The 142933-nt window shown below is 39.1% G+C and overlaps 11 protein-coding genes and 1 pseudogene across 15 annotated transcripts; 5 read left to right on the forward strand and 7 right to left on the reverse strand.

Annotated features, from left to right (window-relative positions):
- Positions 1–10013: 10013 nt before the first annotated feature.
- On the forward strand, positions 10014–17477 carry smtlb (somatolactin beta). Its single transcript, XM_052116806.1, has 5 exons — positions 10014–10079; positions 15327–15512; positions 15701–15811; positions 16821–17000; positions 17280–17477. The coding sequence occupies exons 1-5, from the start codon at positions 10014–10016 to the stop codon at positions 17475–17477; spliced, it is 741 nt and encodes a 246-aa protein (XP_051972766.1).
- Positions 17478–22512: 5035 nt separating this feature from the next.
- On the reverse strand, positions 22513–25186 carry kcnj1b (potassium inwardly rectifying channel subfamily J member 1b). The gene is made up of 2 exons (XM_052117828.1): positions 24788–25186; positions 22513–23867 (listed from the first exon to the last, which is right to left on the reverse strand). Exon 2 carries the CDS (start codon positions 23858–23860, stop codon positions 22724–22726), a length of 1137 nt encoding a protein of 378 aa, XP_051973788.1. The 5' UTR covers positions 23861–23867; positions 24788–25186; the 3' UTR covers positions 22513–22723.
- Positions 25187–28238: 3052 nt separating this feature from the next.
- On the reverse strand, positions 28239–32850 carry dcps (decapping enzyme, scavenger). The gene is made up of 6 exons (XM_052117204.1): positions 32646–32850; positions 32285–32435; positions 29905–30050; positions 29656–29769; positions 29453–29563; positions 28239–29074 (listed from the first exon to the last, which is right to left on the reverse strand). Exons 1-6 carry the CDS (start codon positions 32841–32843, stop codon positions 28808–28810), a joined length of 987 nt encoding a protein of 328 aa, XP_051973164.1. The 5' UTR covers positions 32844–32850; the 3' UTR covers positions 28239–28807.
- Positions 32851–33239: 389 nt separating this feature from the next.
- On the forward strand, positions 33240–42443 carry cry5 (cryptochrome circadian regulator 5). Of its 4 annotated transcripts, XM_052117201.1 has the most exons (13): positions 33270–33370; positions 33741–33792; positions 34076–34147; positions 34556–34776; positions 34962–35156; positions 35228–35346; positions 38529–38686; positions 39527–39667; positions 40429–40596; positions 40702–40842; positions 41606–41757; positions 41974–42194; positions 42316–42443. In XM_052117201.1, the coding sequence occupies exons 4-13, from the start codon at positions 34562–34564 to the stop codon at positions 42372–42374; spliced, it is 1569 nt and encodes a 522-aa protein (XP_051973161.1). In that variant the 5' UTR covers positions 33270–33370; positions 33741–33792; positions 34076–34147; positions 34556–34561; the 3' UTR covers positions 42375–42443. The 4 variants fall into 4 exon arrangements, with proteins under 4 accessions (XP_051973160.1, XP_051973161.1, XP_051973158.1 ...); XM_052117198.1 differs by lacking the exon at positions 34076–34147; XM_052117199.1 differs by lacking the exon at positions 34076–34147 and having other exon boundaries at positions 38532–38686.
- foxred1 (FAD-dependent oxidoreductase domain containing 1) lies at positions 42220–49672 on the reverse strand. Its single transcript, XM_052117202.1, has 11 exons — positions 49452–49672; positions 48842–49062; positions 48308–48418; positions 47469–47587; positions 47049–47143; positions 46849–46950; positions 46595–46671; positions 44320–44480; positions 44034–44163; positions 43803–43907; positions 42220–43483 (listed from the first exon to the last, which is right to left on the reverse strand). The coding sequence occupies exons 1-11, from the start codon at positions 49564–49566 to the stop codon at positions 43229–43231; spliced, it is 1491 nt and encodes a 496-aa protein (XP_051973162.1). The 5' UTR covers positions 49567–49672; the 3' UTR covers positions 42220–43228.
- A 514-nt stretch (positions 49673–50186) lies between these two features.
- Positions 50187–58685, reverse strand: stt3a (STT3 oligosaccharyltransferase complex catalytic subunit A). The gene is made up of 18 exons (XM_052117250.1): positions 58606–58685; positions 57864–57990; positions 57708–57768; positions 57500–57621; positions 56212–56357; positions 56029–56119; positions 55505–55611; positions 55220–55384; positions 54747–54927; positions 54343–54498; positions 54147–54238; positions 53806–53961; positions 53254–53442; positions 53037–53153; positions 52837–52939; positions 51611–51799; positions 51359–51474; positions 50187–50548 (listed from the first exon to the last, which is right to left on the reverse strand). The coding sequence occupies exons 2-18, from the start codon at positions 57949–57951 to the stop codon at positions 50510–50512; spliced, it is 2118 nt and encodes a 705-aa protein (XP_051973210.1). The 5' UTR covers positions 57952–57990; positions 58606–58685; the 3' UTR covers positions 50187–50509.
- A 737-nt stretch (positions 58686–59422) lies between these two features.
- Positions 59423–69488, reverse strand: ei24 (EI24 autophagy associated transmembrane protein). Of its 2 annotated transcripts, none has more exons than XM_052117247.1 (11): positions 69387–69488; positions 67151–67281; positions 66734–66879; positions 66585–66645; positions 66408–66474; positions 66194–66318; positions 63731–63850; positions 63541–63652; positions 63343–63454; positions 61368–61442; positions 59423–61275 (listed from the first exon to the last, which is right to left on the reverse strand). In XM_052117247.1, exons 2-11 carry the CDS (start codon positions 67190–67192, stop codon positions 61131–61133), a joined length of 1005 nt encoding a protein of 334 aa, XP_051973207.1. In that variant the 5' UTR covers positions 67193–67281; positions 69387–69488; the 3' UTR covers positions 59423–61130. The 2 variants fall into 2 exon arrangements, with proteins under 2 accessions (XP_051973207.1, XP_051973208.1); XM_052117248.1 differs by having other exon boundaries at positions 69359–69470.
- A 122-nt stretch (positions 69489–69610) lies between these two features.
- LOC127636605 (beta-galactosidase-1-like protein 2) lies at positions 69611–78357 on the forward strand. Its single transcript, XM_052117245.1, has 19 exons — positions 69611–69792; positions 70304–70489; positions 70574–70642; positions 71192–71287; positions 71495–71603; positions 71681–71773; positions 72037–72118; positions 72222–72286; positions 73405–73489; positions 73662–73799; positions 74226–74306; positions 75234–75340; positions 76286–76432; positions 76527–76598; positions 76816–76894; positions 77087–77174; positions 77542–77653; positions 77739–77855; positions 78128–78357. Exons 1-19 carry the CDS (start codon positions 69701–69703, stop codon positions 78209–78211), a joined length of 1902 nt encoding a protein of 633 aa, XP_051973205.1. The 5' UTR covers positions 69611–69700; the 3' UTR covers positions 78212–78357.
- A 6443-nt stretch (positions 78358–84800) lies between these two features.
- b3gat1b (beta-1,3-glucuronyltransferase 1 (glucuronosyltransferase P) b) lies at positions 84801–91531 on the reverse strand. Its single transcript, XM_052117762.1, is given in 6 exon segments — positions 84801–84836; positions 84838–84888; positions 85280–85576; positions 85931–86421; positions 86793–86868; positions 91496–91531. Coding segments are annotated over 6 exon segments (987 nt in total).
- A 9414-nt stretch (positions 91532–100945) lies between these two features.
- Positions 100946–118029, forward strand: slc37a4b (solute carrier family 37 member 4b). Its single transcript, XM_052117605.1, has 10 exons — positions 100946–101004; positions 101723–102189; positions 102581–102813; positions 107446–107698; positions 109269–109424; positions 109605–109690; positions 116806–116919; positions 117069–117134; positions 117230–117368; positions 117513–118029. Exons 2-10 carry the CDS (start codon positions 102042–102044, stop codon positions 117677–117679), a joined length of 1362 nt encoding a protein of 453 aa, XP_051973565.1. The 5' UTR covers positions 100946–101004; positions 101723–102041; the 3' UTR covers positions 117680–118029.
- Positions 118030–131756: 13727 nt separating this feature from the next.
- rps25 (ribosomal protein S25) lies at positions 131757–133076 on the forward strand. Its single transcript, XM_052117408.1, has 5 exons — positions 131757–131873; positions 132171–132263; positions 132437–132620; positions 132807–132905; positions 133016–133076. Exons 1-4 carry the CDS (start codon positions 131871–131873, stop codon positions 132899–132901), a joined length of 375 nt encoding a protein of 124 aa, XP_051973368.1. The 5' UTR covers positions 131757–131870; the 3' UTR covers positions 132902–132905; positions 133016–133076.
- Positions 133077–136853: 3777 nt separating this feature from the next.
- The window catches only part of LOC127636355 (mitochondrial intermediate peptidase-like), a 7022-nt pseudogene continuing 942 nt past the window's right edge, over positions 136854–142933 (reverse strand).

Raw genomic sequence — 142933 nt, forward strand, 5'->3', positions numbered from 1 at the left:
TTGTTATTGGTCTTAAATTGCATATGTCTCAACTTTTTTGGAGCGTGTTGCAATCATCTGATTTGAAATTACTGGACATTTTCAAACAACAAGGAAATTCACAAGGAAAAACATCATATAATGTGTAGTTGTTGTGCTTCAATATAGCAATGGGTGAATATAATTTACAAATCACTCCTTTTGTTTTTATTAACTACAAACTATTTCAATTGTAACTGCTATGGAATACAGTGCAACAATGTGGCGACCTCCTGCGATTGAATCAGTGTCTGTGTGAATGGAAATGGCTGATGTAAGAAAGCATGAACTTTTAGACAGGATTTAATGTGTTTATTTTACAATTTCGCACCTATTCATATCAGATTCAACCAATCAGATTCCTCTGTTGAATGACACCATGTATTGCAAACCCATGATGTTGGAAAAGTACAGCAAAGGGATGCTGGAGCAAGTTTGTTCTATGTGTGAGTTTGTTTCTCAAATTTCTTACTAAGGAAGATGACACTGGTTTAACCAGCAGCGAGAGGTAAATTTGAGCCCTATGCCTAGTTGGAGCAGTATAGGGCATGCAGTATTGTTCTATTATCAGGTTTAATTGGCTATGATCTCCCATGGCTGGCAGACATTTTACTGATCACTTTTAGGAGCTCCATCCTCCCTTTTTCACATGAGTTTGTCTGTGTGTGTGTGTGTGTGTGTGTGTGTGTGTGTGCGTGCGTGCGTGCGTGCGTGTGTGTGTGAGAGAGAGAGAGAGAGAGAGAGAGAGAGAGACCCAAATTGCTGTTATTGGTGGTATTTCCCATCTGAAGAAAATGTTCCTCTGTGTCTAGACCCTGGAGAGCAGAGACACAGAAAACGAGCTTTTGTACCAGGATCATGATGCTTTTTTTTTGTCTTCTCATTCGAACACAGGCAGATTTCCTTTGGAAGTTCCAAAAGCCTGCCTGCAATTTACCTGGAACAGTCTGTTATAAATAGGTTGTGGTTGTGGCTTTCCTTCAAATTTCCCCTTTTTCCTCATGTTATTAAACTAAGAAGTTATACTTTAGAAACATGAAAAACTCCCTCTCATAGAGAACCAAAAGTTAATACCCAGTTAAAGGAATTTTTCAAATCCGAAAATACCGTCATCACTTTTTCACCCTCATGTCCTTTGTGAATGTGGATCATGACAGAATTTTAATTTTTAGGTGTAATATTTGTTTAATGTAAAATATCTCTTTTTTCTAATATAGTTGAATAAACTGGTCTAATAAAAGTTGTGTAAATCATAAATATCCTTTTATGTAACCTGTCAGTCACAGAGGTGAATAGTGGATCAGTTATGAATTTGAATTAAGAGAGACAGCACATATAGAGATGAAGGGAGGCCCGAAAAACTGGGTTCAGGTTTTTCTTAGAGCTGCCAGGCTTGGTGTATATCTGAAAAGGGAATATAGTTTTATTCTTCCTATCGACTCACCCGGGTCCCCGCAGTATTTCTCTGTCTTTAATTATTAATTTCATGGAATTTGTTATTGTATTCATTCAGAGGTTTCAGCCTTCTCTTCAGCTCCATGGAAATTGAATCTCTTCTCGGCTGGAGCTGAGACAGCTGCTTCAGTTCCTAATGGATTGAGTGAGTATTGAATACTTCAGTGCTTCCTCGGGGTAGGTGCAGCTTAGTGAAGGAATTAGCTGAGCGGCTTGAAAGCTGAGAAGAGAGCCAAGCCTGAATTGAAGAGCCGCTCCATCTCTCCAGCCCTTTGGAAATGCTCAGATGTGATCAGAAGGCAGACGGTGGGCTGATTCTATGACACTGGCTTCCGTTGTTGTGTGGACGCTCAAAGCACTGGAATAAAGCACTACCGTCACTCTGTTGTGGACTTAAAAAACTCAGACATACAGTTGAAGTCAGAAGTTTACATACACTTAGGTTGAAGTCATTAAAACTCGTTTTTTTAACCACTCCACAGATTTATTATTAGCAAACTATAGTTTTGGTAAAGCATTTCACAACATACAACAATAGTTTACCTACAGATTGTTTCACTTTTAATTGCCTATATCAAAATTCCAGTGGGTCAGAAGTTATTTGTGCCTTTAAGCAGCATGGAAAATTCCAGAAATTTATGTCATGCCTTTGGACAATTAGCCAATTAATTTCTGATTGGAGGTGTACTAAATTGAAGGTGTACCTGTGGATGTATTTTAAGGCCTACCTACAAACTCAGAGCCTCTTTGCCTGAAATCATGGGAAAATCAAAAGAAATCAGCCAAGACCTTAGAAAAAAAACTTGTGGACCTCCAAAAGTGTGGTTCATTCTTGGTAGCATTTTCCAAATGCTTAAAGGTAATACCTTCATCTGTACAAACAATAATATACAAGTATGAACACCATGGGACCACGCAGCCATCATGCCGCTCAGGAAGGAGACGCATTCTGTCTCCTAAAGATGAACGTAGTTTGGTGCGAAAAGTACAAATCAATCCCAGAACAACAGCAAAGGACCTTGTGAAGATGCTGGAGGAACATGTCATAAGGATAGCCGCACCAACATGTGTGTGTGTGTGTGTGTGTGTGTGTGGGGGGTTATGATGACACTTTTTAGGTTACAAACTGGTAATTACAAGGGTATTATGCTATAAATGTGGTTTATGAGGACATTTCCTGTGTCCCCCATAATTCAAATAGCTTAAAAAACATATTAAACCATTTTTTTTTAATGTTCATGACACATGAACGTAAGCGTGCACACACACACATATATACACACACATATACACACACATACATAAATACATATTGTATATAAACATAGTCCAATTTGAAGCCTTTACTTGATATAAAATGAATAAATATTACATTTGTAAATTAGTTAAATGTTTTTTATTGCTGATAAAACAGTTGTGGAGGGGGAAATGTGCAAATTGTGACTGTTGAACTATGATTTAATGAGCCAAGTCAATTTGACCTGCTACTGTAAGTGCTGAAGTGTTACTTGATCGCCAACTGCACCAAAGGGTTAACAGCGTAAATTTAAAACTAGAAAATAAAACTTTTTTATATTTACAACTTTTAAATAATTTATAGTGAATTTATAACATGAATCTTTTTTGTTATGTTACCCTGAAATTACTATTTGCTGTTGTCTTCCACTCACCGCTATTGAAGTTTACCCAGCAATAGTTTACTTCCGCATTCCAAAACCCGGAAATGTGCGGGAAAACCTTAATATTATCTGTTTATCTGCAATTCTGGAGGTGATATGAAATGTGTGATAGCTGCGATTCCAGATTGAAGTATCCAAATTAATCTCTTTGGACTTTTTTTCTAAAGTTTTTTCCTATTTGTCATTTATTCTTTTGTCCTATTAGAGTGGAACTGTGAAGCCACAGTCAACTGTGTGATCAGCAGCACTGCAGCTCACTGGAGTTAAATGCTGCGGATCTCTTTAGACACTGACTCACTGTGCGTCACTCACAGTAGGATGTTTTCTAATGAGAGGAACGGAGCAGCCTGGGGTAGCAAAGAGAACAGATGCAAACTAGAGAACTTGGCAAAATGTCCATGCAAGAGAAGCTCATCAGAAAAGTGAGAAGTAGAAAGAGTGATATGGTGAGAAAGGTGTAAGACTGAACAGATGGACTTGTGTTTTTAGTCTCTTGAGAGACTTTTCGTGAGGTATATCGTTCATGTTAGTATCACTAGTTAAGCTGAAATGGGAACTATTCTAAGGTGCGTGACATGTTTTCCTAATTAAAGGAATATTCCAAGTTCAGTACAAGTTAAGCTCAATCAGCAGCATTTGTGGCATAATGTTTTGCTTTTCATTACCATGAAAATTATTTCGATCTCTCCCTCCTTTTCTTTTATAAAATAAATAAGTAAACTCGAGGTTATAGTAATGCACTTACAATGGAAGTCAATGGGAATTTTTTTTTTTGATGGTTTAAAGGCAGAAATATGTTTATAATCTTATAAATGCACATTTATTCATTTTTCTTTTAAAACTTGTGTATTATTTGAGCTGTAAAACTGCTTTAATTGTTGTTTTTGTGGCAGGTTTAAAATAGTTACTTTGACATATCAATGTTTATTAGGGTTAGCATAAGTCAGTTAGGTTTCTGCCATAAGCTTTATGAGAGGTAGAGTTTACAGTGAAATTTAATGTTAAGAAAATATATTTTGAATGTGTGGAACCACTTTCCACATTTCAATTAGTTTCAAATAATAAATAAAAGAGTGTAGACAATAAAGAACCAGACATTTTTAAGCACATTTAGCACTAAGGCAACTGGTCCCAAGGTAATTTTTAGTGAATGTACTGTATGAATTCAGTTCCACTTAAGCTCAAAAGAGTAACTAAAAGTGTAGTTCAAATACTTGATGTCTTCATTTTGAACTGTTTATTATTGTTTTCATGCAAGCTTCTTTTTATGAAATGCTTTGCTTGAAAAGTGCTTCTTTAAAATAAGACACTCGCTTCGATAATGTATCTAATGCAATGACATTCATACATTTTAATGTGTAGCTCAAGTGTATATTTGGGTGTGTATGTTTGCTAAATAATTGCCTAGATTTAATCTATCACAAAAGGAGAAAAATTATCTTATGATGTTCAAACCACTTTACCTTGATCTTATTTTTTCAAATGTCAGTGAGAGAGTTTGGATAAAACAGTCTACTGATTGCCAGCCATAAGACCAAAAAGAAAAAAAAAAAAACACTGATGGAAGAAAGGATTCTCACACATGATAACCCTTAAAATATATATATATATATATATATATATATATATATATATATATATATATATATATATATATATATATATATATTTTTTTTTTTTTTTAAAGGCCTTTAAAAAAAAATATTTGAGCAGAGATGCAACAAAACTCGTATAGCATCAGACCAGATAGTCTTGCCCAGACTGTGCAATGCAAAAACAGCAGCCGAGACTGGTAAAGAAATTGAATCTTTAAAGCCATAGCATGCATGTGCAACTGCATTCCAAGTGTTTCAAATCTTTTTGATTATGTAGTCAGCCGAACAGTCCCACAGCTTTTAGAAATACCCATAGCAATGCTTATACTGAAAATCTACCCTGGTGAGCTCTTTTATAGCTCACTTTGGTGGTGTCTCTTTTAAATTCAGTCTCTCTTCCTCTTTCTATTAACCCTTTACTGTCATAAAGCTAAAGTATTTAATAGCTGCTCCACTAGCACAAACGTATTTGCAAAAAATAATGACTGTAAACAGGTTTTCCCACCCCAAACTCTCACTATTGGTTGAGCTAGTGTTGCTATTTCAGGCTGGTTGGGACATTCAAATAAACAATATTTTGAAGGCCCCACAGTGTTTACACTTTTCAGGTGAATCATCTTACAAATGGTTTAGTGCGTTTTCACACCTGGCTCGTTTGGAGCATTTGTTTCTGAAAATGGTGCATTTTCTCTCTTAGTTTGGTTCATTTAGGCATATCTAAACACGGCAATCACACTCGGATCTGCACCAAAACAATCGAACTGATTGCAAATGAACCCTGGAGCAGTTTGCTTGTGTTGAGAATGCAATCTCGACCCAATGGGCCAACGAACTAAACAATATCCCTATAAAAACCATGAACATACCTGATGAATCTTTGGAGAAGACATCTGTAAGTCAGGAACTCACTGAAATGCATCATCACAACATGTATAGCCTTTTGGCAAATATATTAGATAGTTGCAAGTACTTGGCTTCTCTTTCGTGTGTGTGTGTGTGTGTGTGTGTGTGTGTGTGTGTGAGAGAGAGAGAGAGAGAGAGAGAGAGAGAGAGACAGCTCTGTGACCGTGAAAACACACTTTTCATTAGTTGCAAAAGCAGTGAATGATGCATAAAAATAACCATGACGCAAATTTTACATCACATATCCTTAGTGTTGGATAAAGTGTATTTCCTGTGACTGGAACGCACATTCTGTACAATGCAGTGATGTTTTGCATAAGCTTGATATAAACAACACTTGAAAATGTGTTATGGTTGACAACATTTTTAAAGATATATCCTTTTAACCGGTATATCAATGCTTGTGCTAAATCCCGGAACAGTGCACAAACATTCTGACCAATAAGGGGAGAGTTTGCTTACATGTGACTTTTATAGACACAGTTTTGGTCCGTTTTGAAATGTTGCCTTGTGAAAGCGAACTGAACCAAGACGAAAATGCTTCATTGTAACAATTTTGTCTCCTGTTTCAGAACAAATCAAAGGAGCTACAGGTCTGAAAATGCCCTTAAACTTACTGAGCACTTTATTAGGAACACTATGGTCTGAGTTACCATAGGCTTTTTGTCAGCTCTAAACATTCTGGCCATTCTCTGTTGATCTCTCTCATCAACAAGGTGTTTCTGTTCGCAAAATTCACTGCATCCATATTCTTTACAATGAATGTGAATGGTGACTGAGACTCTCAGTCCATAACATTCTGCCTTTCAAATCCTTTTGTGCCCTACACAATAAATAAATTCATGTGATTTAGGAACAACGTGAGGGTGAGTAAATGGCAGAATTTAGATTTTTGGGTGAATTATTAAGTTAATAGTTTATGACTGTTCAAGTAACAAACAAGGGGCATTGCTCACAGTTCAGTTTTAAACTTTGAAATAATTGTAACAAATGTGAACACTTTCACAAAAATATTACATAAGTATGAATATATACATTTTATATGGATCTCAGATAAAAGAAACATGCTAAGCACAGGTTATAATGAGGTTAATATCTCATGCCTTAAATGCAATAAAATATATCTCTATAAATTCATGCACATCCATGCTCTCAGTATCTTTGAGTAAATGAATGATGGCAATGACGCAATCGGAAAAGAGCTATACACACACCGGAAACTGTAACGCGTGCGCACGCGAACGGTTTCAGGAGCGCACGCGAAAGTCTCTGTGATGTTTTTTTTTTTTTTGCACAGGTCACTTTCATAGACATACTATTTATTATTACGGTTCACTTGCATTATCAACTGAGGTTTTACAATATAATATAAAAATAATAAAGTCTTCCATTGTACTCGTATCAGCCATATCACGAGTATCGCCTCTTAAAATGATAAGTGTAATACAATATATTCATTAATATTAGATAAAACACACAATATTCTGATAGTGTTTGAGGCAATTGAATCCCTTGTTCTTTATGTAAAAGCACTTTGTGTAGTGTCAGAAGAGCATTATAAGTGTATGTGTAAAATTCATTCATTGAAAATATGTGAATACGAGTGTAGTTTATCTTCATCAAAGCAAGTAATATTTCAGTTTTAAATGTTTAATCGTGTAACATTATATACACATTAAAATAGCACATTATGACTCCGGCACTGAATATCTCCAGTTGTGATCACACACAGGTGATGTCCAGGTAAGCTCTGTAATCTGCCAGTAGAACAGTGCGGAAATGTTCTTCCGTAAATTGCTTGCAATTTTAAGTTTCACCCACAGATGTCTCTAGAGAGCACAAAGTTACATAGTGCAGCTTTAACTGAAGCTCCTGACCCTTATCTGCATGATTTTATGCATTGCACTGCTGCCACATGAATGGCTGATTAGATAATTGCATGAATAAGTAGGTGGACAGGTGTTCCTAATAAAGTATTACGTGAGTGTATATTTGCCTCTGCATATTAATCTGAGTTAGTAGAAAGTAATTAAACAGTTTTAAAGTAGTGCAAAGACAAAGAGTCAAAGGTATGTTGATGCATCCATGCCATGAACAGTATATCCACAAATGCCAGTTGCAAAGCCGTTCTAACATTTTCTCTCTCACTCCCCATCTAACAAGCAGAGAAAACTATTTGCGAATTATTTTAGAAATGCCAGAGAAAAGCTTTCAGGACCTCAACCAATTATTACATTTGTTGAAACATCCAGGGCACTCGGGCTCAGGCTACAAGTGAGATTTCTCAAATGGGTTTTTATTCAAATACCTTTTAATCTATATGTTTTTTTTCCATCATGTTTAGAAGATCAGTCTCTATTTGTTCTGTTCTGTCCACTCAAAGAGTTCAAAGTCTCTATCATTTTGCATTTAAAAGCACAGTTAAAAATGAGATGGGAGAGAGAAAAAATGCCTGAAAAAAAGCTGCAGATGATCAGTAACAGAAAAATAAAGCAAAAAATGTCACACAAGCGCTTTCTAAACCCACAATAAAATGACCGACTGACAGTCATAACCTGCTTCTATCTCTTGATCTTCTTGATCTTTGGCTGTCTTTGTCATGCAAAAATGTCATAGACAGATCCATAAAAAAATCCATATCCCACCAAAAGGTGTGTGTGTGTGTGTGTAATGACGGTTGCTGTGTGCTGATCTTCTCTTTGTGCAGGAGAGTATTAAAGTGTTTAATGAGGTAAAACCGTTGCTCTTTTTTATTCCCTGACTATTATTCAAACACAGCCTATTAACTTGATGAATTGTGATAATTAATGGATATTTCTCTATGTGGTTTTGTGTTATCAGGTATGCCGTGAATGTTTAACTGTTTATTTCGCAGGTTCTTTCGAGCACATTGCCAGGGGCTCCTGTGGGCCACAATTTACAGCTGTTTATTTCCATGCATCCTTACTCCCGCTCATGATTTAATTATGAGTCACACATTTGAATGAATAAAGTTCAGTATTAGCCAGCTGGCAGCAGATCAGCAGGGTTCAGTGAGCGAGAAGCCGTGTGATTTTCACAGGGGATGTAGTCCAGCTGGAAGCCCGGGCACTCAGAACTACAGAGACTTTTGTTGGAGCCTTTCGTCTCCTCAGGCGATGACCTCCATGCCACTGCAAAAACAGTGAAGCTACCTTCAAATGGTGCCAATGGACACTACAGTAGAGAGTATACTGTATTTGTTATATTTTTTATATGCTTGACAATAACTAGATTGCCATTGTCATGGCTGTCATGCACTTATTATTTTGATAGGGCACGGGTGGCAGTCCTTGTTGACTTGGTATTCTAGGGAAGATAAGACATGACCAAATAGAAAAAAATAAATTCCACAACTCAGTTCTGTATAAAATTGTTAGTTTTGTGGCAAGGTTTTAGCAGTGTTGGGGTGGGGGGTGAGTAGAGTGATTTGAGCATGGGTATAGGACAGAGCAAATTATTTGTAGAACGTGCGACTTGGAATTGGACCGACCAAATTTAGACATGACAATGGGTGATATCTGCAACAGCTATAAGGGGCGGTCACACTACGCTTTGCACTCCGTTCACTTTCGTTCAACTCATCCAAATGAGGGAGACCAAAAACACCACTGTGTTTGTAAGGAGTGGTGGTGGTATAGTGGGCTAAAGCACATAACTGTTAATCAGAAGGTCACTGGTTCGATCCCCACAGCCACCACCATTGTGTCCTTGAGGAAGGCACTTAACTCCAGGTTGATCTGGGGGGGACAGACGTTTGAAGGTAACTCTATCGCCCCCTTGAGTACTGAGGTTTGTTCCCGCCACAAGAACGCATATTAAGCATGTTCAACTGGACCGCAAGTTGGCACTGCGGTGGCCAAGCAATCTCCTCTTCGTTCACGTACTTCCTTTATTATGCGCTGTGTAATGTAATTAAACATTTCAAAATCTACTCTATTGGTCGTGAGACTACAGCTGCTTTTTCACCATCAGGCCGAATGGTTACTGTGCCGTTCTGTACTTATCTGGCTCGTTGGCACGATTACGGTATATTTTTACTCTGTTGTAATCGTACCCTACTGAAACATACTCAAGTGGAAATGCTACTGGAACCATTACCGTGCTCAGAACAGTTTGGCCCGATGGTGGAAAAGTAGCTTATGTTGGATAATCATGCAACTTAAATATCAAAAGCACAAACAATTTAATTGGAAGTTGTATTCAAAATCCACTTAAGCATAAGAGGGCAATGGCATTACACTTCTAGATGTAATATCCAGCCCCATATGCTCTTACCAGAGTTTAGCGACTGATCTCAGAGTGTGTTGTGGATGTTAACAGTGTGATTTGAAACCACTAGATCATGTCAGCGCCGCAGCTTCAAGCTGTTTGCCAGCCAGTCCTTTATCTGACAGCACTGCAGAAGAAGGTAAGAAGATAGCTCATAAGTATGGCAGAGCTATAAAATCCACCTCATTAAAGAGTCCAGCTCGGTAAAAGAGAACCAGCCCAGGGGGTGTGGGCATTACTCTTTGAAATGACCAATTATTTCGAGACATGCTCGCCGAGTTTTCTGCAGGCCTGTTTAGAAGATTGCACGTCCACTGGATGAGATTCCAAGTAAATGCGCCATTAAGAAGGGCATATAATCCTCTCAAATAGTTCAGATGCAATCTGCTGTCATTATGTGTCTCGTAGATCCATTCCCCTGGGCATTATTTGAAAACTGCATGAATGTGGGCTGAAAGAGAGCAGTGGATAAATTAACCTGTGAGAGGGAAAAAGCATGTATGGTTCAAAAACATCTGATACACAAATCAAACCAAGGAAGAATCTCCCATCTGCTTTTTGAAGCCCTAATGTATATAAACCCTGTGCCCATATAAAAATACTCTAACACATCCATGTTACTCTGATGCCCACAGCCAATCAAAACATCTTTCTTCTCTTTACTGTGCTTTTAATTAGAGCATTCGTGGTCTGACACAAATCCCAAATGAGTCTGATTTGATTTGGCAAGCAAATAAACCCTCATCAATGGCAAACAGATCCACTGTGTGTGTTTGTGCATGTGTGTGAGATGTTCTGAAAGTAATGAAATTGTAAAGCTCATTCCTTTCCCTCAATTAAAAGAGAGCAAGAGCAGAAGACAGTCCAACAGGTAATCACACATTTCCATTCGCACTTTCATTTTCCTCCGTTTCATTCTTCATTAAACTTCACTTGATTTGTTTTCCGTCTTTGCACATCTGATTGATAGAGTGTATGATTTCACAATCTGTCTTTGTTATCATGACATCTCTCCTCTGCTCAAATGAGCCTGAGCATTTCAGTGTTGAAACTGATGAATAGATGACAAAGCACCCCATACTTTTAGTGACACCTAGTGGAAGACAATTAAGATGGCCAAAAGTATGTGGACAGTGGAGTTTAGCTATTCCAATGATTTTTGTAAGAACATATCTTAATGCTACACCATATCGTGACATTATAGAGAATTATATGTTTTCAACTTGCAAGAGGGGGGCCTTTTTCTATTCCAGAATGACCATGCGCCTGTTCAAAAAACAGTCCATGAACAATAGTTTAAGTCTGATGTGGTAGAAGTAGCCTTACAGTTGTGCTGAACTCTTACTCCCCTCTATCTGATTGGTTTATATCCTAAAAGCCCATCCCTACACCCACCTCTAACCATAGTTGGGAGACATTATTCCCTATTCCTAAAGGTCAAACCTACATCTACACTAAACATAACCATCCTAGGGAGTCAGAAATGGGCATGACAGTTGGAAAGATGCCAGCTTGATTTTCGAATGTCTAAAGTAAACAAACAATGTTAATTTATTACACTTTGGGAGCAATCAGTTAGAGCGGAGTAAGGATCTGGCATGAAGTCAAATCCTCTCCTCTTACCTTATCATCTTACGACAGAATCTGATGGTTCAAGCTAAAATCCCACTGTGCTGCCCCACAGAATGAAGCTTGCACCAAAGGAAATATTCTTTTACTTTATTCACATTTTTGCCAGTCTTTCTAGTAGAACTTCACATTGCTACACAAAGCCAAGACCTGAGTACCAATTGAACACCTTTGGGATGAATTGGAACACAGGCCTCATCACCCGGCATCAGATTTGTTTTAACTGGAATAGCCGGTTGTGTTAAGTTACTTAAAAGGGAATGTCCAAATTCGTTTGAACTGTATTGCAGGTTGTGTTAAGAATGACACACAATTCTACAATTGAAGTAGTTAGTGAAATATTCTTAAATTATTTTCTTATTTGTTTTAGTGGTACTTGCTATTGGCAAAATGAACAAATCTTTTTCCAAGTCATTTCATTCATTTGAGCAGAATTAAATAAAAAATTTCAATAGCCAAATCCCCAACAACATATCTGCTTATGCAAACTTTGATTATAGTCCCAATAAGGAAAAATGATAATGCAGCCAAGGACAAATTATGAGAAAACACGAAATTATGAAACCTATGCGCATGCGAACAGGTATTACGTGTTCAGTCTATAGGTATGCGTGCGAGTACTTCAAAACTACAATGGCGGGCTACAGGACTCTGTTTGTGCTGCTCAAGATTTTGAGTTTAGCAACCTCATCGTCCGTTCAGACAAAATTGCTCAATGCTTTCGCCATCTTTATTGTTTGTATTCACCGCTCTGTGGAAGAATGCTTGTGTACGCTGTCACGTGACAAAAGTACGAATGACTCAGACCAGATGACACTGGAGGTGAACTAATAATTTCTGTGTGCTTGGCGTATACGGCTGTCACGTGACAAAACAACGAATGACTCTGACCAAAAGAGTTGAAAGGTCAACTAATCATTTCCGTTTCCTGTACAGCGCCTATGCGGTTTTCACATAACAAATGAACGGAGGTTGCGCAATGGTCATGCGCGGCAAACACAAAACGAACGAATCACTTTCTGAGACTACTCGTTCTTCTGAGTCACATAAATCATTATTGTTGTGAAGGTCTTAAAGTCAAAAATGTCAAAGAATTATTACAAAAGTCAGTAAAAAACAAAAGTCTTATTGAAGGCTGAGATTCTGATATTATCATTTCTTAAAAAACAGTAAAATATATATATATATATATATATATATATATATATATATATATATATATATATATATATATATATTTTTTTTTTTTTCTTTTTTTTTTTCTTTAGTCTGCCAAATCAAATTCAGGTGGTGTAACCAAAATTCAAGTGTCATGTGACAAGACAACATTAAAACAGAGGTAGATTTGGAAATCGCATACTATCATACTACTCTTATGATTTCTGCCATAGACATATATGCCAGAAGTAGTAGGAGTAGTATGGGTAGTATGAAATTCCAAACTAAGCCAGAGAGGACTGATTTAGACCCTCATGACTATGTGTGTTTAAAATAATAATAATAATAATAATGTAAAAAAAAATTATAATAACAGAAATGTAGAAATGGAAATGTAGAAAACACATTTTGTTAATGTTAAATGAGTAACCCAAAGAAAACTGCTAAATATTCTATACTGAAATTGTTTTTTTTTTACCTTGAAAGATATGTTTGAAAACATTATTTAATTCATAATTAAGTTGTGGTTCAAGGAGCAAGGAAAGTATTTTAAAACTTGTTACTTAATGGTGACACCACTTGACATTTATGATGTTATTTCGTTTTTTATTCATATTTCTTTATTTTATTATAGAAAATATTTTTACAAAATTCATGAAACCAACATGGACACACATTACATTTGTATGAACTTGATACATGTATCTTAAATTAGATTTGTAAATGATTTTTATCAGCTTGTCCAAAATAAAAAATGAAACGGACTGCTTTTGATTTAGTTTATATCTCTGGACACAAACTCTGTCACACCATGTAACAGTCCTGATATAACGCAAAACGGTTTCATTGGCAGCTTTCAGCTTGGCAGAGGTTTAATGTGGTGTCAAGGGGGGTTGTGTTAATCGCTAATTAGGAACTATTTAGCAAATGCATTTCACACAAATCAACTTACAGGAGACTAATTGCAATGCCAGAGGTAGGTCAAAACCTCAAGGGCACGACAGTGATAGAACAAGACTGTGATTTGAGGAACTCAACTCATGAGATGAACTAACAGGCTAGAAGAAAGCAACTGTGCTATTCAGCGGAGCAATCAGATCTTCAGATAAGATATGAGTTGGTAAAAACTGGCTTGAGCAAAAGAGAGAATTTCAGTCCATGGACACACACACACACACAAACAGAGATAACAGCAAATACATAAATATGGATAAGATTATATTCTTTTGAGAATCATTTTACACTCCAGTACTGGACAATCTTTCATACCCTTTCTCTCTCTGAGGACACCTTGACAGCAAATGAAGGAATTTCAAAGCAAGCACAGTATCAAATCTGATAAAAAAAACTTCGTTCACCCACTCACAGGAGACCTGAGCTGTATCACAGTCCCGGATATTTAACTGAAATTGTGAGTCTTGAAAGAAGCCCACAACATTTTCTCCCTTTTTTGTATCAAGGGTTTGTATTACCATAAAAGTAATGCAAAACACCCAGTTACACCAAGGTTTTAAGTAACATTAATAATATTTGCCTCTCACCTCAGTTACTCTTTGAAAAAAGTAAATATCTTCCATATTACGTATTTCTGCGTTATTTTCTGAGATTCTGAATTTGGGGTTTTCATAAGCTGTAAGCCATAATCATAAAAATTATATCAAATAAAGGTTTGAAATATCTTACTTTGCTTTTAATGAGTCTATATAATATATTAGTTTCACCTTTTAAGTTGAATTACTGAAATTAATGAACTTTTGCACGATATTCTAATTTTTCGAGTTTCACCTGTATAATTTAAGTAATTATTTTCCATATAAGACATTCATTATTTGTTTTGGCTTCAGCACGATGACAAATGTCAGTTATTTTATCATTAAATAGTCTTTAAAATATCATGCATACTAATTTTCACAAAGTGAAAATAGCTAACCTGATATTTTAGGTAGGGGGACCCTTGCAAGAGAATCATCATATATGGGGGTCCTTTCCATTAAATAATTTCACTTTTTTTTTTCAAGTTAATAGGGGGTCATAAATATACATGTATAATAAATATACGAAAATCCTGTTTAAAACTGCTTTAGATGGAGTAGAACACCGCAGTCACTGCTGTACATGTCGCTTCAAAATCCCAATTAGCAGAGAACTGTAACAAACACTTAAATTCTGTCTCTGACGTTGTTCTTTTTTAGTCAAAGATCATGCATAAAATCAAAGTGGACACATGTGGCCCCAAATATCAACTTATCGACACTTGCGTTCAAGTTCTTTGCTCGTTTGATTAATTCATAAAGCCTGTGGAATACAGTATATAAGATATGGGTAACTGTGATACAACTACAGCCAGAGAACCAAACAAGACTTTTCTCTTGTTCTACAATCATGAAAACTAAAGGTACAGTATCTTCATATCTGCCTGAACACAAAAATAACAAAATTTCATATAGAATCAGATATTTACATCTTGTTAAAAGCATATAAATCTTGCTAAGGAATGACTATCATGATACACTATATGCAAGTTGCTTTAATAATAAACGTTCAGCCAAGAATAGTAATGTGAACATTAATGAATGTATCTGATGACTGATCTCTGATTTCTGTAGTTCTTCAGGTTTGTATGGGTGTCTGCTCACTTCAGGCCATGATTGCATCTGCTCTGGCCTGCCCAGACAACAGTTCTGGAGGAACGTCCTGTACCATCTCAGTGGAAAAGCTTCTGGACCGAGCTCTCCAACATGCAGAGCTACTGTACCGCATCTCAGATGAGTCCAAGATTATGTTTGTGAGTGACGTACCGAAAAGGGCTCTTTTAGGTCCAAAAGTTTGAAGTGTTATCAAAAATGTTTGGTGGCCATTTTGGTGACTAACAACAAATAAACATACCACAGTATATCGAAAATGTCTTGATAAAAATGGGGGGGGAAACCCCATCTGAGAATGACATTACTGAGTGTTTCCTTAATGTTTTAGGAAGAGATGTTTTTTCCAGACTTAGTGAATCAGCAAGTTAATGGAGGGCCAATATGTGCATCCAGAATGGTGCTGGTTCCCACTTCTAAAAGTGAAATCCAGCAGATCTCTGTGAGTAACACTAACACCATCTCCTTTGTCTTACTGTACACTGTAAACATCCTAAAATAATTCATTGTTTTGAGAAGACAAAAATGAAATCGTACAAATTATTTCAAATAAATTAACCTTGATGAGTATTTAGAACATAATTTACCTTCTGTGTTCACAAAACTGACACATTTTAAGTAACCTGAATTGTTTTATTGTTTTGAGTTTATTGAACTTGTCTCTTTAAATGTACTGGGGTGGGGGGGTTGGGAGGGGCTTGGTAGAGTTTGAGTTTAGGTTGAGGACAGGTCAACTTCAACATTGTCTTCAGAATGTTGCTTTACTCATTGAGTAATTGCCATGCTAATCAAAGCATAGTGGTTCCAAATAGTGAACATTCGGTGTGCTAGCATTCACTGTAATTGAGCGAGCTCAAGCTAATGCTATTTAGGTCCCATCTACGTAAAATATTTAAGTTGAGCTTATATGGTAATTTTAAGTCTCAGCCAGAGAGTTAAAGTTAAGTGCCATTAAAATGTATGAGGTAGCTTACTCAATATTTAAGAGCAAGTTAAGAGCAATTAACAACATGCATGTGTTAGGTACAAAATCAAAATCTGAAAGTTCTGTTAACCCCTCCTACACACTACACAACTTTCAAAGACGTCGTATTGTGGTACCGTTCATATTACACAACTGTCTGTCTTGTCACTGAAGTCGTAGCATCATGGCGATCGTAGCTCACGGGAGCAAGCTCCAAGTTGCCTATGATTTCGGGCTGTTGTCGGCGATCTACACAAAACTGTCGGCGAGTGAAAATCGGGCCTAAAATCGAGTAGTGTAAACTCGACATTACTTAAACTTGGGAATTTATCAAAATAAAAAAAATTGTGTAACTGATTGCCTCAAAAAATTCTGATTCTGCAAACGTATTAGGGTTTACAATGCATCATAATCAAAGTACAGCTAACTGAAGTATGTTCTCAACAAAGCATTGCAATATTAAAAATGCTTTTTGTCCCCCCTCCAGGAAAAATGGCTTCTCCATTCTGTTTTGATTCTGGCCCAGTTCTGGATTGATCCGCTGGTAGATCTACATGCGTCTCTTGAACGCTATGACAGTGCTCCAAGTGCTCTACTTAACAAGACCAAATGGCTGTCAACCAAACTAATGAGCTTAGAGAAGGGAATACTGGTTCTTATTAGACAGGTGAGTTCGTTTTTTTTACCTTTTGAGACCAACAGTAATAACAGTCGCAAAACACCCTAAAAATGCCCTAGCAGCCACATAGCAAAATATTGAAAACTACCCGTAACACACTGTCATATGGTATTAAGTTTTGCACAGGCAATATTCTTCATGAAATAAAAAAATCTAGTCATTCTTTCTGAATCCTCAAAATGTTCACATTTAATTAGATTTATACTTTTATTTTATTATCTCACGGACAGTAATCTTTCAGTCTCTCGCTCTCCCATTCTCTGTCAGATACTGGCTGAAGGCGGTTTGCTGTTGGAGAGCCCTGAAACTTCCTCTGTTCCCTTCGCTTCTACTGACATGCTTGAATCGGTGAGAAGAGACTACAGTGTGCTCTACTGCTTCAGGAAAGATGCACACAAGATGGAGATTTTCCTAAAATTCCTAAAGTGTAGAGAGACTGAAAAGCAGAATTGCTCCTTTTTCTAGCTCTGTCAAAATTCTTCTGCCAACATATTTTGAGTGTTATTATTCGCCACAGCTGATTCTTTGTTTGCACAATATAAATTTGTTTAAAATATGTTTGCATCCTTGTTTATTATGAATAAGTGTTTCTTGCTTGTTTTTCAAATGTTAATTTTTTCAATGTCTTCTGAAGCGATCCAGTTTGTTTTGGGTGAGAAAAGACCAAAATGTTACTCCTTTTTCACTGTCATTGCAGTCAAGCTCAGTTACACTTCCTAGCCCTTGACGCATGTGCAGAGTGCTAGCTGTCGCTAATCACCAAGGAGACTGCAGATGTCATGTTTTATAGTGAAAAGGGAGTTATATTTTGGCCTGTTCTCACCCAAAATCAATTTGATTGCTTCAGAAGACATTGATTGTCATATAGATTGCATTTATACTAACGTTAACTCCTTTTTGGAGCTTTTGGAATTCTGGTCACTATCCTAGCTGAAATATTCTTCTAAAAATCTTTGTGTTCAGCAGAAGAAAGAAATTCACACACCTCTGATATGGCATGAGGGTGATTTTTGGGTGAACTAACCCTTTAAGTTCAAGACTGAAATTTTATTTTCCATTTAAAAAAAAATAATATTTGGGAGAATATTATCGCCAGAAACAGACATAGATGTACGAATATATATGTATGAAATAATTTTTGAAAACTTTTATATAAAGCTATGACATTTATTTTTATGTCACTAGTTAAATATTATACATTTGTGACATTGATCTTTGATTGAAATGTTTTCCATTATTCCATTGAAGCACACAAATGGTCTTTGAAACTTTCTCAAATCTGGGATAATTGATATTCGGGTTATAAACAAACTTGTAAAATCCATGGCAGCTCAACTACATGTCGTCATTAAAGAAAAAGCGGACACATCAAATTCTAAGAAATTTGGAAAATCATGTCAATTTTTTAATTAAACTAATTTTATGTTCATAATATAAATTATGTAAGTATTCATATTGGAAATATTTTTTATTTAAAAAAATTGTAAATAAAAGCATAACTAGTCTATTGGGCCCCAGTAGCAGTGTTTGGTGAGGAGAAGTGAGATTTACACAGATTTTTATCTATGAACCCACAAAATATCCCATTATTTTGTTTAGCTCTTGGGCTCAAGTCCCCATAATGCTGTGGATGAAATACATAGACTGATCAGAACAAGAGCTGTCAAACAGTGTGTTTAATATTGTCTAAATGTACAAAGTCGCGATTCATCCAAGAGTGATCGTGGCAAGTTACACAGAAAGGCTTCACAATATCCCACAGCAAAGTCCTCTAATGAGCACATCAAAGTTTCTGGCCAATTATCAGTCAAGAAGGAGAAAATTAAATGCCTATCCTGAGCCGAGTCTTGCACATTCTCTCACAGAGCTGGTTAATTTGCAAAAACCATGCGGCTGGGCTTTATCACATTCTGCAGCACATCTCAGAGGGAACGTCTCTTTGATAAAACAGAGGACGACTTTGTCTCTACCAAAATCTGTCATATAGGGACTGGGAGAGAGGTGTTGATGATGCTGCGAGCCTTTTGGTGGCTGAAAAGTAGTTCACTGTCACAGTTTTAGTGACACATTGGCAAATTAAAATGGCCCACAGGAAGCCATATACATAGATACTCTCGGAGTCTGGGAAACTCTAGGAAGGAGAATTCAGCATCAAATGAACCTGACAAGTGAGGAAAATGTACAACTTTATTTCCAGGCCATTAGGGGGCACTAGAGGGTTTAGTGTGTGAGGGTGTCTGATGATTTCTGTCCTAATACTGATTGTGTCTGCTTGATTGTTAATTGTTATTGTGCTAGTGTAAAAGTTTCTCTTTATGCTATGTGAAACATACTCAGTTGTGCAAATATGCTTAATTTATGTTATTCTTTCAAATTTGAGTTTTTCCCAAGAAGGTCTATTAACTAATACCTGGAGAAAGCAGTCTATTAGCTTCCCCATTCAGTTGCTCAGCTGCTTAGTGAAGATATATTATATCTACTATAATATAGTTAAATATAGTTATAGTAAATATAGTAGAAAAATTGATAATGTGAAACTATATCAGGCATAAAATTTGGATTGTGTTTAAAGGTGAAGCATGTAATTTCGCACCACTAGCATCATTAAACGGAATTGCAAAAATAATGATTGTTTCCAGACATGTTTTCCAAACACTCATCCTGTCTTCCATTGTAAGACAAACAGTTATTCTCTTCCGAAACTTACGCCATTGGTGAGTCAATGTTGACATGTCAAGCTCAAACAAAGTAGAGCACATTTTAAGTGCCACAGTGTTTAAAATTCAGTGAAATCAATCTATGAATAGCTTGCTTATAGCTGTCTCTGCATATTAAACTGTGGTAGAATAAAATACTTTAACATTGCAAAAATAACACACTTCACCTTTAAAAAAAAAACTTCAAGGTTAAATTAAAGCACTAATCAAACACTAAAGTAGTGTTCTGAAAAAGGTACTTATCAAGATGCTACCCTCAATAGATTAATTTTAATCTGTAAATCAGTCAGATCTTTAGAACGCCAGATACATCACATTATACACATATCATATTACTAAACTGAGATAGAAATGGTTAAATTAAACATGTCACTGTTCTGTTTTCTCCAGTTAGCTCACATGCTAACGGGTAACCTTTTAGCTTAGCATTGTTTATTCTCTTAATTTTCATCATGTTTCTCCTCAAAGTCGCCACCTAGTGATACTGTGGAATGATTGTATTCTATAGAACTTTTAAATTGAGGTATATTTAATAATTTTACAAACTGTTCAGTTTTAACCTTTGTGGTTAGGATTAGGTATGTTTTCAGAAAACGTAACTGAGCAAACACCCCAGATCAGCAAATTTCCAAAACAAGAACCATTCAGCCTGATGGCTTTTACCGCTCTAAATTGGTTCTCAACTGGTGGGTTGCAACCCAAAATTGGGTCGCAGGTTTATTCTGATAAAAAACAATGCCACATGGACACTCTAAAATGCAACTTATCATTACAATATAGTAAGGATAGAAAAATAAGTAGGCTTTTCAACTTTTAAAATGGATGGTAAAAAACCCTACCCACTCTGGTCCATGTTAAAGGCTGTATGTCCAATTAAACTGGTATTTTGGTGTAAAATCATCTATCACCTGGTAGATGCAGGCTAAATCAGGTGACATGACCTCATCCTTAAAAACCATGAACAGGTTATGTTTGGTGCGGTGTTGGCTACCTCTATAAAATGTCATGACCTACTACCAATGAACAACAAACCGCTCAGTCCACAGTAACTGCACATAAGTCATTATATAGGTCAGTCCTTTTATTCTTCACAGTAAAATGTTTACAATTCAGTTAGCGAAAATCACATTCATTGCTATATTTTATCTACTCTTGAAGGCAAAAAAACAGTGCATAAATCTGCTTGTGACATTATCTAAGGTCTCTCACTCTCTAGTTCCATATTATTATAATGGATTAATAAATTAATAATATCCTCATATTAATAATTTAGTAACATATGTTGGAAAAAACTGGGTTCCACATGCTACTGTTATGCCTTATTCTAATATAATTTGTCTTGCGCTTTAATCCTTCAGTGAACACTCAGCAGGCTTCTCTTGTCAACGGATGCAATCAAAGAGCACTGAACGAACTTACTGTAATGAGCTTTTGAAAATTGCTCTCCAATGATTCTGTTAAGAGTTAGATCTTTATGAAACAGAATGGAAAACAGTACAATTTAACACAGATTACATCAAATGTAAATATATTGAGCCTCTGATACCAGATATCTCAAATGTGCAGGAAACAACAGTAGCCTCTGGTTGTTCTTCCGTTCAGTCTTGCAGCACAATCATAGTCAGTTCTCAGGTCTGAGACAGTTCTGTTTAACTGGGTTGTTTGTTCACCTTAAGGTGAGCACTGCGCTGTTTAGAAAGGCAAGTAAGGCTTTTCTGATCTGAAAACTGGTAGAAAAGCAGACAATGTGTCTGTTCTAAACCTAGTGAGCTGACTTGTTGACTACTGCCCACACAGGCATCTGCCTTCTAAAAGCCAAAGTACACTTTAGTTGTCATGTTACTGATCACTCTGGGCACAGTAGGTGTGATGAAAATGTTGTCATTAACACAGTCTGCGTGGCCCGGATTTTCTAGACACGTGGACAGTCCTTGTCTGTGCACATGTGCCTGCCGTTGATTGTAATAAAAGGGTTATTGAACACATTTGTATTTGCTTGTGGTCACAATACTGTACTTTCAAGATAATGAGGTCACCTAGACATGATCCAATATGGAACAAAAACGAAGTATACCTGGACCCAGCCAGCCTCCTAGCTGAAATTGAACCACATAAGAGACCCCTTTGAATACTCTACGTAGGCTGTATGTCATACAAATTGTGCTCTTCAAGAAAAGCACACAAGATAATTATTTTAAATTATTTCCATAGAGTTTACCATTAGCATGTTGCTAAGCTAACAACACAATATTTAAACAAGTATAAAATATAGAATACACACACAAATATTAGGTAAAATGGTCCATTTTAATTTTATTTAACTATTTTTTACGATAGTAGGTGAGTGGTATTAAATGAATTATGTGTTGTTTAAAAATCACATAATTTGTCTCGAATTGTCCACCATCTTGGATGAATTTTCCCTGAGCTCACTCGTATTGCATTATAGGATTGCCTTCTCTGCAAAAGATACAGTACATGGAAGCTGCTTTTAAATCTGGCCAAAAGAAGGTAGAACCTCAGAAGTGCCTATGATGCCTTAAAATACAGCCTACATTGGCAGCTCACTAAGTTTTATAACAGAACCAATGACCCTTTGAGGACAGAACATCTATCTATATGGAGATCTTCTCTTCCTCTCTCTCCTAATGGGGTTTCTAACTTCCAAAGAACAATGACACGAGATTGGAGGATGCTTATTGTGTAGGCTGCCTATGTGCGTTTGAATGTTTTACTACAGCAGCAATATTTTATGCCTTATTGGCTGTTCACACAGGGTAGGTTCTAGCATTTTTCTTTTAAACTATGCGTAGCACAACAAAATGGAACATAATGTTAAATGCTGTTTTTAATTTGGCACAGCATCTTAAAAATGTGGCGCTCATGGCAAGAGACACTGAGAAAATGAAATGCTCCATCTAGCATGTTTGAAGAAGACATTTAAAAATAGTGCAACACAAGAATGTCTCAAGTTTAAACAGCCCCTCAGTCACCCTACTCATTTATATCAAATGAATCTTGAAGATCTATAACATCAAATCCCAGATTATCTATGCCTTCATGTCCATGACGGTGTAGAATGAGTTCCTTGTTCTGTTCATTTTGGAAACAGTACGCACAGTGTGGCGTGACTACTGGCTCCGTTTTTGAGAAGTTAGACAGATCGATGCGGTATTTTCCTCCCTTGGTTCGAGATATGACGGGCAGGAAGTTGTAACCCCACTGGATTTCCCGGGGAAGAAAGGAGGTCCGGACTTGGCAGGACAAGCTGGTGGATTCGGCCGTACCATCCAAAAAGACAACCAACTCAAAGTCCTGCTGTTGAAGAGTGTCTGCGGCCATCTCTGAAAAAGGGCTGGACTTGTCGATTACATGGTACAGCGTAATTGGACAAACAAAGAAGAGGTTGTCCTTACCGGCATCAATCAAAAAGTCAATGTTCACCTGGTCCAGGATGATTGTCTGCCCCTCTGGAGTGATGGTAGTGCGAAGGAGCTTTCCATAAATCTGGCTTCCAATTAGAAGTGTTTTTCGCAAATTGGCCACTCGGATCTGAAGGCATAGATTTCCTTTCCACAAAGTGATGATTGCTGTTTCGCTGAAGGTGACTGTTTTTGCTCTCCTTTTTGGGAGTGAGATTTTTGCCAGAATGAGTCCACACATAAAGCAGTTTATTATGGCTCCCATGAGGGACTGGATGATCAGCAGGGCAACCGTGCCCGGGCAGTGGCCTGTTAGAGCCCGACCGCCATAGCCAATAGTTGTTTGGGTCTCTAAAGAGTACAAGAAGGCTGTAGTGAGACTGTTAATGTTTTCTATACACTTCATCTGTTGGGACTCTGATGTATTCTGGAGTCTGTCTAAGTCTCCATTACTTTTTGCAAGTGAATACCAGAGTAATCCGAAAATGAACCAGCTTCCGGTGAAGGCAGCAACAAAAAAGACAATTACAAAACACCAGTGGATTTCAACAAATGTAGTCCAGAAGTCCATGATAAAAGCAAAATGGCTGTGATATTTATTGGTCCCAAATTTAATGTTGCAGTGCCCATCCTTGGTAACTAGACGGCTTCCCCTAATTTTACGCTCCACAAGTCGATTGTGAATCTTTTTCCGAATGAACTGGAACATCTTTCAGCTTTCAGAAAAGAATAGAAATAGGTTACAAATCTGTTACAGGACACAATAACTTTTTTCAAATTATTATTTAAACGTTAAAATATGATTAAATGAATTAAATATTATTAACATTATTATTTAGTATATGCTAATACAGTATATGAAATATGCCAAATATATAATACTACTGAAAATAAAAAACTAAATATAAAATAGGATATAGTAAATATAAACAGAACATTTTATCAAATTTTGTACTCCAAAAACCCATTTAAAAATGTTTCTCTCTCCCTAATAATTTATAAAACAAATTATAAATATAACAATTTTCATTATCACATAATTGACATAAATTGTTTTTACACTTTCTTAATGTCTTGCAAGTTGCATAACTTAATTTACAATATTATAATTCAATATTATTTGCATTATTATTTAGTATATTTAAAATGTTCTAAATAAATACTAATGAAAAACTGAAAATATAAAAATTATATATATATATATATAATACAAGTTTATAGCATAATTTTTTTGAAGGCTAAAAACCCATTTAAAAATATTTTCTCTCCCCCTAATAATATATATTTATAATATAACTTAAAATGTATCTTTAATTTGGTTCATTATCACATATTTGACAAATGTTTTTTTTTTTTTTTTTGTCTTACAAGTTGCAAAACTAAAGGATTAGTTTTAAAATAATCATCATTCTGTAGAAAAAATTTAATAAATAAAAAAGATCACATTAAAATGATTATGCTGCTTACAAATCCAAACCCCCGGTGGCAATGAATGATTTTATTTTATGTAATTTTATTGTACATTTTATTTACATCTCATAATCCCCTCAAACACAGCAAACCACACAAATAAATAACTCATTGCTTTCTGTAACACCTACAAATGTCGAAGAAAAAAAAAGTCTACTTCCCATACCTGCTAACTGAAAACGTCCAGCAAACTTCAGAGTTGATTAATGTTCAGGCCACGAAGTTGGCTCCTTCGAGCAGGCAACCAGCAGGGTGTTGACAAAATCCTCAATAAAATGTCCTAATCCCAGGCACATGCCACAGTTTACGCTCGAGAAAGCAACTGACTGCTTAGAAAAAATAGTTCCAAAACTAACCTCACATCAGATACGTGCAGTCAGACAGCCAATGCAAACCACAAGAAACCTAATTACGGACCCCTAAACATATTGCTTTAGATTGGTTTGCATTAACAACAAGCAGCAAATTCAGGAATAAAAGGTTCTAACCTTCCAAATAGCTTCAGCTGCAATTGGGGAAAGGGAACCCCATCTGGAAACCTGTAGAGCACCTCGCTGGAACATAAAAGCTTTGCAAAGAACAACACAAAGAAATAGTTCAATCACACTTCCCTTGTTGTGCTGATCTCCCTCCCTCCTTTCCTCACACAAACTCCCCACATCTATGATTTGCATTTACAGTGCTGTGAAAAAGTATTTATCACCTTCCAGATTTCCTCTATTTTTGTGTATTTTACATGCTAAATTGTTTTAGATCTTTAAACAAGATATGACATAAAACAAAGCAACCTGAGTAACAAAATACAGTTTTCAAATATATTTTTTTATTGAAACAGAGCGTGATTTAATACCAATCTAACAGATAGGTGATTTAATCCTAAACTAAAAAGCAAGATTAACAACTTTGAAATTCTTTTACATTCAGCAAGTGAAAAAAATCCAACACCTTGATCACCCATGTGAAAAACGAACTGCCCCCTTAAACTTAATAGCTGGTTGTGCCACCTTTAGCAGCAACAACTTTAACCAAACACTTCTGATAACTGGAGATCAGTCTTTCACAACACTGTGGTGGAATTTTGGCCCACTCACTCGTCTTTGCAGAACTGCTTTAGTTCAGCCATATTGGAGGGTTTTTGAGCATGAACTACCCATTTAAGGTCCTGCCAAAGAATCTCATTTGGGTTCAAGTCAGGACATTGAGTAGGCCACTCCAAAACTTTAATTTAGTTCTTTTGAGCCATTCAGAGGTGGACTTACTCCTATGATTTGGATCACTGTCTTGCGGCATAATCCAGTTGCGCTTGAGCTTCAGCTCACAGGGTGATGACTGGATGTTCTCCTTCAGGATTTTCTGGTAGAGAGCAGAATTCATGTTTCCCTAAATTATTGCAAGTCGCCCTGGCCCTGAAGCAGCAAAGCATCCCCACACCATCACACTACCACCACCATGCTTGACTGTAAGTATGATATTGTTTTGTGGAATTCTGTGTTTGAGTTACGCCAGATGTAACGGGACCCGTGTACACAAAAACAGAAGAAATCAGGATGGGGCAAATAAGGTGCAGGTTTCAAGTCCAGATAATACCTTTACACAGTAAAGTTCCACCTCTGAAATGACAACTTTAACCTTTTTTTGTGTCTCAATTAATCCAGGCTGGAGCATGACTTAATCCCAATCTAACAGATAGGTGATTTAATCCTAAACTAAAAAGCAAGATTAACAACTTTGAAATTCAAGTGAAAAGCATTGTAAAATATTCCTCATAAAATAAAAGAAATGCTGCTAAAGTGCTCTACACAAATACCACACATAACATGTGTCCACATCAGCTTCCTCTGTAACACATGCAGTAAGAAAAACCTCAGATTGGTAAACGGTGAAGCTATCTTTAGTGGTTGAAAAAGTAGTTCTACCTGAACAATAGCACTGTAGATTGAGTCATTTTAGCTGATCGCAGCATACAAGAGATGAGGTAATGATCTGAGATATCATCGCTCTGCGGAAGAATTTCTATATCAACATCAACTCCATATGACAGAAGAAATCTAGCGTGTAATTATGGAGATGAGTTGGTCCTGTCACATTTTGTCTGACTCCAAGAGAGTTGAGAACATCAATAAATGCAACTCTAAAGACTCTTGTGCAAGAAAATCCCAGGAGATCAGCAGTTACAAAAAAACTCAAACCAACCCATCTGGCACAAACAATCATGCCAATCATCTGGCATCAAACAATCATGCCACGGTCTAAATCACAGAGATCACATTTTTATCCATTCTGATGGTTGATGTGAACATTAACTGAAGCTCCTGACCCATATCTGCATGCTTTTATACATCACACTGAAGCCACAAGATTGGCCGATTAGAAAATTCAGTGTGCTCTTAATTCTGAGATCAGAACAGAGTGATATCAGGATATGATGAGAAAAGGTTTTGTCTGAAAGGAACACTTATTAAGTGCTATGATGTAATTGTTCTGAAAACCCCAGTAAGGTAATTTAAAAGCTCTTAAGCGGTTTAACATTGTTCTCAGGAACGTTCTGTCTAAATATTGAATGATGCTGGACAGAATCACAGAAATTAAGTAATAAGATCCGTTAATTAGTTATAATGAATGGACATATAAGATGAAAAGGAACAAGAAACTACAAGAGACAGACTGAAACAGCAACATAAAACATTGAGGTAGTGAAAAAACTGAAAGTGAAAAATAATTTTCCATTGAAATAAAATGGTGTCCAATGGCTGTCAAGCTTCAAAAAGCACAAAACAGAAGAAATTAAAGTGGTTCACAAACAGAGTTACACAATAAGTCCTTTGTATTGCTTGTATTTTAATATTAGTACATAGTAATTAAAGACACCTAATATAAAGTGGGACCAAAGTGGATTATGAATTACCCGAGATGATAACCAAGAGAAATCATTCAATAGAAACAAATATCTTGTGTTTTGGGATTCACTTCCATTATACAACATGTAGCAGTGAAATCTTCTTTTAAAGCTAATGTTAAACCACATAACCAGACTTTGAACAGTCAATCTTTGAGCATTTATTTCCTGCCGAGAAGTTTTGGACCTTTTTTTTTTTTTTACCTCCCTAGCCTTGGATTTGCACTGAGACAAAGAACTTTGTTCCTTACAAAAATGCCCGAATGCAATAGCAGACTTTTTATAAATGAATGGCAATACTGTTATGTTTCGAATCTTTTAGTGTTAATGTTTCTGGCTGTCTTAGTTAATAATATAAAATCAGTTGGTTTCCATGGTTTCGTTGAAGATAACAAAAAGCAGTTAGGGTGTAATTTCACTCAGGCCTGCTGTTCTGTCAGTCACAGCCAAATCTCTTCAAAGAAACCATAAAGCTCAAAGAATGAAACCTTGAGGCCCCACTGGAACCAGTTGTGCTTTAAAATGAATTTCAATCACTGGCAGGTGCACATTCCAACAAAAAATTAAGTTATGAATTTTGGGCTATGAATTTAAGATCTGTCCAAATGATCAACTGCAGCACGAAACTGAGAGTCATCACAACTCTGCGGTTTAAAAAAAGCAATATATTAAAATAAAATGCAAATTACCATATAATACAATAATTTTATTTGACATCAAATGTACCTTTAAAAACAACCCTAATCATAAACTTGAATCAGGTATAATTTCAAAGTCTTTTAATGGGGATTTTCTCATTTGATTACGGTTACCTAAAACAACAAATAGAACAAAACAACTAGATATTTATTAACACATTGCTCCAATAGGATTATGAGGTTTGCAATCGCAACAGGATAAAATACCTTTGTAGGCAATCTTAAAAAAGCTTTAATCTTTCAGGAGTTTAGCTGTTCTGTATTCTAATACAACACACATTCTGATAAACTTTACACAATATCCAACAGCACTCCTGTTAGAAATTGTTCATGACTCTTACTTGATTCCATTAGGATTGGTTCCAAAAGATGATTTCAAAATTTCAAGAAAAATAAACAGTACACTGTACACATTTCTTTGAATAAAAAATAAAAGGTTAAAGACATCAAAAAAATCTTATTTCACGGAGCAGGTGATGTTATTAGGTTTTTCTTGTTTAAAGCGGCTAGCAGTGGCATTTTCAAAACGAGTAAAAACAATTTTACCACATAAAATTCAAAAACAAGTCAGGCCCTCAGAGGTCACTGGTTTCTAGAGCTTTCCAGCCTCTTTGAATCTGATGAGCAAACCTTCATCAGCTCGCAGAGGGAAAGTCAGGCTGCGGTTATGATAGTATCTGGAATCTGCCTGTAAGTTTTGAATGACGTCTGAAAGCAGGTGGGCTCTTTCCACCCCGCAGCCAGGAGCCTCGTAGTCCAGTGAGGTGAAATGAACATGGAGATGATAGTACGACGGCTGATAGTGCAGATATATGCGCAGTTTGCTGGGAGGGATGCCATATTGCTTCTTAATGGTGTACTGTGGATACAGACGACATCATGTTGTCATTTCTCCTAGCATTGAATATTTATTGTTGTATTTTTAGGGCTTTTGATGGCCAGAATTGAACCTGCACATCCTGAATGAGCACCACAACATGTCAAAAGCACTAACTGCTGTACCACGGCTCAGACTGGAGTAATTTATTTTTGCACAAAAGCTTTTCAAAAAAGTATGGTAAACAGTGGACAAGGAGAAATAAACGAGCCCTTTCTATCAAAATAGTCAGATCAACAGTGACATCTGCTGGACGACAGAGTAATTGCAATGTGAATACTAAAACTTCCTTTTACATTCTGAACAAATTTATTTTATAGATGCATCTTGAAAAATAATCTGTAACTCAGAACAGCTCACCTCTCCTTTGCTGCGGATGTTTTTCAGTAACGACAGGTGCTCTGATGTAAGATCTCTCAAACTTTTAATGTCCCTCCGGTGGACAATCGCAATCAAGTATAAGTCTTCTGGCTAGACAGGAGAGGAAATGTTCAATATTTTTGACTTGCCTTTTTATTCCCCATCAAATATAACAGTAACAGTGATCCTCAATTTTTTTTAACCTGCTTTTGATCCCACTTGAAATCTGGTAACAAGACAAAACCAGTATTGGGGTCTGGATCTTCGAAAATAATCCGGTCTGCTTCAGCTTTCTTGTCCAAGATATTGTGCACCCACTGCGAAATTAAAATGTAGAACGGCTTTGATAATACAGCACAAAATGTACAGTGCAATACCTCTCATTTCTATACAAGTTAGGACTGAAGTATTAGGCTACTTAAATTCAAGTTCACTAGTCAGTGGACTCTCACCTGCACACTGAAGCTCTGGCCGCTGATGTACGGCAGTGTGAGTTGACGATAATCCTCCCCCGATTCTTCGACCAGAAAAATCTCCTGACGCAAATATTTCTTAATATGCTTCTCTGTTGCAGGGCACACCACTGTTGTCTTGATTTCTGTTGAATATATATACAGTTTACATGAAGTCCATCCCTAATGGAAAACAGCCACATATTATAGTTTATTTCATAGTGTAATTAAAAAGAAAAGACAGTGTGAAATACAAAGAGCAAACATCACAAATAAATGCAATGGTAAATATAGCTGCACAGCCATTGCGGGTCAAAAAGCACAACCCAAAGAACACATTGAATATGCATGATACGCAGGCCAAAGTAACACCAACAGGTGCATCTCACCATGCTTTTTTGTTTTTACAGCCAAGCACAATGGCCAATATGATCGACTTTGTATAAATGTAACTTTTAAATGGAGATTAAACTCAGAATTTGATTGTGGAACAGCCATCAACCATTAATTAAGAAACAAAGTGTAGGGACTACATGGCTGACATGGAAAATACTAACTGATTAGTAAGCTAGAATGCTAAGCTAATGTTGCCTATGGATAACATTGTGATCAAATAGCCAAACAAATGTGCTGGTTAAAATCCTAACTGATTAGCATGCTAAGCTAATGTTGTCTACAGATAGTATTGTGATCAAATAGCCTTACAGAAGCATTGGCAAGCATGCTAACTGATTAGCATGTTAAGCTAATGCTGCCCTATGGATAGCATTGTGATCAAATAACCTTCTAAGACAGAAAACCCAAAAGTTAGCATGCTAAAATTATATTGTATAAACTATGGCTTAACTTGCCAAGTTCTGCAAACTGTTACAGTGGAATCATTAACATTGATGTAGCTGATGGTGGCATTTTGATTTTTGCCATAGCATATAATATTATTGATAGAGAATCCCCCTATTTTACTTAACAGATAGCCACGATCTTCCAAACTTAGGGAGTAGCTGGTCAAAAATCCCCTTACACAAAAATCCCCTTACAGTACAAACAATGCACAAAATAAGATACAACAGTGTAAGAAAAGCTAAAAAAGTTGGCGAACATCACTTATGAGATCAGCTGCAGAAGACACTGGCGATTCACTGTTTATCACGAGCGTTACTGTCTGAATTCAATGCCCCAGTTAGTTAGCAGGCTGGTCATTGTCTGAATCCAAAACATTGTTGCTCTATCCACTGTCGCTTTTGCTTATGTCCTTCTTATGGTCCCTGTACTACCTTAATTACCTTTTCAATTTGTTTATGATTTGGTCAATTGTCCGACTGAATTATTGTAGAGTATTTTGTTCCTTTGCAATCTCTCTAGTTTATCTCAGATCTTTGTACAAACCATATCGCAAGTAGAGCACTCGTTTCGTTGTGTTCCCTAAACGCTTTTGATGTCTGATAATTTTATGTGGTTTTTATTGTTGTAATAAGAGTGAAGAAGTACTCCTTCCTGCAGACAGTGGCTACTGTTGCTGTTTGGGAAAACTTCACATGGTGACGAAACATTATAGCGCCCTCCATTCCCTGATGTAATCAGTTCCTGCGTATAGACCAGCAAGATTTTGGGGCCGGTACGGAAATAGGTTTTCGGCCCCGGAATGCACAGAACAGTTCGAGAATTCGAGAAAGTTGACATGCCCACTGAGAAGCAAAGAGACTTCCTGAGGTTAGAGTCAGCAAACAAATGTGGGTTATCTTTTGAACTATAGGTAGCACTGTCTCGAAATTGCTTAAGTATCATCAGGACATGATGTTGATGATGCATACCTATTTTATTTCAAATCCAATAACGTATTTAAAAGATATATCACTTTATTATAAAATGCATTATGGCGGAGAGACAATATAGCTGATATGGGGAAATTGGTATCGTTGAAATTCTCATCCTCACAGAATCCACAGACACCAACCCCATGATTTTAGGACATCCGGTTCATACGGCATCCCTTTTTCACATCCTTTGATTCATAAGAGGCGCTGTCGTGAAACTCTGCATGTGCTCTCAGATCAGTGCTGATAAAGCACACGAAGTTCCATTTCGGTGCTTGGCCCCTAAAAATAATAATAATAGTTAAAAGTCTTATTGGACTTATATTGATTAATTTTATGCTGTCTTTATGTGCTTTTTGGATCTTCAAAGTTTTGGTCACCATTCACTTGCATTATATGGACTTACAGAGCTGAGAATTTCTTAAAATCTTTGTTTGTGTTCAGCAGAAGAAAGTCAAACACATCGGGGATGGCATGAGTTAATGAGAGAATTTTCATTTTTGGGTGAACTTTCCTATAAACAGAAGAGACAGAGGCTGGTGAAATGGGGTCAGTAATGATCCTACCATTCAGGTGAGCTGGTGCCTGTAGCTTATATGTGCTGTACACATCATTCCTCATCTCCAACTTCAATGTACTGCTCTTTAGCAACTCAGGCAGTGTGTCCTGACTAATAGGGCTTTTCTCCAGGATCACAACAGCATCCTGGTCCTTCACCTAAAAAAAAAAAAGAGCACATGTGAGAAGATCCCCATTATGTACACTAAGAAAGAAGTGCCAAGGCTAAGTATTGTAGTTTATCGATCTCTTCCAAACACTCATTCTTAATAAAATACTAAGTGCCCAATCTGTATTCTAAGATATGAGAAATAACCCCAAACCTAAAAAGATGTATTATAATGCATGATCTCTCTAATGCAAACGAACCTTTCCATGAACAAAGATATTTTTTTCCCGCGCAGACTCGCGCAAAATGCGGGTGATTTCGAAGCCCGACACCGGACTATCGGATGAGATCTCATCGCTGTCGCTGTGCCGCTCATTGTCGGTGTGTTTTTGTTCAGTATCATCGGGCTCGTGTGTTTTGAGTCTTTTTGCAGCGCTGCCATTCTTGCATTCCGCCATGATTCACCCTCCGCAAAACCAACCAATCAAAACCAATCGTGCGTCATGTAGTCGTTTGGAGATAATTTATTCCATTTGGAATGCAGTATAAGAATACATCCTTTAGGGGCGTATGGCGGCTCAAAAGCCGAGCCCCTATTCAGAATATCACGTCGTTTTTGGCTACTAAAGACATTTGCACTATAAAAAGTGAAATAACTCAAATGTTTTACGGAATATATGGAAACGTCGCCCAGTAAAAAAACTTTTTAAAGAATCCATCATCCAGCAATCACAAACGGCTGTGATTGGTCCATTTTGTCCAGTGCGAAGTAAAGTAACAAATACCATATGACAACAGCGTGAACGGCGTGTGTTTTCTGAAGCGAGCGTGATTGGCCAGAATCGACACGTGCATCTGAATTACACGTTTTGTAACGATTGTACAACGGTTGTTACAAAACCTTTGTAGGCATCGTTATAAAAAACACTAGGAGAACCTCTGTAAGCAGTCTTCTTATCAGTGGATGTTTGGAAATACATAAATAGTAAGTAAATATATAAATTTACAACGCCATATTAATGTATTGTTTATTATTTCTCCAATGCACCTTAATATGACAGCAGTGGCTTTAAATGGAAGTCAGTATACACAAGGAGTAAACACACACAATAAATACAAACATTATTATATATGCTTTGATACTACCCGCAGTATTTTGTTTATATAATTATTGTTTTTTTTTTTTTTTTTTTACTTTTTAGTAGTTATGTCTGCATTTACATCACTTGTTTGTTGCTTAAAGGAATATTCCAGGTTAAATAAAAGTTATGGTCAATCGACAGCATTTATGACATAATACTGATTACCACAAAAATGTATTTTGACTTGCCCCTCCTTTTCTTTAAAAAATAAAGATCCTGGGCTAGTGAGGCACTTACAATGGAAGTGAATGGTGGCCATTGAATGGTAGGCATTAAAATACTCACTATTTCAAAAGTATAGCCACAAGACAAACAATATGTGTTTAACATGATTTTAGTGTGATAAAATAACTAACTAACCTTTTCTGTGTAAAATTATAGCTAATCTTACAACATTTTTCCCATGAAGATGTAATGTCAACAAACCCTAAAATGACTGTAAAATGATGAATTAAACAACTTTACAGCTCAAATAATAAATGATTTTGAACAGAATAATTAATGTAGGTGCTTTTATTAAATTAGAATCTTCACATTTCTGTTTTTAGACCCTCCAAAAAATGGCCAAAAAACAGTTACTTAGAATTTTGCCTACTTCGAGGAGGGATGAGTCATAATTGGTAATCAACATTATGCCACAAATGCTGTCTTTCTTTAACATTATTTGTGGCATTGCAATTCATACAGCAAATGGACTATATATGATATACTAACTGTTGTTTGTACAAAATACATACGATATACAAATAGTGAAACATAATATTTGTTTGTTGTTTTACATTATTTGTTGCATTACAATAAATACAGAACATTTATTATTTATAATATACTAATAGTGCTATGTTTGCTGTATAAATTGTAGTGCAATGGATTAAATAGCAAATAAGAGATTTGTACACTATCACACTTTAACTCATCAGCTGTGTGAAAATGCATATTAAAAAAGCTAATAACCCTTGCAGAAGCCAGTTTAATGCAAAACACATCAAATATTTTTTGTCAACTGTAATATGTTTTTGAAATTTTAGGTGATCATGAGCCAAAACTGCATTCACTGGTTCCGCAAGGGGCTGCGGTTGCATGACAACCCTGCTCTCATTACTGCCCTAAAAGACTGCAGAAACATCTACCCTCTCTTCATACTGGACCCCTGGTACCCCAACAACACTCACATCGGAATTAACCGATGGCGATTTCTGATCGAAGCTCTCAAAGACCTGGACTCCAGTCTGAAGAAACTCAACTCCAGGTAGGAAGAGGAAAAAAAGGGTTATAAGAGGCAACTGATAATTGGTTCCTCAATATTTTAGTATAAAACTTGACCAAAGGTTGACAAATGTGTTTTTCTTATGCAACTACACTTTTTTTGTGTGCTTGTACATGTAATATCTTTAAAACTGATGTCATTATGTTTTGTGTATCTTGTTCTTTTAGGCTCTTTGTTGTCAGAGGGTCACCCACAGAGGTCCTTCCAAAACTCTTAGAGAAATGGAAGATCACACGGTTAACTTTTGAGGTTGATACAGAGCCATACAGTCAAAGCCGAGACAAGGAGGTTATGGAGTTGGCTAAAAAATGTGGTGTGGAAGTTATTTCAAAGATTTCCCACACTCTCTACAATATCGACAGGTAGTCCGTTATAATTTTTTATATTCATATGCTGTGGAAAATGTGTATGACTCATCTGCATTTTCAAATAGGATTATTGAAGAGAACAACGGAAAGCCTCCCTTGACCTACGTTCGCTTCCAGAGTGTGATCAAGGCCATTGGGCCCCCTCAAAAACCTGTTCCTGCCCCAACCAAAGAGGACATGAATGGTATCAAGGAAATCACTAACATCATTTACACTTTCTTAATATTTTTTTTATGTCTTGTTTTCCAGTAAAAAAAAAAGTTAAATATCCTGAAAACAAAATTCAAACACTGCAACAATTTATTATAATTATACTCTGTGCTCTAAATATATAATTTATTGTATTTATATTTTAGTACCATTTTAGTTTTTATATTTGTATTTACATCACATAATATTTGTTTGTTACTGTATATATATATATACAATGGGAGCCAAAAGTTTGGAATAATGTACATATTTTGCTGTTTCGGAAGGAAATTGGTAATTTAATTCACCATAGTGGCATTCAACTGATCACAAAGTATATGTGTCAGGACATTACTGATGTAAAAACAGCTCCATCACTATTTGAAAAATGTCATTTTTGATCAAATCTAGACAGGCCCCATTTCCAGCAGCCATCACTCCAACACCTTATCCTTGAGTAATCATGTAAATGGCTAATTCGGTACAAGAAAATCACTTGCCATTATATCAAACACAATTGAAAGATATTTGGTTTGTTAAATGAAGCTTAACATTGTCTTTGTGTTTGTTTCTGAGTTGACACTTTATGCAATAAACAGGCATGTCTTAAAGTCAATATTAGGTACAAAATTGTAAGGAAAAGAAACTGCTTTCTCTAGATACTCTTCAGTCAATCATTGTTTTGAGGAATGAAGGCTATACAATGCTTGAAATTGCCAAAACACTGAAGATTTCATACAGTCTTCAAAGGCAAAGGACAACTGACTCTAACAAGGACAGAAAGAGATGTGGAAGACCAGATGTACAACTAAACAAGAGGAGAAGTACATCAGAGTCTCTAGTTTTAGAAATAGATGCCTCACATGTCCTCAGCTGACAGCTTCATTGAATTCTACCTGCTCAACACCAGTTTCATGTACAACAGTAAAGAGGAGACTCAGGGGTGCATTTCTTTTGGTAAGAATTGCAAAGATAAAGCCACTTTTGAAACCGAAAAACAGAAAAAGAAATGTGGGCAAAGAAACACACATTGGACAACAGATTGTTATGGATATTAAACTCCTTGAGCATTTGTGGGATCAGCTAGATTGTAAGGTTCGTGAGAAGTGCCCGAACAAGACAGCGTGGGGTGAGAGGATCTGGACAAACTGACAGTTAGAATGCAAAGGATCTGCAAAGCTGTCATTGCTGCACATGGAGGATTTTTGGAGGAGAACTCTTTGAAGTTGTTAAAAAAAAAATCAAATTGTAAAAGTAATGTTTCATGTTATTAATGTCCTGATTATACATTGTGATCAGTTGAATGTCACTTTGGTGTATAAAAGTACCAATTTCTTTCCATAAGAGCAAAATCTGTACATTACTCCAAACTTTTGGCCACCAGTATGTGTGTGTATGTATGTATGTATGTGTGTGTGTGTATGTGTATATATATATATATATATATGTATATATATATATATATATATATATATATATATATATAGCTCTGGAAACAATTAAGGGACCTCTGCAAAATTATCAGTTTATCTGGATTTACTATTTATAGGTATGTGTTGAGTAAAATGTAAATTTTAGTTTTTTTTCGAAGTACTGACAACATAAATATTGTCATTTAGAGTTGTGAAACATTGTCAGAGCAAAAGGAAGCCAGTTTTCTTCCAGAATAACCTTGTATGTTGCTTGATTTATGCGTCTTTCACAAAGACAAATCTGCCGATTCCAGCCTTGTTAAAGCACCCCCAGATCATCACCAATGCAGGAGGAGCACCAGATCAATCTCCAGACCCGAACCCCATTGAAAATCTCTAGAATGTGATCAAGAGGAAGATGGATGGCCACAAGCCATCAAACAAAGCCGAGCTTCTTGAATTGTATTGGGGTGTTTAAAATTGACAATGAACTTGTTTTCTTTGCATTACTCGAGGTCTGAAAACACGGCATCTTTTTTGTTATTTTGACCAGCTGTAATAAAGAAAATAAATGCTCTAAATGTCAATATTTTTATTTGGAATTTGGGAGAAATGTTGTCAGTACTTTATTGAATAAAACAAAAAAAAATTATTTTACTCAAACACATACCAATAAGTACTAAACCCAGAGAAAAGGATACTTTTTCAATGGTATCTTAATTTATTTCCAGAGCTGTAGATATTTATAAATAGATCAGCCACAACATTAAAACCACCTGCCTAATATTGTGTAGGTCCCCCTCGTGCTGCCAAACTGCACCAACCAGCATCTTAGAGCAGCATTCTGAGATTATATTCTTCTCACCACAATTGTACAGAGTGGTTATCTGAGTTACCGTAGACTTTTTCAGTTCAAACCAGTCTGGCCTCTCATTTTGGCACCATTCTGAGTAAATTCTAGAGACTGTTGTGTGTAAAAATATCAGGAGATCAGCAGTTACCGATATACTCAAACCAGCCCAACTGACACCAACAATCAAGCCACGGTCCAAATCACTGATATCAATTTTGTTCCCCAATCTGATGGTTGATGTGAAGATTAACTGAAGCTCCTGACCCATATCTACATGATTTTATGCACTGCTGCCAAACGATTGGCTGATTTAATATATATATATATATATATATATATATATATATATATATATATATATATATATATATTCTTAATTATTATTTTTTGTTTTTCAGTAGTGTGCAAATGTTTTAGGCAACATTTTTTCTTAAGATGGTATTTATATCTGCTACTTTAGTGTGTCAATAGGAAATATACATTTTATACTCCCAAACATTCCTTTTGCATATAGAATAGAATAGAATAGAATAACAGGGAGCCCTGCAACATATGACATGGCCCTCACAGAGCTCCATACTGAACATCGGGTCAGTCTGGGATTACACGAAAAGACAGCCTAAATAGATAGAATAGAAGAACTGAGGTGAATTCTCCAAGAAGCTTGGAACATCCTATCTGCCAACAACCAAGAAAAACTTATGGAAAAAAATAGGTGCTGTTTTGAAGGCAAAAGTGTTCATATTGAAGTGCCTAAAACTTTTGCACAGTACTGTATATGTATATATAATTTTTTATTTTTTTTTTTAAGCATAAATCAAACAACAATTTCTGAAAACTTTTCTTATTATCATACACAACAGTGTTGGACACCATGCCAGATGATAAGTGAAATGATTCATATTTTTCTACTAGGTGTCTCCACTCCATTTTCTAAGAATCATGAAGAGGAGTTTGGGATTCCAACTCTTGAGGACCTTGGGCTGGACACATCATCTTTAGGACCAAATTTGTTTCCAGGCGGCGAGCAGGAAGCTCTACGCAGACTGGATGAGCACATGCAGAGAACGGTACATACCACAACACCTCTCAGTGCCTGAGCTGTTAAAGGGATAGTTCACCCAAAAATGAACCATTTACTCACCCTCATATCATCCTAGATGTGTATGACTTCCTTTCTTCTGCAGAACACAAATTAAGATTTTTAGGATAATATCTCAGCTGTGTAGGTCCATATAATTCAAGTCAACAGGTTCCAAAACATTAAAGCTCAAAAAGCATATAAAGGCAGATTAAAAGTTATCCAGTGGTTAAATCCATGTCTTCTGAAGCGATATGATAGGTGTGGGTGAAAAACATGAATATTTAAATCCTTTTTAACTATAAATATCTACATTTAAACAGCCCTCCTAAGTGCTCTTCTCTCATAAGGTTTCTTAATTTCTTTTTCACATTCTTTGTGCATATCGCCACCTACTGGGCAGGGAGGAGAATTATAGTTAAAAAAAGGACCTAAATATTGATCTGTTTCTCACACACACTTATCATATAGCTTCTGAAGACATGGATTAAACCACTGGAGTCTTATGGGTTATTTTTATGCTGCCTTTTTGTGTTTGTTTGTTTTTTTACCCTGTTGACTTGCATTGTATAGACCTACAGAGCTGTGATATTCCTCTAAAAATCTTAGTTTTTGTTCAGCAGAAGAAAGAAAGTCCTACACACCTTGGATGGCATTTGTGAGTAAATAATGACAGAATTTATATTTTTGGATGGACTATCCTTTTAACAACATACATTTATAAATAGAGAACAGATGGATAGCTAAAGTCTTAAGATGTCAAGATATGAGGTGGTACAATATGTCGCAAATATTTTGACTGGTGAAATTTTATCTTGATGAATTGTAGGAGTGGGTGTGCAGCTTCGAAAAACCCCAGACGTCCCCCAACTCATTGATCCCCAGCACCACCATCCTCAGTCCCTATGTCCGATTTGGTTGCTTGTCTGCCCGCACCTTCTGGTGGAGACTCACAGACGTGTACAGAGGGGTATGTCAGACAATCCCAAAAGTTGCATAAATTCTGTGATGTAAAATGTCACTTTTAAAGGTGCAAACAGTTATTCTAATCCAATACACTTTTTGTCAAATTCTACAAATGCTAGCTGTACATTCTGCGGGTGGGCTGAAAAAAAAATCTAGTATTTTTACACTGCAGTGGCTGGACCGATCTACACAACAGTACTCCTCCAGGGGGTGGTTCTTGCATGTGCACAGGATGGGGGGTGGTGGAAGAGGGAGAGGGAAATAAATTTGAGGAGGAAAGGTAAATCTGGCTGATGCGAACATTCTAAACTCCCAGGAGGACAAATGGCTGAGAAACAGACTGAGAGAAAAATGTTAGACGAATATAAACTAAAAAAGGGTTATAAGTTGAGGGCTAGGAGCCACGTCAACATTGGCAAGTCTTTTCGTTGGTGGAAAGACCACTGAGAGGTAAAAGTCTTGAAGACAGATACAGAAGTTGCTCATTTTCTTCTCGATAGGTGGGTAACATAAATTTTGCTATATATCACAGAACCCATATTTGCTGTTGTTGTGATATTAGATTTAGTAGCAGAAGAGTTTTGAGTGTCTAGAGCTCGGGGGGGAGCTGCCAAAGGAGCACTGAAGGGAGAGGTGTGTTTGTTTCGGCAGTTGAGTTCGAATATCAACAGTGTTTCTCAGGAATCGCTGTGTACACCTTTAACTGCTCTTCTTAACTATAGTTATTATCCAGGTGTTGTACTGAAAGTGTGGTATCTCTTGCAGAAGAAGCATTCTGCACCTCCAGTGTCACTGCATGGACAGCTGCTGTGGAGAGAGTTTTTCTACACCACAGCTGTCGGAATCCCGAACTTTAACAAAATGGAAGGTAATCCTCACTGTGTGCAGGTGGACTGGGACAATAACCCTGAGCACTTAGCTGCATGGAGAGAGGTACAGTTTAATAAATACATTAAAGACCTTTTATTGCCTTTGTTTATATATAATATTAATATCACACTGTTATTTAGCAACTCCTAAAGACAAATGTGTCTTCAGGCTCGTACAGGCTTTCCTTTCATTGATGCCATAATGACACAGTTACAACAGGAGGGCTGGATCCATCACCTGGCCCGGCATGCAGTTGCCTGTTTCCTGACTCGAGGAGACTTGTGGATAAGCTGGGAGGAGGGACAAAAGGTTTGTGCCCAAATGGCCCATTTACCCACAAATCAAAACCGGTTATATTTATTGAAAGAAATACAGGATTATTAGATTACAATGGGCATTTTCAGCACTTACAAAAAGGTACAGTATACAGCCATGTTTTTAGACATTTTACCATGGTAAAATCATGTTTTTTCTGTAAATGTACTATAGTAATACCATGGTATTCTTTGAAGTTCCTTGAGTACCATGTTAAATACCATGGTATATAGGTTAACTAGGTAAAATTATTTATTTTCTCATATTGATTCTCAAATCCCAAGATCAGTTTTTTACTATATGCGCAACTTTCTACAATGCAAGTAAATCACTCACAAATGAAACAACATTTTGCACTATGCAACTAAAATGTCAGTGATAAGCCACTGGCTGGTAAATGTTCAGATTTCACTCACCAGTGATTGAGTAGTATATTGGAGAAATTAAACATCATTCACCGTGTGTTGAGAGTTAAAATTGGATTTGACGCATTCTGCGAGTGTCCAAAGACGTGATCCACACAATCCATTTGTCATTGAAAAATTTGTCTATTAATACCCTGTCTGTTCTTTACAGTCAGCTTGTACAGTCAATCTGAATCAAAGCGCTAGCTTATGGTAATCACTGGTCCATGGTATTCCCATCTGGCATTACTGTTACATGGAACTACATGGAAGTAACTTTTTGTACTTTATTGTACCATAGATCAGAGATATAGTTGGTAACCTGCTATGTTTCTGGCCACTGTCATTTGCAGGTATTTGAAAAGTTACTACTGGATGCTGATTGGTCATTAAATGCAGGAAACTGGCAGTGGCTCTCAGCCAGCGCGTTCTTCCATCAGTACTTCAGGGTCTATTCCCCTATCGCCTTCGGGAAGAAAACCGACAAATATGGGGATTACATCAAGTTAGTGTCTTTTCTATATTCTGTAAGGTGGCATTGGTCTGGTCACTGAAAGGCCGTAGGTTTGAACCCTGCAAGGGGTGATCCACAAACTATTACCATTGTGCCCTTGAAAAAGACTGTCCTTATAAAAGTGTGCTAAAAATCACCTTAGATAAAAACATCTGCTAATTGACTACTTACTAATTGCTAACTCAGCTTGGCTTGTGCGTCTTCTAGGAAATACCTCCCGGTGCTGAAGAAATTTCCTGCTGAGTACATCTATGAACCCTGGAAAGCTCCTCGGAGCATTCAGGAGAAAGCAGGGTGCATTGTGGGAAATGATTATCCTCGACCAATTGTACAGCACGAGGTTATTTATAAAAAGAACATTCTAAGAATGAAAGCAGCATATGCTAAGCGATCTCCAGAAGACCATGTGGACAGAACTGTGAAACATGGTAATTAGGCCACTTCCAATAATGTTGAGAAATCAAAAAGTTTATTGATAGTGTCTTAATCTGAGTTTTTTGACTTGAGTAGACTTTTATAATGATTTCGATTTGTGTTCTTTCTGTCCAGGTGTAAAACGCAAGTCAACGTCTGTCACGGAAATGTTTGCAAAGAAGGCAAAGAGATGAATAATTCTAATTTTTATACTGCGTTACTTATTCGGTCAAATATTATTTGTACTCCTTTTTTAACTTTAGTAAACCATGTTTTAATGTACTGTAGCATGTGTATTTGTGTTAGACGTTTACTGGCATTGCTTAGCTGTGGTGGGATTGCACTAATACATTTGTAAGTGTTATGTCTGCAAAACAAACAAGCAATGTACCACTTTGTGTAGGTTAAATGCATAGCTTGTATGTTTAGTTTTTTCTGATTAATTCTAAAGTATCCCATATATGTAAAAATGCATGCTGCAAATCAACAGCTATTTTTTTTTTTTTTTTTACAATTCATGTGTATTCACATCCATGTTAATAAGCATTTCAAAATATAAGAATAAGAAGATTTCAGATTAAATACTTCACACATACAAAATTCAATCCATGAGATTTGATTACACACCACAATATTTAGGTGTGAAATTTTGAAGTTCATGATTACCTTTGGTACTCATTAGATCTACAGATCTTCTAACATCCTCCTGTTATATGCTGTCATATATTTAAATATATGCATTTCCAAAATAAAAAAAAGTTGCATATGAACTCCAAAAGACCTTGCATCTTATAAGACTTCAAATGTTTACTGTGCATTATGCGTGTTGTCAAACCATAGCAACGTTTCTCACTCTTTCATATCCTAATAATTTCAAGTCTCATAAGGTTTGCTAACCAAACTGATCTCATTCTTCGAAAAATGGATTCCAGTTTCAGAGATCTGTCTGAACTATACAGACAAGGTCGTTATCTTGGTGATCACGGCAAATGCTGCCCTGCCTAATGAGGGTACAGACAAACAATTATCTTCGCAAGTGTTTCTCTCCTCACACGATGTTTCGTTCCAGAATGGGTTCCTGCAGGAGGATCCGTTTAAGGTCAAAGGCACTGAGGTCGATGGTCTTGTAGCACCCGTCGATAATCAGCTCAGCCACGGCACGGCCGACCGCAGGGGACTGCTGTAGACCGTGACCACTGAAGCCTGTGGCAAAGTACATGTTGGTCACCATAGGGTGCTGTCCTATAATGCCATTCTGGTCGAGGGTATTGTAGTCGTAAAATCCAGCCCAAGCGCTTGAAACCTGACAAAGATAGAGTATAAAAGTGAGAAAAGGCAGAACCAAAAGCTGGGTTTATTGAAATCAGTTGAATGGCTGAAATGATTCACACTTTACAGCAAAAACCTCATTAGGAGATAGGAGCAAGCTCTTAGGGATAGAAGTACAGTGGAAAGATGTGGTAAAAAATGCATGACATATATCGATTCCTCACAGCCTTTTTTTTTTTTTTTTTTCATGTCAAATCAAATATGGTGTCGACTTCCAGATCAGTAAAGAAAGCAATTTCTACCAACTCGCCCTTTTGCTGAAACTGAATTACTGTCTTTGGTGTAATTCTCACCTTCAGACTCTCAAATGCAGGAAGACGGTGGGCCAAATGTGGCCAGACTTTCTCCTGAAAGAACTCATGGTCCACATCAAGGTTATTGATATCTGGTTCTTCTGTCTGCAAAAGATGAAAAGGAATATATGCATTAAAAACATATATATATATATTTTTTTTTTTTTAAATTAAACTCAGCTTGAGGTCAAGACTTAATTTTGATATCAGCCCCTAAAAAATGGCCCATACCTCCTCTGGCGACATTCCTGTGATGTAATTTCCTCCCAGTCCCTCTCGTCTGCAATAAACCCCTGAATAGTCAATCAGAAATGGAGTATCTAACCCTGGGCCATCAGGACAATGCACCACATAAACAAATCTGCAAGAGACACCCATTGTAAAAATAAAAATTCACAAATAAGTGTCATTTCAAAATATTTGGCAATGTTCATTCAGCTGCTAAGGAGGTATGAAAAACTGCAAATTAATATTACTGCTTTACAAGATAAAGTTCCAAGGTGTGTCTAATCATAACCTCTTTCTGGGTTCGACAGGTAATGGAATTCCAGATATACTTTCTTTCGGGCCTAATCCTATGCCCAGCATGGCAGCGATCTTTCCTGAATTTGCACCTGCTGCATTCACCACAACTGCACACTCCACGGGCTGGTACTCCAAACTGTTGGGTATCCGTACCTAACACAAGATTAATTTGATTAATAATCATAATATATATTAATAATGATACTTATGCAGTTAATTGAACAGTTCACCCCAAAAATTATTTTTTCATTTACTCACCATCCCAGATGTGTATGACGTTCTTTATTCTGCAGAACACAAATATTTTAAGAAGAATATTTCAGCTCTGCAGGTCCATACAATGCAAGTGAATGGTGACCAAAACTTTGAAGCTCTAAAAAGCACAAAGTCAGCATAAATGTAATCCACATGACTTCAGTGGTTTAATCCAGGTCTTCTGAAGCAATCCAAAATCAGTTTTGGGTAAGAACATCCTACAGGGTATATGCAGGAATCTTGAAGTTAATTTTAATACCTTTTCAAGACTTTTTCAAGAACTTCTCAATATTTTTTAATACCTCACCGCCACTTCAAGCTGTAACCATTTACATCTGTGATACTTTTAACTTAACAGTTTTAGTTTGTGATAAAGACTATAGACCACTCTGATACAAAAAAAAATCAAATAGGCTGGGATAGTAAATCAAAGCAAAGTTTATTAAAAAACAAAAAAACTTTGCTCCACCCTCAACAACAATCATGCTGACATGTGCCTCAGTTCTTCTGATTTTGTTCCCAGCAGCTTCTCAGTTTGGACCAATTCATTCCGTTTTTCTTTACTACATCTTCTGAGGATGTTGGACTTTGTGATCAGTTGTGCCATTAATGTCCCAGATTTCCTCTCTGCCGTTTGAGTTCAGTGAATGGTGTTTCTCCGTTGTGTGGAGACACCACAACACCTCAGCACGCAGTGTTGCTGTGCCGCCCAGAGCCACTCTGATGTCGGCTGCAGAAGATGAGGAAGCAGAGACAGCCCGGGTCGTAGCTGTAGCTTCAGGTGCGACTGCCAGTGGTGTAACGATGTTGGCACTAGGTTGTGGTGGTGCAACGCGATTACCACAGAAGCTAGCGATGGAGAGCTGCCGCTCTCGGCGGCTAGCAGCGGCTTTGTGGCTAGCACAACACATGTGGGACTTTAACGAGTTAATGCCCATTGACACAATACTTATTTTTTCTTGCATAATGTACAATATGCCTCCCTGACATTCCCCTCGACTGGCTGCAGCCACTCTTTGAAGTCCGGCATTTCCATCCAGGACGCTGCAAATTTGCACTTCCCCATTCTGTTCATGAGTTCACCAACCTTCTCTTAAAACATTTCTGTGCGTTGTAATACGCACTGGGAACGCCAGAGCGTACATTGTGCTTTTGAACTTCCGCCCGCCTGCCCGCTCTGGTGCTCTCAGAGGCAATTTACGAACACACCCACAATAGCCTAGTTTTTTATGTACCTGTTCGTTTTTTTAATAAAAATGACTAAATTCACACACTTTTACTATGTTTTTGGGACTCAAACTGTTGGACAGATAATTCAGAAAAAATACTTTCAAAATTTAAGACTTTATAAAGCCGTGATAAGACTTTTTAATACTTTTTAAGGGTCTTAATTTTCCCAATATTGATTTATCACCTTTTAATACTTTTCAAGACCCCGCGGATACCCTGTCCTAAAATATAACTCCTTTTCACAATAAATCTTGATATCTGCAGTCTTGATGATCATAATTTCAAGCGCGGTTACACTTCCTAGCACCATCTAGCGCTCTGCGCATGCATCAAACACTAGGAAGTGTAATAGAGATTGAAATCATGATGCTGCATAAACAATGCAATGGCAAGATGTTTTGGTCTATACTCAAAATCCATTAGTTCGCTTCTGAAGATATGGATTAAACCACTGGAGTTTTTGGAGCTTGAATGTTTTGGTCACCATTCACTTGCATTGTATGGACCAACAGAGCTGAAATATTCTTCTAAATATCTTAATTTGTGTTCTGCAGAAGAAGGAAAGTCATACACATCTGGGATGGCATGAGGGTGAGTAAATGATGAGAGAATTTTCATTTTTGAGTGAACTATCCCTTTAAACTCTACAGCAAGAAATCTCAGGACTATAAAAACAATGTGTTGTGTAGCGTGTCCTAAATAAATCTTATATTAATGCAGAGGTATTGTTTGAACAACATGTCTCAAATTTTGTGCAGAGAATAAAAGGCATATGTACTTACATTAACATATTTTATCCTATTGACATTAAAAAAGTCTCCATCAAAAGTTTCTGCCATCTGTGTGGAACATCTAAATCCTGAAATCATATTCAAGCAAAACAACAGGAGTCATAAAGGTGAGAACGTTTGCGCATATAAAAACTCCAGTCACACCAACACATAAACATTAGTTAAAACAGTACCAATTGCAGTTAAAGTCCACTGCTGTAGTACAATTTGACAAACTTTAACATATGTTAGTTGTAAATGCAGACCTGTGACCTCTCCAAAGCACTGATGCACGCCCATAGACACAGCCTTACGTCTGAGTGCATTCAGGAGAGACCAGGGATCAAACCAGCCCTCGTTCTCTAGTCCTTAGTGAGGGATAAATACATCACTCAGTAATCAAGACAAAGCATGAGATGTAGCAACAATATAAGACATGCTGATGCATAGAAAACTGAATAACAACCAAGAGAGGCCAAAGCAACACCGTCTGTGTTCATCCAAGGGAATCGCTCCTTCAGTTGTGTTGGTGACAGGAGGGTGACCTTAGCACCAGCATTTCTCCAAATCAAATCAGGAATACGAAGAAATAAAAAAACATGTTTTATTAATCTTTAACTTTTTTATCGTGAGTGTTTAGCAACTGAATGAAAAAGTTGAGTTTGCACACTGGCAATCAGTGCCAGTTTGATTTCCCTGCCATAGACTTCACATAATACTGTTTGCTATATGGAAATCTGCATTTATAATTGAGTTCAGTCTATGATCAGGCAAATTTAGGGTCTAATAATCCACCTTTTCTTGTGTTGCATGGTTTTAAAAGAAATAATACAAAGAGACAGAGGTGTAATGTGAGATAGAGTGCTGTGATTTATCACATTTTCACCTTTGAGTGCTGTAGTTTTCTTCCATGATATGAGCTGCTTTCTCACTGGCGAGGAAGAGATATCCTGAGTGATTAAACTGTAGATCTACAGGGTCTTCATTTATCACTCCAAGATGATCCTGTGGCATTGCAATAGAAAAGAACATTTACAAATATCCTTTTCACTATTAAACCATAACCCACTCCAAATTATTACAACTAAGTAATAAACACAGTTACAAACTAATTCTTAATTCTAATTGTATATATAGTTTACAGAAATGTGTTAATTCAGCCCCACACTTGGATTAAGAATTTAGGATTGGGGAGCCTGGGTAGTTCAGCGAGCATTGATGCAGACTACCACCCCTTGAGTCGCGAGTTCGAATCCAGGGTGTGCTGAGTGACTCCAGTCAGGTCTCCTAAGCAACCGAATTGGCCCGGTTGCTAGGGAGGGTAGAGTCACATAGGGTAACCTCCTCGTGGTCGTGATTAGTGGTTCTAGCTCTCAATGGGGTGCATGGTAAATTGTGCGTGGATCGCAGAGAGTAGCATGAGTCTCCACATACTGTGAGTCTCTGCGGTGTCATGCACAATGAGCCACGTGATAAGATGCGTGGATTGACTGTCTCAGAATCGGAGGCAACTGAGACTGGTCCTTCACCACCCAGATTGAGGTGAGTAACCGAACCACCAGGAGAACCTACTAAGTAGTGGGAATTGGGCATTCCAAATTGAGAGAAAAGGGGATAAAAGAAAAAAGAAGAATTTAGGATTTGCTATATAGCATAGTGCTTTTTTGCTTTTATCGGTTATAAAGCCAGTCAGACATAAATAATATGAAATATAGGTGATACTACATTAATGTTCTTCATGAAATCAGCTGAAGCCAATGACAGCAGGATGTTTTCTTTTAAGGAGAACTGCTGTCGAATTCCACCACATGACAGCACAGTTGATGCCTGAGAATACTGCAAAAAGAGAAAAAAATTGTTTTCTTTCTGTGAATATGTTTATATATACATATGAAGGTAATGATTTTACCTTCTCAAACGTTTAATCCTAATATCATGACAGTATAAATGCAAATTACAGCATTTATACAGTACATGTAAAAAAATAAATAAAATAAAAACATGGTCAAAAACACCATGTTAGTACCATAATACTTTCTGGAACTTTCTTGTTTGTGATGCTTAATTCTAAAATATTAATTGTAGAGCTTTCCAATGTCAAAGGCTGTATGTCAAAATCCAGCAAGCTGCTTACCTAGAAAGCTGCTGCCTTGGAATGCATCTAAAGATACCCCCAAAAAATTGCACTTGCCAGGGGTGTTCCAAAATGCTGTCTAGGTAGGCAGCTCAATAGCCACCAAGTGTCCATTTTAAACTCACAGTCGGGTCTTTCTCCACCACCAGTATTCTTAGAGCATCTCGCACTGTCTCCTTCCTCTTCAGCCAGTACGCAATGGACCAGCCCACGACCCCACCTCCAACTATTACCACATCAGCCCTCTCTGGGGGCAGCCCGGGGTTCAGCTCGAACGGGCTCCAGTCACTGCCGGGCATCGCTGCAGCCGCTTTCTCACGGAAAGCCCGAAACTGAGCCTCCAAATCTGTGTGGCAAAACAAGAATCATACTATGATGAGGGCTTAACTCATTAATATGAATTACCACGTTCGTTTTCAATGCTGAAAATTAGGCGGTTGCAAGTGGGCGTTAATCAGCTGGCCAATGGACGAATCATACTGCGAGGAAGGCTTGGCTCATGAATATTAAGTCTGATGCGTGGTAGGCCGCTCCAGAACGCTAATAAGAACGTCACCATGACAAAATAAATATTCATGTGAGCACCCTTTTCCATAGTAGGATTGGGAAAATCCGGATCCAGAGACTCTTGCCAGTCTCATATATATATATATATATATATACACATAAAGAGTTTAATGTCTTACACATTGATATACGCAGTAAATACGAGTGTTTAATGTATATTCAGATCACCTTTAAAGAAGTCCTTCTCTGCTCCTCTGCTACTGCTGCTTTTAAGACTCCGGCAGGGCGCATTCAGCGCTCTGAAAGCAGAGACGGAGGCGAACAACTTGCGCCACGCTGCCATTGCTCTCAGACCTTCAAGCAGGCAGTGTGCAATAACACTGCAATCACCTTTCCACTCTGACACTCCGCTTAGAGCGAGGAGTAAACTCTCATGGCCAAGTGTGCAATCTGCGCATGCTCACAATGACGTCACAGCACGACCGACTTGAGGTCTTATTAGTGGACAGTAGGGGGCAACGAGAACCTGCAAATAAGCTTGTGATATTTCTCAACGTTCAAATACTTGTTTTGTACATTGATGTTTTGCTTCGTTTTTGCCTGTTACATAAACTGAAAATAATGGGAAATTCAGTGAGATATAATTTATTAACTATTATAGGATTTTAAATATTCTAAATAGAAAAGATCTAAATCAAATAGCTCTAACATCTAATTCGGCTTAGCTGACACAACTATAGAGTGGAGTTTTGATCTTTTGGTCTTAGTCTTGAGACTTCTCAAAACAAAGTGGCACAGTGTTAGAATAATTTTCTCTATTTCAATATATTCAAATGGACAACCTCATTCTTGGGCCAACAGGTCTTGGTCTGGATCTGGACTGCAGGGGGTTTAGGTCATATGGGTCTTGTGTACACGTGATTCTTATTGGTTACAAAGAAAGACGCTGATAAATTGTATCCCAGTCACTCCTTTATTCACCCATTTAAAGACAAATCAAACCGTTATCTGGCCTTGTTGATTGATTGTTTTTGTTACATTTTCTCAACTTAAATCACCTTCTCAGGTGATTGAGTTTGACACATTGTGTCCCCAGTACAGACAAAGCATCACATTTGTAAATGAAATAAAAAAAAAAAATGTATGAAAAGAAAATCTCTTTTAGCAATTGCACCAAAAGTATAAAAAGTATTCACGCTTTCTCTTCGAATCATGGGGACGGGGGCCACAGACGTTCAGTGCTGTGTGCACAATGAGGGGGTGGGGGGTTATGAGCTTCTAGGTTTTTACGTTCTTGAGAGGCCACGGTTGTCGAGGTCTTTCACCTGGGAAGAAGAGGCAAGAGATCATCAGTTACATGGTTTTATTGACACATAAAAAAAAAAAAAAGAAAAAATATTTCAAATAATGTCATGACATTATGAGATTAAAATAGTAATATATTGAGAATAAAATCAAAATTACGAGAAGTCATAGCATTCTAAGGTTCAAGTCGTAATATTTTGAGAATAGGGTTTTAAAATTATGAGATTATAGCCATAAATAAAGTCGAAAAAGGCATGATTATCCCAATAGGAGCAGATCTCAAAAGGCATATTCCGGATCAATACAAGTTTAGCTCAGTTGACAACATTTGTGACATAATGTTGATTACCACAAAAAATTATTTTGACATCCCTATTTTTCATTAAAAAAAAAAAAAAAAAGAAAGAGCATAAATCGAGGTTACAGTGAGGTACTTACAATGGATGTGAATGGGGACAATTTTGAAGGGTTTAAAAAAGGCAAAATTGTGAAGCTTATAATTTTATACAAACACTTACATTAATTCTCCTGTTAAAACGTGTGTATTATTTGAGCTGTAATTTTAAAATCATCACATTACATCGTCATGGCAAAAAAGTTGGAAAATTATTTTAACATTTACAGCTTGGCCCTATTCACATAAGTGCATCACTGTAACCCAGATTAATTCTTTTTCAAAGAAAAGGAGGCATGAGTAAAAATTATTATTATCAATATTATGCCACAAATGTTGTAAATTGAGCTTAACTTGTATTGAACCCGGAGTATTCCTTTAATCGCTGTATATATAACATTACTGGTTACAGCTTTACATGCGAGTTCATGAGTACCTTGTATATCCTGACGAGCCAGTGCTCTGTAGTATACGCTTCTTCCAACACATCCAGCTCAAAGTCCTTGTTGCCAATCTCAGCATTACGAACTCTGTCATAACCAGGAGGGCGCTCTGGAAAGAAATTTATATATGTAGTTAAATATTTTTTTGGCAGTTTTATGCCTCAAATTAGTGGCGAGACATTTTTTGTTGAAAACTTGAACATTAGCAGGTACAACCAATATTATTTCTGCAACGTGATACTCACTAGCCTCAGTGTAGACCTGGCCAAAGCGATAGTAGCACATCTTGTACATGAGGCAGTTGAGCAGGACAGGGGAACCCTCCCGATCCACGCGGAACTCTCCGGTGGGCGTGTAGTAGTCGTGTTCCTTAATGTGCTTCCCTGTGTCTGTGCTGCCTCCGATACGGACCATCCACAGGAACTTATTTATATCTAAACAAACAAATACAAAGCAAACATGCGTAAGGGATATTAATCCTGCTTATTACATTGCTAATTACCAAATAAATGAATAAATAGACATGAAATATTAATTTCAGTTGAAGTTATTTTACTAAAGGAATATTCCGGGTTCATTGCAAATTAAGCTCAATCAACAGCATTTGTGGCATAATATTGATTACCATATAAATGTATTTTTGTTGCCCCCTCCTTTTCTTTAAAAACATTTAAAAAACTGGGTTACAGTGAGACACTTACAATGGAAGTGAATGGGGCCAATCCATAAATATAAAAATACTAACTTTTTTTAAAGTATAGCCACAAGACATAAACAATGTGTGTTCACATGATTTTAGTGTGATTAAATAATCTTTCCTGTGTAAAGATATTGCCAATTTTACAACTTCTTACAAGCCATGACGACATAATGCCGTAAACCCTAAAACGTCTGTAAAAATGACAATTTAAACAACTTGTCAGCTCAATTAATACACAAGTTTTAACAGAAGAATGAATGTGTGATTTTATAAAATTATAACCTTCACATTTCTGCCTTTAAACCCTGAAAAATTGGCCCCATTCACTTCCATTGCAAGTGCCTCACTGTAACCTCAATTATTGCTGCTTCTTTTTTTTTTTTTTTAAAGAAAAGGAGAGACAAGTCGAATTTATTTTTGTCGTAATAAACATTGTGTTTTCCGACTGTCCGACTGAGTTTAACTTGTACAGTATTAAGCCCAACAGTATTTAAGTAACAAGAAAGAGACTGCAGAGTTCTAAGATGAACATGAAAGGCAAGCAGTTGTCTGGGAAAACGGTCAATAATACGGTTTAGTGACTGCAAAATCTTGCCATTGACCAATCAGAAGCTAGTATTCTAAAAAGCTGCTTTTAAAAGGGTTTTAAATGTTATTTAGGCTTCACTGAACAGCAACTCCAGACACTACAACGATGATCTAAATGTTAATGGATACTAAGCAATTTTCTTTGGCTCCAAGTGGATCAGAGGCCTGAATTATAGACCGTACCATCTGATGAATATCCTGTCAGTCCTCCAAAGATAACCAGGACGTAGCTGACATCCAGTTCTCGCATGATCTCATAGGCTTTCTCCTCTGTAGACGCCATGGCCTGAGAAGAGGGGCGAAAAAAAAAACATGAATAATACTAAAAGAATTGTACAAAAGTATTCTGTAAACAGCACCTAAATAAATGTGTGCATCCTCACCTGGCCGACTCTGGAGATATGCGTGTTATTCCACGTGTTGTTGTCAACCAGAATCGTTCGATTTGCCATCGCTGTTATTTGATACCCATAATCCCACCATGACATGACTTTAGCATCCTGTAAACAAATACACGAAGTAAGACGAGAAGGCTGGAACGGTTTTGAATCAAAGGAGACAGAAAGATCATGATCTGAAGGTATGATGTCTCTCACTGACCTCTGGTGTGTTGTGTCTGAGCCAGTAATAAGCCTCTCTGAAGTCATCAAAGATGATGCGGCTGCCATCACCACCACGGGCAGACAGGACGATGGAGGGGGAGGAGTATGCCTCGCTGGTCACCCAGGTGGAGTGGAAGGTGTATGTGATGAGGAAGAAGGCCATGACCAGAATCATGCCACTCGCTACCTACAGGTAGACCAGAGCAGAATATCACTGATTAAACAAATAAAGGGTGCGATGACTTCTATATTTAAAGAATGAGTACATTGACCATGAACCTGAATACTATATTATAGTAAATAAGTGAGTATCTTAACTATAACATTAAAAGAAAAAGAAGAAAAAAACAGGCCACACATCAATAATAGACAAAGGAGAGATAATAGAGAAAATTATTCGGACAAGAGATGGGAATGGGACATGTTGCAAGCCTAATTTGATCCTGCTCACCCACATGAGCAAGCATGTGCACCAACAACTGAGCCATGGCTCTGACCAATTAACCTTTAATACTGCTAAGACATATTTGTTACAGCACACCAATCTCACCTCATTCTTGATGGGGTAGGTGGAGTCCTGTTGCTTCTTAGATTTCTTGTCCGGTCGGCTGACATCCAGGTTTTTCATGTAGGTGGTGAGAACCTGAGAAACACCAATGCCAGACAGGATGCACATGACGGGAGCCAGAACCAACATGAGACGGACCTGAGCAGGAAAGGTAAAACCTGGGTCAAAGGTCAACATCACAAGCACTCCCTCTATTCAACTAGGATATGAATGTAGACGTTATAATCCTATACCTTCCTACACAAAGTAGGAGAGAAATGACAACAAAAAAAACAACAACTTTGACTTTTGTAATGACATTGATTGAAGTAAACCTATTTTACCATCACAGCTGAAAAGTACATGCTTGTGACTCCATACATGATGATGAAAATCGTGGCGTCGGACAGGTTGTTAAAGCAGTAATACAGGCCAACTGGAGAAACAAGAGAGCAGAGATTGTAATACGGAAAGACCAAAATGATTGGATAAACTGCATGTGCAATGAATGTAAATACGTGACCACAGTGGGCGCTATACCTGGAAACATGAAGACCAGCAGCTGCAGGTCAAAGTAGTAGGAGGACCAGGTGGTGGGCTGATGCTCAGACACAGAAGCGATGATGGGGATGTTGTTCTTGGCGTATGATGGATCCAGCAGAGAGTAAAATCGGCCGGTCCAAGGTGAGATTTTCCCTAAAATAAGCAGATACAAAATTGAAGTACATATTATACTAATTATTACTCCCACCAAGTACAGCCATTCATAAAAACATGAGCCTTTGATTATTGTTTTGACACTATATTTCTACACAATAATACCCCAAAAACACGAATATTTGAATACCTTGCCTGTTAGGGCAGAAGTAAAGCATGAATTCTTAAATGAGCACAATTTTGTTCAGATATGAGCACCTGTGCATGCGTGTAGGGACATGTCTCACCTGTCAGCATGAGCACCCCACCCACAGAGAGCAGGATGATACTGACAAGTGAAATTACGCTCTTGAACAAAACCTCAAACTGCTGTGCATTCAGTTTGCTACGGAGGTAATCGACAAAGGCGTGAATCTGACACAGGCCAAAGACTCCAAAAGCAGCCATGTGTTCAGAGGACTGGACAGGCTGCATAGAGAGAAAGAGAGCTTGTATGTTTTTGGTAAGACTTTTTATAAAAAATATAATGTTTAAAAAGAATATTATGGTTATGGTTTAGTCCTAGCGCTATCAACTTAATGCATTAATTTAGTATTATCAATTTGAAAATGTATGTATTTAACCCATACGCAAAATTCCGTAATAAGGAATTTTCCTTGCTAGGCAAATAATCACATTAATTACAGCCCATGTAACTACAGCTGCTTGATTCAGTTGCTGCTGTTTTTGAATGAGGGCAAGTTGTTGTTCAACTTCATACCTGGAATCCAACGAAGGAGATCTGCATAGAGAGGACAGTACCCAGACAATAAACTGTACAGTAAGCCACATATATGCGATGAGAGAAACGGCCCGTGAGCATCAACACCAGCACGTGGAGGGGAATAAGGTTAATCAGGAACACGTAACCACCCCAGGAGGACACCTAACAGCACACAAACAAAACATACCAGTAATGTGTTATTCAAAAACAGCACGATTTTAAATTAGCTGCTCTAAAACAATGCATTATCAGTAGAGGCATTGCGTCTTAAATGCTGTTCACCATGTAGAAATAAGCCAGCGCGCACATGGACGACCAATAAATGGAGCCTGACTTCACCGCCTTGATCCACATGTAGTAGGTCAGCAGCATGCAGAAAATGGCGATACCTTAATATCACAAGAGGAATAAAATGTTTTAATAATACAAACCATAGAATAGAGAATTTTTTTATACATTTCTACTCTAGCATCATACACGGTTCCCACACTTTTTGACCAATTAATTTCCATTATGGTTTTTATGACATTCCTGATTTTTCTTAAAATAATCTTATCTAGATGGCACTCTAGAAAAATGTTTTATTCACTGTTTAACTAATTTCCTTGATAAGTTCAGGAAATCCCTTTTTTAAATTCCCTGGTTTGACTACTCTGGTGCCTCTTGTATTATGTTCTCCCCTAGGTTAATTTATTTTGCTATTCTTGTTTTTAAGTCACAATGGATAAAATTGTCTGCTAAATAAATCAAATTTAAAAGTGTAAATAAAATATTGTCGAAAATACATATTTGAATCTAGATGATACCTTCATTGTCGTATGAGCCCGCCACAGAACGCGAGATGTATCCAGGGACGATAGCGATCATGGCGGCAGCCAGAAGCCCAGCACCTGCATCCTGGAATGAGCGAAAATAAAGCACAGTCAGACTGCTAGATGGCTCAATAATGAGCAGGTGGCAAGAAGAGGGTGTGCTGTGGTTCATCTGACCTTCAGCTCTTTGGTGAAGTGGTAGGTGACTATGGCAGTGAAGGAGGAGAAGAGAGGGGCGAGGAACACACACACGTTGCGGATGTCGATTGTAATGTGGAAGAAATGTAGCGCATGGTATAAAGCTGCAGACGTTATCATCAGCCCTGCAAGAAAAAATAAACATGGTGAATTAAAATCTTCTTAAAAACATCATACAGCCAAAACCGCTAATTTTGTCACGGTTAACTCACCTTCATGGCTTCCTTTCTGCCATGGAACAACAAAGATGATGTTAGGCAGAATGTTAGCCTCAGAAACTCTGCACCTTCATTGTATCTTTTGGTGACTAGGGCTGTCAATAGGGCTGAGAAACTAAATTTGAATTTTTACCTCAAATATTACCAAAATTCAAATTGAATTTGAATTTTATAGTCAGCGGAACGCAATACCATTCTTGGCTGTTAAAAATTAGCATTCCATTTTAAATTAAAGTGCACAAATAAAAAATAAATAAAAATATTTAGTTGGTTCATATTTTCAAATATTAAAGCTAAAGTACTTCATTTCTGAGCCACTAGCGCCACCAAATGTAATTGCAAAAACGGCTTTGTTTTCAAAACAGCTTTGTTTCATATGCCCCCCTTCTGTCCTTGGTCAAACAAAGTGATAGTCCCGCCCCAACTTATGTTATTGGTAACGTTGTTGGGGCAGCTCTAAGCAGGTTGCTCAAAACAAACCAAAGCAATTTTCATAGCGCCACAGACACAGTGTTCACAGTTTTCTAAAAAGTTAACCTATGAATGGCTAGGTGGTGAAGCGGCTCAGACACCGAGCGCACAGGCTGTTGGAACAGAACATGAGGATCTCAAAACACACAATTCAGATTTAATTCTGACAAACCATTTTAACCATCGCAAGTCGCAATGGTCAAAGACATTTCCTTAAGGGGCTGTTCACACTGAAAGCTTTTGCAACCACCCAGTTTAACATTTGCTTTTCTTTGCAAACGTGTGCTAAATGAATGTCTTTGAATGCTTTGCGCATTTCGTAGTTTATTCAGCGTATTTTAGAGCATGACATTTTATTTGCCAGCCTTAATGTTCACTTAGGCTAAATTCATATTTTGTTTTCCACAGAAGAAAGTGAGTCACAAGGGTTTGGAATGATGACAAAATTATAATTTTTGGTTGAACTATTCCTTTAAGGCTATAACTTTATTCGAAAGATTAAAGACCTGTAACAGGATGAAAAACACAGTTATTCTTATGTTACTTTTAATTGTAAAATCATAGTCATTCAGCTGTACCAGGATAGATGGTGCCTCCTATAATCCTCCCCAGTGGATACCAAGCACGATCATCAAACCAGTTGTGAAACTTGTAAAAGCCTTCTTCCGTCAAGAAGCGAGTGGTTCGGTAATTGAAATACCTGTGGATGAAACAGAACAAAACAAAGTTTTCAAAAACATGCTTGGGCTGCTCCAATCACCATAAAGACACAACAACTGTACTCACGGATCAAACTCATGGATGACACTCTCGAACCGCAAGACAGAGAACAGTCTGGTGGAGAACGCTGGAAAGAAAACAAGAAAGACAGAATAAAAGTACAGTAGATTTATAGCACATCCAATGAGAGGTAGGTCATAAGAGGGACGTGGATCCACTCACACAGGACGGCTGCCATGGACAGGATGAGCAGCTTCAGCAAGGTGTCCTGTTTCTCATAGGACAGACGCAGGAAGCCCAGCTTGGTCATTGTTAACACACGGGAAGAAGCAGGACTAACTCTTGATACCTGACAAAAAGCAAAACATTAGAGGGGACATATGCTATGGAAAACAGGACTTTCCTTACTCTTGCATATTTTGCACATTTACATTAAAGGACAATTTTTATGCAAACTTAATTCCTAGGCAACATGCTATGCAACCCTGAAACTTCTTTTTGATCTGATAACAGAGGTTCTGCTTATTAATTAAGCATCAGATATGGCATTCAGAAGTAAAGCAGTTGTATCTGCATTTTAAATAATATTATAGTGTCAGATCTCTATGAATTCAGGAAGAGTTATTATCTTTGACATTAATGTGCACAATTCCTGTACAAAACCCTATGAGGTGATCCTCCAACACACAAATAAAGGCCGAGAAACCAACGTAGGGTGTGAATATTGGCTCACCGTGCAAACTGAGCCTTTTTCTCACATAATATTAATAATAATGAACTAATATAACTATTAAACTCTCTATTTGCCTCTTAGCTGCTAGCTAACATCACAACTACCTCACATCTTTGCAAGCTATTAAATGATAATTTCGTTCATTTTGCACAGCACATAAATAAAAACAATGCAAATAAAAGCATATAGTTGCGAAAAATTATCCTATACATTATAAATGTGTAAAATTACCAGTCTAATTCATCGGCGGCTCACTCACTCCAGACCTTCCACACTTTCACATACAACACTCCCTACGCACAAGCCCCGCCTATCCACGTGGAGAGGGCGCTTATTGGCTCTGTGTCAGGAATCGACAATAATGGCTTTCTCTGAATGGTCTTTTACCTGTCAATCAAGTGTATCAAGACAAGTTCCGCATGGCGCTCTAAATATGACGTGTCCTAAAGAGAGAGAGCCAGTCAGCACAGTAGTTCATATAAAACTAAACTGTAACACTTAAAACTATCACTAAATCCTTTATGTAAACGTCTAACCACTATATAACATTTACTTTCAGTTCGAATAGTCTTTATGTTAAGAAGTTTTATGCCATTTTAAAACCAATTTTTAAGTGTCTATTTATTCAATTAGTAAAGATTTGAGTTATCTGATATATTATACTGTGATAAAAACATAATTTAATACGATTTTGCAAGAGTGATGTTATCTATTGTAATAAAAGAGTCAGCTCAACAAAATACAAATCTGTCATCATTTACACACCCTCACGTTGCTCTAAACCCATATGACTTATAAGCAGTTAAGCAACATGTTAATGACAGCCTCAGTCACAATTAATTTCCAATACATCTTGTTTGAATACAATGAAGGTAAATGGTGACTGAGCCCAAATGTCCCTAACATTAAAAAAAAAAAAAAAAAAAAAAAGTTTGTAATGACACAAGGGTGAATAAATGACAACATAATTTAAATTTTTGAGTGAACTGTCCCTTTAAGACATAAAAAAATTATAATAATAACAAGACCACTTTGTAAAAAGTACTGTATGCAGACCAAATTTATTGAAATAATGCAATACCTTTACAAAATGTCACTCACAAATATCCATCTCAGGTGTAACACTGTGGACTCCTGATGATAATTACAACTCATTTTAAAATACACCTACCCCACAGATACAAGGACATCAAAGGGGCCTTTTGTATGTGCTTCAGTTTTATATGTTCAAAACCAGGTTCCAGGTATGAGCTCCAGGAACGTACACGGCAGTGGACTTCCATTGGACTCTGACATGCCAGGATTCATCAGAAACCAGATCATTTAGCAGTTTCACACATATCGCAGTTTGGCAGTGTCACCAGACAGCAGCAGAAGAGTAAAACTTGTGCATACCTTCGAATAACTCTTGGAAATCTTCCTAGAACCATTACGGATGACACTGTATAATGTTGACATGGAATTCACAAAAAAAAAAAAGAGAGAGAGAAATCGAACAAAAAGCAGCTCCCTTTTGAGTTTTACATTGTAACATTAAAGAAATAGCCTAACCAAAAAGAAAAACTCATCGTAAACATTTACACACATTCACGTCGTTCAAAATCCATACATATCCATCCATATATATTTTCTTTCTGCCATGGAACACACAAAAAAAGGATATTATGAAGAAAGTTCACAATGCTCTTTTCCATGTAATGAAAGCACATACTGTGGTAACTAGATGCTGTCAAGCTCTAAAATGGACAAAAAAGGAACAAAGTAACATAAGTAGACCATATAAGTCATGCAACATCTTGTTCTCCACAATAGCTCTCAAATAGCTTTATGTGTCATGCCAACATGCACCACAGCAGGTTTGCAGTCAATGATGCCAAACATGATTGCTTTTTTTTGTCCTTTTTGGAGCTTGACAACCCTTGTCCATATTTACTTTAGTTGTATTGAAAAGAACAGCATGGACATTCTGCCAAATATCTCCTTTTGTGTGCCAAAGAAGAATGAAAGTCATACAGGTTTGGAACAGTCATGAGGGTGAGTAAATTATGACAGAATTTTCATTTTTGGCAAAACTATTCATTTAAGGGCTGTTATCAAGTCAAAGTAGCTTTAAAAAGGTCTGCTAGCAGACAACATCATTTTAGGTCAAGAAACATCCCTTGCATAAAAAGAGGCCTTTCAATTTGATCATTTTCCAGATTTCAGTACAGGAAAATAAAGGCATCTGGGGAAGTAAGGGCCATTTCAACTCATTTCTTAGGTAATTAGCTAAACAGCCATGTCAGAGCTTAGTGTTAACTGTTTGGGCCTCACAAGGCAGAAAAAGTAATTACATGAAATGAAAAAGAAGGCCATAAATAGATCAAATGAGTCAACGGGCCTAAAAGAGGGTGGGTCAGTTTACATAAAATGTGCATGCAGATCTCTTTGTGCTGTCTTTGAAAACTACAAATAACCCAAATGGCACATTAAGGGTACAAAAATAGTCTAACGAAATCACACAGAGTAGGGATCATGACCTTGTGTGTACCCACGTGTGTGGAATAGGCACAGGGCGATCCAATCCCAAACACAAGCCATTCACATTACTAACAGGTCTGCTTCATCCCACTAAACAACATCGATAGGGCTGACACACGTTTTCAATTACAGAGAATGCAAAGCAAATCATTTTCCCATCCCTCTGTATAACACGAAGATCCTCTGAACCTGAACCGAGTTACCATTCCTGAAAGAGGACACTGGTGGGGTAGAGGTCACTGGCGGGTCGGGGATATGTGAGGTGAGGGCACTTTCTCTGCAGAAGCGGAGGGCGTAAGGGAACTCTGAAGGTGCACCGTCTTGTGGAACAGTTTGTTACTGATGAGCACGACCAGGGAAAAGAGGCGGAGCTGGAAGTGGCTGCAAGGAAAATGGTGGCAAAAAATTATAAAAACATACCGTTGCCGTTTTCTTATGGATTTCAAAAGGAAATACAAAAAGCAAATACTTACAAGAGTTTGACAGGAGTCTTTGCTTCGTTAGCGCTGATGATGAAGAGTGGGAAGAGGATGGAAAATAGACAGCCACTGGAGGAAAAAGCATAAGATTTAAATCCCATAAACAGGTGAGAAAACTAAAAATCTTTAAAGCTGAATTATGACTTTTCTACACCTCTGAATGGAATTGCAAAAATAAACAATGTTTTCAAAAGAGATCTCTTTCGATTCAAATTTTAAATCACGATTAATTGCATAATTTTTCAAAGTTAATCCCGATTAATCGAAGATTTTGAAAGTGCTGAAATTTTACTCCATATATTTCTTCTCCTGTCAAAATGAACTTATTTCCTCCACCAAAATAGCACCAATTCAAGAAACATTAAACCTTTCCCAAAGTATCTTTTTATTTTTGTTTTCCCTACATTTCTTTTAATCCATTTAAACATTTTATCTTTGTACTGTTTCATTTTAATTGCAATGATTCATGACTTTGTCTGAAATGCTGAATTCTATGTTTTTTATACTTCCAACTGTGAAGTACTTTAAGCAGCATTTTATGTATGAAAGGTGCTATACAAATAAAATGTATTAATAATAATAATAATAATAATAATAATAATAAGTGGAAGGCTGACTAATTGAAAGAACTAGTCTCCCCATTGGTTGCATTTTCATTGCAATGGGTATTAATTCTCTTAAATTCTTATCCGCCACAATATTAATCTGCCGGAAGACTGTTGCAATCATGAGCAGCGTTCTTTGTTCGAAACAGGGCATCAACGGCAGCAACGATCACCTCTTTGAACTCCACATTAAAACCATTTGCAAGCGTTTCCTTCTGCATTTTCGTGGTAGTTATAAACTTGATGTGCTTCTGTGGTAATTAAATTGTGCCTTACAGAGGCTGCAAAGTACTTGATTTATCTGGGCTTGTTTTTGTACGATAAGATGTCCTTTCCCAGTCATCTGGTCACTGACACGGCTATTGTGTGTGTGTTTGTGGTGCGTGTGTCTGTGTAATGACTCCTGGCGAACACATCATTAATGTTTTGCCCTGCTCTGACCAGTGAATATGCTAGTTAAAGCTTTATTAACTGTAAATGCATTAATTGCAATTAAGAAAAATTAACACGTTAAACTTTTACAAGTAATTGCATGCGTAAATGTGTTAACTTTAACAGCTCTAATATAACACTGATGAAGTTACATACCTCCTTTAAATGTTAGATTGGGAGAAGATGTCAAAATAAATATTTTGTTTTGCATTAAAACAAATTAGAGCTGTCAAAACGGCTTAAAACTACATTTAAATTTTTCACTTAAATATGTTCATATTCAATTTATATTTGATTATATTTGAATATATGAGAATTTTAAAGACATATTTCAGGTAGGGGGAAGAATCTGATTTTTAAATGGACATTGTCTCCTACATCCTCGAGTGTTGTAGCGTTTGTTTATTGCAACGAAAACATCTGTCTGTCAACATAATCAATCTCAAAATTAAAAAGTTTTTTTTATGCAAGCATGTGCTAGATGGACCTCTTTGACCGTTTGTCATGTCTTGCTGTTTTTTCAGTGTCTTGTGTATTTTTAGACGCTGTGTCAATTTAAAAGGGAATTCAACTTTTAAAACGCATCTCGAGACACCCGCATTCTGTTTTATTCACTGTAATGCACCTGTTTCAGCCCAAAAATGCTAAATGTCATCATGTGCAATTTTATCTTAAATTTGACAGCCTTACAAAGTCAATTAGGATTACTTTTTGCAATGTGACATGTCACAATTAAGCACATTTTCCCTTAAATTCTCATTAGTTTGATGCTTTCGGAAATTTTATGTTTGATTTTCTGTAATATATGGTGATTCTCATTTTTTGCTATAATTTATTTAATTCAGCATAAAGTATAGACAGCACAACAAATACTGCTTTGATGTATAAATGTCACAATTTCAGTAATTGCAGCAAAATGCAGCATGTTGTACCTTATGATATATGAAGAGGGCAGTGCAGTCAGTAATGCCATGGGTAATCCAAAGCCAAAATAATACGGCCAGTTCCTCTCAATGTTTGACAGCCTGTGGTGCATCTCAATCCCTTTAAGGAGAAAAAATGCCAATGAAAAGACTCTTTAAGCAGACAGAGATCTGCTGTAACATCTATCAGAAGAGTAATTAACTTACCGTGATTAAACCAGCGATACTCAAAGCAGTAAAGCGAGTAGAGCAGAGACATGTGCAGGAGACTGACCAGCTGACCAATAGCATCAATGGGGAAGAGACTCACAATCCATCCCTAAAAGACAGACAGAGTCAGAGATAAGCAGGACGAGAGAATCGAAGCACAGACGTAAAGAATCCAGCCATTTTTTACCTGAATGAGGAAGAGGGCCTGGAGCAGAAGATTGAAAAGCATGTCTGCAATGATCTTACTGACGCTGGGAAACGGCTGAGCTTTACGTCCAGACACTTCAAATGCCAGATCAGCAATGTCCTGCCCAAATAAAACAGCACAAAATTCACATACTCAACATTCAGAAACCAAAGATAACTTATTATAAAACAGATAGTTGTGGTTTGAAAATCTGATTGGCGGAGTCATGTTTGTAGCTGTTGTACCATAAACAGCATTATGCTAATTAACTATTTTACTTGGTGGAAGAAATTTGTGTCCTTAATATTTTTCTATATTTAATTTGTTTTCTAGTAACCATTGTTAGAAAGCAATAACGTTTTAAACTATTTGGTTGACATGTTGCCATGCGTCCCCTTATTTTGAGCACAAGCCTAAAAAGGACATCCTTAAAATAACTCCAATGTATTACAGGCATAATTGTGGTCTCTTTGAAAGTACACACTTGATACCCTTATTTCAAATTTGAGTTTTATAAAACATTTTACAAGACCATGTAATGTGATTCTGGCCGCATATAGCATTAGCACCATGAATACATTATGTAAACATAACAAATTACACATTATAGAGTGCATATATCTTATTTCCAATCATAACTGAGTTGTTATAACTGTGTCTTTCACTGATTTCATGTGGATTCTATTCATAAAATGAGGCAGAAAGCAGATTATGCTTTCTATATAATATCCAACATGCACCTGAAAGCTGATGTGCAGCTCTTCTGCAGTGACACCTCCAGAACTGTTAATAAAAATACCAGAGACTGCATGGAATTATAGAAAAAAATATATATATATTTTTGTAATTTTAAATGTATTTACAACATGTTCCACCAGTCAAATAATTAGTTTAATGCTTTAGCAAGAGTTTATTAGGCAATTATTCTAATATGGCATGATGGGCTGTCACGATTATGAAATTTGGCAGACGATTCATTTTCAAACAAATAACTGTGATTATGACGATTAATTGTCTGTTTTTGGACTATGATGATTAATTGTCTATTTCAGTGCTTTCATGATTAATTGTCCTTAAAATTGTCATATTTATTAAGGTGCATGTATGCTTCAGACATCTTAAGAAATAATTTTTACACTATTTAACTTTAAATATATAGATCAAATAATAAAACAGGGATATATGATTTCCTTTTAAGACTTTGAAAACTTATAAATGACATGAAATATTATATAAATAAATATTTCTAAACATAAAATATGTCTCTTTTTGGTCAACTCTAGTTTTGGTAAATTTCATACTGTTTTTGGAACTCATATATTTTTTTTTTTATAAAAAGTTAAAGATTATATATATTTTTATTACATTTATAACATATTATATTATGCAATAATAAAATATTTCTGTCCTCATTTCTTCACTTTTTACATATTATTTTAATGCATTTTGATTAAACCCATGAGCCCTTTTTCCTTATGAAGCAAAACCTTTGAGATTTAATTTGATCATTTTATCACTCCACAGAAATAGACCATAATTAGAAAGAGAATTGAACTTCTGCACCTATAGCTTCGAATAGGAATAGAGCTCTCCATGAGAGTAGTGGAAAATGCACATGAATATTAATTCTCTATGAAGTAAACATATGAGCATCCATCGATATCTTTAAATGTGCTCACTTTGGACTAAAAGTTTTTTGGATGTTGTTGACTGAAGCCTGCTAGGGACAAATCAGTGGGAGTTTACATCACTGAATAGGTATGTGCATCTTTATAACGGTTTCATTTTCATAACTCTCACTTAAATTTTTTTATATGTTGACATAAATTAGGAAATTATTGTCACAGGCCTGGGTAGTTCAGCGAGTATTGACACTGACTACCATCCCTGGAGTTGAGAGTTCAAATCCAGGGCGTGCCGAGTGACTCCAGCCAGGTCTCCTAAGCAATCAAATTGGCACAATTGATAGGGAGGGTAGAGTCACATGGGGTAACCTCCTCGTGGTCACGATTAGTGGTTCTCGCTCTAAATTGGATGCGTGGAAATTTGTGCGTGGATCGTGGAGAGTAGCATGAGCCTCCCGTGCTGTGGCTCTATGCAGTGTCATGCACAACGAGCCACGCGTTAAGATGCACGGATTGACTGTCTCAGAAGCAGAGGCAACTGAGACATGTCCTCTGCCACAAGGATTGAAGTGAGTAACCGTGCCACCACGAGTACCTACTAAGTAGTGGGAATTGGGGCTAAAAAAAAAATGTAAAAAATGACTCTCACAGTAACATGTCTATCGTAAAACAGTGGCTAAAGATCAAAGCGGGAGTATAGACCTTTCTAATGATGGATTGTAAGGTGAAAACATGCATTTAATGTAAACAAAACTATTGTTAGGCCATCTGAGATCCCCAATTGGAAACGGATTATACAGTAAGAACTCAGATACAAACATGTTCAGAATTGTCTCACCTGGAACCAAATGGCGTTGACTACCTTACTAAGCACAAAAAGAGGCAGAACCCAGAGAGCACTGAACACAGACATCAGAATAAACTCCAGCCAGGACCACACATTACCATGCAACGAAGGGTCACCTGAAAGAAACCAGCAGGCGAGGGATACTGTAAATAAAAAGGAAATAGATATCTGCAGTATATAGCATGGAAGTAGTAGAGACACTTACCTATGATTCTAGCAGTAAGGGACTGTAGCAGTGGGATAAACACTCGATAAAACAGCAACAGACTAAGCTGTGAGACAAAAGAAACAGGACTGGAATATCATCTGACAGTAAATATTTATTAATACTTTAACTTGAGTTAGTGCACAAATGAAAACTGTAAAAGACTGGAGAACGTACCCAAAACACGCCCCCATTCCAGGCACAGCACTGAAAAATACGATTCGCTAGTTTTGGTTCACTGTGATAAGGAAAAGTAAAGAAACACATTTTGTCATGATCACAGAATTAGAGTACAGTGATTAACAGAGGAGAAACAGTGCGTCTACCTGTCCTGTTTTCGCTCCTCACTCTGAGCCCGTCTCAACGCCAGCGCCCCGCTCGTTCTGCGCCTCCTCTGCTCCTCCCTCTTCTGCTGAATCCGGGCATCCAGCTTGGAGATGGTTCCGATGCCCAGGATTGAGTCCTTGATCCCCTGGAAAGAAACGAGAAGCTCTGGTGGTTACAAATGAGTTTGAAATCCATTTGTGTGTGTGACATTTAAGCTATTTCTGTTGTGAAATTGAGGCAAACTTCAACAAATACCAGCTTTGAAGTTTAACAATGATGCGATCAGGTCAGTAATGACCTGTGCTGGCAGCCGATACTCACCAGCAGAGACCATAAACATAACAGAGGCAGATGCGACTACATGGCCGTGAGACCTTATAGCATATAGTTTATCACAAGTAAAATTAAGTTCTGACCATTGCAACATTGAAGAAAAATGCTCTAACACTGTCCGTCATCTCCAGACCGGTTGCAGAGTCATCAACTGCAGGAGGGGCAGTCAGGGGCCAAGCAAGATCTCATGACAGGAGGACACAACGCCTGCAAACTGTTTAGAGAAAGAGAAGTCTTCATCTCTGTGGATCACACTTTCATTTTTAATGTTAAACAATCTGATCTGACAATTTGATCCAGCAGCCTTTGAAAACACACTGCACGGAGAGACAGTAACAGTAACAAATAAATGTGCCTAAAAAGTTAACTAAAATGATTCCACAAAGAGCAGTTTCTAGCTGAAATACACTAACCATTTTTAGAAAATCAAAAATATTTTTTAAATCAGAATTTTTACATTCCATTATATTTCCAAGTTCTAGTTTTTTTTTTTTAAGGTCCTTTAACCATTAAACACATACATTGGGTCTTAGGTGATCAGGGACATAATTTCACCCCCTCTACCTCATTCAATTTTTGGAGTTGTTCCCACACCTCTTCAGTATTCCTCAATCTCTCTCTTATAAATAGTGTAACACAAAAAACTAAATTTTTTTTTTTTTTTTTTTTACAATGGTACCAAAAGTGTATAGGGTCACTAGAGACCCTAGGTATGCAAAAGTGTTGTTTTATTATTATTATTATTTTTTAGCAATTCCATAAATTATATTTGTATGATTATTTCATATCTATATAAGTTTACTATCATATGATATATGTGTCATTGTTAATTAAAATAGTAATAAGTACGATATTCATACAAATAAATACTGTATCACGTTGATTTTCTGTGCACAGTGAATTAAAAACACTGGTGAATTATCAGTATTCCATATTCATGTACACATACATAATATTATACATGTTATTTCTTACTCAAGGTGGCACTGATGTTTCAGTGATTGATTTGAGATACATTTGACATTGCTATTTGATGAAGAACAACATGGAAGTATAGAATAGCAAGTGTAACACATGAACAGAAGGATATGACTAGTGTAATTAGGGTATACTACTGAAATGATGTCAGTTATTCATCTGTTTAGACTCAATAAGTGCCTGTGAAAATACTTATGTGTAACTTGTGTAGCTTAGCTTATGTGTAGATCAATTTTTTTGCATCTTAGGAAATTTCAGTGTGAAAGTTTTGCATTCTGTATTCTATTTTTTTCTATTATTTTCTAATTGTCTTGAAAGTATTTTGAAAATTTGACACTATCTCAGCATTTTGTAGCTCCATTTGTGAGAAGTGCCAAAAGACCTGAATATGTAAGAGTGTTTGGTGAAGTTCCCACGCAATTTTAGGTTAAACCTTGTGTGACCTTTGGGACATTTATTTATTTATTTTATATATCATTGTGGCTGTGTTAAGGCCAATGGCATACATTTTGCCAAATGTGTGTATTTTTTGGGGAATGTTGATATTTCAACCTCAGTTCCTATAATACATCTATAATACATTGTGTACACAAAATAGTTACACTCAGGACCTTAAGGACAAAAATGTCCACATTGAAACCCATTAAAATTGCAATATTTGATCCCAGTGCCATTAAAGCAAAAAATCATGAATTATGTGATATTATGCTTTAATTCAGGAGCCCTGGCTTAAAAATTAAGAGTATTTTTTTTTTTAAGAATTAAGAATGAATTAATAAGCAATATATATTTTCCACCAGTTGGCACCATTTTTCTCTTGTTTATCCTATGGAGCAAAGTGAAAGTAGAAAATAATAACATAATTAAGGCAGTTTTTTGATGCTGATATTTGTGTCCTCTAAGTACCTCTAAGTACCTCTGAGTAAGTTTTTTTTAAATAGACGAAAAAGGTTTAATGAACTGACATGACAGGTTAAAAGCATCAGATTTATATATTGTTTGTGATCAAGGTTCACACCCCAATACTGACAACATGTTTTTTTTTTTTTACAGATGTTTAGATCAGAACTAAAGCTTGGAGCCTAAAAAATCCTCTATCACTCTAAAAGACCAATTTATATATTCCGCCTGGATCAGATTATTAACACTTCGGTTATCAGAAAACATTATCATGAACCTGTTTCATTATGAGTAATCTTGTAAACAACAAAACCAACAGCATGAGCCAACAAAACATTAGCTGAGCAGCTAACAGCAGCTAAATCAACATTAACAGACTATAGTCTTACACAAATAACCATAGAAGCACATGCCTTGGCATCAATACCGTTCCTCATGTACCTGTTTAGGCAAAAATCTTCTGTTCAGTTGGAGCCTTAAGGTCCACTCTTTTCTCAAGCTATTAACAAAACAGCATCAGGCCCGTGCAACTGCGCAAGCGCGGTACGATCTGAAACATGCTGGGATTTGTAGTTTTTACAGAACTGCGCTGGTTTACAGGAACTACACAGCAGATACCCAAGCAACGCTTTCTGTTTGTTTCTAAGAAACTTGCAACACAAATGTCACTCCCCTCTACCGGATCCTCCTGGAGGGCTTTTTATTTTAAATTGTATTTATATTTGTCAATACATTGTGTAGCTTTAAAATAAAATATGGTTGTTTTCAGTGTAAGGAACAATCATAAGAGGCGTTATGCTATTCTGCTGTTGAGTCTCGCGTGTTTTATTATTTACAGACACTTCGGGTAAGACACAGTTTTGTACTATTCTTCAATAACGATACATTCTTAATATTTCTTACATGCATTTGTATGAGAAATTAGGTGCACATTTAATACATTTCATCTCAACATAGAATTTTATTCTCAGACATTCTCATTTGCAAAGAAAGAAATGCAAAAGTGTATTACAACGTAAATAAATGTATTTATTTATTTACTAAAATAAGTAAGAGAAGACTAAAATAAGAATATAAAAATATATTATGTAAATTAAAACAATACAATATCTGTTGTATATTTAATTTATCACTAAAATAACAATATAAAATGTATTATATTAATTATATTATAAAAGTATAATGTGCATCCTATTTATTAATTTGTTTATACAAATAAAAATGGAATATGTACACATTTATTCATTTACTTATCCATTTATTTATTACTAAAATAACAATATAAAAATATGGTATATAATTTAGTTATTTATGTTCTGTTTTCATGCTTTATGGTGTGTACCTTGCTATGCATCCAGAGCTCAGTCGGGGAAGATTAGGATAAATCGGACTGTGGGGCTGCGAGTGAACTCTTCTCAGTTCACCCTGGGAGGTGAGCAGTTTCGCATTCTGGGGGGCTCTCTACACTACTTCCGTGTGCCCAGGGCTTACTGGAAGGATCGGATGGTGAAGATGAAAGCCTGTGGTTTCAACACTCTTACTGTGTAGGTTTGAAATTAGGAATCACAATCAAATAGTATCAGGAAATGGTCATAGTGGGTAATGATCACACTTTGTTTATCTTGCAGGGATGTACCATGGTCTCTTCATCAGCCTGAGAAAGGAGAATTCCGTTTTCAAGGAGACCTTGATGTAGAGTAAGAATTCCTCCCGCTTCATTTTCCTAATTCTCACATGTGAGAACAACACTATGTGATTCACATATTTATTCACATCTGTTTAACCTGTTTCATGCCTTGTTCGATTTTTACTTAGATAGATAAACATCTCAGAGAGCTCCTGTTGCCGGTCCCCTGACAGTACTGCCGGTTTGCGGTTGTCAGGAGGGACTTTGCTCGTTTTTGTTTCATCCTGGTCCTGATCATTATCAGGGCTCGGCACACCACTGGGAATACAACATTAAAGTAGAGAAGCTCTCCATAACAACACAAACCCTACATCCAGCTTAAAAGCTTTAATCCTATGATAAGACAAATATCACTGAAAAAATTATTTCAAACAGTTTGAGGCTTTCTCTAAAAGGCATTTTGTTCTAAACTGATACACATTTTGATACACAAATGATTTGTTATGGCATAATAATGAACTGATAGTGATGTTCTAATTATCTGTTTAACTCCATTACGATAATTTAGATTTTACTGTATTAGAGACATTTCTCATTCTTTTGCCCATTAAATTCACAGAGCTTTCCTTCACTTGGCCGCAGAGGTGGGACTCTGGGTAATTTTACGGCCAGGACCATACATAGGCTCTGATCTTGACCTCGGAGGATTGCCCAGGTGATTTTGTTAAATGTGTTAAATGCTTCATGTATTTGGTCGGTGTTGCCGCTTTATTCATAGCATATGCAAGCATACGGACTGTGCCAATGCCCAGGGGCCATTGACAACCAGGGGAGGTGGCCCTGGGCTGCAAGATCTGGAAAGATTTGGCATGTAAAGCAGACTTCTATTTTAACCAGTCCAAATAAATCACCCTTTCTACAGCTGGCTTTTGCGGGATAGAGAGATGATGTTAAGGACCACTTATCCAGAGTTTATAGCGGCTTTAAACGGCTACTACAACAAGCTCATTCCAAAAGTAGTGCCTTTTCAGGTAAGATTTCTTGAAACATGAAGAGCATTCAGTGTTTTAAAAATGTCTTGAGTAATCTTTGACATATTTGTTTTCAGTTTAAGAAAGGTGGACCTATCATTGCTGTTCAAGTGGAGAACAAATATGGATCACATGCAAGAGATGGCAATTACATGTCATTGCTCAAAGAGGTATGCATTTGGAAACTCCAGTTCGTGTTCAGGCTGTGTCATGTCCCAATCCAATTCCTCCTCTGTCGCTATGCTTTGCTAAGTAGAAAAAAAAGGAAAGCAAAGCAAATACGATTTTTTAAATGTTTTTATTTAATTTCTCTTTTTATATATATATATTTAAAAATTAGATATTTAAAAAATATCTAATTTGCTTTAAAACAGGAAGTTTTATTTATTTAATTAATTACATTGCGTCATTAAGGTCTTGTTGTTCCTGTCAGGCTCTCCAGGAACGGGGCATCAGCGAACTTCTCTTAACATCGGACAACCATGAAGGCCTAAAAGATGGTGGAATCAAAGGAGGTGCAAACATTGTAATGCAACTGTAAATGTCAAACATGACAAGTTATGTCTAATGTTTATAATATGACAATTAAAAAAGTTTGCTGTCTTCTCTCTATCACAGCTTTAAGAGCTCTAAATCTACAGAAAATGAATTATGATGACATAAAATATCTGGAAACAGTGCAGGTAAATATATTGATGTCAGCTGTTTGGAAGAAAGAAAAGTCCTTTTCATGGATTTTTGAAAAGTTTTGAAATTACTTTAACCCTTTAATGCATGCCTCGGGTGTTAAGTGACCCGGGACCTTATTCCACCCCCTGTACATCATCCATTTTTTGGAGTTATGCCCACACTTTAATATTCCTCAACCTTTCTCTTCTGAATAGTGTAACAAAAAAAATGACAAATTGCAAAAATGTGTAACAGCCTACCAAAAGTCTATAGGGTCATTAAAGACCTGAGATATGTAATATTGTTGATTGCTTTTTTTTTTCGCGCTTCCATTAATCATGTTTTTATGATTATTTCATATTTATTTATATTTACTATCACATGGTATATGTTTCATTGTTCATTAAAAGAGAAATTAGAACTATATTCATACAAATAAATACTTTATAACGTTGATGTTATGTGTGACAGTGGTGAATTATCAGTATTCCATATACATGTACATACAGGGGAAAAAATGGTTCAAGGAACAAAAAACTAAAACAAACAAACTTTTTTGCAGAACGTAACCGAAAACGGGACCCGAAATTAAAAACATTTCGTATTTAGTCCCTGAGTACACATACATATTATGCATGCTATTTCTTACTCAAGGCGGCACTGATGTGTCAGTGAGAGACTTGATTTACATTTGACTGCTATTTGATGAAGAAGTAACGTGGAAGTAAGCTATTGCAATTATAACACATGAACAGAATGATTTGGCTTAAAAACAGAAAAGTGCCTAAAAAAACATATATTTGTAGCTTATATGTAGATTATGTGTTATGTGTAGCTCATTATTTGACAGCCAGTTGTGTCTCATGAAATGTCTGTGTGGAAGTAATGAATCTTATTCTATATTGGTTGCATCGTCTCTTTGATATATGAAAAATAAAATGTCAAAATATATCAGGAAAATATTCTATTCTATTATTTTCTAATTGTCTTGAAAATGTTTTGAAAATTTGACACTATCTGGTTATTTTGTAGATCCATTTGTGATAGATACCAGAAACCGCTAAAGACCAGAGTATGTAAAATTGTTTGCTGAAACACCCATGCATTTAAGGGTTAAATGTGTGTTTAAAAGCCCAACAGTCCTGTGCTGGTGATGGAACTCTGGACGGGGCACTGTGATGGCTGGGGTGGTTTACACCATAGTTTCCCTGCTGAGGGTAAGATGCTTATTCAAGATGATCATTTGGCACCTGATTTTAAAATTTAGAGACATAAAGAAGATAACTCATTAACAAAAGGTATTTACTGTAAGTAATCCTTGATGCATTTAATAATCTGAATTGCTCATAGGGCTAAAGCATTGATGTAAATATCTTTCTTTGATGACAGATCTGTTTGCTGTGGTGAGAGAGATACTGAGGCGAGGGATGTCCATTAATCTGTACATGTTCCACGGAGGGACAAACTTTGGCTTCATGAATGGGGCAATGGCCAACCCCTCTTACAAGGCTCTTGTCACAAGCTATGGTTTGAGCTTGATACTCTCATTTCAATCTCAATTTTAGGTCTGTGGTGTTGTACTAGACAATATGGCCACAATGTGACACTAACAAACCTGTAGATGGTTATGGTACAAGCTTGTTAAAGGCTTGTTCACCCAAAAAATTTAAATACTGTTATTTTTTACACAACCACACTCCATGTTGCTCCAAACTCGTATTACCTTCTTTCCTCCATGAAGCATAAAAGAAGGTGCTAGGCAGAATGACAACATCAGTCACCATTCACATTCAGTGTATGGAGATAAAATAGATGAATAGATGAGTCAATAGTGACTGAGGCTAACATATTGAAAAAGCAGCATAACATATTTTTTGTATTTTTCATAATGTATAACCCAAGCCATTTTGTCTTTCTTTCTCTCTGCCTGCATGAAACTCTGCTTTCTCACAGATTATGATGCTCCTCTGTCAGAGGCAGGAGATTACACACCAAAATTCCACCTTCTCAGAGATCTCCTCAGCAGTTTTAACCGTTCGTGACCCCTTTATTAAAATCAATTTAGTTAAAGCACTTCTTACTGTTAATACAATATGAATGCACTTGCAATGCATTTAACGTTCATGATCTTTTAAATATTCAGTAAAACTGAATATTCAGTGCAAATAAATATTTTTTATTCAGCATCAATCAGGGTTTGATTGAATCCTGAGAAGTGTGCTGTTATTAATTGTTAATATTATTTTATCCACATGGCCTTGGTGACATCAGCAGACAAGAAAAGCATTATATTTTGATAAAAGATTATATATATATATATATATATATATATATATATATATATACAGTTCTTTAGAATACTGTTCACTAATGAATTGTGCACATTTGTTAAAGGGACAGTTGATCTAAAAATTTTAATTCTCTCATCATATAATTTCGTTTATGCAATCTCAGATGTGTATTACTTTCTTTCTTCTGCAGAACACAAACAAATGTTTTTAGAAGAATATCTTTCTAGAAGAATTACTTTCAAAAGGTGAAAGAATGTGAAAGTGAAAGTGGAGATTTATAGAAAAAAAGAACTCAAATATCTGTTTCTCACCCACACTCATCACATTGCTTTGAAGATATCGATTTAAATTCTGAAGTCTTATGGATTACTTTTATGTGGCCTTTTTTTGAAGCTTTAAAGGTCTGGTTACCATTCACTTGCATTGTATGGACCAACAGAGCTGAGATATTCTTCTAAAATCTCAGTTTGTGTTCTGCAGAAGAAAAAAGTCCTACCCATCTGGGATGGCATATAGGTGAGGAAATGATGAGAGAATATTAATTTTTTGGTGAACTATCCCTTTAAGAGCGTAGAGTCAATTTTGATTTCATTGTTGTCTTTAAGCTGTCAAAAGTAACACTTTATTGTAAAAATGTATTATGATCAACCGATTTTACGTGTTTTTCCAGGCGAATCACTGCCAGAGATGCCTGGACTACGCTGGAAAGAAGAATATGAGGCGGCCATTATGTTTCAACACCTCTCACTATGGGATGCTCTACCATACACACATGAGGTGAGGCGACAAGCTCATCGCAGTTTAATATGTAGAATACTCAGACAGACTCCTCAGGGAAAATAGTCTGTTATTTGAGGTCATTGTGGTGGATATGTAGTTTTTTGTAACCATGGTACTTTCTAATTTTACATTTACCATGATGCTGAATGATTACCAACTTAAACAAAAGTTAAGCTCAATCGACAGCATTTGTGGCATAATACAGATTTCCACAAAAATATATATCGACCTATTTTACTTCTCTTTGAAAAAGGCAAAAATCTGGATTTCAGTGAAGCAATTGGAAGTGAAAGGGGCCATTCCGTAAATGTTAAAATACTCACTGTTTCCAAAGTTTTGCCACATGACATAAACAATATTTGCGTTGACATGATTTTAGTGTGATAAAATCACTTACTAACCTTTTCTGTGTAAAGTTATATACAATTATACAACTTCGTTGCCATGGCGATGTAATGTCAACAAACCCTAAACAACAATTTAAACAACTTTTCAGCTCAAATAATACACAAGTTTTAAATTAAGATTTAAAGTAAATGCCTTAATAATACTATAAGCTTCACATTTTTGCTTTTAAACTCTCAAAAAACTAGCCCCATTCACTTCCATTGTCAGTGCCTCACTAACCTCTGAGCTAAAATGATTTTTTTGTGGTAATCAACATTATGCAACAAATCCTGTCAATAGAGCTTAACTTATTTAACCCATAATATTCCTTTAATTTGCCATGGTATGTATACAGCAAGGTAATTCAAAGAATACCATGGTATTCCTCAGTACATGTCCTAAAAACATGGTATTACCACAGTATCATGGTAAAATAAAAAAATAAAAAACTGTAATAGCATGGTACATTTCTTTAAGTGAACTGAAAAGTGAGCTTTTTATAGACAAGATTTGTTGGAAAGCTAGCATATCATGATCCAATTCTTTTGTCTCAAGCCTTTCAAATCCCAGATCCCTGTTAATATGGAGAATCTTCCTGTGAATAACGGTAATGGCCAGGCTTATGGATACACCCTCTATGAGACTACCATAACCAGTGGAGGCTCTTTAAAATCAGGACACAACATAAAAGACAGAGCCCTGGTTAGTGCTGATAAACAGTCAGAGCTACTGCGGAGCATGAATATGCAGCTGTTCTAATTTCATTTTAATCACTGAGGATTTTTATTATGCTTAGGTGTTTGTGAACCAAAGTTTCATTGGCATTTTTCACCAAAGGAATTTAGAATTAGCAGCTCCTGATGGAAAGGTATATCATTTTTACATAGGTGTAAATTAGATGCACCTCTAATATCTGCTTTTTAATGATTTATCTTATTATGTTTTGTTGTTTAAGCTACTTATATTAATATTAAATAAGGGAATTATTATATTCAATTATTATATTTCCTTATATATTATCATTTTAAATCATGTGCCTATAATTCATGGTTGCTTCGTGTTCTCATTGTAAATATTTTCTGTAGGGGAAACGATCTTTGAGTCTGTTGGTGGAAAACTGCGGCCGCGTACATTATGGTAAAGACATGGACAACCAGCGCAAAGGTACAATAACATGTCTTCAGGAACAACCCACATAATTAATTTACATCAATGTTAAGTTAATTGTGTGTATGTGTGTGTGTGTGTGTGTGTGCGTGTGTGTGGATCATCAATGCTTTGGGTTTTTAAATGACAAAAAAAGTCATCACCTCTCTCAAACAATTTATCGTCATCACATTTAAAATCTGTTTTCAGGTATTGTTGGGGACATATTGTTGAATAATACACCACTTAGAGACTTCAACATCTATAGCCTGGATATGACTTCAGAGTTTATTGACAGGTTTGTATAACATTTCATAATAATGTGAGGGGGGGGGGGACTTGACAGCAATTATATAAGGATTTACAGAAAATCATATAACGATATTTGACCCCAAAATAAAGGTTGATGTAATTTACTTGCCTTCATGTTGTTCAAACCCCATATGACTTTCTTCTGTGGAACATAAAAGATGATGTTATGCAGAATGTGCCTAAAAAATAAAAGTAAATGGTGACTGAGGCTAACATTCTGCCGAACATCTCCTTCTGAGTTACACGGAAGGAAGTCATATGGGTTTGGAACAACATAAGGGTGTATAAATGATGACAGAATTGTAATTTTCAGTGAACTGTACCTTTAAGAATGACGAATACATTTGTTTCAGCTTGTATAATGCACCTTGGAAGTCGCTCCCTAACAAACCAAGTTTCCCAGGCTTTTTCCAGGGAAGGATATTCGTGAATGGTTATCCTAGTGACACGTACATCAAGCTGCCAGTGAGTTAAATATATCACAGATCAAAAATCACTCCCTTTTTTATGTTGTCAGCAGTCATAATTTACTGATTGTAAATGTGTCCAGGGCTGGAGTAAAGGTGTAGTCTTCATTAATGGACAGAATATTGGACGTTACTGGGACGCTGGACCACAGCAAGCTCTGTTTCTGCCAGGACCCTTCCTCAACAGTGGAATAAACCAAGTTAGATTAGAGAAATGTTTCTCTCTTGATCATTTCTGTGGCATCTGTCTGCCTTAGATCATCTGTTGTGTTTGGCTGTGTTTTTGCAATTTTTAGTACTGAAGTACTGAACCCAGGTTATATTATGTAGAATCTAAATGAATATGAGCTTCATCACCACAGTTGTTTCCTTGGATTGCACATAACAAATAAAAACATAAATTATCAACAAAAATTCAGACAATTTGAAAATCAAGGCAAATTCCGCAAGTTCTGTTCTTTTTATTTTTCAGGTGATTGTGTTTGAAGAAGCAGAAGCGGATTTTAAAATCGAATTTGAAGACTCTCCTGATCTGGGAATGACAGTTGACATTTAACAAGAAAGTTTATGGACAACATGAACAAGAAATTGTATTGTTATATGTCATTGTTGGATTTATAAGCCAGAAATTTGTTTTATTATAGCAATAAATTGTGCATTTTGATTGTTTCATGCTGTTTAGTAGCTGAAATATGATGTATTTGTCCCTTTATGTTCACTTTGTATATGAAAACGTAAATTGTGCTGGCCAATCAGGCAAATGTACAAACAATACACAATTAAGACTGTCATAAATACAACAGAGGAAGTCAAGTTATTTTTTTTTAATGAACTTTATAAACATTTGTTTCACAGTGCATTTACTGTATTCCAGCATTATTTTGCTTTCCCTTTCTTTAAACCCCTAAAATATTATTTAAACCTAACCACCTTAATTAGTGGGGCTTGCAAGCATTAAAGGAATATATAATGCAAGTTAAGGGCCTGTACACACCAAACCTGTTTTTTCAGTTCAAATGTTCATTTCGAGTGAGCTTTTGTACAGTAACAATGGATTCCGATGCAGCTATTCGTACCAACCCCCACTTTGAGCATTTGTGTCATAATGTTGATTACCACAAAAAAATATTTGGTCTTTTTTCTTTAAAAACAGCAAAAATCTGGGTTACAGTGAGGTACTTACAATGGAAGGGGAAGATTTAAGGTAAAATGTGAAGATTATCATTTTATAAAAGCACTTGCATTCATTCTTCTGTGTATTATTTGAGCTGTAAAGTTGTTTAAATTTAAATTTTTACAGTCATTTTAGGGTTTGTTGACATTACATTGTCATGTAAAATTAGTCATAACCCTACACAGTAATGGTTAGTTAGCGATTTTATCAAACTAAAATCATGATAACATGCATAGCATCGTCTTGTGGCCATACTTTTGATACCATTTTTTTTTTAGCCATTTTTCTGCTTTATTAGACAGATTACAGAAAAGAGGTGACAGGGGAGAAGAGAGGGAATGGGATCGGGAAAAGACCTCACAAGCTGGGAATCAAACTATTTTTTTTTTCAAAGAAAATGAGGTACAAGTTAAAATACATTTATATGGTAATCAATGTAATGCCACAAATGCTGTCGATTGAGTTTAACTTGTATTGAACCCGAAATATTCCTTTATTATAACTATGCTAATACTAAAGGTTAGCTGGTTGGGGAAGGTTACTTTTTAAAAGCATTCCACCACAGATTACAGAATACATGCTTTAAAATGTAATTTTTAATGTATTTCGTTATATTACTCAAGGTCAGTAACGTAATCTAAATACTTTGGATTACTGCTTCAGCACAGCTCAGCATATTTTTTCATTTGTTTTGACTATAAACATGTAAATAAATTAAGTAAATACACTTACATAAAAAACATAAACAATGAATGAACATGCGTCTATGGAACGGTCGTTAAGACACTAAAAGTTTACAGATGGTAGACAATTAAGTTCACAGTTATAAAAACTTAGGCACTAAGACACCTAAGAGAGCACTTCAGGGGGGACAGGAAAGACTGCTGATCATTCTCTCAGTGGCAGACCATGTTTATCAACACATGCACAGGATCGGTACATCCAAATATCACACTTGTGGGACAGGTACAGAATGGCAACAATAACTTCCCGAGTTACACCAGGAATGCACAATCCCTCCATCAGTGCTCAGACAGTCTGCAATAGGCTGAGAGAGGCTGGACTGAGGGCTTGTAGGCCTGTTTTAAGGCAGGTCCTTACCAGACATCACTGGCAACAACGTCGCCTATTGGCACAAACCTACCTTCGCTGAACCAGACAGGACTGGCAAAAAGTGCTCTTCACTGACGAGTCACGGTTTTGTCTCACCGGGGTGATGGTCGGACTCACGTTTATCGTCGAAGGAATGAGCGTCACACCGAGGCCTGTACTCTGGAGTGGGATCGATTTGGAGGTTGAGTGTCCGTCATGGTCTGGGGCAGTGTGTAACAGCATCATCAGACTGCGGTTGTTGTCATTGCAGGCAATCTCAACACTGTGAGTTACAGGGAAGACATCCTCCTCCCTCATGTGGTACCCTTCCTGCAGGCTCATCCTGACATGACCCTCCAGCATAACAATGCCATCAGCCATACTGGTCACTCTATGCGTGATTTCCTGCAAGACAGGAATGTCAGTGTTCAGCCATGGCCAGTGAAGAGCCTGGATCTCAATCTCATTGAGCATGTCTGGGACCTGTTGGATCGGAGGGTGAGGGTTAGGGCCATTCCCCCCAGAAATGTTTAAGAACTTGCAAGTGCCTTGGTGGAAGAGTGGGGTAACATCTCACATCAAGAACTGGCGAATCTGGTGCAGTCCATGAGGTGGAGATGCACTGCAGTACTTAATGCAGCTTGTGGCCACACCAGATACTGACTGTTACTTTTGATTTTGACCCCCCCTTTGTTCAGGGACACATTATTCCATTTCTGTTAGTCACATGTCTGTAAAACTTGTTCAGTTTATGTCTTAGTTGTTGAATCTTTTTATGTTCATACAAATATTTACACATGTTAAGTTTGCTTAAAATAAAAGCAGTTGAAAGTGAGAGGACGTTTCTTTTTTTGCTGAGTTTATATTTGCATCTGATAATAGATGCATGCAAAGACAAGAAATTTTAATTGTAAATGTAGGGGAATACAGTAACTAATATTTTGTATTTTAAAAACTTAATCCTGTCACATGTATTCTATCGGGAAGACATGCAGGCTTGAGTGAGGTTTAAGATGCCATTTATTTGATGAATGTAAAGCCCCATCTGGCGGTCCAAGCTAGTTGTACTCGGAATCATCATATCCTGCCGGAGATAGGAGGCAGGGGCGAGGAGCCTACCCCCATGCGGGACGGTAGTGGTGGGGTGGTAGAGGTTGCCATGTTAGCACACTGAAACAGCAATGTGATAGATTGTGAGCAGACATATAAAGCAATGGCTTACATGCGATTTGCTAGGAGTTACCCAGCTAATGCTGCGATGATGTACAGCTGCTAGTCTTCCTGCTAGAACTACGCTGTGCTTCCATTTCCGTTGCTCCCCAATGCAAGTATTAAACTTTGGCTACTCATCACTCACCATTTGTACTATGGACATGCACGTTACCTGAAATCATGCAGCTTATTGAAAAGAGGTGTGCTATTTTTGTCACCGATGGATGATAAAATCTGTGGGGAAAAAATCCATAAATTTACAATGAAGGAGGAAGCCATATCTAGAGAGAAGATTATCAACTCACAGATCGGACAACCAGCTGGACCTCATCTTTACACATAACTGTACCAACACAAATATTCTTGTAACTCCTTTACATGTCTCTGATCACCACTTTGTTCAACTTAACATGACTCTCCCATCTATACTAAAACAGACTCTGCCTTTGGTTTCCTTTCACTGTAATCTCTGTTCTCTTTCACCCTTTCTGCTGTCTCTACCTCTCTTCCCACACAAAACTTATTTTCCACCCTTGAAGAAAACACTACCACAGACACACTAGACTCTACTTTAACAACCTGTCTAGACAGCATCTGTCCTCTCTCCTCTAGCACATATGACACTGCCCAGCCGTTGGCTCTCTGATGTTCTTTGTGAACATCTGACTGACCTCAGAGCAGCTGAGAGGAGATGGCAGAAATCTAAAGATCCAGCAGATCTGGGTAAGTAGTCTCTGCTGTGCACCACAGACACTCGCAGCTTATTTAGAACATTCCACACACTGCCCCCATTAGAATGGACCGCACATGGGCATCGCTTTGTATTAGTTCTGGTGGACTATGCCACATGATATCCGGAAGCAGTGCCCCTTCGCAAAATCTCAGCACATAGTGTTGCAGAGGCACTCTTCAGAATTATCTACCGATTGGGGATTCCAAAAGAAATCATCACTGATCAAGGCACTACATTTATGCTATGAACACTAAGTGAACTGTGTGAGTTGTTAGGTATTAAATCGATTCACAACAGTGTTTATCACAGAAAAACTGATGGGTTGGTGGAACGATTTAATAAAACCTTTAAAAATATGCTTCGTAAGTTTGTACACAAGGAAGCTAGAAATTGGGATAAGTGGCTCGAACCCCTGTTATTTGCAGTGTGAGAGGTACCACAAGCCTCCACAGGGTTTTCCCCATTCAAGCTGTTGTATCGGTGTGCTCGACGTGATGCCGGAAGCTTGGGAGAAGGGACCTTCAAACAGTAAAAATGAAAGCCAGTCCATTCTTGATCTTAGAGCAAAACTCCACACTTTTGGTCAATTAATTTGCTCCAAGCTCTGGAACGTCAAAGCCGACAGTATGACAGGGGCACTCGACTATGGGAATTCGTAACAGGAGATAAAGTGCTAGTATTACTGCCCACCTCAAGCTCTAAATTACTTGCCAAGTGGCAAGGGCCCTATGAGGTCACACAGCGAGTCTGAGCTCTTAATTTTAAGGTTATGCAAGTGGACAGGGGTGGGGCATGTCAAATATACCACCTCAACCTCCTAAAATCATGGAGGGAGGCGGTCTCTGTGGCCTTGGGGATGGAAGTTCTGGAGAGGGTGGAGCTCAGGCCGGAGGTGACTCTCAAACCGAATTCATTCACCCCAGTCCCATGTGGAGAACACCTCTTGCCATTGCAGCACACAGATGTGGCCAAGTTGCATGCGGACGTGTTCTAGCCTCTCCTAGTCACACAAACCTTGTAGAACACCATATCAAGACCACCCTGATGGTGGTGGTTTGTAGCTTCCCCATTGCCTTCCTGAGCACAAGAAAATATTTTTTTCATGAAGAATTGGAGACAATGCTCGAAGTGGGCATAATAGAAGAGTCGCACATCGATTGGGCCAGCCTGGTGATTCTGCTACCTAAGAGCGACAGGAAGGTCCGGTTCTGTGTTGACTATCACAAAGTGAACATGGTGTCAAAATTTGACAAGTACCTGATGCCTCGGATTGACGAGTTGGTTGATCGGTTGGGCACGGCTCAATTTTATTCTCTGACTTTAAAACTCTGATTTTACATGAACTCTGTTACAGTGCTATCTCTCAGGTAGGTCCTGCAAGGTAGCCGGGAGAGGTGTCCAAGTCACATCAGCTACTTACTGGGGTACCTCAGTGCTTGGGCCACTTCTCTTCTACAAAATCACCATTTTGCTGGGTTTAACTACAGTAACGCCCTCCAAAATGGTCAGAAATCTAGAGTAACCATTGATAAGCAACTCAATTTCACAGACAGCATCTCAAATCCAGCACAATCATGTAGATTTACACTCTACAATATCAGGAAAATAAGACCCTTCCTATTGGAACATGCCACACAACTTCTTGTTCAGTCACTTGTCATGTCTAGACTGGACTACTGCAATGCACTCATTACAGGCCTCCCTGCATGCGCAATTAATACCCTGCAAATGATCCAGAATGCAGGAGCACGTCTGGTCTTTAATGAACCAAAGACCACATGTTACACCACTCCTTGTCTCTCTTCACTGGCAGCCGGTTGATACACGTATCAAATTCTAGGCTCTGATGCTGGCATACAGAAAAGTCACTGGGTCTGTTCCAGCATATCTAAAATAATTTCTGCAGAGCTACGTTCCTACCAGAAGCCTGCGGTTGACTAATGAGTGGCGCCTTGTTGTACCAACACAATGAGGCACCAAAACATTTTCCCGGACTTTCGGTTTCACTGTACCTCACTGGTGGAATGACCTTCCCAACTTCATCCTTGAAGCTCACTCTCTGTCTTCAAAAAACAACTAAAACACATCTTTTCCATGAGCACTTAACCATGCAATCATAAAAAATGTATATATATATATATATATATATATTCTTGTTGCACTCTAATCTGTCTTGGATACTACTATTCTGATGCTAGTGAAAGTTGGATTGCAGCACATTGAGATGTGAAGATTGTCAAACAAAGATTGTCTCCTTAAGATGAATCACTTATGATGTATTATTCCTCTTTTGTAAGTCACTTTGGATAAAAAATGTCTGCCAAATGAATAAATGTAAATCAAAGGGAGAGGGCTCTTTTGACTTAGTCCAGATATCAACCACACAGAACACTTTAGCAACTGTAAAGCAGTGTACTAACAGCCACTCAGAACATCTTAGCAACCACATAGCAATGCTCTGGCATCGTGGTGATGAGTTTTGCTTTGGCCAGTTTTAAGCTTCTGTTTGTTTCATAAGACAAAACAGTAAGACCTGGACAGTGAAATAAATGTTTTTATCTGAACTCCAATTTAAATTAGCATTGTAAAGCTATTAGAGCAAAAGCTTTCCAGAGCATATATCTGGATTAAAATGCAGACATGTTGTGCAGAACAAGACATTTTCACTCAGTGAATTTCCTTTTTAATTTCCTTTTAATCCTTTTTAAGGATGCAGATTTTTTTTAGCCTCAGAGGGAAAACATTCAGTGTATAAAAGGATACAAATGGAGAATTGCTTTTTGAGGTTTGTTAGTTGAATACTCCAGTGTGTCTCAGACATGGTGAAATTCACATTCAGTGCAGTGAACAATGACATTTCAGTTTTGCCAGGAAACTCCAGCATTGTTCACCTTGTAATACTGTTAAAAAATAATTCAGCATGCATGCAGTTCATTATATTTCCACGCAGACATCCGTAAATCCCTTTTTTTCCTTCATTCACAAGCACAGGTCTTTCCGTTCGCGTGTGCCACACTAGCACCTGAAAAAGAAAATGGTACACAAAACACATTGTTTTGCTTATTGTTTGTCATCATGTATAATAACATCTTAGTTTTATATTATACTTTAAAACATATGACAATCATTTCTGTCATAAGTTTAAACTTCTATAATAATTTATTTATGTTGTTCCAAATCTATATGACTTTCTTCCTTTTGTGGAAGATATTAGGCAGAATGAGACTTTCAGTCACCATTCACTTTCATTATCTGGCAAAAATATGCAATGAAAATCAATGGTGACCGAAACAAACTGCTTAACATCTCCTTTTGTGTTCTAGAAAAGAAAAAAAAGTCACAGAGTTTTGGAACAAGTAAATGTGAGTAAATGATGACAGAATTTTCAGTTTTGAGTGATGCCATGGAGGCACCTTTGTGCAGTTGGTAGCTTTGGGTTCAAGGTCAGTAAGGGTGACCAGATCCTGTAACAGACTGCTCTCCTGTTATCCACCCTTTATCCCGCAGAGCTTAAAGTAGGCCTCAGGTTTACTGAGGATGAGCTGGAGGTTCACAGCAAATCCTGCCACATCGATGGCAAAAGGTCGATGAGGGTCAAACACTGTCTTCCAGGCGGACACTTTGCCAAGAGAGTTGATTTTGGCCGATTCAAATATAAGACCTCTGACAAAGGCGACCGGCCAGACAGATGCTCTACGAGTCCAACGCATCTGCAGAACATTGAAGAGGAAATGGGTCATGTGAAGAGACAGATCAAGACAGCTTCAGGATGGTAATGTCTTGATCAGTGATCCTCAAATGATTTGCTTCAGGACCCAACCCAACAAAAAAATCGAATTTAGCATTTAAAAGTAAGTATTTATTCAAATACATTTATCAATGTGTTTGAATAAGCTGGTAAATTGGACGCAAAAGATATAGGACGTTTTTTCTAGCTTATCTGGCTAGCAGAATTATGAATGATTATATAGCGAGTTACATTGTATTATATGCACTTTTAAGCACAGTTTTTTCCTTGCAACCCATATTTGGGTCAATGAGGACCAAATTTGTTCCTATCCTACCTCTTCAAACAGCTCCAGGCTGTAGGTATTGTCATCATCTGCAAAATAGACAATTCCTTTGTGACCATAGTTGCGGTTGATGTTTGTCCTCAGCCAGCGGAGAGCCAGATTCCTCGGCGAAATTTTGGGTTTCGTTCGCACCTTGAGGTTTTGAGGAGTCTCTATGTTCAAGTGGGTGTAATTCAAACCTGTGTTCTCCAGCAGTCTGGACACAAGTGCCGTTTTCTGCGCTGAGTCCTCCACCACCAACCAATGAAGGTTGGGGACGTGTAGGAGGGTGTTAGCTAGTCGGGTCAATTCCACCTTCTGGACAATCCTACTGTAGGTTGGAGTTATAATGTGAAGAGTGGGTAGTGTGTCAGACCAAGGCGGGAGTCGGCTGTAGATGTACCTTGTCCGGGTGATCTCTGTGATTTGCGTGTTTTCCGTGATGCAGGATTCTTGGAGTCTGAAGCCTCTTCTGTGAGCTTTGCTAACCCCTGACCTGCCATCTATCACAAGAAGAGAATTGTTGTTAAAACTGTCAAAAAGAGGTATTTTGTTTGTCTGTCTGTCTGTCTGTCTATCTATCTATCGATATGAAGGGCTATATGATCTATAGCAGTAGCCTAAAACAATGTCCAGATTTCTATTTGGCAACGTTACCAGTAGCCTGCTTGGTCTAGGAGACGTCAGCCGCAAAGGAAAATAATTTCAGAGTCAGAGCAACTTATTATTTTGATGAAAGATTGCAAAGACATTTTTTTTTTCTTTAGAATAACCTGCACTACTGAATTGTGCACAATAAGACTAGAAATACATATTGGGCAAGTTTTGATTTCCTGTTGACATTAAAGCATCCTAGAATCAGCTTCGTATTTACCCATCTGAGCTGGAATCAAAGGATTGCCAGCACGTTGATGCCAAATTGAGATGAGCAAAGTCCAGGGTAACACGATGTAACGGTTACCCTGTCCTGTCTCACTGTTGCCCTTTGTTTGTGATTTTGTCACTTTTGGTATTCCTTAGTTTTCACTTTTGTCACGCTTGTACCTCCATAGTCTTGTGTTCACTGTTCATTGTTTGCACCTGCCCTTGTTAATTTGCCTTTGGTTTCTGTTAATCACCTTGTTATCTTGTTTGAGTTCTGTTCTTTCATCGGCCCCTTTTCCCATGTTTGTGTATTTATACCCCGTGTCTTTGTTCAGTCTTCGTCGATCGTTGTTTGATGTTGTCCTGGCGTGTGCTTCTCTCCCTAGTGCCCTGTTCGTGTCTACCTTGGTCAGCTTACTCAGTTTATGTTTCTTTTCCCCATCGTGGGTTGTTCATTTTGTGTTTTCTGGTTAAATAAAACTCAAACTGCGTTTGGATCCGCATCTCCTCGTCTGCCTCGTTAATCATTCATGACAGAACGATCGACCAACATCATGGATCCAGCAGCTCTTTGGGCCAGCAACCGGTTGCTCAACTTGAAACAAGAAGACCGCCCAATAGTAGACCACGTCCTCAACTTCCTCCCCCTGGCGAACCTAACCAACTTCCCGGACGAAATGCTGATGGTTTTCTTCAGGGACAACTTGAACCCCTCGCTGAGGGAGCGGGCGCCACTGCCAACGCCCGGCTGGAGTCTTCTGGACTACATAGAGGCGACCCTACTAGCGAGCATCCCATCAACAGTGGAGACCCCTCTGCCTGCCCCTGAGCCCACGCCTGTCCCAGTCAGTGAGCCTGTGCCCTCGCCAGCCACGGTCAGCGAACCTGAGCCCTTGCCAGCCACGGTCAACAAGCCTGAAGCCACGCTGACCAGGAACAGCTTCCCAGCTTCGCCAGTCGCCTCAGCCCGGAGGAGGAGGAGAAGGGGAAAGGTCTCTGCTCTCCAGCCTCCGCCAGCCTCCGCCCCGTGCCCTAAACCCCCCTTGGCGCCACCCTCAGTGCCCAGCGAGCCCAGAGCCGGCGCCTGTAGCCTCGACCGTCCCAGAGCCAGCGCCTGTAGCCTCGACCGTCCCAGAGCCAGCGCCTGTAGCTTCGACCGTCCCAGAGCCAGCGCCTGTAGCCTCGACCATCCCAGAGCCAGCGCCTGTAGCCTCGACCGTCCAAGAGCCAGCGCCTGTAGCCTCGACCATCCCAGAGCCAGAGCCAGTAGCCGTGACCGTCCAAGAGCCAGTGCCTAAAGCCATGACCGTCCAAGAGCCAGTGCCAGTAGCCATGACCGTCCAAGAGCCAGAGCCAGTAGCCGTGACCGTCCAAGAGCCAGAGCCAGTAGCCGTGACCGTCCAAGAGCCAGTGCCTAAAGCCATGACCGTCCAAGAGCCAGTGCCAGTAGCCATGACCGTCCACGAGCCAGTGCCAGTAGCCATGACCGTCCAAGAGCCAGCACCAGAAGCCTCGATCGTCCAAGAGCCAGCACCTCTCGAGTCTTCCAGGGCTCCTCCTCCCGAGCTTTCCAGAGCTCCGCCTTCCGAGTTTCCCGAGCTTTCCAGAGCTCCACCATCCGAGTTTCCCGAGCTTTCCAGAGCTCCACCATCCGAGTTTCCCGAGCTTTCCAGAGCTCCGCCTTCCGAGTTTCCCGAGCTTTCCAGAGCTCCGCCTTCCGAGTTTCCCGAGCTTTCCAGAGCTCCGCCGTCCGAGTTTCCCGAGCTTTCCAGAGCTCCGCCCTCCGAGCTTCCCAGAGCTCCACCTCTCAAGCCTCTCGGGCCTTCTAGGGCTCCGCCTCTCAAGCCTCTCGAGCCTAACTGGGCTCCGCCCCTCAAGCCCCTCGAGCCTTCCAGGGCTCCGCCTCTCAAGTCTCTCGAGTCTTCCAGGGCTCCGCCCCTTAAGTCTCTCGAGTCTTCCAGGGCTCCGTCTCTCAAGCCTCCCAAGCTTTCCAGAGCTCCGCCCCCTGAGCTTCCCAGAGCTCCACCTCTCAAGCCTTCCAGGGCTCCGCCCCTCAAGCCTCTCGAGCCTGCCAGGGCTCCGCCCCTCAAGCCTCTCGAGCCTGCCAGGGCTCCGCCCCTCAAGCCTCTCGAGCCTGCCAGGGCTCCGCCCCTCAAGCCTCTCGAGCCTCCCAGGGCTCCGCCTCTCGACCCTCTCGAGCCTTCCAGGGCTCCGCCTCCTGAACCTCTCGAGCCTTCCAGGGCTCCGCCCCTCAAGCCTCCCAAGCTTTCCAGAGCTCCGCCCCCTGAGCTTCCCAGAGCTCCGCCTCTCAAGCCTTCCAGGGCTCCGCCCCTCAAGCCTCTCGAGCCTGCCAGGGCTCTGCCACTCAAGCCTCTCGAGCCTGCCAGGGCTCCGCCCCTCAAGCCTCTCGAGCCTGCCAGGGCTCCGCCCCTCAAGCCTCTCGAGCCTGCCAGGGCTCCACCCCTCAAGCCTCTCGAGCCTTCCAGGGCTCCGCCTCTCGAACCTCTCGAGCCTTCCAGGGCTCCGCCTCCTGAACCTCTCGAGCCTTCCAGGGCTCCGCCTCTTGAGCCTCCTACGGCTCCGCCCCCAGAGCCTCTTGAGCCTCCTACGGCTCTGCCCTCAGAGCCTCCCGAGCCTCCTATGACTCCGCCTCCCGAGACTCCTCCGGCTCCGCCTCTCGATCCACTCAAGCCTTCGACGGCCCCGCCCTCAGAGCCTCCCGAGCCTCCCACGGCTCCGCCTCTCGAGCCACTCAAGCCTTCGACGGCTCCGCCCCCAGAGCCTCTTGAGCCTCCTACGGCTCCGCCCTCAGAGCCTCCCGAGCCTCCTATGACTCCGCCTCCCGAGACTCCTCCGGCTCCGCCTCTCGATCCACTCAAGCCTTCGACGGCCCCGCCCTCAGAGCCTCCCGAGCCTCCCACGGCTCCGCCTCTCGAGCCACTCAAGCCTTCGACGGCTCCGCCCTCAGAGCCTCCCGAGCCTCCCACGGCTCTGCCTCTCGAGCCACTCAAGCCTTCGACGGCACTGCCCTCCGAGCCTCCCGAGCCTCCTACGGCTCCGCCGCTCGAGCCACTCAAGCCTTCGACGGCTCTGCCCTCAGAGCCTCCCGAGCCTCCTCCGGCACCGCCTCTCAAGCCACTCAAGCCTTCGACGGCACCACCCTCAGAGCCTCCTACGTCTCTGCCCCCAGAGACTCCTGAGTCTTCCTGGTCTCCGCTCCTAGAGCCTCCCACGGCGCCGCCTACCCCGGCTCCGCATCCTGAGTCTCCTTCGGTTCCACCTCCTGAGCCTCCCTCAGCTCCGCCTTCTGGGCCTTCTGAGCCATCACCTCCCTCGGCTCCGCCTCAGAGGTCCTCCTTGGCTCCGCCTCACGCGACTCCGCCGGCCTCCCCTGTGGCCTCTCCATCTCCTAGGCCACCAAAACCGGCCTCTGTCCTGTGGTCATCTCCCAGGTCCCCTGAACCGGCCCTTGGCCCACGACCACCTCCCAGGCCACCAAAGCTGGCCTCTATCCTGTGGCCTCCTCCCAGGCCTCCTGACCCGGTCCCTGTCTTGTGGCCTCCTCCCGGGGCTTCTGACCCTGTTCCCGTCCTGTGCCCTCTTCCCAGGCCCCCTGACCCAGTCCCTGTCCTGTGGCTTCTCCCCAGACCTCCTGACCCAGCCCCAGTCCCGTGGCCTCTTCCCAGGCCCCCTGATCCAGTCCCTGTCCTGTGGCCTCCACCCAGGCCTCCTGACCCTGTTCCCGTCCTGAGTCCTCCCTCCTGGCCTCCTGACCCAGTCCCCGTCCAGTGGCCTCCTCCCAGGTTCCCCAAACCTGTCCTTGCCCGGTGGCCAGCTCCCAGACCATCAAAACCTGTCCCTGCCCGGTCGATACCTCCCTGGCCCCCTAACCCTCATCTCCACTTGTGCTCCCGTGGACTGTCTCACCTTCATTAGTGCCCTCGTGGACTGTCTCATTTCCCCCCCGGACTTCCTATCTGCCCCTGGCACCTCCCGGACCTGCCTGTCTTGCCCTCTGTGCCCCCCGGACTTCCTGCCTGCCCAGTGTGCCCCCCTGGTCTGCCTGTCTGCCCATGTGCCTACTTGTACTGTCTGTTTGCCCCTGGTGCCCTCATGTTGTTCTTGTGGATTTTTGTCTTTTGTTGTTTGTTGTCAAGGATCGTCTGGTATCCGATCCTTGAGGGGGGCTATGTAACGGTTACCCTGTCCTGTCTCACTGTTGCCCTTTGTTTGTGATTTTGTCACTTTTGGTATTCCTTAGTTTTCACTTTTGTCACGCTTGTACCTCCATAGTCTTGTGTTCACTGTTCATTGTTTGCACCTGCCCTTGTTAATTTGCCTTTGGTTTCTGTTAATCACCTTGTTATCTTGTTTGAGTTCTGTTCTTTCATTGGCCCCTTTTCCCATGTTTGTGTATTTATATCCCGTGTCTTTGTTCAGTCTTCGTCGATCGTTGTTTGATGTTGTCCTGGCGTGTGCGTCTCTCCCTAGTGCCCTGTTCGTGTCTCCCTAGTGCCCTGTTCGTGTCTCCCTAGTGCCCTGTTCGTGTCTCCCTAGTGCCCTGTTCGTGTCTACCTTGGTCAGCTTACTCAGTTTATGTTTCTTTTCCCCATCGTGGGTTGTTCATTTTGTGTTTTCTGGTTAAATAAAACTCAAACTGCGTTTGGATCCGCATCTCCTCGTCTGCCTCGTTAATCATTCATGACACACGATCAATACAAGCACCAGGATGTTTCTTCTCTTCTGCATTTCCTCTGTCTGATCATTGGGGGGAAAAAACATGACCTTATTCTCTCCTCTTTACAGACTCATAAGTTCTGAAAGATATGCCTTCATGATTTCCATAATTGCATTGAGTTTGTCCCACACATGCATCATTTTAAATGTAAAATCAGCCATAAAATTTAAATGGATGCCAAATACATTTATTTTATTTTATCATTTATTTAATATTTGTTTAGTTTTTTTTTACAGTTTCATTATGTTTTTAATAATTTTTTTTAATTTGCATGTAATTAAATGACTACGCATTTAATGATTTATTTTAATATTTATTTAATTATTTAATTTTGAGTAATTTGGTCGTCCATATTTTTATACATATCAATGTAAACTCAAAATAATTACTTGTAAATCGTACAAAATATGCATATAAACAAACATGCTACAAAATGTAGTAAGTATAATAAATGTGAACACATATCTAAATATTTAAAGGGCCAATCATACATTATGAAATACTTTAACTTCAACAAACACTGTAAATACTGAAGAAATGAACAAATAGGCTCTTGCCGCATATATGCAGGAGGTTGGTCAAACCTGTGCAAAGCCATAACCCATAAACCTAAACCTTGTTGCTTTTTTTACAAAGTACATTTGATATAGTATTATAGTATACTAGTTTCCAACCTTGTTTTGCATTAAAACGGTATTTCAAACAGTGACATCAGCTTGTATAATTATTATTATTATTATTAATAATGCAATATCATGACATCATATAAATTGATAGAACGTGAAATTTGCACAAAATTTAAAAAAGCTAAAATGTGATTAAAATTATGAAAAGTGAAATATGAAATTAAATATACACTCTCACTTACTATGGTGCATGAAGTCATATAAATGAACACTATATAGCCTATATGTGAAGACGCCCCTTCCCAGTTTGCTTAATACATTTTCAGTTGCATTACGCATACATGTTGTCAAAAGTCTGGTAAAACTAAAATTTACAAGCCAAAGTCAATTCTTTCTCCAGCGTGTCCATAGAGGGTTGACCATAGACACATCTCATCCAATATTCAGACTAGTGGTTGATCTAAATGGGTTTTTCAATGAGCGATTCTTAAATTCTAATATTTGGACCCCCAAATGGAGACTATTTGTCTAGATATCGTGGTTATACTCTGATACTATGGAAATATCAGATACTGAGTAGAATTGTTTTGTTTCTCTCATTTGTCTTCATAATACAATGCGCTCACCTGTGTTTATCCTTCTATCAACATAACCCTAGCAGCAGACATCATCTTAGTGACATCGGTATCTGCATGATAACAATAATTGAGACAATTAATCACATTCAATTTCACAATAGATGAACAGTAAACATTTGATGTACAATTTCAATAAAATATGTTTATTTTATGAATAAAGACAGGTAAAATTAACAAACGCAAAAAAACAAAACAAAACAAAAAAAAACCCAGCAAACAAACGAATACACCAGAATCAAATGAATTTATTATTTACTAATTAATAACATTTATTTGGTTTAAGTTTCTCAATAGCTTTCACCCCACTTAAAACACCACTTCTGGTCAGCACGTCACTCCATGAAAATTCACAGCTTCTATAAATTGTTTTCTATTTGCCACTGATCAAACACTAGTGCTGCATATTCTCTCTGGTTTGGCAGATCATTCAGTCCATGAGAGTCAGTGAGGATTTCAGGGCATTAAAGAAAAAAGAAAAAAGAAAAAAGAAAAAAGCTGGTAAAAAACATGTAAAAAGTACAATTCAGTTTTAGATCAGAATTCTGCTTTGGCAACTCACACACACACACACACACATACATTCTCTCGCTGTCTGTAATTTCAGCTGTCTGTTATATTTGGTTAGTCCATTGTGTTCTACAGCTATAGTCACAAAATAATTGGCATCACCAGGGATTCAGTTCTACATGTGTAACGATGGGCTAGCAATGACAGGCACACAATGAAGACGATGATGTGTGATGAACCCAAGGGCAGTTTATTTACCTAAAAGTGAAATCCAAAAACCATGAACAGTATACATAAACTTGACTTGACTTGACTTGACTTGACTTCCAAACAACGTTACAACACACAATACCTGACAATGGACAATGGCACACATGAGGCTTAAATATATGGACAAGGAAGAAACATGACAATGATAACCAATGACAAGACAGAACTGATAACAAGGTAACAAGGCAATAAACCAATGAAAGCAAGACACATGAACATGAAGGGAAACATGAAATCACATTACCAGGGAACAACATGACATGAAACAGGAACAGGAACTACACTTTCAAAATAAAAGACATGAAAAACATAACACACACAAACCTGACATATGAAAAACCCCATCTAGACAAAACAAAAAAACTAAGTTCAAGAGGACCACTTGGCGTGGTCACATGGCAGGACATGGAAACATGGTGAAACAAGGTGTGGGGTGTGGTCTGGTGAAAACATGGCATGGAGCATGAGACCAGGGCGGCGCCTTTGGTGGGTGGAGCTGAAGGATCGGAGAGACGAGGCGTAGCCAGAGGACCGACAGACCAAGGAGGACCTGGATGGACGAAGGAACTCCGTAAAGCCAATAGGCTGAAGGACCGCGTTGGTGCCAAGGGAACGCAGATCCGAGGTGATGTCAAGGGATCGACAGGCCAAGGCAGAGTCCAGGGCTCTGAGGGTCTAGGCGGAGTCAGAGGTTCAAAAGTTCTCTGTGTCTAGGATTTCTCCGAGGGCGATGATCGAGTCGGTGGCTTGGGGGAACCGGCTGATCAGGAGAACTCAGGGTGGGCACAAGGGCGGGAACCAATTCCAACTCAAATAGCCCAGTGAGAGATGGCTCTGGAATGGACAAGGTTTGAAACGCTGGCTCTGGGACGGACGAGACTTGCAACGCTGGTTCGTTGGCCATGGCAGATGTGGGCGTTGACTCGTTGTCAGTGGCAGGCTTGGGCGTTGGCTCGTTGACCAGAGGTGAGTCTGAGACTTTGCATGGAGCAGACTGAAGTTTGGCTTTGACATAGCATGGAGCATGCTGTGACATGGCATGGAGCAGGCTGAGGCGTGGCTGTGACATGGCATGGAGTAGACTCAGGACCCAGGGCAAAAGATGGCGTTGGCTTGGCGGCCATGACGTGGGACTCTGGCTTGGCATCCACCTCCCCCACAGTGAACAATGAACCACATATTAGTAGGGCAAGGTCGACATACTGAGCCAGGCTGTGGGTACTCTGACCGCCTGGCATCAGGGAAGAGATTGGGTCATTCAGTCCAAAGCGAAAACAGTCCTTGAGGGCAATCTAATTAAAATCGACAAGGTAGCAAAGACCACAAAACTCTGTGACATAACCATGATGCTTCCCTCTGAACTGCTCCTCTCCTCTTTTCTCCATCTTTCCCACCATGATATCTTTCTCTCTCCATCTTATATCGGTGTGTATTGTTTCAAAATGAAATGAATTCCATCTTCACTTCATTCTATCTACAAAATGTGTGTACTCCGATACTGATGCATTACTTTAACTGACAAATAACACCAGACCAACAGAGCAAAGCTCATTCTCTAGTTCTGTATTTAGATAATTTAATCAGGTCCAGTACATTCACCATACAGTTGTTTTGATGATGTGAGGTCCTAGGGCAGTTTGGCTGATTGCTGTATTGATGTCCTCTCTTTGGACACTGCTCAGTTTAAAACATCCTCTAAATCAGTGTTCCCCAACTTTTTTTCTGTCACAGCACACTTTTTACAACTAAAATATTCCATGGCATACCACTATCCCACATAGGCTAACCATCGACAATATTTTTCTTTTCTGTCCATCTTAGTTTGTCCATGCAAAAAAAAAAAACAAGTCACATAGGTAAGCTACGCTGTGTGAGGTCACAGGTGCCAAGAGTGCTAAATGGGTACTGAAAAAACAACAAATTTGCTTCTTTTCTAATTTGTTGATTTGTTCTTGCAATTCCACAACAAATTACAGGCATGCAAACGCATGAGGGGCAAAAAAGTTAAGAGAATCAATGGTCCACTAACATTTTTCATTTTAAAGAATAAGTTAAAAGCACCAATTTCAGCTATTTTAGTGATTCAAGTTTATTCAAGTTTACAATTGTGCAGAATTAGCTGCAAAATAAAGAGTATTTTGGTAAGGTTTGTAATTGTATATTAACTGATTAGTTCAGTGATTAGATATGTCACTAGGTGGCGACAAATGAGCATCTTATGTGCTATGAGTGAGTAAGTGAATCATTTTGAGTCATTCATGACCGAAATTTACAAAGAGACTTTCTAATGTTTAAGCATTAAAAGATCAAAGCAGATCTATAGTCTTCCTTAAGTCTGAGCATTATTTTTCATCCAAAAAGACAACAATAACAGTCTAATAATAGTGAGGTTCAATAACATCCTTACCTTATCCTTTATTAAAACTTGCATGGCTACAAATCTGCTGACTTCAGAATAAGAATTATAAATACAAATCAGATCTACAGTATAATTTTCCTACAGTAGCCTATTTAAACTGCTGAGCATGGCTTTTATCGCCCTCCATATGACAACAGTTGCAGAAAGCATCACAAAGTGGCGATTTTACGAGTTCACCACATAAAAAAGCGGGATGTGTGCACAATAAACATTAAAAACATGTATTTGGAAGAGAGAAAAAAGCTTGCAGTTGATTTGATAGCAGAAAGTAATAAAGGACTTGTTTATGTTTAAGTCTAAGCGGCCCGGTCGAACCCTTCACACGACCACAGCTCATCATCACGAGCCGCTCAAAGCGCGACACACATCAGGTTCAGCAGCGCTGCTTTAAGTGTGAGTAAAACGTGTGCGGTTGAGCAGATGACAGCCTGCTTTCAGAACAATAGCGTACTTATTGCCTCGTGTAAATAAATAGTTACCACTGAGATTATCAAACTGGTATATACGGTCCTTGGCGTTCCACTACACGACAGTACTCTCAAATCAACATAATTGTAGGTGCAGTCAGTCATTGTTTTCCTCTTTATACAAGTTTTTACTCAACGAAATCAAGAGTAATTATGTTAAAAATGGATCACTCACATTTAGTAACCTTATAAAAGTTGTTTTATTCTGTAGGGCTAGATGCCAAATTGTTAAAGTGATAGTTCATCCAAAAATGTTAATTACCTCACCCTCATGCCATCCCAGATGTGTATGAATTTCTTTCTTCTACAGAAATTATTAGAATATTTCAACTCTGTTGGTCCATACAGTGCAAGTGACTGGTGTGCCAGACCTTTCAAGTTCCAAAAATCACATAAAGGCAGCATCAAAGTAATCCGTAATCCAGTGGTTTAATATAAGTCTTTTGAAGTGTTACAATCACTTTGGGTGACTTGGTTTTTTTTTTTACCATAAACTATCTCTACTATCACTTTCAGAATGTGAGCATGAAAGTTGAGATTTATAGTAAAAAATGACTTGAATATTGATTGTTTCTCACCCTCATCTATCATATCACTTCTAAAGACATACAGTAAATTTCACCCCTGGAGTCATATGGATTACTTTTATGCAGCCTTTATAGGATTTTTGGAACATGAATGGTCTGGCCACCATTCAATTGCATTGTATGGACCTCCGGAGCTGAAGCATTCTTCTAGAAAATCTTCTGCGCTCCCGAGAACCTTCTACTAAATCCTGTCTGGCTAAGCAGGAATGTGATTGTAGTCGTGTGAACATCGGCATTCCTGGAAGGACCTTTGTTCAGTTTTGGGGATCAAAACCGACCCTGAATTGGCATTATTCTTATTGGACCGGTTAGCTGCAAAGCATGGAAAATATAGTGACATAAGGATTGATCTGTGTAATGTTAGCTAACTTGATCTTGCCTTCAACGCTGAGGAATTGCAAGCTACCTTGCAACTTTCAAATCATTTCAAAGATCTTCTCTTTATACTAAAAGTCAAGTAAACATGATCAATTTAACCAAATACACTGGTTTCTTGATCGTAGTACAACATATGACATACAAAACATAAAATTGTGCAACATAACAGTGCAGTGCAACAGTATGTGATATCAATATGCTATGTTAGCTGATAAGTAGTTTTAGTTTAGTCTCAAAGTTTGTAGTAAAACAATCCTGTGTCATTTATGCTACCTCATCTGTCAGCATGATCCCAGTGGATCACGTTCAGTCTCTTTGTACCTTAAGTCATTGTTTTGGCCGATGCACGCTCACGAACATCCCTTGTATTTGTGTTTTAATTGCAATAAAATGCTCTGAGGTTTCTGCTTTTAAGCTGTCTGTCCATGTTTCATGTCACTATCTGGCCATTGCCACAGAAAGTGTCTAAAGTGATATATAAAGGAATAATAAATACATCCACAGAATATAAATATTAGGTCATATATTACATATATTTATGATGCATATATTATATAAAGGCACGGTGAAACATATCTTGTGCCACGTAGTATCGCCATCTAGTGGCTGCAGTGCAATGGTTGGTTACATACTGTATTTGATTAGGGACAGTTCTCCTAAATCTTCATTTACTTACCCTCATGTCATCCCAGATGTGTATGAATTTCATTTTTTCTGCAGAACACAAATTAGGATTTTAGTAATAATATCTCAGCTCCGTTGGTCCATACAATGCAACTGAATGGGTGCTAAAATGTTAACCCTCCAGAAAGCACATAAAGGCAGCATAAAATGAATCCATACAACTCCAGTAGTTTAATCCATGGTTCATATGATAGGTGTGGGTGAGAAACCTAAATATTTAAGTCCATTTTTGCAAGTAATTCTTCTTCCTCCCCCATAGGGTGTGTATGCATGAAGAAAGTGAATCAACAAATACAAAAACAAGAAGAATGTGTGTATAAATATTGAATAAATATTGATGTGTTTCTCACAACACATATCATATAGCTTCTGAAGACATTGATTTAACCTCTGGAGTTGTATTGATTACTTTTATGTGGACATATGTGATTTTTGGAGCTAAGAAATATTGGCACCCATTCACTTGCATTGGATGGACCAACAGAGCTGAGATACTCTTCTAAAAATCTTTGTTCTTGTTCACCCATCCAGGATGGCATGAGGGTGAGTAAATGATGAGATATTTTTTTATTAGCAACCAGTCAGCCACTGTATGAAATTAATTAAATGGAATTCAAATTAAACGTTTCATTAAAACGTTAAAAATAACTATACTGATAAGTCAAACTTTAGGGTGGAATGGGCAAAAGGCACACCTAAAGGAAATGTAAGTCTTTATTATTTAAGAAATAAATGTATTGTTATTGATGGAGCAACATAATTTGAGTGAAAAGAAATAACAACAGAAGGTTTTGAATACAATTCAAACGTGGCAAGGGACCCTTTTACCCCACACTTGGGGGTACACTTGGGGTAAAAGACCCCTAAGGGGTTATAGTGACATAGTGTACTTACCGGGGCAATAGTAATAGGGCACAATTTGTTAACTTTTGCTATTACATTTGAGACAACAAGATGCTTTTTTGAGTAACAAATTAAGATAATGCTTATTCAAAATAACCACCACAGAAAATGGTGCATGATTTCCTGTTAATTGCAAAAACAATTGCCATTTTATAACATCTCAAGTATTTTATAAACAATTCTAATCTTCATTAAATCTATTCCCTGACTGAAGAAAAACAATGTGGGCCTTTAGCCTCGGCAACAGCGGGCTTTTATACCCCAAATGCTATCCGTTCACTTATTGGACAATTTTTTTTTCTTCGTTTTTTTCTAATCACCTTGAACAAAACTGAAAATGTAATGTTACTAATATGTATTTTGTCTAAAAATAAATGTGATTATTTCCAGGATGTTCAAAAGCTACATAAATTTACAACATTTTGAAAAATATTAAATATTAGATAAGTGTAAAGGGATCAATGGAAAGGAGGAGGCGAGAACCGGCTTTTCAATATAAATAATAGTTTAATAGTAAACTTAAAAGAAGACACAAACACACACATGACGGACATGCCCGCTAACGATCTCTCTCTCCCGCACGACACCCTGCAGTCGACCTTTATACCTCGGAGGCTTGATTAGCCTAATACGGGACCGGGTGTGTATGATCACGACCCGGCCCCACCCTCCACCCTGCCACATTCCTCCCTAGTTCTCTCAGGCTGGGGAGCCCCTGGCCTGACGTACACACCCCTCCTCTCTCTTTCCCTGGGGGAGGGCGCGCCTTCCGCACTGTCTGCTGGCAGGTCATCCCCATCTACCTGGACGAGGGAGGGGACAAGGGGAGGGAAACAGAAATAATTAAAATGGGGGGTACTTCCTGTAACAGTGTAGTACACCCCCAAAAAATGTAAAATTTAAAAGAACCAACGCAGAGCGACAGTGAGAGAGAGAGAGAGAGAGAGATGAAAAAAAAAAAAAGTCTTACTCGCCAGTTCTCCGATACGCCGCAGCTTGTTCCTTGGCCACTCCTCCACCCTCTATCGGACAACAGCCGCGCCTCTCCGGGCGGATCCGAGGCAGTCCTCCAGCCCCTGGCAGACGGAACACCCCGCAAGGTTCTCGGGGAACAGAAGGGGTCTCCCCCGCCCCTGGCAGCGGTTCTCCCGCATGAAACCCTGCAGTCGACCTTTATACCTCGGAGGCTTGATTAGCCTAATACGGGACCGGGTGTGTATGATCACGACCCGGCTCCGCCCTCCGCACTGCCACAATCAGATTGCCTCAAAATCAAACTTTAGACATTATAATCAATGTTCTCATGGAAGATGGAAATTTTGCATTTAATAGTGACAAACAGGTGTTAAGTGCTGTGGTAGTTTTTTTCTTTTTCCCTTTCTCCCCAATTTGGAATGCCCAATTCCCCATGTGCTCTAAGTCTTCGTGGTGGCGTAGTGATTCGCCTCAATCTGGGTGGTGGAGGACGAATCTCAGTTGCCTCCGTGTCTGAGACCATCAATCCGTGCATCTTATTACGTGTCTTGTTGAGCGCATTACTGCGGAGACCTAGCGCCTGTGGAGGCTTCACACTATTCTCCATGGCATCCACACACAACTAACCACGCACCCCACCGAGAGCGAACCACATTATAACGACCACGACGAGGTTACCTCTAGTTTTTGATGCTATTTAGTGTTTTGGGAGAAAATTAAATCAAAGAAGCCTTTTACCCCATTGTATTCTACTCACAAAAGCAAATATCTTTCCATTCAATTCAGCAGTTACACAATTTTACCTTTTAGTAGCTGTTTATATATATGCAACTGCTAACTGCTAAAAATGTTTACAGTAAAAGTAAAAAAAGAAACACAAATGTGCAATGAGGATTGCGCCCCCGCCCGTGAGAGAGAAAGATACCTAAAGCCCGCCCACTACTTCATGAATGACAACTTTACAGCCAATAGCAAGGGAAGGAGTTCCTGCAGCGGCGTGAATTCTGAACGAGAGCCCTGACAGCTTGAGGTACATTTTGTTCCCTAATCTTTACATAAGAAACCGTAAACTAACGTCAAAAATGTATGTCGAGAAGTATCTCTCACATAAGCGATACGTTTGTTATTAACGGTTCTGTAGCACGGAGGATGTGTGTTTAGGTTGGTTTTGACGCAGTGACGTCAGAGCGCCGTTGTATGTGTTTACTTGTTTATGATCGCTTTCAATGCGCGTGCTGGCGTCATCGCTTGCTTGCTCTTTCAAGGGCATTTCCACGGTCATGAAAAGCGCAGGATAATCCAGGCGCAGGTGTACCAACCCCAATTGTAGCCACTTGCCAAAAACATCTCTTAAATTTACATGTTACGTATTGCATATCATTATTTTATAAGGTAATCCTTTTCAAACCACATGTTAATAGTGCATGTGCCCACCTGTCATTTAAGCCAGCACGCATAGTTATTTTTATCCCATGTCTTGGCAGTGTTGTAAGGGGCATTCCCTGCATCGTGTTTCAAATTTATATACCACTGTCAAAAAAGCCACTTTAGATGGCCACTCTCAAGTAACTCTTGGCATTTAGGTGACTGAATGAGGGCTGTAGACAGTGCTGCTGATAATCATATGAAAGAATCCTTAGTCCTCAGATCTAGCTCAGATGCATGTGGATCCAAGCCTTACTGAAAGCAAGCATTGGGGTGCTACTTGCCAATAGAGCAAGTAAACTAAATTTGAAATGTTTTTTCAGGTACAGCAGTGAATGCTGAACGGAGAGAGGCCGTGCACAGATTTAAGGAATCTGGAGAGAAGCTGATAAAATTGACATCCCCCTTTGATGACAGATGAAATGAATCAGATCTTTGGATCACATTTTAAAAGTTTGAGTTTGTAATGTTTCATAAGGTTGGTTATTAGAACTGAAAGATTTCCAGACTATCTGATCTGGTTTCAGCACAAAATCACTGGTGTCACTGTCACTGGCCACTGGATCTTGGATTTGTTTTCTGATGTTTTCTTGAATTTCAGATTTTTAAATTATATTTGTTCGTCATCTCACTGGTGCAATCATGGCAGCAACTGGTTATGGATATTATCGCATTATTATATTCATGTCAATGTTTGTGGGATACATGCTGTATTACTTCAACCGGAAGACTTTCTCCTTTCTGATGCCTTCAGTGATGGAAGAAATTGACCTGGATAAAGAAGAGCTTGGTGAGTGTGCATGTCTTCTGTCTGTCCAGTAAAGGTTTTGGATTGGATTTTCAGATTATGTAGTGTAACACAGAATTGCTTTTTTAAAGCACAAGTGTGTCATTTCTTTACCTTTAGCTTCACCAAATGGAATTGCAAAAATATTGCACTTCTTCCATTGTTTGGACTAAAAGATACTTCCCACCCCAATCTCACACAATTGGATTTGCCAGTGTTGTCATGTCGGCCTGGTTGGGATGCTCAAAAATGTTCTTATTGTTAATAATATTTTTGTTAAAGCAACCTACTGTACAGTTAACTTTAGCATAAAACTACACATAATATCTTACTCAGAAAATTATTTAGGAGAGCTTTTTTCACATTTATGTTTTCCCCATTTCCTGTGATGCAGGTCTGATCACCAGCAGTCAGACTCTGGCCTACGCTATCAGTAAGTTTATCAGCGGAGTGCTTTCGGATAAGATCAGTGCTCGCTGGCTCTTCTCCATTGGGCTTTTCATCGTGGGCATCATAAACATCTTCTTCTCCTGGTCGTCTACTGTCATGATGTTCACCTTGCTTTGGTTCATGAATGGGTTTGGTCAGGGTTTTGGCTGGCCACCATGTGGAAAAGTGCTTCGGAAGGTAACGCTTTACCCACATTTCAATGGATCGTTCACACAAAAATGAAAAATCTGTCATAATATACTCACCCTTATGTTGTTCCAAACCCAATTTACTTTCTTCAATGGAATACAAAAATGGGAAAAAACTCACAGCACACCTGATAAATTATTAGCAAGTGTGTAGGAAAATCAACTGAGATAAGTAAACAAGACACAAAATCCCACACACTGCTAAAAATAAACAATTGAATGAATTTATACAACTTTTTAAGGACTGACAGCTTTAGTCACTATTTACTTTCATTGTATATAAAAAGAGCAACATCAGCAGCATTCATCAAAATATCTCCTCTTGTGCAACATGTAAAAAAAACAAAAAACTTATGCCAGTTTGGAACAACATGAGGGTGAATAAATGACATCATTATTAAAACATTTTGGTGAACAACTAAGGACAGATCCTCTCCTGTGAGGACTTGTTCAGTGGGTCTGACCCTTTGCCTTAAATCTAGTCAGTGTACACATGTATTCTGAGTTAGCACTGTGCCAGGAATAGTTGGGAATTCTAAACGCAGACCTTATACTGCTTGCTCTGGAGCCCCTTAGAGGATAGGGCAGGACATGTTTTTCTGAAATAGTTTTGTGTGCCTTCACAATAAGTTTTGTCTTCCCTCGCAATAGTTTTTCATTCCCTTGCAATAAATTGCAACCATAGTTTTCTGTAGTTATCATATTGTAATATTGATATTCATAGTAAAACAATAGTAATAATAGAGGAAAATGAAAACTAGTGTAATAAAAATCATAATTTTGCGGTTATTATGGTTTTACTGTAAATATTTGTAGTACAACTATAGTAACTACAAGATATGTGAAAAATAAATAATTTCACCATGTATATGCAGAAATGTATGTATAATGTGTGACAATTGATCAACTAAATTAAATTAAATTAACCATGATTAAACCATTGTTAATAACTTGATACAGTATACTGTATTAAAACTATGGTTTACCACAGTCAGGATTACTACAATATTAACATAGAAAAATTATTTCTGCCAAAAACTATGGTTACTACAGTCTACAATATTTCTATAGTAAAGCCATAGTAACTGCATAATTATGATTTTTATTACCATAGTTTTTGTTAATTATCTCTGTTGTTTCACTACAAATAACATGGTTAAAATATGGTTACCCTAGTAAAAACATGGAGGACTTATAGCGAGGGAACGCAAATCTATAAAAAATTTAATAAATAAATGCACTGTCCATGAAATCAATCTGGGATCCTTATTCAAATCTAATAAAAAAGGCAGCTGCAGTTATTGGTGCCAGACCAGCCTGGAAGCACATGTTGGTCCCAAAAACTCTTTATGTCATGGAATAAAATGATTTTAAGAGGGTGAAAACATGAATATTAGGCCCGTATCCAGCATGCTTTTGAATAAAGGAATATTTAGAGTTCAAAACAAGCTCAATCGACAGCATTTGAGGTATGATTATTTGCCGTTTAACTATCCAGAATCACTAGTATTGTTTGGCACAGCAGTCTCCTGTGGGGCTGAAGCGATTAGACAACGTCGACGTTGTCGAATAGTTGTTTGATCTCATTTAACGTAACATTAAATCGTATTAAACTCTAATGATGATGTATGAGAGCAGCACTGCAGCTCGCACCTGACTGAGGAGAGGAAAAATTGCACAGTCAGCTCACAGTCCAGATGCACTCTAAACTTTCCAAACAACTTCAGATGATGTAGATCACAAATTATGAGGGAATTTTTATGCAAAAATACAAAATAAGAAAATGCAGAAGCTATCTCATTGTGGAATAAGCAGAGCCGGAGCTCTTTAAAGGAAACAACCCAGCATTACATCTTAAATGCAGTTATATTTAATGCGTTATAGCTTTATTAATGTTAAAATAATATGGAAGCAGATCAAGAAAGTACCTAGAAAATCAGAAACTGGCATTTCTCTGTGCGGTCAGTGCCTCTTCTATGAGTTTCATAAAGTGTCCTTGATCTAAGGGGGATAGATTGAAACTGCACCCGGCTGATGCACACTCTCGCGGGTACTCTTGTCCCTTGAGCGCACACGCTTAACGCAGCAAGATTATAACGTGATGGCTTGTGACTTACTGAATCATAATATATGTGTCACTGTGCATTTCTTATCGTGAAGAAAATTGCAATATGCAGCTTTATTAATAAGAGTTTGTTGTTTTGTGAGATGGATTGAAGTGAACAGAAAGGTGAGGGAGGGTAGTCTCTGCTCCATTATACACTGCAACAAAATATATTTTTGATTTGATTTTGTTTTGGATTGTTTTCCAATATAAATATCTAAACCTCATTTAAAACAACTTACATTTTCTTTAGCAGCTATACTGCAGAAGAAAAAATTTCTATCTGAGAATGTTGAACATTATATTATAAAATATTTTAAAATGTCTAAAAATCCTTTAAAAAAAAGATGCATTCACCTGAGAAGCTGCATATAAGATATTTTGAGAATAGATCTTGAATATAAGAACAGCCGTGGCCGAAAGTATTTGACATAAATTTTGTGTTTTGCAAAGTTTGCTGCTTCAGTATTTGTAGATGCTTTTTTCACATGTTTCTATGGTATACTGGAAAACAATGATTAGCATTTCATACATTTTAAAGGCTTTTATTGGCAAAAACATTCAATATATTCAAAGAGTCAATATTTACAGTGTTGGCCCTTGTTCTTCATAACCTCTGCAATTCGCTCTGGCATGCTGGATATCAGCTTCTGGGCCAAATCCTGACTGATGGCGATCCATTCTTGCCTTATTAGTGCTCGGAGTTGATCACAATATGTTGGCTTCTGCTTGTCCACTCGCCTTTTGAGGATTGACCTCAGGTTTTCTTTGGGATTAAGATACAGGGATTTGCCTGGCCACGGATCCAAAATTTCAATGTAATGATCTCTGAGCCACTTCAATATCACTCTTGCCTTATGACATGGTGCTCCATCATGCACGGATCATCACCAAATTGATCCTGGATCATTGGGAGGAGTTGCTCTAGCAGGTCGGTTTCATACCATTCTTTATTCATGGCAGTGGTTTTGGGCAGAATTGTGAGAGAGCCCACTCCCTTGGATGAAAAGCAACCCCACACATGGATGGTCTCAGGACGCTTCACTGTTGGCACGACACAGGACTCATGGTAGCGTTCACCTTTTCTTCTCCGGACTATCGATTTTCCAGATGTCCCAAACAGTCGTAAGGGGGCTAGTCGTAAGAGAAAATAACTTTGCACCAGTCTTCTGCTGTCCAATCCTTGTACTTCCTGCAGAATTTCAGTCTGTCTTTGATATTTTTCTTGGAGAGAAGTGGCTTCTTTGCTGCCCTTCTTGACACCTTTTTTTTGCCAGGGCCAAAAACTGTGAAATTTGGGTTTTTGTTATGAAGTTCACTTTTTTGGCCATTGACGCTTTCTGCAATTATTTAAAATGCATCTGATTACTCTGCACATTAATCTAGAAACAATGTGAATCAACACCACAACAAATGAAGCAGAAAACTTTGCGAAACACAACATTTATGTCACTGCCAATACTTTTGGTCACGGCTGTATTTAGTCTATACTGCACTCGCAGAAGTATAATCAATACTATAAAATACACTTATATACAAAATACATGTATATTTAAGAGACATTCTCATAAAGCGCATCTAAATATCTTATATGTTGCTTCTCAAGTAATTGTATCTTGCTTTAAGGATTTTTAATATTTTAATTGGAAAACAAGACAAAAACATTTGATTTCAATTGGATTTTTTGCAGTGAATTTCTTTACTGAATTAAACTTAATGACAAGTATTTTTAACCTTTAAATTTAGAGTCAGGGCACAAGCTGAATAATTGGTTAAGAGCAAATGATTAATTGTTGCAATAATCACAGAATAGTCAAACAATCGTTCTAATAATCATTAGATTAATCGATTATCAAAATAATCGTTAGTTGCAGCCCTAGTCTCCTGCACAATGCAGCTGTTTACAGAAAGAGAGAATAAAAAGTATTTGGTATGCACACACCAAAGGTATTGTGTTTCACAGAATGTACAATTCTTCACAAACACAGTCTAACATGCACAAACACACATAAATAGCCATGCAGTCACTGTAGTTGAAGAAATCTGAAAACAAAAATTATATTTTGCATTAAGGAAATGAAGCCTTTTTAGGACAATTGCATTTTCATGAAAATTGAGCACTTTTCTCCCCTAAATTCACAATACTGTTATGCGTTCAGATGTTTTACTTTTGAGTGTTATGGAATACTCAATAGATTATTTTACATTAAAATCAGTATAAATTAAAAGGAGTACAACTATTACTACTATGATGTAAGATAACCTGACAAGTTAAACATTACATTTATCAATTAACAATAATGAGTTTTTTTTTTCTCTCATTACGGTAATGATAATTTTGGGGGAAATGTGCATAATAATAATGAAAGTAATATCACAATACAAAAAATCCTATTAGTTCTAAAAATACAGTTTGTTTTCTTTTAGCAAAATTAAATTGAGTATTTTTTGTATTTCATAACATGATATTATGCATAATTGTGTCTAATTAAAATGACTTCTTTCTGGCTTTTTCAGTGGTTTGAACCATCTCAGTTTGGGACGTGGTGGGCTGTCCTGTGCTGTAGTATGAACCTGGCCGGTAGTTTGGGACCCATCATCACCACAGTGTTGGTTCAGTACTATAACTGGAGAATCATCATGTCCATGTCTGGGGTCATCTGTATGGCCATCGCTGTTGTTTGCCTTCTGCTGGTGAAGAACGAGCCCAGTGATGTTGGGCTTCCCAGTATTGAGCTTGGAGCTAAAAAGGGCAAAGGAATGAAGGGAGGTAAGAGAAACATTTGTGTCGTCAGCGCTGGACTTTTATAATTCACTGTTTGACAAAAGCAAATATTTGCTACAGTACAATGCTGCTTTAGCCGTACAAGTATGGTCAATATATATGCATAAAATAACATTTTAAATCTTAACATTAGACATAACGATTGTGTTATGATCCCTTGTTGTCTGTCCCGTGTTTTCTGTTTCTCCCGTCTCTGTTCAAATTCCATGTCAAGTTTTCCTTGTTGTCCGCCCCGTGTTTCACTGTCTTCGTGTTAAAACTACATTTCCCATGATCCCCAGCACTCATCACTGCCAGCCGTGTGTCATTGTGCTCACCTGATTGTAGTTTGTCATCATCTTGTGTCCAGTGTATATATACCCTGTTTGTTCTCCATTCCCTTGTCTATCGTTGATGTTTGTGGACGCCTGTCTTCGTGCTGTTCCTCGTGTTCATCCTGCCGGTTCTGCCTTTCATGTTTTCCGTGTTTGCGTTTTGTTTCCCCATCGCGGGTATTTCCTTTGTTTGTGTTTTGTCCGTTAGTTTTCACCGTTGTTAAATAAAGTCACTGCATTTGGATCCAACTCCTTGTCTGCCTCCTCCTGCATCGTAACAGATTGCTAGTCCGATAAGGTCAAACGTTGTAACGTTTTTATAACTGCAGTATGTTCTGGCCAGATGGTAGTAATTAATTAATTGTCATTGTTACCAACAGCGGTCAACATAATTTCAAGACTCACATGTCCTTGGCAAGCGTAGTACTAAAGTATATATTTATATAAATGATTACCATTATAAAGAAAATAAACGTGTGCTAGCAAGTGAAAAGTTCTGCAGTGATTACAGTATAATTATTGTATTTCACTACACATGCACACAGACGTGTGTGGGATTAGAAATAAACCATATCAATTAAAGATCTTACATGTTGAGTAAGAAAAAAGCCATCTCTTGGTCACTTTTATATCCTTTCAGATCTCTGAGTTGTTGCCACCTCTGAAAAGCCAAGCCGATGTTGATTCGGGTTTTATTACAGACTCTGTCGCTTTCCCTTTTTGCTTGTAGACTGTGCACTGATCAGGGTTTCTTTGATTTTACAACTGGTAATTCCCTGGAGGTTTGCCGTTTTGAATGATCCATGGTCAATTTTTCTCATTCGTTGTGACAACAAACTTTCAGCTTCACACTACTCCCACACCACACACACGCTACAATAGCTGGAGCTTATTTTCTCTGTGTATGGACATGACGTGACGTCCACGGGTGAAGGACGTATGTATGCAATTTCCTGCGAAATAAAAATCATTATTATAGGTTTATCAAAGTGTATTTGGGTAAAGACATGGTTTGGAAGATGGATTTTTGTTGCACTCTCTCATTAATAACATTTTGTTTAACAAAATAAATAATTTTACATAGTGTAGCTTTAAATATTTCGGGCAATTGAGGGTCAAACAATTCATTAATACACATTTTAAAAACATTCTATACTATTTATACTGTCATGATTCAATGTTATATTCACTGTTGTTGCAATGTTTATAAATCACTTTTGTCAATCAACCCCTTTTTCCAGCTCCTAATGATGAAAGCACCTTGAAAGACTTCCTGCTGTCTCCCTACCTTTGGGTGCTGTCTGCGGGCTACCTGGTCGTGTTTGGGGTGAAGATCGCCTGCACTGATTGGGGTCAGCTCTTTCTCATGCAGGAGAAAGGCCAGTCTGCAATGATGGGTCAGTTGGTTTCTTTACCTGAAGTATCAGTGTTTGGGTTCTCATGCATTCAAAAACATTATAGATTCCTCTTGAACTTTAAGATTAAATCAGAATGTGTTCTGGAAACAGCCATTCTCCCTCTATGAGTTCCAAAGCTGGCTGTGTTGTTTTTGGTCAATGTGTGTTTGTTTTCTGCAGGCAGTTCGTACATGAGTGCCCTTGAAGTTGGTGGCTTTTTTGGCAGCATTGGAGCTGGTTATCTGTCTGACAAGGCTGTTGCCAGGGTGTGTACAAGGGCAATGTAAACAGGCCATTAATAAGTTGATTTCCATCTACAGCTCTGAAAAAATTAAGAGACCACTGCAAAATTATCAGTTCTCTTTCATCATCTCGTGTTCGAGATCCACCTATGGGAAGGGCATCCGCACCTGACCTCTGCAGAAGCATCCAATTGCACCAAGTCTGGCCTGACAGACAGAAGCGCGTGTCCAATGCTCGGTAAGGGACCCGCCCCTTACCAAGTGCATAAAACACTCGTACGCGCTATCTTACCTCAGTTGTTATTCGCTTCTCGCGACCTCTTTGCTTCGCAGCTCTACGGTTTTCGCTGAATTCACCACAGTCAACAGGAGGAAATATCCATTCGATCAGCCTCCGCCAGGAGTGATTGTCAGACGGTTGCGTTTAGTTGCGATTATTTCGGGTTGCAAGCCACCCACGCTCGCTACCTGGATTTGCTCAGGCTGCCCGCCTGTTTCTCAGCTTTCACCTCTCCGATGGATCACAAGCTCTCCGGTCCCACTAACCCACCGGACGTGCAGTCGCGTGCATGCCCTGCCGCCTGCGGTTCACTCATTGCCGCGAGGGATGCCCATCCCTTCTGTGTGGTGTGCATGGGACTAAGACACGCGCAGGAAGCGCTTTCACTTCCTGAGAACTGCACCCATTGCCTCGCCCTGCCTAGGAAGCTTCTTCGACGAAGACTCAAAGTTGCATCCTCCCAAAGCACGGACGAACATTACGACTCGGACGCTGGAGTAGGTGAAAGCGTTACAGCTCCGGGGACTTCCCAGAGCATGCCTGCTCTCAGTTGGGCTTACCAGTCTAACTAGGGCCTACTCGAGGAAATCCTTCCCGGTATTTCCTAGTTCGACTACGAGCCGCCCGGCTCAGGCGAGGACGAGGACCCCGCTATACTTGAGGGCTCGGACGACGAGGAAACCACCCCGTCCGCCTAAGCTCCCCCAGTTAGCGGCTCGGCTACACTGCCACACACGTTCCTTCTCGAGGTGTGTGAGCGAGCGGCCGCTCGTCTCGGCATGGAATGGCCGGCCTTCCAGAACGCCGCCGACCAAGAGAGGGATGTGTATGACGGCAAACTCCTAGGTCCCCCTCCCGGTCCTAGGAAGCAGCTCATGCTTGTACTCCCTGCATGCGCTAAGCACATGCGACACTATTGGAAGGACCCGCTAGATCTTAAGCACGGCTTAGCGGGTCTGGAGGTTAAGGATATGGCAGCGTGTGGCATGGGCGACCCTCCCACCATCGAGCCCTCGATCGCCAGACACCTTAACCCCTCGCAGGGAGGGTTACTGGCCCCTCCTAAGCCAGTTCTCCCTAATAAGATGGACCGCTTCTCAGCATCTGTCTTCCAGGCCTCGTACAAGGCCTCGGCTCTCGCGTACGGGCTCTAAATGTTTCCTCCCTCCTCTCGGCCTACCAGGCCGAGCTGTTGGAGGACATGAGTACTCATTTGGAGAAAGGCGTGCCATCGCCGACGCTGTGGAAGGAGATCGTTACCGTGAACGACCTGGTCCTTCGTAACGCCCGCCAGGCCGTCCAAGCCGGCGGACGCTCCATGGCCCTATGTGTTGTGGGGGAACGGGCCCTCTGGCTCAATCTCTCTGGTCTGCCTGACAGCGAGGAAAGACGCATAGCAGGAGCCCCAGTGGAACCAGGCTAGGCTCTTTTTGGCCCTGCTGTTGCACTTATGCAACAGCGGTGCGATGATAAGAAGAAGGAGGATGAGGCGTTTAAACTGTGCCTGCCTAGAAACACTCCACACCAACCCCCCGCACGGCCCCCTCAGGCCCCAGCCACAGGACGGCTGTACCATAACACAGCCAGGCCTAAGGCTCGCAGCAGGCCACCCAGCCAGCAGCCTAGCCAGCAGCCCAACCATCCTCCTAAACATCCTTCGCGGCAGCTGCAGCAAAAAAGCCCACCCACTCTACCCCGTCGGACGGGAAGAGGAAGAGGCCTACCTGATGCTCAGCTCCAGGGGCTTCTCGGTCCAGGTTTTCAGGCGACCAGCCCAGTGGACACAAGCTTGAGTTTTTCCCCCCCCCTTTACCCAAAAGGAGGAAGTCCTCAGCTCGAGGGCCCCTTTTCCCTCGTTTGGGTGCCCAACCCCAGTTCAATATGGACATGTCACAAGTTCAGGTGTGGTCCATAAAAGAATTCCCCTCCCAGCTTCCAGTTCCAGAACTGGGGGGAAATTCTCTATCCAAGAGTGCCCTTCACACACATTCAATAAAGGTTCAATTCCCTGTGTGTGTTTCAAAAATAAAAACAACAAAAAAACAAGAACAACAAAAATATCAAACACTGAGAGCGAAAGCTCTGCCAAGTGCTTTTGTTCCTCTGAAATTCTACATGTCGCCCCTAAGTTGTCCACTAGATGGCGCCATTGTATCACAAATGAACAATCCGGTTGTTTTGCCTGCCCTAGGCAACTCGCCGGTGAGTGTGGGCTCTCTCACGTCACACGTGACAGTCTGGCAGTCTGTGTCTGCCCCAGAATGGGTGATTCGCACCATTTCGAAGGGCTACAGACTTCAGTTTGCCAGGAAACCCCCACGTTTCAGCGGAGTTATCTTTTCTCACACAGAAGAGAGCTCCGCGCACATTCTGAAAGACGAGATCTCTCACTTCTTCCTATTCTGGATCTCAGAGTGTTGAACAAACATTTAAGGAAATACAATTTCAGAATGTTAACCCACAACGTTCTCTCTCGTGCAATAAAACAGAGCGATTGGTTCACGTCAATCGATCTGAAAGATGCGTTTTTCCACATCAACATTTACCCGCCACACAGGAAGTTTCTTCGTTTCACCTTCCAAGGCATATGTTACGAATTTACAGTTCTTCCATTTGGCCTAGCACTCAGTCCAAGAGTGTTTTGTACGTGTGCGGAAGCAGGGTTAGCCCCGCTGAGAATAGTGGGGCTCAAAATCCTGACTTACATAGACGATTGGCTGATTATAGCCGATTCGAGAGAGATCGTATTGCAAAACACTGCCCGTGTGCTTGCTCACATCACAGCGCTCGGCTTCAGAGTGAACGTGAGCAAGAGCAATTTCACTCCCGCGCAGAGAGTTACTTTTCTGGGTCTGGAGCTGAATTCGGTTACAATGCGCGCGCATCTCTCACAAGAGCGCGTTCTCTCCTTAATGAATTGCCTCTCACAATTCAAAGAAGGAACGAGAATACTTTATCGCGCATGTCTCAGGCTACAGGGTCTTATGGCTGCGGCTATACATGTCCTGCTTTTGGGCCTTCTGAGAATGAGGGCGTTCATGAAGTGGGTTTTAACTCTTCATCTCAGCCCTTTAAGCGATCTCCGCCGCTCTGTCACAGTGACGCTGCGTGCACAGCAGCTGCACCACTGGAGGAACGCAGAGTTCTACGCGCATGGGACCCCTCTCGGGCGATTATGCTGCGGAAAGTAGTGACGACAGACGCGCCCTTAACAGGATGGGGAGCCACGCAAGAGGGCAGAACAGTGAATGGTGTGTGGCCGAGCACACTTCACTCAGCCCATATAAATTATTTAGAGCTCCTCACTGTGTGGAAGGCTCTGAATCACTTTCTGCCCCGCGTGCAGGGGCATCATGTGCTGGTGCGCTGCGACAACACGACAGGGGATGCGCTCCTCCAAGCTGCATGCTCTCGCTCACAGGCTGTTAGTATGGAGCAGGCGGCACTTCCTGTCGCTACGGGCGCACCCATGTCCCGGGCATACTGAACAGGGGCGCAGACCTCTTGTCAAGGGGAAACCCGCTCTACAGAGACTGGCGCCTCCATCCTCAGATAGTGTGTCTACTGTGGAGGAGGTTCAGCCAGCCAACCGTAGATCTCTTCGCCTCGCGCGAAAACGCCCATTGTCCTATGTTCTTCTCGCTACGGGACGAGGACGCCCCCCTCGGTGTGGACGCACTGGCCCACCCGTGGCCCAACGTGCTGCTTTATGCATTTCCTCCCCTTTGCCTCATAACGCCGTCTCTGGCCAGGGTGAGGGAACAGAGCTTGACCATGATTTTAATAGCTCCCAGGTGGCCCAAGGCGCCATGGCTGCTGTATGCCCAGCCATGGCCCCTCCCACTTCGCACAGACCTTTTGTCTCAAGCGAACGGGGAAATTTATCACCCACACCTGACAGGGTGGCTCTCTGGGCCTGGCCCGTGAGAGGGCCAACTTAAACACATTGGGGCTCCCCCCACGTGTTGTGGCCACCATTCAGTGTGCCAGAGCCTCTTCGACACAGTCTCTTTACGACTGTAAGTGGCGTGTGTTCGAAGAGTGGTGTGAAGGGCGACGGGTAACGTCATATCAGTGCTCAATCACCGACATCTTATGCTTTTTACAGGACCTTATGGACAAGGGAAGATCCTTTTCCACTATTAAGGTCTATTTAGCGGCTATCGCTGCATGTCATGTGGGGTTCGACAGCGCTACGGTGGGGCAACACCCCCTTATTCGTAGGTTTATGAAGGGCGCACGCCGCTCTCTTCCAGTCCCCAGGAGAGTCTCCATGGTGCTGGATGCAATGTCTCAACAGCCGTTTGAGCCCCTGGGGAGTATTTCCCTTAAGAATTTGTCTTTCAAGACAGCTTTGCTCTTGGCCTTGGCATCTGCCAAGCGGGTCAGTGATATGCATGCATTCTCTGTTCATCCCTCGTGCACTAAATTCTCTCTCAGTGGAGATAAGGTTTTTCTCAGGCCCAACCCGGCCTTTATGCCAAAATGCTTCCCGGCATTCACTTGTGAGGTGATTGAGCTCTCGCTGCTCCACCCAGCTCCTTTCTCCTCCACAGAGGATCAGAGGTTGAACGCTTTGTGTCCTGTATGTGCCCCTGTGGGCATACTTAGACAGGACCAGCTCGCTTAGAAAAAGCCACCAGCTTTTCATCTCTTGGGGCCCCCAAGACTCAGGGAACCCCATTTCCAAGCAACGCCTTTCTCATTGGCTTGTGGAAGCTATATCTTTGGCATATGAATCAAAGGGAGTGCAGCCCCCAGAGGGCATCAGAGCTCACTCCACTAGAGGTATGGCTGCCTCTTGGGCTCTATTTAAGGGAGTCTCTTTGCAGGACATATGTGCCGCTGCAAGCTGGGCCTCTCCCCATACGCTTGCCAGATACTACCGGCTAGATGTCACCAGAACCCCGGTAGCTCATTCTGTCCTGGGTGTCGGCTCTTTGTAGCTTTGTGCTCTTAGGCCCTCCACCCCTCCTTAAGTCTGGGCTGCCTAGTCCAGCACTTTAAAGTCACTAAGCATGTTTCTACTCTACACCTGCCACCATATATTCACCATGAGAGTGCGGTCAGGTTTATTCACCTAATGCATGTTACCATATGCTATTCTTTGTTGCTAAAGTGGCTTCCTCACTTTGTGGGGTGGTTTCCGTGTGACGTGTCATGCACCGCCTTTCGAGGTGACCGCCCTCTGGCTTTCAGGGCCTCATTGTAGTGTATTGGGCAATCGGGAGCTGTCCATATCTCCCATAGGTGGATCTCGAACACGAGATGATGAAAGAGAACAATAGGTTACTATCGTAACCCTGCTCTCTGAAACATCGAGTGGAGAGATCCACCAAGCTTGCCCCGCTTGCTGCACGAGAAGCTTAATATGCTCACTGAGGTAAGATAGCTGCGTACGAGTGTTTTATGCACTTGGTAAGGGGCGGTCCCTTACCGAGCATTGGACACGCGCTTCTGTCTGTCAGGCCAGACTTGGTGCAATTGGATGCTTCTGCAGAGGTCAGGTGCGGATGCCCTTCCCATAGGTGGATCTCTCCACTCGATGTTTCAGAGAACCGGGGTTACGATAGTAACCTATTGTTTCTCTGTGATTGAGTAAAATTAAAAATTTTGTTTTATTCTATAACGTACTGACAACATTTCTCCCAAATTCCAACTGAAAATATTGTCATTTAGAGCATTTATTTGCAGAAATTACAGCTGGTCAAAATAACAAAAAAGATGCAGTGTTTTCAGGCCTCGAGTAATGCAAAGAAAACAAGTTCATATTCATTTTTAAACAACACAGTACTACTGTTTTAACTTAGGAAGAGATTAAAAATCTATTTTTGGTGGAATAACCCTGATTTTCAATCACAGCTTTCATGCGTCTTGGCATGCTCCCTACCAGTCTTTCACATTGCTGTGTGACTTTATGCCACTCCTGGCTCAAAAATTCAAGCAGCTTGGCTTTGTTTGATGGCTTGTGGCCATCCATCTTCCTCTTGATCACATTCCAGAGGTTTTCAATGTGGAGATTGAGCTGGCCATGACAGGTCCGGTGGTCCTCCATCCACACATTGATTGACCTGACTGTGTGGCATGGAGCATTGTCCTGCTGGAAAAACAAATCCTCAGAGTTGGGGAACATTGTCAGAGCAGAAGGAAGCCAGTTTTCTTCCAGAATAACCTTGTACGTGGCTTGATTCATGCGTCCTTCACAAAGACGAATCCGCCCAATTCCATCCTTGCTGAAGCACCCCCAGATCATCACCGATCCTCCACCTGGTCATCTTATGGTTAGACGGAGACCTGGAGAGGCCTTCAAGCCACAGTGTCTGTAAAATTTGGTGGAGGATCAGTTCCTGTCTCTAGAATCTCTAGAATGTGATTAAGAGGAAGATGGACGGCCACAAGACATCAAACAAATGAGGAGTGGCATAAAGTCACACAACAGCAATGTGAAAGACTGGTAGAGAGCATGCCAAGATGCATGAAAGTCGTGATTGAAATCAGGGTTATTCCACCAAATATTGATTTCTGAACTCTTCCTAAGTTAAAACATTACTATTGGGTTGTATAAAAATGAATATGAACTTGTTTTTTTATTTTTTTATTTTGACCAGTTGTCATTTTCTGCAAATAAATGCTCTAAATGACAAGATTTTTATTTGGAATTTGGGAGAAATGTTGTCAGTACTTTATAAAACCAAAAAAATAATTTTACTCAAATACATACCAACCAATAGTAAATCCAGAGAAACTGATAATTTTGAAGTGGTCTCTTAATTCTTTCCAGAGCTGTAGATATTGGATTTGTATTGCAGCAAAGATGTTAAATGCACAATAACTTCTGTATGTATGTAATGTTGTACAGCAAGGGTTGGGGACCTATGGTAACCCTCGTCATGGGCTGCTTCTGATGATGATGGCAGGTATGGCTGTGTCCATGTACCTCTTTCGGGTCACCATCACGCCAGAGACTCCAGAGGTAAACTTGTTTATTTTCAGTGTTTTATTTTTCATTGTAGAATCTATATGAGGATGAGCCTGTACCTATTTATATTTGGGAAATTTTTCCAGAATAATATAACTCTATTTGCAAGTTCTTACATTAAATACATATATCTGCTTTCTTAGGAAGTACCGCTTTGGGGTTTGGCTCTCCATCCAGTTTCAGTTCTCACTGGTGTTTCAGAGAAAGAGGTATAGATCCCCAGTCTTTCACTAGAATCATGTTTAAGCTGATTTCGCCATCACCATGATCATCATGCTTAAATGAGCTTTTCTCTGTTTTATAGCTTTGGATTTTGATTCTTGGTGCAGCATTTGGATTTTCCTCATATGGACCAATTGCTTTGTTTGGGGTGATTGCGAGTGAGAGTGCCCCCTCCAATTTCTGTGGGACGTCCCATGCCATAGTAGCTCTGATGGCAAATGGTAAGTCTTCTGAAAAATTAGTTTCATGATACATCATGAAGATAGATCTAGTCAAGTCACATTTTTACTGCTGAAATTCTCCATGTCAACATATTTTCCTCACAGTTTGAATACGGGCTTAATTATTGTTGATTTGTTTTTCAGTTGGTGCGTTCATGGCTGGTCTGCCGTTCAGCACCATTGCGAAAAACTACAGCTGGGACACGGCATTCTGGGTAGCAGAGGTCACCTGTGCCATAACAACAGTTTGTTTCTTCTTTGTGCGTAACATGCGCACAAAAATGGGCCATGAACATAAAAAGATGGACTAATCCTCTGAAAATTAAGTAATCAGTGAGCCATGCCAATGTAACAGCATGCTGCCAATCAGAGACCGTTAGGACATCTGTTCTGAAAAAATGGCTTCATGGTTGTAATGTCAGTGTTCCTGTTATTTGTAGTAAAAACATATTTTTTTAAATATGCTCTCAGATCACGTTCAGTATTACATTATAGCAAACCTTTTGTCATCAGAAATGGCACTTAATTCTCTTTTTAGCAAGAGAAAATGTAGCTCCATGGTACATCTATCAAAAGAATAAAACCTTTACTGTTTTTAAAAATAGAAATGTTTACGTTCTTTCTAAATCTTAAGAGAGTTTTTTTTGTTTTGAAGGGTGAGGGTCAAAATCCCTTGTCTCTTCAGATATATCAATACATATATATATATATATATATATATATATATATATATATATATATATATAATATATCCTTTTATATCAATATCTATCTGTATTCTGTTGCTTAACTTATTTAATAAAGTGATGAATTAACTATATGCATGATCACATAATCAATTCTATTTTCTTATGCATAACTGAAATATACTTTGAATCATATGTGTGTTGAATGCTAACTAGTCTCTTTTAGGAACATTCCAGAGACTTTCTCTCTTTCCTGCACGTAGGCTGAAGGTCTTTTGGGGATAAGCTTATCTGTAAGGCTCCAGTCTCTTCGGGGGGCAGGGAGAATGCATTAAACATAGGTTCCAGATGTATTCTGTGTTTGATTGTTACCTTTCCATGACTAATTATATGGTTTAAAGTCCTATGTAATAATACCTGAATAGTAGAAGTGTGATTTTCTCTTATTATTTCTTTAGGGAAGAAATGTATGTTATTTCTACCCCTCTCCTATGCCCGAGGAGTGAATATTTTATCTCTCTGTTTTGGTTTAAATGGCCTGATAATGTGGTGCTCTGGCTGTCTTGTGCCCAGAGAAGAACTGTCCTTCGTCAGTGTTTTGTGTGTGCGTTTGACTTTCTACCCAGGTTTTGAACCCAGGGATGCACAACAGGCCGACTCGAAGACGCCCCGTGACCATCTGCGAGGTCACTTCAGATGTAAATCTCGGGCTCGGACGACAAGTGCGCTGATTAATGTTGATAGGCCGCATAGCTGTCTATATGTTGTGACTTTATGGTCTTTTAGCCAATCAGGAGTAAAATAATGGAATGTACGTCCTTGCAAATGGTATAATTGATGTAAGATTTTGTGTAAGGTACGAGTTGGCTTTCGATCTCCTCGTGAGACTTTGCTGCTGGCTCTACCAATTTCACTGCAGACTATACTTCAGTAAATTTTTGATTCTTTAATTGAACTTCTCGACTCCTGGTCTTCTTTCTCCATATCTGGTCCGGATCATAACTGTTATACCCCTAACAGTTTGGTGGAGGATTCGGCGGGCAATCACTCCGTGGTTACATCTCTGGCAAATCAGCAAACAAGGTAGGAAGCTTTTATTAATTGTTAGGGCTGTCTGACTGGAAGAGATTTTGAAGGGGAGCGGGAGAGCTTCACTCCGACGAGGCGAGTGAAGAGTAATTTAATTATACTATTGAAAGTATAAGAAGTCGCTGAGAGAGCTGTTAAGGGTTAAAACAGCAAACAGCGCAAGTGAAGCGTGCTCTGTGGGGGGCCCAGGTGGGCATTGGTGTAGCACCACCCCGGCAGAGTGCGTCCCTGGACGGGAGGTCCAGTGGCACCGTAAACCTGCTCAATCTCTTCCACCTCAGATAGGGGTACCCGAGCTTAGTGAATCAGGCAGTTAGGGATTCAGATATTAGGTATAAAATAAAATAAAATACAATAGGGATTGTTTTGCCAGGGATGCATCAGGAGCGGTCCCAAGTAAATAAATAAATTATGACCCAAATTGGTATGGATCAGTATATGTGACCAGGATGTTTGTGAAGAATACTTTGTGGTGTATTGTGTAGAAATCCAGTATTGTTGCTGCTATAGTTAATTTATCCACGTAAAATATTTGCTGCTAAAATCTTTTCGGTAGTGATTTTCAACTGTGACCAAGAAAAATGACTGATAAAGGGAATTTTCTGAGTAGTTCTGACCAAAACGAGGAGGGCACACGCTGTAAACAGCTCTGCTCTGATGAGCTCAAATCAAAGAAATGTGCACAGCTCATTAAGAAAATGGTCAGTCAGGGGTTTGATTCTGATTGGAACGTCATGCAGCAGATTGACTGGCTGCAGAACAAAAAAGACGCTTGATAGGGCCAAATATCTATCCGTGTTTGCGTATTCATGGATTTGTAAACTGGGTGGTATACCTTTAAGCCATGAAAAGGCAATTCCAAATATGATGGACGGATGGTCTAGTTTGATTGCCCAGCGTGATAGAGTGGCAAAAATTATTGGGCAGGAAGTCGGCTGTGATCTGTGTAGTTTGAGTAAGGGTTTCGAGGCTGTTTGTGAGAAGGCAGAAAATGCTGTGAAAAATTAGACAGTTCCCAGTGCTCCCTTGGCCCCCACCTGCTCTTCTCAGACTGCTCAGGCAGCTGCTGCTTTCAGCTGCTGATCAGACTGATAATCAGAACGATGGGCCATATGCTGAGGCGCTGGATTGTTAAATGTGGCTGTTTCGCGCCCCCCACCTTATGACATTTCGGAGATTCCTGCCGTGCAAGCAAAGCAGATTAAGCAAAAACCGGGGGTCGGAAATCTTAACTTGTCCCCCAGAGAAATGTCTAAACCCATTGAGACGGCGTTCGCCACCCCAATCCGACATCAGGCTTGGGGAGGATTGAATACTGAGATGGGTGCTGGCTGGGAGGATGGTCAATGGGTCAGACTCACAGCGGCTGAGAAAAACAGTTTGCTTGCAGGGTTGGAACCTTTTAAGTTGTATAACCCAAACGAAATTCTATGGGACAGGCTAGAGGCCGTTGCTAGGCAACAGAATCTGGGGATGGCAGATATACAGTCTTTGGTTGAGGGTTTGGTTCCCACCAGCAAATTAAGGGCGGTTCAGATTGCTCCTTTCCACCCCAGAGTCCCCACAGATTGGCCTGAGTTTTGTGAAGCTTACTCAGATTACAAGTTACGAGTGAAAGATATTTTGGGTCGGGGGTCTTTTCCCTGGACCAGTGTGACACAGATTAAACAGAGGGCTGGCGAAAACCCCTTAGAATACATTGAGCGCTTTCGCATAGCCTATGAAACGTACTGTGCTGCAAACAACAACGCAGAAGATCTTGATTCTGCCATAGTGATAGAATCCGCTACAGGCGGATTGAATAAACAATACCGAGACATGTTGTTGAACAGTGCCATTGACACTGTTCAACTGCTATAATTGTGACGAGAGAGGTCACACCTCTAGAGATTGTACCAAGCCTGTTGCCAGATGCAGAAATTGTAACAGAGAGGGCCACATTGCTAGACATTGTCGTAGTGGTAAACAAAAAAATCACAGAAATGAGAAAAAGGAAGGTCCTAAAAATGATGTTTCTGTCAACAGTGATGCTCCGAAGCTTAACTCTCTGACTACAGCTGAGCTCAAAAAGCTGAGGCAGCTGATAGGGGACGAATAGGGGTCAGTGGCCTCCGGTTCATGTAATTATGCAGACACCCGCCCATTCATACATGCGTTGTTAGGAGGCCGGCAATGCCTTATTTTGATTGACACAGGCGCAACTGTATCAATTACAGATCTCGATCTTGAGATCACTTCTGAAACTTTGTATATAGAAGGTCTAAATGGCACAAATGTATATCATAAATCTGTTCCTATCCCTCTAACCATTTCTAACTCTGAAAAAGTCTATTGGACTGAATTTTGGGTAGGGAAAAATACTGTAGGGACTCTAATCGGTGTTGACATTCTGAAAGAACTTGAAGCTGATGTTTTGCTTTCTCAAGATAAGCTAGTGCTTGGCTGCAATGAAACAATTCGCTTATCTCAGAGTGGCCCCCACCATGAGCAGAGATGTGCAGTGGCTGAACCTGCTAGTCTAACTGAAACTCGCCCTGAGTGGAAGTTTATAATTTCCAAATTTCCTGATGTATGGGCAAAAGATAAATATGATTGTGGTTTAGCACAGATTCAGCCACTGAGCATCCCAGGTCCTTTGCATGAAGCCAGAAGACAATATCCTTTGAAAAATGAGACTCGAGGGGGAGCTGACACTGTTGTATATGAACTATGCAAACGGAGGATTGTGATTCCCTGCTCCTCTCCCACTAACTCTCCCATGTGGCCTGTCAAAAAGCCAGATGGGAGCTGGCGTTTGACCATTGATTACACTTCTCTGAATTCAGTGTCTGAGAAAATGCACCCTCTGGTGGCCAACCCCGCAACTATCGTACACGAGATAGGATCTGAACATTGTCTTTTTACTGCTTTAGACATTTCTAACGGTTTTTGGACTTGTCCCCTAGCCAAGGAGGACCAAGGCAGATTTGCTTTCACCAGCAGGGGTCGCCAATGGACATGGAGTCGTTTGCCACAAGGTTTCTGCAACTCACCCACACTGTTTCATCAGGTACTAGCATCCTTCATCGATCCGGTAAGAAAACAAATTGAATATGACGGATCTGTTGTCCTACAATATGTGGATGACATTTTAATTGCTAGTCCAACCAAGTTCAAACATTTGACTGCTGTACAGACTGTTTTGAATGCCCTCCAAAACGGGGGATTCAAAGTGAACTTGAAGAAAGAAAAATGTGGATAAATATTGACATTGAAACTGCTATCAACCCTGCCTCCTTACTTCCAGAAGAAGGAACTGCACACAACTGTGCCCGACTGATCGAGATGGACAGCCAGAGCCCTCTTCAATCTGAACCACTTTCTGATGCCATGAAGTTGTTCGTGGATGGTTCCAGCTTTCATGAACAGGGAAAACGATTCACTGGCTGGGCTGTTGTAAATGAACATGGTGAAACTGTTGACTGTGGTTCTCTTTCAGGAGGAGGGGCTCAAGTGGCCGAGCTGGTCGCATTGACACGAGCATTGCAGTATGGCCAGGGAAACGAGTCAATGTTTACACTGACAGCCGTTATGCATATGGTGCTGTTCATGACTTCGGCCCTGTGTGGAGACGCAGAGGATTTCTAACCACTGCCGGTCTGCCGATCTCTCATCAACAGCAGGTAAAAGAACTTATGAATGCCTGTGATCTTCCTGCAACAGGAGCAGTTATCAAAGTCACTGGACATGCAACGGACAATTCTCCTGAGGCCACAGGAAACCGAGCTGCTGACACAGCTGCCAGAGAGGCTGCAACACAGACTGAGACTTGCGTGAGTGTTATGGCTCTTGCTCCTCAGGAGAGTGAGACCCCCAGAGACCTTTTTAAACTCTATGATGAGGATGACCCTGAAGAGATAGAACAATGGACAAAATTAGGAGCTCAGAAAAATGCAGAAGGACTGTGGAAATTTAATGAGCGTTTTGTTTGTCCTGTTTCTGCTAGAACTGAACTAATGTCTTTGTATCATGGTTTGGCACATGCAGGTCCTGAAAAACTACATGCAATGATTTCCAAAACCTGGTGGTGGCCCCGACTGAGGGCTTCTTGCAATGATTTTTGTAAGAGATGTCTAGTATGCCTTAAGGTTAATTCTTCCTCTAAGCTGAAAATTCCCTTAGGACATGCCCCTCGACCTCAAGGGCCGTGGACACACCTCCAAATTGATTTCATAGGTCCACTGCCCCCTAGTGGAGGTTTTACATACATTCTAATGATTGTTGATCTGTTTTCCAGATGGGTTGAGGCATTTCCACTGAGAAACTGCACCGCAGATGCAACCGCCAAGATTATGTTGAATGAAGTTTTCCCAAGATGGGATTTGCCCTTACAAATTGATTCAGATCAGGGTACACATTTTACTGGGAATGTGATGAAAAATGTCATGAAATTGATGGGGGTGAGGCAACACTGTCACATTCCATTTAGGCCCCAATCTAGCAGATCTATTGAACGCACTAATCGTACGCTTAAAACTTCATTGAGAAAGAGATTGTTGGAGTGGGGGAAAGGGTGGCATGCGGCTGTCCCAGCGATTTTGTTAAGCATGAGAGCCAGCCCTAACAAGACTACACAGCTCAGCCCTTTTGAGGTAATGACAGGTCGCTACATGCGGCTGCCCTGGGATGCCCCCTTGCAACATGAGGGACCATCCGGGCCTTTGAAAGACGCTTTACAAAATTATCTGAAAGCTTTGGATGACAGTCTGCGAGACACACGGGTTAGTGTTAGCACACCGACAAGCAGATTGAGATAATGTTGAGCAAAAAGACATGCCTGCTTTGCCTGAAATAGGTGACAATGTAATGTTACAGCGGAGATAGTTTCCCCTTAGGTCCGAAATTTGATGGGCCTTATCAGGTGGTATTGACCACTAACACCTCTGTTCTACTGGACAGGGGGTTTTGGGTACCGTGATGGAGACATTGGTCACAGGTGAAACCACTTGAAAAGTGTAACAACTTACTACCTCGGATCATTAAATGTCTGTCGTGTATGTTAAAATTCCAGAATTCTAGAACAAATGTTTTATCATTACAGATGGCTGAATCCGACGACATACTGAAGCTGCTAATTCTTCAAGAAGAAGTGCGTAGTGAGAGACGACTGAAAGTGAAACGAGCTTTCATCTGATTGGTACTTCCGCTCTCGTTGGTATTTTTAATTCTGATCGCTTTATCATTTTTGATGTGGATTCAAATTTCAATTTGGACAGGGAGATTCCATGCGTTTTCAACTCATTGGGATTGTGAGGAGATCGATAACCGTACATCATGGGTACAATACCATGTCTAAATTCAACTGAGGGTCTAAATTTAATTCCGACCATGTACCAAAAGGTAAATGATCGTTGTTATCGTCTGGACGGAAATGAGACAGTGACCTATTGGCTTGGTCACTCCCCAAATTATCCCGATACTACCCTCATTATGCAAAAAGGTCGTTGGATGAGGAGTGGAGGCGTTGACCTGTTTGAAGGAGATTTCAGTTCAATGAGCTGGATCCCTGACCACATAGCTTGTGAAAACATGAGTACATGCTCTATACGAATGGATATGGTTAATCGATATTTGTTAAAATCTAGAAAAGGTGAGAGTAGAGCAGAACGAAGGAGGCGTCAGGTAGCAGATGTGAATGACTCCCACATGATTTTAGGTGGAAAAGCAGTGAAACTTCCGTTATACCCAAGTGCTCCTGATCCTCGCCACATCATGTCATACTATCTTCCCAAAGCTAAGAATGAACTTGGTTACAACAAAGTCGTTAAAGATGTAGCCCAAAGCTATATATATACAGCAATATTGTGATTAGAGAAGAACCGGGGTCTGATGAGTATCAAACAGCAATAAATGATAAGGATTTGATGAGATGGGGAGTGTTAGTCCCAACTAAATGCCACATGATCCGATGGGACACTAATAGGGCTTACGGTGCAGTCTGTGATAGGTTAGGACGGATATATAAAACTGACAGGGACAAGTTCGATCTGAATGGCAGTAAAAATGGTTTGCCTGTTATTAATGCTTTGTCCCTGTCTTGGCCCAGGTACACTAGATTCGATGACCCTTGGAAGGAGACTGCACATGTTGAGCGTTGTTTAGGTAAAGAAATTCAACAGTGGTTTGTTAAGATGTTTCCTCCTGGAGATGTTGATAAATGTAGAGAAATTTCTGAGAAGCTCACCGGTGTGAAGATGATGGAGATACCCTGGGAGGTGTGTAATGCTTCTTTTGTTAAGTCAGGTTACACTTGGGCTAGTTTTTCTGATGTGTTGCACCAGTATGAGTTTGCTAGGAACCTTGCTAACAGAACTGTTTTCAACATGGATCACTTGCATGATTACCTTGAAGATAAATGTTATAATCCTACATCGATGGCTTATAATGTGACACCATGGATGCACTTGCAAGTGTTTAAACTGAATATTGAAATGATGTACACTCGAGCAAAGACTAGTCTGGTACCTTTAAAGTATGAGGAGCTGTTGTGGGACAATTATAAATCATTCCAGGTGAAGATGTGGCCTCAGTTGTCCGATGTAGCTATTGGAGATGAGTGGTTTGACAGGGCAAAACAATTTAGACAATTTCTGAGTCCAATTCCTTCAGTACAGGAAATCAGAGATCTAGAGTCTAAAACTCCATCAGAGGACTGTGCTAAACACAGGTTGACACACCCCATGGGTCCTGCATGGCGTCCAGTTGATAAGAGTAAGAAAGCTAACGAAGCAGAGCTGTCTCTTTGTGTTGCAGAGTTGAAGCAGAAGACTGAATATTTTCCTCGGTTGAAGGCGCAAACAGCTCGGCAGAAATTTATCACTGCATTTCTGGAACAGATAAAAACTAATGATCCATTTGCAGGTTATGAGTATTTGAATTCTGTATGGCTTAAATCTAAGGGCACTCCATGGTATACTGATTCGAACCTCCGCCTACTATAGCAGTAGCATTGGTTTTGGCTTTTTCGGTAGGAGCAATATTTACTGACATGACGGAAACAGTGGAGGAATATGTGGAGGAAGCTTGGGAGGAGTTTGTGGCTAGCGTCAGAGGATTTGGTCATGGGAGCTGTTAAATATGTGTTATATGCTTTTGGAGCTCTTTTGGGAGTGGGTGTCCTCTGTCTGTGTGTGTGGATGTGTGTTCGTTTCTGTTTTTCTTATGTATGCAGGTCTGCTTGCAGTAACTTGAACCCTTCCGAGGAGGAGAACCAACTGAGAAAACTGACGACACGCTTGAAAGAGAAACTTAAGAAGGATAACATCCATGCCCTGTTGTGAGTGGAAAGTGGGAGAGCCTTCGCGTGGGGACTGGGAATTTTTAGTATCCAGCATGTCCACGAATGAGGCTGAAGAGACAAGTGTGACCCGTCAGGGAAGCATGCGTTACCACTCCACCTTCCGTAGTGACCTCACTTGGTAGACCAGACGTGGCGTATTGGAACCCACATTGGTCTAAAACGGGGACTGAAGGGTGAGGGTCAAAATCCCTTGTCTCTTCAGATATATCAATACATATATATATATATATATATATATATATATATATATATATATATATATATATATATATATATCCTTTTATATCAATATCTATCTGTATTCTGTTGCTTAACCTCTTTAATAAAGTGATGAATTAACTATATGCATGATCACATAAACAATTCTATTTTCTTATGCATAACTAAAATATACTTTGAATCATATGTGTGTTGAATGCTAACTAGTCTCTTTTAGGAACATTCCAGAGTCTTTCTCTCTGTCCTGCACGTAGGCTGAAGGTCTTTTGGGGATAAGCTTATCTGTGATGCTCTCCAGCCTCTCAAGGGAGAATGCGTTAAACATAGGTTCCAGATGTATTCTGTGTTTGATTGTTACCTTTCCATGACTAATTATATGGTTTAAAGTCCTATGTAATAATACCTGAATAGCAGAAGTGTGATTTTCTCTTATTATTTCTTTAGGGAAGAAATGTATGTTATTTCTACCCCTCTCCTCTGCCCGAGACATGGACTCAAGGACTTGCATTTGGAATATGTGACCAGATCGGCTTTTGTTAATCCATTCATCCATTCTCTCTTTTCCTTCTCTTTTTTTTTATTGTTTTATTGCATGCTCTATACGAATGGATATGGTTAATCGATATTTGCTAAAATCTAGAAAAGGTGAGAGTAGAGCAGAACGAAGGAGGCGTCAGGTAGCAGATGTGAATGACTCCCACATGATTTTAGGTGGAAAAGCAGTGAAACTTCCGTTATACCCAAGTGCTCCTGATCCTCGCCACATCATGTCATACTATCTTCCCAAAGCTAAGAATGAACTTGGTTACAACAAAGTCGTTAAAGATGTAGCCCAAAGCTATATATACAGCAATATTGTGATTAGAGAAGAACCGGGGTCTGATGAGTATCAAACAGCAATAAATGATAAGGATTTGATGAGATGGGGATTGTTAGTCCCAACTAAATGCCACATGATCCGATGGGACACTAATAGGGCTTACGGTGCAGTCTGTGATAGGTTAGGACGGATATATAAAACTGACAGGGACAAGTTCGATCTGAATGGCAGTAAAAATGGTTTGCCTGTTATTAATGCTTTGTCCCTGTCTTGGCCCAGGTACACTAGATTCGATGACCCTTGGAAGGAGACTGCACATGTTGAGCGTTGTTTAGGTAAAGAAATTCAACAGTGGTTTGTTAAGATGTTTCCTCCTGGAGATGTTGATAAATGTAGAGAAATTTCTGAGAAGCTCACTGGTGTGAAGATGATGGAGATACCCTGGGAGGTGTGTAATGCTTCTTTTGTTAAGTCAGGTTACACTTGGGCTAGTTTATCTGATGTGTTGCACCAGTATGAGTTTGCTAGGAACCTTGCTAACAGAACTGTTTTCAACATGGATCACTTGCATGATTACCTTGAAGATAAATGTTATAATCCTACATCGATGGCTTATAATGTGACACCATGGATGCACTTGCAAGTGTTTAAACTGAATATTGAAATGATGTACACTTGAGCAAAGACTAGTCTGGTACCTTTAAAGTATGAGGAGCTGTTGTGGGACAATTATAAATCATTCCAGGTGAGGATGTGGCCTCAGTTGTCCGATGTAGCTATTGGAGATGAGTGGTTTGACAGGGCAAAACAATTTAGACAATTTCTGATTCCAATTCCTTCAGTACAGGAAATCAAAGATCTAGAGTCTAAGACTCCATCAGAGGACTGTGCTAAACACAGGTTGACACACCCCATGGGTCCTGCATGGCGTCCAGTTGATAAGAGTAAGAAAGCTAATGAAGCAGAGCTGTCTCTTTGTGTTGCAGAGTTGAAGCAGAAGACTGAATATTTTCCTCGGTTGAAGGCGCAAACAGCTCGGCAGAAATTTATCACTGCATTTCTGGAACAGATAAAAACTAATGATCCATTTGCAGGTTATGAGTATTTGAATTCTGTATGGCTTAAATCTAAGGGCACTCCATGGTATACTGATTCGAACCTCCGTCTGCTATAGCAGTAGCATTGGTTTTGGCTTTTTCGGTAGGAGCAATATTTACTGACATGACGGAAACAGTGGAGGAATATGTGGAGGAAGCTTGGGAGGAGTTTGTGGCTGCGTCAGAGGATTTGGTCATGGGAGCTGTTAAATATGTGTTATATGCTTTTGGAGCTCTTTTGGGAGTGGGTGTCCTTTGTCTGTGTGTGTGGATGTGTGTTCGTTTCTGTTTTTCTTATGTATGCAGGTCTGCTTGCAGTAACTTGAACCCTTCCGAGGAGGAGAACCGACTGAGAAAACTGACGACACGCTTGACAGAGAAACTTAAGAAGGATAACATCCATGCCCTGTTGTGAGTGGAAGGTGGGAGAGCCTTCGCGTGGGGACTGGGAATTTTTAGTATCCAGCATGTCCGCAATGAGGCTGAAGAGACAAGTGTGACCCGTCAGGGAAGCATGCGTTACCACTCCACCTTCCGTAGTGACCTCACTTGGTAGACCAGGCGTGGCGGTATTGGACCCCACATTGGTCTAAAACGGGGACTGAAGGGTGAGGGTCAAAATCCCTTGTATCTTCAGATATATCAATACATATATATATATATATATATATATATATCCTTTTATATCAATATCTATCTGTATTCTGTTGCTTAACTTCTTTAATAAAGTGATGAATTAACTATATGCATGATCACATAATCAATTCTATTTTCTTATGCATAACTGAAATATACTTTGAATCATATGTGTGTTGAATGCTAACTAGTCTCTTTTAGGAACATTCCAGAGTCTTTCTGTCTGTCCTGCACGTAGGCTGAAGGTCTTTTGGGGATAAGCTTATCTGTGATGCTTTCCAGCCTCTTAAGGGAGAATGCGTTAAACATAGGTTCCAGATGTATTCTGTGTTTGATTGTTACCTTTCCATGACTAATTATATGGTTTAAAGTCCTATGTAATAATACCTGAATAGTAGAAGTGTGATTTTCTCTTATTATTTCTTTAGGGAAGAAATGTATGTTATTTCTACCCCTCTCCTATGCCCGAGGAGTGAATATTTTATCTCTCTGTTTTGGTTTAAATGGCCTGATAACGTTGTGCTCTGGCTCTCTTGTGCCCAGAGAAGAACTGTCGTTCGTCAGTGTTTTGTGTGTGCGTTTGACCTTCTACCCAGGTTTTGAACCCAGGGATGCACACCAGGCCGACTCGAAGACGCCCCGCGACCATCTGCGAGGTCACTTCAGATGTAAATCTCGGGCTCGGACGACAAGTGTGCTGATTAATGTTGATAGGCCGCATAGCTGTCTATATGTTGTGACTTTATGGTCTTTTAGCCAATCAGGAGTAAAATAATGGAATGTACGTCCTTGCAAATGGTATAATTGATGTAAGATTTTGTGTAAGGTACGAGTTGGCTTTCGATCTCCTCGTGAGACTTTGCCGCTGGCTCTACCAATTTCACTGCAGACTACTTCAGTAAATTTTTGATTCTTTAATTGAACTTCTTGACTCCCGGTCTTCTTTCTCCATATCTGGTCCGGATCATAACTGTTATACCCCTAACAGTTTCTTAGTGTGTAATAACTTGAATTATGTCACATGAATGTTAATGCTACTTCAACATGGAGGTTTCGATTAAATCATGAATTTAAATGTCACTAATTAGGTGTCCCTCTTTGTTATTTGCATAACAGCTTTTCTAGATCGTACACACTATTACTTACAAATAAACCATTTAGAACTTTATAACTCTGTTCAAATGACACTGTTATCATTCCAAGGAATTTCAATTTTAAATATGTGTCTACTTGGGACAAGAAATTTCATGCACTCAGCTTCATGCTTTATGATGTATAAAGGTGTGAAAAAATGTGTGCACATTAAAGTTTGCTTATCTGTAACATGAGAATCGTTTTTAACACAATTATTTCTTATTTTTATTTTGTGCATGAACTTTTTTAAAGAGTTTTAATATTTTTACATGACTGTTGTGTTTAATTGGCAGGTACTGTGAAATACTAGATTTAAGAAGCTCTCCATTTAAACTTAAATAGCTCAGTCAGCGCATGCCATATCAAGTCTTTTTATATAACTCTCAAAGTAGAACAAGCAAATTATGTAGGTGACCACTGCTAGACTTTCTGGGTGGCAACCTGTCATCTGTATCGATGTGTGTCAATATTTATTTCTTGAATGTCTTGGAATATTAAGATTTGGTCCTGTGGTGTGGCATGTAATATTTTATGCTGTCGTGGAATTTTAATTGCATGAATAATACTTTTTTTTAAGAATATTAAACTTTTTTTTTTCAAATAGTTTTAGGTCGAGTATCAACATTTCACATTGCAGGACATATTAATTTCCTCAAAGTTTTTCATGTCGGCTACTCATATGTATCTCTCTCTCAAAGCTGTGACCCGTAACCTTGCATATGAATGAAAGGCAGCTGGTTTCAACTAATGTTAAAGAGTAGTTTTAGCCATGTTAGACATATCTTAATAAAGATCCAACCACAGTGTTCTTGCGATCACACTATTCACACGTGCTGTTTTTACACAGTTTTACAGACAAACGTCTGTCTATTTCTAGAACTCATGCTAATTATTCATTTTTTTTTTTACATTAAAGCATGACATGATGTACAGTAAATCATGCATATCTGATTACTATAATGTAATTTACTCATTTAAGCCATTTTTTATTTTCTGTCCTTAGAAAAACCTATTTAATAATTTGTAATTAAATCTATTATTAACCATTTTTAATCTCCTATTGTTTTCTTATTCTACTTGCATCCTAAATAATAATAATAATAATAAAAAAATATTTATTAGCCTGAATACTAATAGAAATGTACATTCTAGATGTAATTCTAAAATGTCTTAAGTCTTACATATCATTTTAAATAGGTATCCTAATTTTGTATATATACATGTATACAAACATTATTTATTATTCTACATTTAGAATAATGCATTATTTTAGTTATACGCAGTACATTTTGACCTCTGTAACTTTTAAAAATGAATGTGCTTTCTTAAAAATGACACAAACTCGCTCCTGTCCTGCAGGGTGTAGGCGCGAGCTGCAGGGCGCCACGACCGCTCGCACTTCTCACGTCGAATCGCACGCGGACAAAGCGGAACTGCGCGTGCGTCACTTTCTTTCTCTTCCGCAGCTCGCAAAGGCTCAGCATGGTGAGTGCTCGAGCAACTCCTTCACGTTAGAAAATATCAGTTTTTACCCTGGCCTAACGCTTTAATGCCGAACTATAACTACAATATACTGTGTATTAAAGCATAAACAATAACATAATCTATCTTAAGTGGGTCATTTTAACCCGTATGTGTGATTATTTTGTGTGGTGTGTTTCCGTGCCGAACGCACGTTGTTCGCGAGGCCTGAATACACGCACTCCGTAGTGGCACGCGCTTATTAAAATAAATTTGTGTTTTATCCGCGTTGTCTGAAATGTGTTCGCTTTGATTCTATAGCCGCCCAAGGATAGTAAGCAGAAGAAGGATACGGGCAAGTCCAAAAAGGACAAAGATCCCGTCAACAAATCCGGAGGCAAGGCGAAGAAGAAGGTAAAATGCAGACAAATGCTGATATTTACACTAAATTACATCCTTCAAAAAAAAACTGGAAATGTTGTCAGCCGCGTTTAAAGCTGTTGACTGATTCGTGCACATGTTACTGTGCAGTTGCATGTAAAGGCTTGAGGTGGACTTTAACTTTTGCCTTCCTTGGTCCCGAGCAGAAGTGGTCCAAAGGAAAGGTTAGGGACAAGCTTAACAACTTGGTCCTCTTCGATAAGGCCACTTATGACAAACTGTACAAAGAAGTTCCCAACTACAAGCTCATCACACCCGCTGTGGTATCTGAGAGGCTGAAGATCAGGGGCTCATTGGCTAGGGCTGCCCTCCAGGAGCTGCTCAGCAAAGGTGATGATCAGATGTTGTGACTACAAACATAATTAGTAGAATACATTTTTACATGTACAATGGTGTTTAGATTTGACTATAGACAACTTCATGTATGGGAATCGAGACTATTCATCACAATCGGTCAGCTGTGTATTATGGTGTATGAAGGACAGTTGGAATTAAAGGCGTTTTTTTGCTTTTCAGGTCTGATCAAGCTGGTGTCTAAACACAGAGCTCAGATCATCTATACCCGCAACACCAAGGGCACAGATGAGGTCGCTCCAGAGAAAGAAGCATAACATGGTAATTATAAACTTAATATGTTTTCATATTAACTGCATCTTTCAATATAAATGTTTTTATCATCTACCTGACTCTAATGTGATTTTTTTTCTTTTTTCTCCCCTGACCAGATTCCATCCTGGCTTGAGTTATGGTCTTTTGTATAGGTAAATAAATAAAAAATTGAACTTTTGTTTGTGCATTTCTTCTACTTCAAAAGAAGTTCATATGCATCTTGTGTTCAAAGTGTACACATTTTATTTGAGCTGATCATCTGTGAGCTTTCAAAGGGGAAGAATTTCCATGTTCAGAAGTTTTTTTTACTCAATTTGTACAAATTTACCATATAGAATGCATCTTAACGTCTAAATGTGAACATTTTTAATGTTTTGGAATGGTTTTCTATTTAACTGACTTAAATCTTAATGAAAATCGCCATCTACTTTCTGCTAGTCCCAGTGTTCTTTTCACACTTTAAAGGAATAGTTCTCTCAAAAATAGAAATTCTCAGTTAATTGCCCTCATGCCATCCCAGATTTATTTTTAGAATATTTCAGTTCTAGGTCCTCACATTGCAAGTACCAATATTTTGAAGCACAAAGGCAGCAGAAAACCTACAAAGTTCAAATATATTTCTTAATTTTCATTTGTGCACACAGAAGGTCATACAAATATGGGGTGGCATGTTGGTAATTATGACAGTTGTATAAAGTATGCATTTGTCATACTGGAGTATAAGATACCTTCATGCAAATTGACTCAAGTAAAAGTAGCTCCTGAGAAAATGACTTAAGTATTAAAGTAATCAATATTACATTGCATAAATTATGGAACAGTTCATTAAACCCATGGCAACCTTTGGTGGTGCTTAACATTTACTCACCCTCATGCCATTCCAGATGTGTATGACTTTCATCTGCAGAACACATACAACGATTTTTAGAAGAATATTTCAGCTCTATAGGTCAATTCAATGCAAGTGAATCGTGGACAGAAATTCAGAGCTACAAAAAGCACATTAGGGGAGCATAAAGTTATCCATACTACTACTACAGTGGTTAAATCCATGTCTTAAGAAGCAATTCAGTTGGTTTTGGGTGAGAAACCAAATTGTAACACATTTCTACTGTATATCTTGCCATTGCAAGTAGGGCTGGGATAAACGATTATTTTTTAAACGATTAATCTAGCGATTATTTTTTCGATGCATCGATTAATCTAACGATTCATTTTTCCAGTCCGATTCGATTTGGATTATCTCCCCATTAATTGACTAATAGCAATTTATACATGTTTATTTACATATCTCAATGAAAAAAATGCAATATATGTTTATTGCTCTTAAAATTCCAAAATAAAAGACTGTACAAGTGCAAAGTAATGCATTCTTAGTCAGAGGTAGCATTCAATAAAACCTTGAAGCCTTGAAAACACATAGGCCTAGCTTACTGAAAAAAGTGCATCTTGTAATTCTTCTTTCAGATTAACAACTTGATGTCTAGCATTCAATAAAAAAATTAAAAGGTCGCCCAAAATACTTGTTTAGAGCAATTGAAAGAATACAGTAACCAATGTAAACTTGAGGGCTTTAAGCTAATACAGAAGTGCTTTTCCAACAAAAAAATAAATAAAAATTAACAGCGACAGTGGGAGCCAGCAGCCTGTCATGGCGTCCTTCCTGAACCAACAGAATTGAACATTTATGTTGAAAAAACATAGTCCTAGCTTACTGAAAAAAGTGCATCTTTTAAGTCTTCATTCACATAAAAATAACAACAACAACATAGTAATATACTCTGCCACTCACCTTTTTCATAAACTCAAAAATAAAATTCAAGTAAAAGTATACAAGAGCAAAATAATGCATTCTGATGTCTAGCATTCAATAAAAAAATAAAAAGGTCTCCCAGCCACCCTTTCTTAGAGCTATTGAAAGAATACAGTAACTATTGTAAATTTGGGGGCTTTAAGCTAATACAGAAAGTGCTTTTCCAACAAAAAATAAATAATGAAAATAAACATTCAGAATTCAACATTTATGTTGAACATACTGAAAAAAAGCATCTTCATTCACATGCAAATAACAACTTACACTCTGACATTTTCCTTTCACCTTAAGAATAGCGCGCGCGCGTGCGTGAGCGGCGCCTCTTCAGGTGCTGGTGCATTGCCGTGGTGCTAGAATGGAAGGCCATCTCCATTTTGCAAAGACGACATATCACGGAATTGTTTCCTTTAATGTAAAATAATTCCCATACTTTAGAGGAACGAGTGCCTTGCACTTCTGATAGTCTGAGGAGCCACTCGTGTTGCTACTACTCTCCGGCGCCGCCATCTTTGTTTTGGGTCCGACGAATCGACGCGCATATTTTGCGTCGACGCGTTGTCCCAGCCCTAATTGCAAGCTCTAGGCAAGATTATTTCAAGCTTGATTTTACTTGTGCTTAATGCATGCCCAGAACCATAGATGGCACTCTAGGAAGTGTAATTGATCTTGAAATCCTGATCACCAAGGAGACTTATAAAGTCAAGTTTTGTAGTCAAAAAAGGAGTTGTATTCTGGTCTATTCTCACCCAAAACCAACTAGATCAGTTCAGAAAACATTGTTGAAACCGCTGGATTCTTCTGGTTTACTTTTATGCTGCATTGTGATTTTTGGAGCTTCAAAGGTCTGGCCACCATTCACTTACATTGAATTGAACTACATAACAGCAATATTCTTTCAAAGATCTGTTTTGTGACTTAATTTCCCCCAGCAGAACACAAACATCTTGGATTGAATGAGGGTGAGAAAATTGTGAGAATTTTTATTTTTAAATAAACTCCCTTTAATGTGTTCAAGTCACATAATATTAATAATATTTATGGGATGAGTGTAAATGAACACCACAGTCCATAAAAATTGGAACATTGAAGGGGGGAGTTGAGTCATATTAGTGACCAGAACAGAGACTTGTGGGGGTGGGCTCTTAATTTTGGCCAATAGGCAACCACCCAGAACACCCTGGCAACTGCATAGTAATGTGCTGACACACAATTTAAACAAGTTAACAACAGCATAGCAACAACCTGACAACCACCTAGAATACACTGTCAACTGCAGAGCAATGTGCGAAAAACCACAGCAACAGCACAGTAGCAACCTGGCAACCACATACTGGAGCAATGTGCCGAAACACAGCAAAGATCACCTTGACAACTGCATTGCATGCCCTAGTAACCATCCAGAAAACCCTAGTCACAACATATTTTAGCATGAATGTGCTACAAAGCAAATATAACCACCAGTAAAAAAAAAAACAAACACATGATTAGTTTCTTGTCTACCCCAGAGGAGACAGACAACAGAGCATGTAATATGGCTTGTGATTTTGATTCAGATATGTGATTTGTAAAGCGAATCGTTCAGACCGATTTTTTTAATCTTTTTGTTCAGTTCAAAGGAAAGTAAAAGGCCAAGGAAATATTTATCCTCAAGTACAAATATATATATACATATATAAAAAAATATATGTTTACTTAAGTACAGTAATGAAGTATTTGTACTTAAATGTAATAATTTCACATTTTAATGAGGCGTAAAAGACTGCAGGAAGAGTGGAAACAGTGATGTGGCATCCAGTCTTTCAAGAAATAATCAGGATTGTGGTGACATTACAATTATCAATGCTCCACTAAATGTAGGACTTGAAATCTGCATCAAGGTCCAACACTAGTGCATCTACAAAGTCTTCAATGGTTGGAGTCTTCTGTAACATTCCTGGGAATAATATATGAGATTCAGTGGGTGAATATTGAGATTTCAGATTTTTAGAAGACTACAAGTTGGTTGTTACAGTTTGAAGTGATTTAAAATTGCATTTCACGAGGACAAAAAAATTATGATTCTAAAAAACAGGGTTTTATTTACCTTGAACATCAGAAAAGACCATGAGAAAGCATCACTCTGCAACAGAAACACACAGTTAAATCTTTTATTAGATTTAAGCAGTCAGTTAATGTGTACATCAGCGATAATGAATAGATCAAAAGTTTGAATGTACAGTGCATCCAGAAAGTATTCACAGTGCTTCACTTTTTCCACATTTTGTTATGTTACAGCCTTATTCCAAAATGTATTAAATTAATTATTTTCCTCAAAATTCCACAAACAATACCCCATAATGACAATGTGAAAGATGTTAGTTTGAAATCTTTGCAAATTTATTAAAAATAAAAAATCACATGTACACAAGTATTCACAGCCTTTGCCATGACACTCAAAATTGATCTCAGGTGCATCCTGTTTCCACTGATCATCCTTGAGACGTTTCTACAACTTGATTGGAGTCCACCTGTGGTAAATTCAGTTGATTGGACATGATTTGGAAAGGCACACACCTGTATATATAAGGTCCCACAGTTAACAGTGCATGTCAGAGCGCAAACCGAGCCATGAAGTCCAAGGAATTGTCTGTAGACCTCTGAAACAGTATTGTATCGAGGCACAGATCTGGGGAAGGGTACAGAAAAAAAAAATTCTGCAGCATTGAAGGTCCCAATGAACACAGTGGCCTCCATCGTCCATAAATGGAAGAAATTTGGAACCACCAGGACACTTCCTAGAGCTGGCAGCCCGGCCAAACTGAGAGACTGGGGGAGAACGGCCTTAGTCAGGGAGGTGACCAAGAACCCGATGGTCACTCTGACAGAGTTCCAGCATTTCTCTGTGGAGCGAGGAGAACCTTCCAGAAGAACATCCATCTCTGTAGCACACCAAAGACGGAATAAATTATAGGCCTTTTATAACACAATAACTGATAGAAACTTTATGTTAACAAAATATTCTGGCTTGGTCCGCATACTCCAGAGATTTTTTCCAGGTGGCCAACTTGTCTATGAAGTTGAATAGCCCTGTCCTACAGGATAACGTAAGTGTGGCTGAACATCAGCTGAACCTCCATAGAAGATGGCGATGCAGCAGGACAATGACCCTAAACATTGAAGTAAATCCACAACAGAATGGTTTAAAAAAGAAAATCCACCTTTTGGAGTGGCCCAGTCAGAGCCCAGACCTTAACCCAATAGAGATGCTGTGGAATGACTTCAAGAGAGCTATTCACATTAGACATCCTAAGAAGATGGCTGAGGGGAAGCAGTTCCGTATGGAAGAATCTAATCCACAACTACCGGAAACGAGCGGTTAAGGTTATTGCTGCCAAAGGAGGATCGACCAGTTCAATGAAGACATGAAAGGTTATAATTGTTTATGTGTTGTTAGCTTAAGCACATTGTGGTTGTCTATACTTGTGACTTTGATGAAGATCACATTTTATGACCAATTAGTTAAGAAAACCAGCTAATTTCAAAGGGTTAACATACTTTTTCTTGCAATTGTATATGCATTTACTCCTGTGGCTCACTTCTCCAGTATGATAAGGTCGAGCAAACTGTCTCACAACTCGATAATCTGAGGCAAAATACTCCATCAGTATAGACGGAACTTCAGCTAAATTGGTTGAGCACCTGGTTCCTTACTCATAAAAAAAAAAAAAAAAAATTGTGGTCAAATAGTTATTTGCCATGCAAATTCACCACCTTATTTGTTGTGTCCTGTATCGTGAAAACATTTGTCACAAAGATAATTATTTGATTTCAGAGATCCATACTTTAAAGGTGCACTCAGTAATTGTTCCTCATTAAAACATTTTAACTCCTAAAGAGATGAATTATACATTTTGCAATATACCGTATGTAGGAAATCAAGACCACTCACATTAAAAGGCTCCAGTCATATCAGTAAATAGTTTTTTTTTCTACATGGAGAGGGTCTACACATGGAGGCTGCCATTTGAGTATCACATGACCAGCTGAATACTACTCGATTCATCTCCGTAAGAGTCCTGTTTTTTGACACTTTCACTCATTGATTAAAGTAATCATGGCTGACTGTGAATACTGAATTTCTACAATGGCATCTGAAACTGAAAACTATTGATTTTAAATTATGCTGCATCCAAGCCGCTAGTTGCCAGTGTAAGTCCAAGATGACACAAAGACAAAAGTTACTGAGTGCTTCTTTAATAGACCCCCCACAAACGTTCATGCACATCCCTCATGCTTTGCGATCTACATCATCTGAAGCTGTTTGGAATGTCTAGAGTGCATCTGGGCCGTGAGCTGACTGTGTAATTCTTCCTCTCTTTAGTCTTGCGTGAACTGCAGTGCTGCTCTTGCACACCATCATTACAGTTTAGTGTGATCCAATGTTACGGTAAATGAGATCAAGTCACTAATCGACAAGGAACATTTTGTCGCCAATTTTTTTATTGTACAATGTCAACTAATCGTTTTAACCCTAATTTGGTTTCATTAAACAGTTATCAGAATTAAATTAAATGGTTATAGCTGGATACTAATATTTAAAAATAACGTTTACACTCTGAAATAATTGAAAATGACTTCATTTCCGTTTTTGGTTACGTTCTGCAAAACTTTTAGTTAATTTAAATTTTTTTTGTTCCTTGAACTTGATTTTAGGTCCTGTTTATTGATGCCAAAGAATAACCAATATTCACAAAACATGTCAAACAAAATAAACATACTTTGATTTGTTGAGTATGTTTTCTATTTCTTTTCACTCATCATCTTGAAATCCTTTGAAGTTCTGTTTTAAAACATGAAAGAGAGGAGAGTTTATTACACATTAAAGATTTGTATAACATCAAGTGTGAAAATGTGTGAAACAAACCTGTCAGAGAGTTTTCTCTGTAAGCAGCTTCAAAAACTTCATCACAGTTTCTGAAAAACAAACCCGGCATTTGCAAATTGTTACCTCAGTTTCTTTATTTGCTGCAGCTTTTAGCCAAACAGATGGCGCTCTGATTTAACACTGTTTTTACCTGGTGTTTTAGGCATTGCTCCTTTCAAAGCCCTGTGTGCAAATGACTCATAGCCCACTAATGTTGCCAGCTCATGTCTACAAGCCAAAAGCTCATGCAGGCAAAGCAAGAGACTATTGTTGGGGTACAGAAAGATTTTATATGCAGCTTCCCGTACCAACCAGAGGGAAGAAAAAAGATTGCTTACCAAACATGCTGTTGACCAATGTGCTGTACAATAAAAAATGTAGAGAAAAACAAAACAATAACAAGCATAAGTATGAATGAAATCTCCTGGGAGAAAAGTTTTTAATTGAGATTTAAAAGATAACAGCATTGGTGCTGTTCTAATATGCAGGGGTAAACTGTTCCAAAGCTTTGGGGCCACTACTGCAAATGTGCGGTCTCCTTTTATTTTCAGTTGAGACACTCAAAATCTCTGATCAGATGACCTAACAATAAGATCTTAAAATCAATTCTATAATGGACCGGCGGCCAAGAAAAAAGCATACGTTCAAAGCAGCTTACATAGAGCAGGTCACACCATGAAGAAACATTAAAGATTTAGCTCAATCACATAACTACTTTGCCAAGGAACAGGCCTAACTCACCCAAAAATGAACATTCTGCCATCATTTACAGTATTCACCCTTATGTTGTCCACACAATGAAAGAGAAAGTAGTGTATGACTATTTAAAGGAAAAATGAAAATTCTCTCATTATTTACTCACCACATCCCATCCCAGAAGTGTATGATTTCCAATCTGAATGCAGTTCCCGTCTATGGAGAAACAGTGGCGGATGTGTTCTGGTAGGACATGCTTCTATAAGGCATTCGGGAGCTGGGAACCATTTAGAAACTCGTGGTAAAGATCCAGGAGCATCATGTTCAGAGTGACAGCCTTTTTCCTCTAAGATAAATCATACAGAAAGATATACTTTATAAAGTGGTCAGCGTAAATAATAATAAAAAAAAGTTCATGTGAAGGCTTGTATTTGTTCTTACAAACCTTCAATTCCAGATGTATCTGATCTCAAAATCAAACATGAAGAGCTCTGCAACTCTCCTAAACCTGCAACAGAACCACATAAACACAGCCAAGATGAGTCCACTATCAAACTGTTGCTTGGTTTAGATATACATCTGCTTCTGTTTAACTTCTCTAAAGCTTTGTAAGGTGTAATTAATGCACTTTCTAATAATTTTAATGAGTTGTTGTGCAGAGTACAGCAATTCCACCTGCGTCGTGTCTGGGTCCAGTGTGAAAAAAAACAGCTTGGCTTCATTCTCCAGCAAATTCTTTAAGCTCTGAAACAAATCCACATTTGTATTGAGTGTGTAACACATGTTCATACAATATAAAAATGTCATCACTGTAAAAAAGTACTATTAAAGGAATAAAATGAAAATTCTCATATCATTTACTCCCCTTATGATATTTCAAACCTGTATGATGGAAGAAACAATGTTATAGGGTGTGTCCCAAACTACTTAAGTAAAAAGTAACAAAGAAAAGTGTACAACAAGTACTCGGATGATGCACTTCTTCAGCTGTCAAAGCACAGTGTGAATTGTTGGACACTTCATGCACTCAGTGCTCATGGCTTGCTGTATGTAGCGGAAGGGGCGAAGTTACCTAGCTGCGAGGCTGGATAATGGAGAATGTAGCCACTAACTAGCGAAACTTCTGTGACCTTACAAATGTGAGTTGTATGTTTTACCTTCACCCCACACTGTGTGAATATTTACGTTGTTTCAGACACAAGTTTAAGCTAGTGCAACACATCGCATATGTTTGCGCCCACTTACATCAACTCTTAAAAAGGCGAATGCAGATAGTTAAAAGATAGTTTCATTTGGGAAAATACTACCTTTTACTACTAAAAGGTAGTATTTTAAATACTATATTTTAAAATACCACTAACAACATTTTCACATTTGATCAAACGAAACCCCTTAAAACAAAAGTACTTCTCTACAATGGTTCCAATATCAATGCAGGCCCTTTCTGCAGCTGCACGAATGAAGCATCTGGGTAAGCAACTTTGATGAAATCTCCCTGCGACAAAAATAAACTTTTATTTTATAAAAAAAACAAAATTGCATATGTATGTACACATGAAAATAGCTATAAAAACTTTTTTTTTTTTTACATTTTACAGGTCTGCCACTTTGCATAAACTGTCAGACAGCTGGTCAAACGTTTCCACGGTGTTGGTACCAGGATGCGTGCAGGCCCTGTGGACCAGAAACTCAGCTTTCCTGAGAGCCTTACACTGGGCCACCTGGAAACCATCAGGACTGCTGCGCTCTGGTACTCCAAACAGACCCTAAATACAGAGAAAAGAAGAAAGACTTAATTTCAGACAGACAGACAAACAGACAGATAGATATGGGATCAACTAGAGACTGTAAGGTGCCCGACAAGACAGCAGGGGGGCGTGGGGTGAAATGTCACCTGAGAATCTGGACAAACTGACAGCTAGAATGTCAAGGATCTGCAAAGATGTCATTGCTGCACGTGGAGGATTTTTTGATGAGAACACTTTGAAGTAGTTTAAGAAGCTATGAACATTTTTTCAAATTGTAAAAGTTCATGTTATTAATGTCCTGACTATACATTGTGATGAGTTGAATACCACTTTGGTGAATAAAAGTACCAATTTCTTTCCATAATTTTAATCTGTAAATTATTCCAAACTTTTGGCTGCCAATGTATATGTTTGTATTATGTTTGTATATATGGCTATATATTAATAAAAGTCTCACCACATTTTTCTGTAAATAATCCACTCGCCAGTGCTGAACATTAAACGCAGCTCCAACAGCAGACCATATTGACGCGTCTGTAGAGCGCGTGTGAACGGAGTAGGATGAGACTGACCATCATACACAATAATCAAACATAACACAACAACGTCGGTTTCTGAGAAAATCAACAGTGAAACAACCGTACTGGCTCTTATTGAGTGTTATGCAAACATGTATAACCTAAGTAAAAGTTTCCCAGGGCGTAATGCGATACATCACATGTGAAACATTGCAAGAGTGTTTAGCTTTTCTTAGCAAACTTAGCTTTCACCGCAGCACTTTACATTAACAGCAATAAAACATTAAATGTTTAATCAGAAAAGTACTATCCAGAAATTTCTGTAATATTAATACATTTCAAAAATATTTTCTATA

The sequence above is a fragment of the Xyrauchen texanus genome, chromosome 44 (genome assembly GCF_025860055.1).
Source record: "Xyrauchen texanus isolate HMW12.3.18 chromosome 44, RBS_HiC_50CHRs, whole genome shotgun sequence".
Taxonomy (NCBI): Eukaryota; Metazoa; Chordata; class Actinopteri; order Cypriniformes; family Catostomidae; genus Xyrauchen; species Xyrauchen texanus.

Bases quoted from the DNA above. Each gene is read 5' to 3' on its own strand.
- cry5 (XM_052117198.1), top strand. The intron at 34,777-34,961 runs GTAGGAAGAGGA...TTGTTCTTTTAG, and splicing joins CTGAAGAAACTCAACTCCAG to GCTCTTTGTTGTCAGAGGGT. The intron at 35,347-38,528 runs GTATCAAGGAAA...ATATTTTTCTAC, and splicing joins AACCAAAGAGGACATGAATG to TAGGTGTCTCCACTCCATTT.
- stt3a (XM_052117250.1), bottom strand. From the start codon at position 57,951: ATGACCAAGCTGGGCTTCCTGCGTCTGTCCTATGAGAAACAGGACACC. The intron at 56,358-57,499 runs GTACAGCTGAAT...TTTTTCTTGCAG, and splicing joins AGGAGGCACCATCTATCCTG to GGCTGATGATAACGTCTGCA. The intron at 54,928-55,219 runs GTATGAAGTTGA...CTCTCTATGCAG, and splicing joins TCTCCTTCGTTGGATTCCAG to CCTGTCCAGTCCTCTGAACA.
- rps25 (XM_052117408.1), top strand. The intron at 132,264-132,436 runs GTAAAATGCAGA...GGTCCCGAGCAG, and splicing joins GAGGCAAGGCGAAGAAGAAG to AAGTGGTCCAAAGGAAAGGT. The intron at 132,621-132,806 runs GTGATGATCAGA...TTTGCTTTTCAG, and splicing joins CCAGGAGCTGCTCAGCAAAG to GTCTGATCAAGCTGGTGTCT.
- dcps (XM_052117204.1), bottom strand. From the start codon at position 32,843: ATGGCGGAATGCAAGAATGGCAGCGCTGCAAAAAGACTCAAAACACAC. The intron at 29,564-29,655 runs GTTAAAAAAAAT...TCTCCTGTCTAG, and splicing joins TCAAGTGGGATCAAAAGCAG to CCAGAAGACTTATACTTGAT. The intron at 29,075-29,452 runs GTGAGCTGTTCT...CTGTATCCACAG, and splicing joins ACATCCGCAGCAAAGGAGAG to TACACCATTAAGAAGCAATA.
- smtlb (XM_052116806.1), top strand. From the start codon at position 10,014: ATGTCAGCGCCGCAGCTTCAAGCTGTTTGCCAGCCAGTCCTTTATCTG. The intron at 10,080-15,326 runs GTAAGAAGATAG...TGATCTCTGATT, and splicing joins TGACAGCACTGCAGAAGAAG to TCTGTAGTTCTTCAGGTTTG. The intron at 15,812-16,820 runs GTGAGTAACACT...TCCCCCCTCCAG, and splicing joins GTGAAATCCAGCAGATCTCT to GAAAAATGGCTTCTCCATTC.
- LOC127636605 (XM_052117245.1), top strand. From the start codon at position 69,701: ATGGTTGTTTTCAGTGTAAGGAACAATCATAAGAGGCGTTATGCTATT. The intron at 76,433-76,526 runs GTTAGTGCTGAT...TATTATGCTTAG, and splicing joins ACATAAAAGACAGAGCCCTG to GTGTTTGTGAACCAAAGTTT. The intron at 76,895-77,086 runs GTACAATAACAT...ATCTGTTTTCAG, and splicing joins CATGGACAACCAGCGCAAAG to GTATTGTTGGGGACATATTG.
- kcnj1b (XM_052117828.1), bottom strand. From the start codon at position 23,860: ATGTTCCAGTTCATTCGGAAAAAGATTCACAATCGACTTGTGGAGCGT.
- ei24 (XM_052117247.1), bottom strand. From the start codon at position 67,192: ATGACGGACAGTGTTAGAGCATTTTTCTTCAATGTTGCAATG. The intron at 66,880-67,150 runs GTCAGAACTTAA...GTTTCTTTCCAG, and splicing joins TTTTCTTCAATGTTGCAATG to GGGATCAAGGACTCAATCCT. The intron at 61,276-61,367 runs GTAAGTATTTGC...TTTTCCTTGCAG, and splicing joins AAGACTCCTGTCAAACTCTT to CCACTTCCAGCTCCGCCTCT.
- slc37a4b (XM_052117605.1), top strand. From the start codon at position 102,042: ATGGCAGCAACTGGTTATGGATATTATCGCATTATTATATTCATGTCA. The intron at 107,699-109,268 runs GTAAGAGAAACA...CCCTTTTTCCAG, and splicing joins GGGCAAAGGAATGAAGGGAG to CTCCTAATGATGAAAGCACC. The intron at 109,691-116,805 runs GTGTGTACAAGG...AATGTTGTACAG, and splicing joins CTGACAAGGCTGTTGCCAGG to CAAGGGTTGGGGACCTATGG.
- foxred1 (XM_052117202.1), bottom strand. From the start codon at position 49,566: ATGGCAGCGTGGCGCAAGTTGTTCGCCTCCGTCTCTGCTTTCAGAGCG. The intron at 44,164-44,319 runs GTTATGATTAGA...TGTCTCTTGCAG, and splicing joins CCTGTCGAACCCAGAAAGAG to ATTTGTTTATGTGGTGCATT. The intron at 43,908-44,033 runs GTATGGGCCATT...CATCTTTTGCAG, and splicing joins CAGGAATGTCGCCAGAGGAG to ACAGAAGAACCAGATATCAA.